The sequence below is a fragment of the Sardina pilchardus genome, chromosome 15 (genome assembly GCF_963854185.1).
Source record: "Sardina pilchardus chromosome 15, fSarPil1.1, whole genome shotgun sequence".
Taxonomy (NCBI): Eukaryota; Metazoa; Chordata; class Actinopteri; order Clupeiformes; family Clupeidae; genus Sardina; species Sardina pilchardus.
The window spans coordinates 4,442,249-4,585,891 of record NC_085008.1 but is presented as its reverse complement, the minus strand read 5'-3'; the positions used below and the strand labels follow the sequence as shown (position 1 = coordinate 4,585,891).

Here is a 143,643-nt window from a genome sequence, read left to right as displayed (position 1 = left end):
CCTCACGAGTTCTGTTTCTTTCCCCCATCTCTTTCTCTTTTTTTCTCTCTTTTTCTCTCTTTTCCTGTCTACGTCTCTTTCTCCTCCCTCGCTCCCTCCTGCAGACACGGTGGTCCTGGAGCCGGCGTCTGGGCTCGGAGGTGACCTGCTGGCTCTCTACGAGAGCGGAGACGCATGTGACATCACTATCCAGGTCGGAGAGAAGCACTTTTCCGCCCACAGGTAGCAACACCCAATCACAACCTACACACATAAGCCTGTTTCCATCAGCCCAAAGCCCGCCTCAGAGTCCTCCACTGACAACTACAGACAGTGTCATCAAAGATCACAAAAGATCAGAGTAAAGAGACCACCATCGGTAACGTTTTCTCCTAAATGGTGCAGTAGATTTTCATAGAATTATAAGAACTGCTGCATGTAACAGTGACTTGTTGCAAACGTCCATACCTGGGTAAAAAGACACACACTGTAGTCCAGATGCTACAGATATGTATGAATAGCACTGGACCTGGACCAAAATAGTTTTACTGATGTGTTCTCACCATTAATTGTCTTTGTCATTGATAGATGGTTAGCGAAGTTAATAGGATCCGATGTTCTATCTATTTCTGGAGTCTAACACACAACCATATATCTAGTCACACAATAATCTCTACTCACACAGGCTATCGAGTTCAAGTCGCAGAGGTCCTGCTTCACCTGACAACATGCTCTTTGTTCCTGTCGTGACTTAAGAGACAGTGAAGCCCTCTGGGGGATTCACCGCGGAAGTCCTCCCTAATTGCTGACCTTACTCCACATGCAGGCCCTTTCACACTTCTGTCACAGAAAATTCTGGAAAGCACAATATGAATGCCCTGACTTTTTCTAGCTGTGTGAGATGCATGCCATCGTGATGCACAGGGTTCCTGCCGCAAAGGGCAGTTAGCACTCACCACGGAAGCTTTAGTTGCCTCTGTAACCATGGCAACTGCACTAGGTCTTTGGGGGCAGGTTTTTTTTTTTTTTTTCGCGGGGCAGAAGCAGCAAGCAGAGACGAGTGTTGGAATGCGGGTCTTCCAGCTCCACTGCAGCTGGATCACAGAGGGCTGCCCAGATTTTCCCTCTCTCTCCCACTCTCCCACTCTCTCCCCTCCTCTCCACCTCTACCTCCTCTGTTTTTCCTCTCGTTCCCCCCTCCTCCTCTGTGGGTGCTGCAGGAGCGGGGTGGGTTGGTTCTCGTAAGGACACTCATCAGTATGGGAGCCCACTGGTGACTGCTGCAGCTCAGCGCTACACCAGAGGCTGCTAATCTCTGTGATCTCTCATTCACTTTTTTCTCCTCCTCCTCTTTTCTCTCTCTCTCGCTCTCTCTCACCCATGCTTGCTCTCTCGTTCTCTCTCCTCGTCTACCTTCTCATTTTGTCCCTACTTTCCTGCAAAATTGCTTCCAACCATTCAGCTTGTTCTGCCTTTTTCACTCTCTGTCTCACACACGCACACACACCCACACACGCACACGCGTATATTCCCATATTCTCTGGCCTGCCTCTTTTGATAATCTCTCCTCTTACATCAATAGTAATTGATCTCTCTCTGTCTCTCTCATGAGTTATCAGCATCACAGTATCTGTCTGGCTCTTTGTCTCTGTCCTCTTCTCCCTTATTGAGACGCTAGTGAATCATATGCCGCAGAGCACATCGCGCCGCAGTTTGATGAACGCGCCGAGCTCCTCCACCTGCGCTCAGGCGCAGAAATATACAGCGCAGATAAATTACGCCAGCGTGACAGCACGGGCTGAGCTGGTGTAATCTTCACCCATTACTAGATCACCCAGCGCTAATCCTGTGCCATTTCACTGCCTGATGTTAATCTCTGGTGTCCTTGCTGTGAGCGCAGGTGTGTGTGTGTGTGTGTGTTTCCGGGGGGGGGGGGGGGGGGGGTGTTGCTGTGGGATGGGCAATGCAGTGTGTGGGCATGTTGACCTCTCCTTCTCAGGTGTGTGTGTGTGCGCGCACGTGCACGGTAGTTGTTAGTTTGATAGCCCTCTCATAGAAGCAAAATGTTCAAAACCTCTATTTGAGTTGAATATGAGCCGAAGCACATGCTTTAAGTGGGGTTTGTGTAAGCACTTGTGTAAGCACTTGCTGCTCAAAAATGCATTTCATTTTGCAAAACAGTAGACCTCTATGTTCTGTGAGTCTGTATCGTGTACTTTTCATCACATTGCCCAAGGTGTTTGGTATTTAGAGTCATCTGGGCCAATGTGTTTTGTTTACAGGCACAGAGAAGCTATTTCCAGCTGCATGCCCCGTGTCTCCTTCCTGCTTGATGTCAATTAATATCAGGCCCATCAAATATTAAGGGAATCTTGTCTATGTTTATTCATGAGCATCACACACACACACACACACACACACACACACACACACACACACACTCACGCCTATAATTAGTTCTTAGTTATGCAGCTCTCTGAGTGCAGCAGTAAGTGGAGGTATAACTGTCATACTGTTTTTCCCGCAGGTTCCATATAATAAGATGTAAGCACCCCCATAGTGATAGGAGTATATTTCCTCTGCATCATTTTGCGATTGAGTAAGCATTAGTAGCTGGAGGAAACAGCAGTACCTACTAGTTTCTTTCTGTGATCAGCACAATCTCATTCCCACAGCTTAGCTTTCATGTCCAATTTTCTTCATGTTTGTGAAATGCTCCAAACAAATGCCACAAAATGTCACATTCTAGCTATTTTAATCAGTCAGTACAGCAGGGAAATATTCCAACAATTTTTGCAGCTTTAATAAAACATTTTTCTGATCTATTATATGCTGTCTCACTTAGACTCAGAATAGCTTCACTTTGTCACAGATGTTCTCACTTTAGCAGCACAGATGGTGAAGAAATGACCAGTATCCATATCCAGGAGGGTTTGGTTGGACCATGGTTGCCATTTGGCTGGATGGTTGAATAGATTCCCATCCCTGATTGGTGTAGGCTGCATGATCACAGCATCCCCCCTCCCTGTGACTCCTGTTCCTGTGGCCCTGGCTGCGCTGTGGAGAGGCTCCCACTCCTGGCTAAGCCCTGCTGTCTCCCTCGCGGCCCATCCCTCTGATGGATGCTGCGCTGTCTCCACCAGCTCTGCCTTTAATGATTACACAGAGAGAGAGTCGTACCTCACTCCGCCTGCCTGACACAAGCCATGGACAGAGACCAGAACAGAAGTGTGCTATTTTTAGCATTGTCTTCAGGCTGGTGGGAGTGAGGGGGTGTGTGTGGGGGGGGGGGGGGGTAGTGTTTTTGTGTCTGTGTGTGTGACTTGGTGAGTGTGTGTCTGTGTCTATGGGATAAATGAGTGTGACTGTGAGAATGTGCACGGGTGTCTGGATGGATGGATGGGTGTGTGGCTGAGTAAGACTGAGAGGCAATATGTGTATGCGCTGGTTTGTGAGAGCAGAGGAGGGATGGCGTGGCTGGGCTTTAGTCGTTCTCCGTATGTTATCTTATCCCTGATGCAAGTCCCCAGATACTCCGAGGATATTCTGAGAACCAGATTAAAAAATCATGAGGGTTAATACCCTTCCATAGCGTGCGGCTGCCTCTCCCTATAGCGCTCCGAGACCTAGGCGTTCGGGGCCTGGGGTCTGGTGTCCTGTCTCCAGTGCTCTGGGTGGCAGTTGTGGCAGTGGCCAGACAAACACCTGTTTATGTTTGGGTCAGCACTGAGGTGTAAGAAGTCAGTGGCATGGTAAAGACTGACATTGTGTGTGTGTGTGTGTGTCTCTCTCTCTCTCTCTCTCTCTCTCTCTCTCTCTCTCTCTCTCTCTCTCTCTCTCTCTCTCTCTCTCTCTCTCTCTCTCTCTCTCTCCCTCTCTCTCTCCAGGGCTGTTTTGTGTGCACGCTCCCAGTACTTCAGAGCCATGCTGTGCGGGAGCTGGATGGAGAGTTCGAGACAGAGCATCACACTCCAGGGGTAGGTTTCAGAGGGCCTGAATCCAATCCCCATCCTAAAGAGCTTTCTGTAACAGCCCACATCTCTTCGAGGTCCATGGAGGTTTCTTGAAATCCTTGTCATCTCTAAATCTCTAAGACCCCCATTCCATCACATCACACCACTGCCTTGTTTTCTGAAATAGGATATGTAGCGTCTAAAATCACAAATGGGTTTTCTTCCTCTATTGTGTTGTCAAGCTCTTTCCAGTAGTTCTACCGAGAGTTTGTGCATGCAGTATGAAATATTTGCTGTTGTGGGGAATGGTGAAAGACATCAGCTTGCGTAAGCAGCAGCTCCCTTTCCGGAACCCTCCCCAATTGCCTCGACAAAACACCGATGTTGTCCTGTTTGTAGTTTGTGGCGCTGTACAATTAATCTCCTCAAGCTCAGCGGATCTTCGGAGTGTACCTGCAGCTTGTGAATAATGCATGCTCTGCTCATCTGCGTCCTTAAATCACACACACACACACACACACACACACACACACACACACACACACACACACACACACAGAGTGTGACACATATAGGGTTTCATAGAGCCAGTGCAGCCACAGGCCTTCCCAGCCCTGAAGCCCATTCACTCGCTTACCTCCCTGCTAAATGGGCTTTAGCCACTGAATAATTGAATGGCTGTGCCCCCAACGCCGTGTTGAGGAGGCAAGAGAAGAGAAGAGCAGCTGGCTGGCTGGCCCTCTGTTCCCTCACCACGGTCTGAGTTTCCCAGCACTCGACTGTGAGTGTGCCAGGCAGGAGTGGGTTGTTTTCATGCAGCTGTGATTTTTGTTTAACAGGATGTTACTTGCTGTGTGTGTGTGTGTGTGTGTGTGTGTGTGTGTGTGTGTGTGTGTGTGTGTACAAAAATATCTGTTACCTGTTGTGGTTGGCGTGAAACATGACACCTTTTTGCAATTTAGAGGTCTGCTTTTGTGTGTAGTGTACACTACCGTTCATAAGTTTGGGGTCACTTAGACATTTCCATTCCACTCCATTATAGACAGAATACTTGTGGGGTATACTACGAATCTCGATTAGTGGGTTAGCGAGGTATGTTGCGCTCAAAGCCAGGGTATGCTGTCATACGAAAGTGGATTTGTTTTAGCGTCGCTGTATCACCATGGTATCTTATGCTCGCAACCAAACCTGGTCGGGAGCAGGTTATGTGCTTAGTTATAGCTCAAATCGTGAAAAATCACCGCCCTCTGACCAATTCTAACCAATCCATTATCTTGAAAAACGAAGTTATCTCACGTGTGCTAATCTGTCATACTTCGAACAGGTTCAGCCCCGCCTCTGCAAACATTTTGAATCTCGAAGGCGCTTTTTACTATGTTGCGCGTGCAAATGTGTCACTACTATGGACGTGCATACCATGCAATATTTGATGACCATCTATTTTTCGATGTTATGGTTTAGACACTAAAAAAGACCACCCTAGATTTCTCTGCCGCTCAAAAATGCGGAAGTAATCGTTGGTTAACCTAGGCTGTCTTGTGCGTCTCCACGTTTCCCGATTGGTCAAAGTCACCCCAACCACGAGAACGCACACAGATCTGAGCTGAAAGCCTAGTTTGATAAATTCATCCGTGAGTGAGTTTCGTAGTACCACTCAACTCTGATCGCGACTTTCGTTTTTAGCGATCCAGGTTATCCTAAGAAAGCTTGGTTATGTTCAGCGAGATTCGTAGTATACCCCACAGGTGAGATCAGTTGCATTGTTTTTTAAATCAGGGCATCAGTTTTCAAATTATGTAATGTGCTTACATAATCATTACAAAATGTGTCTTTGGAACATTGGATGAATGGTTGCTGATAATGACATACATGACAATACAATAACAGTAGTGTACTATGTACAGTATATGTTAATTGTGTGTTTCCGTCCTCCTTTTTCAGCCTAGGTCCAGATGAAATGGACGTGTTACTTCACTTTATGTATGGCGCCATTCTGGATTTGCCGCCAGGGACCAACATCAGGTAGCTTGCATATAGTACCGCAAGATGAACACCGTCACCACCAGCAACATACAGTACATAAATAAACTCAAGCCACATACCACTGATCCTCATGGCTTATTGACCGCTGCCCCAGTGTAATGTGTGTGTGTGTGTTAACCCGCTCAGGTAATCAAAGCATGTGTTCGGAGGAGCCTAGACCTTTGATGATGTCAATGAAGGCTTGTTGTGATGGGGCTGTCCTTGACCTCTGACCCTGACGCTGTTGGTTTGTGTGTGTGTGTGTGTGTGTGCGCGCGCGCTTCTCAGTCAGGTGGTGATGGCAGCAGACATGCTGGGGCTGGAGGGGCTGAAGGATGTGGCTGAAATGGTGCTGACACGTGATTACTGCCGCTTCTTCCCCAAGGTGAGCGACTCTACCGTCTCTCTCTCTCTCTCTGTGTGTGTCTGCCTCTTTCACTTTCTGTCATGCTCTCTTTCTACTCATCCAGAAATGAGAAACATGTGCACGCACACACAAAAGCACCTTTCCTTTGTTTTGCTCCTCCATCGTAGGTCAAGGAAAGACACATGCCAAATATTCCATTTTTATAGTTTTGTTCTGATACTTAGAGCGCACTATGTAAGGGATAATCAACGACGCGCCGTGCGTTTATAGGGAAATAATGCACGTTCGAAGTGGTAATAAGGACCCGACGCCGCAGGCGGAGGGGACTTTACACTTCGATAAGTGCATTATTTTCCTATAAACGCATGGCGCGTCGTTGATTATCCCGCTTATACCACTGCTACTATCACTTTCGTTTATATTGCCGCTGTCTTAGATACAACGTTGTTGATTTTACCGTTACATTGACATTGTCGAATTAATATTCAAGTGTAATAAGCCCAAAAGTAGGGAACTACTTCATAGCCGTGCGGTATATAGAAAAATAATGCACGTTCCAAACAGCGCATCACAATAGGAAATTTGACCAAGCAGTGGTATAAGCAAATATAACGGACCGGTAGAACGTTGAGAGTCCCATTCAAAGTGAATGGGAGCTCCCTCAACATTCTAGAGAGCCGTATAATAAACGAAGTTAATGGCCACCCCATCAGCCAATCAGAGAAGAGAATTCCATTGTTGAGGGAGATAAAACTCGATACTAGTCGTGTAATAGTATGATTTATCACGATCTGACCATTTATGTCAATTGCATTATGTATATTCAAATGCTGCTGTAAAGAGCACACATCTGTTTTTTTTGTATTATATGTGCAAAATGTTGGCTTTGACAAAGCCCTTTTTCACTCCTCCAGAGTAATGAGATACTATCATTTCATTTAAAACCAGTGTCACCATAAATGTTTGACATCGGAAGTAATAAAAATGCAGTCGATGTCAGTTTGTCCCAAGAGCAGCACAGGCATCACCAAGTCTCCATAGAACTGTGTCCTTGTTAGTCATAAGGGTCACTTTGGGAGGCTGGTGCTTATGGCTATTGACTCGGCCAGCAACTTTATCATTATTGGATCTTTTTTGCCTCCCCTTAATTGCCTTTCTACTCCAAGTGATATCAGCAAAAGATGCCCAACCAGGTCACTGTTGAACTTGCTGTTTGTGTTCAAAAATCAGGAGGATTGTTTGGTTATGTGCGTCAGCAGGGAGAAAAATAACACATCCCACTTTTTCCCTGTCTGAACATTTTACTGTCATCTACTACCCCACCCCAATATGTGTGCTTTCTCTCTCCCTCTCTCCCTCTCCCTCTCTCCCTCTCTCTCTCCCTCTCTCTCTCTCTCGCTCCCTCCCTCTCAAAGTGAGAAGGATTTGTCTCTCTCTCTCTCTCTCTCACTCTCTCCATTTTCTCGCATTGCAGTGCTCTAGCCTGTCAGTGCTTTTCCGGTCCCCTCTGGTTTGACACTGGGAGTTTAGTACGTGCCAGAAAAGCACTGCCGCAATATATCAGTGGCAGGTGATTTCTGGTTGGGTGGGTAAGGGGTTGCCACCTCTGCCCAAGGCTGCCAGGCTCTCAGTCACTATGCAGTGCCCACGACCACAGCCTCTCAGCATCCACCCGCCCTTCATCGACAACCGGTCTCATGGCTACCCTGTCTCTGCTTTGTGTTCTGCAGGATTTGTGTGAGTGAGTGTGTGTGTGTGTGTGTGAGAGAGAGAGAGAGAGAGAGGGGTAGATTGTGTGTTGGATGGGGGGTGGGTGGGGTGCTTTATTCTATCAGTCTCGGTTGAGAATTTCAGCACTGCAGAAGTCGGGCTCCAGTGTGGTGAGGAGGAGAGAGCTCGTCTCTGTGTCTGTCTCCTCTGCTGCTCGTGGGCTCTGTCATGGTAGCATGCTGAGGGAATGGACTGGTCCCTTGGATACAGAATAAGCATGACTGTGGAACATAAAGTCTCAACAAAGTCATGTGGAGTGTCTGCATACCTTTGTCCTATAGAGTTTTTCTTACTTTTCCATTATTTTTAAAATTTTCTCACTCATATATCATCATATCATGGGGTACGTGACCATAGACGTTCATCCATGCTCCCTTTTCCGGCTCTCCATTTTCGATGTGATTTGGAGACGCTGGATTTCTGTGTGTTGTTGTTACGGTTTGCCGCTCCTTGGTGGAACATCCTGACACATTTCCTGTCTGTCCTCTTGCAGCCTGTGGATGGAGTGCAGAAGACCATCTTGGAGTGCCTGTCCATCTGCCAGTCCATCGGCCTGCACAGCCTTTACAACTCATGTCTGAAGTAAGTACAGTGTGTGTGTGTGTGTGTGTGTGTGTGTGTCTACGTGTACGTGTTTGTGTAATGTAATAGCATAGTGTGGCACATCTTTGCAGTCACTGTAAAATCTAATCCATATATTTAATGCAGGAGGGAGAGGGTTTTCTTGTGTACGAACACAATTTGGTCACAACACTATCTCAGTCATGATCCAATTAACTACTATAGACAAACCACTGAATGGGCAGCATCAGTCTTTCATTGTCCCAGCGCCTTTTCTTGCTGAGTAAATTCCCCCTGCTGACATATTGGCAGCTGTGGCCAGAGAAATCGCTGCCCTAATGGGGCTGCCAAGGTGAGAGAGCGAGAGCAAGGTGGTGCCCGGCCCGGCCATTCTCCTCCAGAACAGCGCCAATAAGGGCATCGACAGGAGCACTCGCCCTCGCAGCATTCCAGCGATCATTAAAATGAGCGCCTCCCACGTCACCGAACCCCGTACGCAGCCCAAGCGCAGCGCCTGACCTCCTTTCTGGGCTGAAGAACGCTCCCTTTTTGTGTGGTAAACAAGGAGGAGGAGAGCTGCCTTATTTTCGCTCCAGAGCAAAAAATATCACTACAAAGACTTCAAATCAAAAAAAGAAAGGATTGTTCTGTTTTGGGCGTGTGTGTGTGTGTGTGTGTGTGTGTGTGTGTGTGTGTGTGTGTGTGTGTGTGTGTGTGTGTGTGCGTGTGCGTGTGCGTGTGCGTGTGCGTGTGCGTGTGCGTGTGCGTGTGCGTGTGCGTGTGCGTGTGCGTGTGCGTGTGTATTTTCTTCTCTTAAAGCAGATGACTAGGGTGTGAGACTCAGGTGGATTGGCGTGCAGGACGGAGTCTGGCTCTTGTCATAAAGCAGACGGAGATCAGACAAAGCCACTGAGAGGTCTGGGCACTGAGTGCTCTGTGTGGATCCTGCCACAGTGTTACTTGTCACTGGGTACACTGTTGTCTTTCTGGCAGCATGGGTGTGTGGAGTCATGTTTGTGTTCCATCAACTCAATATCTGACTGCTGTGTTTCACTTTGCAAGAGATCCTTCCTGTCCTCCTTTGGCTACAGTGTCTGTTTCAGGCAGCATCCTCCACCGGTGTGGTAGACCGTAGATGGAACACACTCGCATGAGTCTGAAATCTTAAACTGCACTCTGGCAGTAGTGCATTTGGAATTCCATGTTATGAGTGCAAAGCCCCTCTCCCCATACCTCCGCCCCTCATTCTGCAGCAGTTTTCTGGGTCTGTCCAAGTCTCGCTCGCTACGGCTGGAGTTTTCAGCTCTGTCGGTCACGATTCTCTCTCGTCACGTGCCGATGTAAACAAGCAGACAGCGAACGTGTAAAAATGTAGGTCGAGCGTTAGGGTTTTTTTTCTCCCTTCCTCTTTTCCTCTTTTCCTCTTCCCTTGCTTTTGCCTCTTATTGTGTGTGTGTATGTATGTGTGTGTGTGTGAGAAAGAGAGAGAGAGAGAGAGAGTGTGTGTGTGTGTGTGTGTGTGTGTGTGTGTGTGTGTGTGTGTGACTGTCTCCCTGCCAGCGTTTGTGGGCGGTGGTGTGTGTGGTGACGACAATGAATCAGGCTCAGTGAGAAGTATGAGGGTTGGAGTCATTTATTTATTTATTTTTGTTCCCGGGCTACAGCTCTACTCTATATACGTTTTTCTCTTCATCTCCCAGCTGCTGTCTCCCGTAGTTAACATTTGGACGTCACCCCATAGCTCTCCTCCTCCTCCGCTTCTCAATCCTACTGTTTATCTGGACCACTCTTATCTGCAGATTACTGGAGCTCTCCTCCCCTCTGGCTCTCTGTCACAAGAACAGGCCAGGAGTCAGAGAGTTACTACTGACCCATCCATGTGCAAGACTCAGAGGAGGATTTAAGGGATATTTACACTCCGGGTTGAGGATTCTGAAAGACATGCAGCTCTATTTTATAGTTTATGGTTGGTTTATGGTTAGATTAGACATTTGGAAGCCAAAAATAGGTTTAAAGGGGAAAAAGCATGTTTTACTCACTGCACTGGCTCTTCAGTGTTTGATAATGTTGCACTGTAGCATAATCCACAAAGTCTCTAGCATCGGAATGTAGTTAGTTGCAAACATCTCATTTGCAGGAGACATTCTAAAATATTGTTTAGAGATTTACGGTGCTAAGATAGTAAAACATCCATAGCACAGGCTGTTTTTATTTTTGTAGCATGTTCTACATACATGGAGCACTGTACAGACCTGAAAAGAGTAGTGTATTTTTCTGAGTACTGTATGGGGTTGGAACCATGCATGAATTATTAATTATTCATCTTCTCTGTTTCAGTCGAAGGTTGTCCCCATTCTGGCTAGACGCAAGTGAATCGAAATGAGAGAACGTGGGGAAAACTACTGCATGCCAAGGCAATTGGCTAAACAAAATGATTTGTCACTGGGTGTCAATTTGTGTGTTTGTGTTAATGAGCGTTTATGTGTGTGGGCATATGCCTGTGTATGTGTGCGTATATACTGTGTGCGTGTGTGTGTGTGTGCGTGCGCGCGCTGGCACCACTGTGTGCAGTGAGGACGTGGAGTCTCATTGACGGGGAGCAGCAGGGGCAGCGGTCCAGAGCGGAGCGGAGAGCAGAGCCAGGCCTGGCCGGCCCCGCGCTGATGAGCCTTTAATGTGCTGCGCTGTCCGAGCCTGCTCTGCTGGAGACAGATAACGGCCACCTCTGCTCCACCACCACCGCCCCACAACTCACACCAGCTCACACAACTATTTCCCTTTCTCTCTGTGTGTGTGTGTGTGTGTGTGTGTGTGTGTGTGTGTGTGTGTGTGTGTGTGTGTGTGTGTGTGTGTGTGTGTGTGTGTGTGTGTGTGTGTGTGTGTGTGTGTGTGTGTGTGTGTGTGTGTGTGTGTGTGTGTGTGTGTGTGTGTGTGTGTGTGTGTGTGTGTGTGTGTGTGCACGTGCTCATGCTCATGCTCTAGGTGGCAGGCAGAACATTTTGTCAAGTGCTGGTGTGAAAGGAGCTTTGCCCTGCTGCCGCCAGACCTCCAAAGAGACTGCCTTAATGCTGTGGTACGATCCATGGTATGTAACCCACGCACACCCACACCCACACCCACACACACACACACACACACATATACACACTGAGTCCCATACATACCCATTTCTCTTTGTGATGCAGATGCGTCAGGTCTTTCTGCTGCATTTACAAACATGTGAATTACACACCGGTCGTCACACACACTGCATGCACATTCTTCCTCGCTGTGCAGTGTAAAGCTGCATTCACATACGTCGCTACTCGCCCATCTCTGAGCGAGAACTGTCAATGTAAAGTGAATGTGTTCTAGCTGAATGTGGCCAGGACAGGCGATGCGAGGACGAGCGATGCGATGTGGGCGGGTACGAAGTTAAAATAATTTTAACTTCCAGCGATGCGAGTGAAGCGAGTGAAGCGAGTACCAAATCAGAATGTAGAATAGAGATGATTGACAGTTAACCGAAGCGAGGAGCGATGTGCGAGTAGCGACGTATGTGAATGCCCCTTAAGTTGGCGTGCTCATACTGTAGCGTTCTCCCCAGTCAGTCCTTTCTCCCCTGCCACCGCGCAGCCCAGTTTTCCACGGCCCGTCCCTGTTCCCTGTTCCCCGTTCCCCGTTCCCCACCCACTCTCAGAGGAAGTCTCAGATGATGACATGCAGTCTGCCCACGTCAACACGCTCTCCTAGGCGCCAACACACGTGTGAGGGGAGCTGCAGCCCTGCTACACACACACACACACACACACACACACACACACACACACACACACACACACACAGTACACACCTTCACGCACAGACAGACTCTCTCTTTCTCTTTTTCTTGCCCTCTCTCTGTCCCTCTCTCGCTCAAACACACATACACACGCATGTACACACAGACACACACACAGACACACACACAGACACACACACAGACACACACACAGACACACACACAGACACACACACAGACACACACACAGACACACACACAGACACACACACACACACACACACACACACACACACACACACACACACACACACAAATACACAGAGCCCTAATAAGCTGCTGTAATTGAGTGTGGGTGCTCTGCTCCGGCTGGAGAGGAAATGGGCTGAACTACAGGCCAGATGCTGACCTCTGAATCACCCACTGGCCATCTCCTGCAGGAGTGTGTGTGTGTGTGTGTGTGTGTGTGAGAGAGAGAGAGAGAAAGAAAGAGAGAATTTGTTCTGTCATTAAAGTAACAAAATCATATAGTACAGACAGGGGCACGCACATTGGAGTGGCACAAGATGAAAACAAGACAGCCTGACATGCTATTAACTTCCATTCCCACAATATGTTGCGCAAATAATTGGATGAAGTCTGAGTGAAAAATAGTTTGTTTATGCGCGTATTTATCCCTATTGTTATTGTGCGATAGGGAAAGAATGAGCCACTGAGACGACAAGCCCAAAGCCCTTGTAGAGAGGCGGATTTTTGCTGCTGGTTTGATTGCCAGCTCTGATGTAGAACAGCAGTGCAGCAGAGGGGATTATAAGCGGACATGTGTAAGAGCAGCCTTTATCCCTCACACAGGATGGAAGGGCTGACATCATCCTCCACTAACACACTGGCCGCCACTGGCTAATATTACTTACTGCCCTCCTGACAACGGCACAGCCATGGACATGATGCAGACAAGGGTATTTATTCATGCTGGAGTGGCCCTCGTGAAAATAACTCAATCACGGGCGTAATCCAAGCATGAATGTGTTTTCTACAGAAGTGGTTGTTCAGGCAGAATTACTTTAGGTAGCGTCAGTGTTGATTGTGTGGAATAAATATGTGATTGGCATTCAGAACTGAGAGAGGACAAAGAGGGGGAGAGATGGAGGAGTGCATGAGTGATGGATGATGAGTAGGGGATAGAGAAATGGGGGAAAGAAAGAGAAAAGCTGTTCAGTGCTTGGGTGCATACTGTATGTGATGGAAAATTAAAAGAAATATGCAGTTTTCATTATTCTTCCAAGGTCATCTTACAAACAATGTAAGTGTGTGTGTGCCGTGTGTGTGTGTGTGTGTGCCGTGTGTGTGTGTGTGTGTGTGTGTGTGTGTGTGTGTGTGTGTGTGTGTGTGTGTGTGTGTGTGTGTGTGTGTGTGTGTGTGTGTGTGTGTGTGTGTGTGTGTGTGTGTGTGTGTGTGTGAATATCCAGACCGTGCAGACTGCAGTGACGGTGCTCTGCGGGAGCGAGCAGTTGATTGGCTGTTTGCCAGAGGTGAAGTGGGCGAGGCAGGTGCTGAGTCTTACCAATGAGCTTCAAGAGCAAAGCCTGCATCTGATCGTCACTTACCTGCCGCAGGTCACACGTACACAGGCCTTCCACACCTTCCGCAGGGTAAGAGGCACGCATACATACAGTACATACTCACACACAATGCAGGCACATATACACATGTATACAGTATACACCTAAACGGATCAATGTAAATGAAAATGTATGACCCTATTAGAGCCAGTATCCTACCGTGTTGTTATTCAGGGAGACTGAAATGTATAATAGATGAGCGCGCACACACACACACACACACACACACACATATGCTCTCATACACGTAGGTGAGCATATGTGAGGCAGCAGGCATCCATTCTTACTGGCAGACAGAATGCAACGATCAGCTGAAAATATAGTGAATGATGGTGACTGCACCTCTCTACACAAGCACATTTCTATACACACTCTCTAACCCAGGCAGTAAGAATTACACTTCACTGACACGTGTGCAATAACTGATAAACACGTGTGCACACAACACACACATGAACAGAAACGCAAATGTAAATGTCCAGTAACAGTCGCACGTCAGGAGGGTACCCTTGGTTTATGTATAGTTTTATGGAGCATCTGCAGTGATAAAACCCCCAAATGTGCTGTTCTCTTCAACACGACCGCTACCAGCTAACAAGCCACACACTCCCTGCCCAAAGCAATCACTGTCAGTCAGAGAGTCCAAGCCGAGCAGTAGAGGGGAGCGCTGTAGCCTAAGGCTGGCTTTGCCAGATGCTAGTTAGCAGACCACTCTCAAAGGCTGAAACCACTGCATACAAACGCATGTAGGCACACAGTATCCTATGTACTCCCCAGTGCTATGTGTAACACAATCACTGTTTCAGCGCTGGTCATGTGGAGAAACCGTATATTTGGTGATGTCTATTGATGACTCTGAAATGTATTGAATTGTACAACAGTCAATTCTGGGAAAATGATGATCTGATAGCTAGGGTTGGGAACCCGAAATATTACAATTGAGTAGAATCAATAAGAAAGAGCCCAAAGTGGGACTGGTCGTCGCGTTCAGGAATCCATAAGCGGAACCAAAATCAAAGAAATGGATTGAAAAATGAAAAACAGTTTTTACATTTTGGAATTTAGATGAGGAATCAATAGGAACCAGAATTGATCAGCAGAATTGGAATCAAAATTGGAATCAACACAGCTGTTTTACGATACCCAACCCTACACATTAGAAGCATGTTTCTTAGCAGTGCTAATATTCAGCATAACACCCAACACAACCTCTCATGCTCTATTGCTTACACAAGAACATGAATAGGTGTGCAGGGGAATGTTATGCTATACTGGTAAAGACATACAAAGGTTATTTGTGGCTTTCTACATCCACTTCAATAGCAGTGCTCCTCATGGCACTTGAAACTCCAAAGCATGCACACACACACACATGTCAGTACGCACACACATGCAGATCTGCATGCTGGCGCAGAATTTCTCCACACATTAAACAGCTAGCATTGCATGCATATGTTGAAGACATCTGTCCATTGCATGCATATGTTGAAGACCTTGAGCTGGTGGGATTGAGCTGAGCAGTGCTGTCACTGGGACTGAGAATATGCACCGTCCTCTGGCACAAGGCTCTGCTGACATGTCTCACGTCTGCCCAGCAAATAGGCTCTGACGCGCACGTGGGGATGTGTGTCCCTGAGAGGCAGCGAGAGGTCTCGGGGTGTTTCATCACATTCAGCCCTCTGCCCGTCAACCTAGAGAGAGATAGAGAGAGATAGAGAGAGAAAGAGAGAGAGAGAGAGAGAGATTGAGAAAGAGAGAGAGGGAGAGAAATGGAGAGAGCGAGAGAGTAATAGAGAAATGAGAAATAGAGAGAGATGGAGAGAGAGAAATAGAGGAATGAGAGAGAGAGAGCGAGATGCACTCGTGCTCCAGTCAGTGGCTTTTAGCCATCCCATTTGGCCAGCAAATGCTCCATCTTCACACAGTCATAGGTTAACCCTCTGTGGGTTAGACTCCGATAGAGCAGTAGGTGCCTGACTCGGGGGATGGGGGTTTGGGGTTGGTCAGGCCTTTTCTCCCTGTGTTCAAAAATGGAAACACGTCCATCTGTAGCTGCTCTTAATGTCCTGTAGCCGTGTGTGTGCTGATGTCAGTCAAGCGGAAGGTCATGCCATCCCACCATAGTAGCGCTTGCAAAAAGATGCAGTTCAAAGAATAACTAGTGAATATTTCTACTGTGTGGAAAGATTGACAAGAGTGCATTGTGCTTTTATTGTGGCATTGCCACAAGGAAGGTGAGAATCTTCTCTCATTTGATGACAAAAATTGTCTGCAGCAAAGCCGTGCTTTGATGTCCTATCTATTTGAAGGAGCTCAACTGCGGATGTGCATATTTTTACGCTTGTATTAAAAAAAAAAAACAGTGTTAGAATGACTTTGGTTCGTGATCCATGTCAGTCACTGATCTTTGTTGTGGGTATGTAGCTCAATGTGAAGATCCCATCTAGTTTACATGTTGCAAAATCTCAGAGAACACTTCCCCACAACGCAACTAAACCTACACTTTGTTTAGTTTGGGCCACAGAACCAGAAGCAGTGGTCGTCTTTTGGACCATCACAATGTTATTCTCATTGAGTGTGACAGCACATGACATATCTCTGCTTTAATTGAACAGATAAGGTGTTCACAGGATATCTGAACAAAATCGTATGCATAGCAAATGAAATTAAAAAGCAATCACTGGCGAAAACATAATCATCCTCATGTGAATGTCTTTGTGTGTGTGTGTGTGTGTGCGTGTGTGTGTGTGTGTGTGTGTGTGTGTGCGCGTGCGTTTGCGGATGGTGTGTGCCTGCTGTTGAGTCTTTGTCTGTGTTTGCTCTATGTTGTACTTGCTGTGTAGTCTCTGTGTATGTCTGCCTTATGCTGTACCTGATGTGTAGTCTCTGTCTGTGTTTGCTTTATGTTGTACTTGTTGTGTAGTCTTGCCTGTGTGTGCTATACGTGTATGTTGTGGGGCCAAAGATGAATTTCCACAGTAGTGGACAATAAAGACTTCTAATCTAATCTGTGTGTGTGTGTGTGTGTGTGTGTGTGTGTGTGTGTGTGTGTGTGTGCGTGTGTGTGTGTGTGTGTGTGTGTGTGTGTGTGTGTGTGTGTGTGTGTGTGTGTGTGTGTGTGTGTGTGTGTGTGTGTGTGTGTGTGTGTGTGTGTGTGTGTGTGTGTGTGTGTGTGTGTGTGTGTGTGTGTGTGTGTGTGTGTGTGTGTGTGTGTGTGTGTGTGCGTGTGTGTGTGTGTGTGTTGGTGTTGTAGAGAGAGACGTTCACCCAGGACCCAGCTCTGCTGCGTAAGCTGTGTGGGGCGGTGCGGGAGGCGGTTGTCGTGGAGAACTGCTGCGAGCTGTTTGTGGCCGTGCAGCAGCTGTGTGGCGACGCCTACACGTCCGGCCCCGAGGACACGGACACGGACACACTACTGGCCGCCTGCGCCTCCGCCTCTGGCCCCGACCACCCCGAGGATCATGAGGAAGTGGAGGTGTGTCTGTGTGTGTGTGTCTGTGTGTGTCTGTGTGTGTCTGTGTGTCTGTGTGTGTGTGTGTGTGTTTGCCTTCCAGTTTCAGCCTTATTGGCAAAAGATGACATGGCAAAAGCCCTCCATATACAGTATATCCAAGCAATCCAAATCACTTGCTTTCACATTAATATTCACATCACGGTCATGTTCGTAAAATGAATATGCGTTGGCTAATTCAACTGAATTGTAATTTATTCATATTTTATGATTTACATGCGTCATCCTGACTGATTTCCATGTTTATGTTTAACGTAAATACACACATGTATAAAAAATGAAAAAAAAAATGTCCTAAAGGAACTAAAGGTGTTGGAGATGCTCTCTGTCACTTGGAAAAGAGTCAGGACAGTATATATACACCTACTGCAGTGGTGATGCTGACTTGGGTGATTCGAATAGCCTGAAGAAAAGGGTGTACATTTCAGCCCCTTGAAAACAGCACTGCACCACGTCTGTGAAGGCACTGCTGAAACAAGAATACTGCAGTAAGGCTGTAGACATCAAAGAGACTAAAGCACTTTGGAGTAGATAGGCATTGGGTCACCAGAGGGAGAGGGAGGGAGGGAGGGAGGGAGAGCGAGAGAAAGCTAACTGGGGTTAGCAACTTCAAACGGCAACTTCAAAACTGTGTCACTGACCATTGGAGAGTGTCAGATCTGTTCTGACCCTGATTCCAAATGACGAAGGCCTTTGTGCTTTGTGTGAGTTGACGATGGCCCTTTCTTGGCTTGGCAGTGCTCAGGGAAGTCTGGGACTGTTTTTGCTAGTCAACAATCTCCTTCGTTAAAGGGACACTTCACCGATTAGCATTAAGCTTTGTATTTGTATCTTTAGAAAACCAGTCATGTTTTTGAATGGTCGTGCATCATTCCCTCAGTTTGCCTTGAGATGGGAGAAATACGGATTTCAATGAAACCCATGAATAGGACTTTCTGCTTTCAATGATGTAAAATGATGATTACATTGAAAGCAGGAAGTCCAACATTGAAATCGGTATTTCTCCCATCTCAAGGCAAACTGAGGGAATGATGCACTGCCATTCAAAAACATGACTGGCTTTCTAAAGATACAAAGCTTAATGTTAATCGGTGAAGTGTCCCTTTAATGCTCGAAGTCTCTAATCAAGTCATTCAATTCCTCAGCTCAAACAAATTGTGATCTTCAGAAAATTGAAATGTTCATAATGTGTAACCATATTTCAGTATTGTTCAGTTATATAACTGTCTTAGTGAGCAAGGAGAAGTGAAGATTTCTTAGTGGTCTGGGTTTGATAAGGACATTTAATCTGTCACTTGCATCTACATGCCACAATGCTGTCTGTCCATGTTCATGTAACTGACCACTTGCCGTTTGGTTCAGAGGTGAGTCTCGTGCAGTCAGTGGGGTGAGTCAGTGTATGTACATACTGTACAGTATACGTGTGTGTGTGTGTGTGTAGAGAGAGAGAGAGAGAGAGAGAGACACGTGCTGCCTTGGTGACTAAGGACCTCCTCTGATCCCAGGATTTAAGCCCTCCTATAATGTCTGTGTCCTTTGGCATGCTGGATTATAAAGGAGTGACACTGAGTGGGAGCCACACAGCTCACACACTATACGTTTCCCATTGTCTCTCTCCTTTAGCTCTGTGTCTCTGTTCATCTAGCTGTCTCTTTGTCTACCAATCTACCACACACACACACACACACATACAGATGCACATGCACATACACATATGCATACACATACACATACAGTACAGACTCCCATTTAGGTATAGATTCATTTGGTAACATACGTTAAATAAACACAAACATACAGTATATCCAACTTCAACCTGTATCTTGTTTTTCCTTTAGCTTTTTATCACTCTTGATTTAATCTGTACAGTTAATATCAGATCAGAATGTCCTCAAACAATGTAACCACTAATGTAACAGTATTGTAAACCAGAGCCAACAAGCTCGGCAAAAAAGTGAACAACAACAAGGTAGGGTGACATGGCTGGCTGAGCTTATTGAGTGTAAGGGGCAGAGATTGCACGCCAGCATTGGGGCACGTCCCAAGAGAGATGGAGAGAGAGGCGGGCTGGATTAGGGAGAGGAGGAGGAGGAGGAGGAGGAGGAGGAGGGCCACATGGCGAGGGTGTGGCCTGCTCTAATCTGTCCACCCACACTCCCAGAGAGCCTAGCTGTGCTGGACTTGGCTTTTATTTGAGTGTATTTGTTTGTGTGTGTGTGTATGTTTCTATGTGTATTTTCATTTCATTATTTTTGAGGAGGTGGGAGCTGGGGTCCCGGCCGGTGACATCATCAGTTTAGCTTGCTGGATGTTGAGTGGGATTGGGGCTCCTGCGTGAAAAGGGGTGGAGTGTTTGTGTGTTTGTGTGAGCGACCGAGAGAAAGAAGGAGAAGGAGGAGGGAGCCATGGCGATTGGTTACCATGGCGACGGGGTCTCTTTAAGCAGCTGCTGATTCGCTCCAGTGTTTTTTCCCTCCCCTCCCTCTTCTTGCACCGCCCGCTCCCTCCCTCCTTACTCCTTTCCCCTCTCTCTCTCTTTCTCCCTCCCTCCCTCCCTCCTTCTCTCCATCTCCTGCTCTCTCTCTCTCTCTCTCCCTCTCCCTCTCTCTTTCCGTGGCTCTGACTGTGACTCTGGCAGCCATTCAGGCGAGAGGTGCGGGCTCTGCGCTCAAAGCTCTGGACCTTCCTGCTCCAGTCGTACTTCGCCGTGCGCCACACCAAGGGATGGGAGAGCCTGCCGGCACGCCACCGCGAGCGGATTCAAGCAGGTCAGTCCTTTCTCTCGTGTTTTCACACACACACACACACAGGTACACTCCCTGGCTGCAGCTCAGAGTGACTGCAGTGTGTGTGTGTGTGTGTGTGTGTGTGTGCGTGCGTGCTTGCATGCATGTTGTGTGTGTGTGTGTGTGTGTGTGTGTGTGTGTGGTGTTGTTGATGTTGGGAGCCAGAGCCCCGCCAAGCAGACACTGGCTAACGACCTGACGGGGACAGCTGTAAAGCCTTCTCACTGTCCGTCATGCTATTGTTAGACCAGATGGGTCTCTTTCTCTCTGTTTCTCTCTCTCTTTCTCCTGTTTGTGCATATCATCTGCCTTTGTTTTAAGTCTGTCCCATCTCTTTACTCTCCCCCTCCATCTCTCTCTCTCTCTCTCTCTCTCTCTCTCTCTCCCTCAGTTTCCTGTCTGCAAGAGTGTCAACAGCCTCGTTACGGGAGCTTGTTGAACGTTAGCGTGCCAATGGCGCTGGGCTCAGCACGTTTGTGCATTCTTCAGGCAGGCGGGGGAGGAGAGAGAGAGAGAGAGAGAGAGAAGAGGGGAAAGAGGAGAAGAGAGGAGAGTGGAGAGGGAGAGAAGGGCTAGCCGTGGTCCGGCAGCATGGATCTGATCTGCTCATAATGAGAGATGAATAATGCCCTGCTCTGTTTCCCCCTCTCCTCTCTGTGCCCCTTGGTCTCTCTCTCTCTCCCTCTCAGTCAGTGCATGTGTGCTCAAATGGCATGAATTATGCATCTGTCTGACGCGCTACATCCCTCTGACATTCCTGCTCTAAAGAACTCTCTCTCATCCAAGCCAACACACATGTGCGCACACACACACACACACACACATATGTACGCTAGGGAACATATATCATTACATACACACACACCCTTGCACACAGAGACATGCTCACAAAGATATGCAAACACGTCAGCATGTCAGACACACACACACACACACACACACACACACACACACACAATCATGAAAACATCCACAGCTCTGGTCTTGATGCGGCTTGCGTCTCCAGGGAGTCAGATGTTCTTTGATAGCAGTCCCTTTCAGCCAGCTTTTAGTGACAGATTTAGGTAGCAGGGGGAAGAGATAATGGGAACATGGCCACATTATGCTGATTCCTTTCTCCTACTCAGTCTTTCTCTCTCTCTCTCTCTCCCTCCTCTCTCTCTCCTCTTTTCTGTCTCTCTTCCCACCTCTCTGTTTTCTCAGAGTGAATATTGTAGAGCTGTGAGAGAAGAGGCTTTTGCCTTCAGTGTACTTACCCGCTTATACTGAGCCATTGAGTGTAAACACAGACCAGCTCAGGCCTTGGCACGGCATTTGATATTTGAGACTGACAGATACCGAAAAGAGCACCTAGCCTAACAGGACATTTTTAAAAGACCACAGCAGCAGCAATAATAGTGAGCTGATTGGATGAAAGGATGCTGGAAGATTGGCAGTAGCCTGATCCAGGTTTGCCATCACTCTGATGTGGTGTTGATGGACCTCTGATGGGCTTGCTTCTAGGAAATGAGAGCCGAGTGATGGGATGGTGATGGGAACTGGTGGCACTCCGAGACGCCTGGCTGGTGTAATGGGGGATTTATAGACGATGGAATGGTGTTGTGTGAGACGTAAACAGTAATCTCTACTGAGCCACAGCGCTGTTCTTGTACCGTCTTTGATATGACAGTGCCACTGTGGTCTATTTCAAACCGGTGTAATTAAGCTAATTTGTCATGATTTAACTGACAGCTTCTCTTCCCTCCCAATCTCTCTCTCTCTTTCTCTCTCTATTTCTCTCTCTCTCTCTCTCTCTCGCTCTCTCTCTCTCTCTCTCTCTCTCTCTCTCTCTCTCTTTCTTCCTCCCTTTGCTGTGCCACAGCTGCGCTAGATAAGGGAGACGGCAAGAGACTCAGCAAAAAGCCTGTTCTCACCAGCTCTCAGGTACGTCTTCATTTCCCCTCCTTTGTGTGTCATCTCATTTAATGAAACCACATCCTACTGCTTAATAAACACTGGAGCTGCTCCTCCATTGCAGCTGCCGTATCCTTGAATGAATGAAGCGAGCAAGTGCAATGAATACACTGGGTGTGTAGTGTGAGTAAAAAAGGCCATGGGGCCGTATTGTATTGGGCAGCTGTTCAGCAGTCTCCGTCTTAACGTCCTGTCACACACCTCGCTGCACTCTCCCGGTCCGCCGGCAGCTCAGCGGCAGGAATGCTCGTGCCCGGACTTAAGAGCAGCGTCTCCACGGCAAATCTCTAAACGAGCACTCCACTCCGAGAGAAGGAGGAGGAGAGAGAGAGAGAGAGAGAGAGAACAGTCTGTGCCTCGCATGGGTCTGAGTGGACCCCCGAGTGTTAAGCTAGCTGTGAAGGGCTCGGTTTTTTAAAGTGTGGGACTCTAGCGGAAAACACTCCAGTACGAGTGTGTGTGTGTGTTTAATAAGTAGGAGTTGAAGTCATTGAAGCTGACATTAGGTGCTTATTGGCAATGGAAATCGCCTCATCGTGCTCATTACCAAATAGAAAAAAGAACAAGTGAGGAAGAGAGAGGGAGAGAGAGAAAAGGAGAATGAAAGAGAGGAGGAGAAGACGCCAACCTGATGGCTGCTGACAGGAAGTCGTTTGATGTAAAGGGTGATGCTCTCCTCCTCCTCCTCCTCCTCCTCCTCCCCTCCCCTCCCCTCTCTCTCCAAGGCTCTCGCTCTGCATGGCTGAGCCGGACCAAGCCTGGCTGACGGGCTGTAATTCCTCCCAACGAGAGAAAGCCCTCTCTCCATTGCTCTCTCTCTCTCTCCCCCTCTCTCTCTCTCTCTCTCTCTCTCTCTGTCTCTCTCTCTCTCTCTCCCGCTCTCTCCGTTCACAGCGATAAATACAAAAGCCCTCTCCTAACTCGGCCATTGATTAACTCTGCACGGGGAGGTCCCATTGAGAGGCAGAGACGGGGAGCAGTGATATGGAAGGACTGTAATTATGGGCCGGTGGTTGAGCACATTATCTGGTCAGACAACAAGAGCTCCTCTGTGGCTCCGCTCATAAAGGTCACCTACGTCAGAGTCGGGCCGGCCTGGCGTACGAGTCCACTCACAGGGGTGACCATTGCCAGACTCTCTGGCCTAGCTAGTCGAGACCGTGCCTTGCCATGCCAACTAAGCATTCTGGAATTGTGAAGTGGGACATAAAGTAGGGAAAAAGTTCTGCGCTTGCTAAATGGTGGCTCACAGTCAGGGTTGATGTGATAATGTGGCGTGTTGGAGCTCTTTTCTTGCAACAGTCATGCAACAGGTTGTTTTGATTACACGGCGAGCAGATGGCATCGGCTACGAGCAGAATCTCTTCAGCCGTTTAAAGTCTTACTCTTCACTCTCTCTCCCTCTCTCTCTCTCTCTATCTCTCTCTCCCACAGCAAAGGCGTGTGAAATGCGCCTCAGGTCCTGAGTCGCCGTCTGAGAGCCCCCCCCCACACCGGCCCCTCCGGGCCTCCAGACCCCCTCAGCGACCCTCCTCTTCCTCCCCCTCGTCACCGGCTGCCCGGAGCAGCAGCGGCATGAAGTCGGACGGCCTGGGCACCCCCGCCCACACCTCCCCGGCAGGCAGGGGCTCTGCGGCTGGCCGGGCCAGCAACGGGGACTCCCTGCGGGCCAAGAGCGACAAGGCCCGGGCCCCCGCCGACCGGAGCGCCACCGCCAAAGCCAAGGCCACCTCCTCGGCCGCCACCGCCAGCAAACCAGTCGTCAACGGCACGGCAGCAGCAGCAGCACGGAGGGCGGAGGGCGGCGCCACTGCCAACGGGCCCAAGGGGTCACCCACGGCACGAGCAGGGGCCTCGAGGGACGCTCAGGACAAGAAGCTCGCCACCACCAGCGCAGGCGCCAGGTCCAAAGCAGCGGCGTCCACGCCGGGCGCCACAGCGGGTCCCAACAGGACGGCCAAGTCCTCCAAGCCGAGCGCCGCCAGCAAGGAGTCTCCCTCGGGCACCGAGGCCCAGCCGACACCCTCCACGTCGGGCAGCGCCTCCCCGGACAACAGCTCTGGGAGCCTCCGCCACAACGGCAGCCAGTCGGCAGCAGGTCAGAGCCCGCAGAATCACCCCACCCTGACACCTCCTCCAGCACCACACTGCACCACTCCCTCTACCCACACGCGCAGGCTGTCCATGATCCAGACACACACACACACACACACACACACACACACACACAGACACAGACCTCTTACACAATCAGCTTTTAACAACTGTGAAACTCTTATTCTTAAAAATGCCGATATCATCAACAGCAGAACACATTATTACGTAAACTGAATATCACCCCACCCCACCAGACCCCACACACACGCACGCGCACACACACACACACACAAACAAAAACACACACACACACACACACAAACACATAGCATGAAGATCACAAGGCAGGCTGGTGAGGGGGCAGACAAAAGGCAGACATCTTCAGGCAGTAAAAAGTGAACAGCACACCTCGGTCCAACAGCCCCATCTCCTCCTCACCTCCCTGGCTGCTGGCCTCTCTCTCTCTCTCTCTCTCTCTCTCTCTCTCTCTCTCTCTCTGTCTTGGTCTCGCTCACTCTGGCAGAGGAGACAACAGCTGCTAAAAATAGCTTTTGCTCACAGACAGATTTGCAGGTTGTTGTGGAGCTACGTGAGTGAGCGTTTAGCAGATTAGCTGGTTCACTGGACCTCAGGAGGCTGGGAGGGGAGGCCATGCAGGTTCAGTAAAGATGTTTTTGTGTGTCTCTTGTGTGTCATGTCATGAGTGCGGTTGTTTGTTTTGAATGGTGGGCTTGGTTATGTTGTGCTCTCTGCCCCTGTTTGGATGTGACTGGGATATCACAAGACCTGGGTGGAGTGTGTCTGTATAGGGGTCTCATTGTGCTGTTATCTACAAAAGGTGTGTGTGTGTGTGTGTTTGTGTCTGTATAGGGGCTTCATTGTGCTGTTATCTACAGAAGGAGTGTGTGTGTGGGTGTGTGTGAAACATAGTATCATACATTTTTACTGTCTGGATATTTCAGTAATTTATATGTTCCCAAATGTTTTGGATTACAGTATATTATATTTGTGACTGTCTGAATAGTATAAATTACAGTGTGTTTCAGTTATACTCAAACCCACATAGCTTTGAGCTCTGTGTGTGTGTGTGTGTGTGTGTGTGTGTGTGTGTGTGTGTGTGTGTGTGTGTGTGTGTGTGTGTGTGTGTGTGTGTGTGTGTGTGTGTGTGTGTGTGTGTGTGTGTGTGTGTGTGTGTGTGTGTGTGTGTGTGTGTGTGTGTGTGTGTGTGTTTATGAGTGTTTCAGCGGCTCTCTGTCACAGATCTATGAGGTGGGAGGGAATGAGATTCAGTTCACTAGAGCGCTCTGCTTCATTGCTTCACAAGAATATTAAGGCGCTGCCTGCTTTTTTTTCGCTCTGTTTGCCTCTTTCAGTTCATTTACTCTTCTCTTCTCTCTCTCCCTCTCTCTCCTTCTCTTTGTCTCTGCTCAGTCCTCTCTCTATCCTCCATTTGCATTTGCATTTCCTGGTGCTCTCATCTGTCCATCTCTCTCTAATCTCCCCATCTGATAGTCTCTGGGTGGAAGGGACTGACTCGGACGTGACAGAATAGGGGCACACACAAACATGCAGCCACACAAGACACACACACACACACACACATATATCACCCAGAGCCACAGGCGTTGAAGGTCAACACTTAGCTGTTGAACACACACACACACACACACCGACACACACGTACACGCTCTCACACGTCACACTATGACTAACCACTTCTCTTGCCTGTGTGTGTGTGTGTGTGTGTGTGTGTGTGTGTGTGCGCGCGTGTGTGTGTGTGCGCGTGTGTGTGTGTGTGTGTGTGTTTTATGGTGTTAGTCAGTGTCTCAATTGAATAGTAAGTGCAGGAGAGGGTAATATGGTTTAGGATGACAACAGGATCCTCTGGCTAACAGGGTTTCTGTCACCGCTCTGCCAAGAGATTGATCCTGAGAGCGCGCCATGCGTTACACCCTCCCTTTCCTTTCCTCTCATCTCCTCACCTCCTCTTTCCTCTTCTCTCCTTTTCTCTCCTCCCCCCTCTTCTTCTCTCCTCCTCTCTCCTTTCCTTTCCTCGCTTCTCCTTTCCTCTCTCTGCTAATTGTCCTCCTTGCTGTGAACTACTCCTGCATGGTACCAGTGTGCTATATTCATTAGCATGAGTAATTGACAGATCTTCCCTGTTTCGCAATTGGCATTTCCTGCGGTCATAACCTTTCAGTACACAAAGGGCAAGGCCATGTCGGGAAGTGTCTGCCTGTTGAGATATCTGCTCTAGCATCAACAACTAGCTCTTTGTGTGTGTGTGTGTGTGTTTCTGTGGGAGATCTTGATGACCAGTAGCAAAGGAAGTGTGTGGCATACGGCCCTCTTTGCATTTGGATGTGGACTAAATATTAAAGTGTAACTCCGGAGTAAAAAACAATCTGGGGTCTATTTACGGTAGTTAACAACTTCAAACTTTTGATTGAGAGCAAAATTATGTTAATTAGTGGTGTTTTGAGCAAGACCGTTTACACTTTAATAAGTGGAACTGAGCAATCAGTGTGTGTGTGTGTGTGTGTGTGTGTGTGTATGTGTGTGTGTGAGATGACTAATGTCTCCTCACCCCTCAACTGTGCAAGTTAGCATGTTTGATATGCAGATCACAGACCATACATCACCAGTCCAATCTGCCCAGTCTGCACCCACTTGTAGTAGTCACCCACCCACACACACACGAAATTATGAAATTCCTCGATCTGTCTTTTCAAAGCCTCGTTTTTCTAAAGTCAGTTGGCTCTGTAAGCAGTCTTTAACCTAAAAAATCTGTTTTCCCCCTCATGTTTAATCAAATCTCCACACGAACACACATCCTCCTGGCTAGAGTGAATCTCTACTAATTAGAGGAACTGACGAGTGTCCTCTGTGCTTTGTCCTCAGTCTAATTAATTAATGTCTAGCCGAGATGGGCCTCATATTACCCAGGGATCTTGCGCCGTCTGGTTCTGCTTGTAATTCTCTCTATCTGCTCTTTCGTTGCAGGTCTCAGGCCCAAAACACAAGCCAAGGTCATGTCCAAAACCACGCTGAGCAAAACCAGCCTGAAAGCCGAGGCGGACAAGACAAGCAGGTTAGCGAGTGGCTTATAAGCAGCAGCGTAGGACTGCATCAGGAACACTAGCTCCACCCTCTGGTGTGCAGTCGCTATTGCACTTAGTTGTATAACATCAGTACGAGAATAACAACTACACAGTTACATACACCTTTTTTTCCCATTAGTGCAGATTATATCCATCATAACTGTGTAAAAGTCTACCTATGGTAAGGTCATTGTGGTATATTGCTTATTTGAGTGTGAATAAATATAGAATATCAGGTACACATAGAAGTCTTTTCAGGATGATTCACTCATGGTTGACATTTAACTATTGCGGAGGGTCCGTTCTGAAGGTTCTGAGCGGTTCTTAAAGGTGCCCCCATGCCAACGGCGCTCTATGTTTGTGTGACTCAGCCCTAGCAACAGTGCCACTGGGAGGGAGGCCAGCAGAGCCAAGAGCGGAGCAGCCAGCAGGCCCACCACAGCCCCCTCTGCAGGCCGGACGGAGAGCAAGGGCCGGACCTCAGCCGCCTCCGGCTCCACTGACAACCACGGTCAGTCTGTCCATTACCATTGCCTCCTTCCACCTCCATTTTATTTTGGTCTTTTCCTTTCCTTTCCTTTCATGTCTGCTTGACGCACTGTTTTATGACTTTGTAGCACTTAATAACCGCTGCTGCTTCCCGTCTGACTTGCTGGTTTTACTCAGAAGCGTTTTTCACTCTCGCTATGAGTCATCGCATATGAGGCTTTCACCTTCTATCTTTGTTGTGGAAAATTGTAACCAAGCAAATGTCCACAGCTTTTACTAACATTTTACTCACATTAACCTTTGACATTCTTGCATTGTGTGTGTTTTTTGTTTTACACCCTCGATTCTTCTTCAATAACACTACAGACCGTGTTATTTTATTGGATTGGATATTCAGAAACATTTTCCGTGTTGCAACTCTTACTGTCTCTCAGTCACTTTTGTATCCCACTTTTCTCTGCAGTGGCGAGACCAAGCTCGGCGCCCAGCGCCAGGAAGCCGGCCTCCCCCAAGAAAGAGGAGGAGAAGGACGCCGTCAAGCGCCGCGTGGCCAAGCCTGCCCCGGCCACAGCCGCCAGCAGAGCCGCCAAAGCCCCCGCCGCCTCCTCCTCCAAGACCTCCTCCGCCTCCAGCAGCAAAGCCACGCCAAAGGCCAAGGGCTCCGCCGAGGTGCCGAAAGCAGCCGGGCAGGCTAAAGGCGCCGTCACGGCCAAGAGGAGCGCAGCCACAGCCAAGGAGACCAGCAGCTCCAAGAACTCCGAGACCAAAGCGGCTGCGTCTCAGTCCAGCGTCACGGCGGCAGCCAAGCCAGGTGCGACGGAGGAGCAGGGAGAAGGTTCTGGAAAAACTCCAGTGCTCTCACAAATCAGCACATCAGCAGCAGGGTCTGTCAGCACAACAGAGGCCAGTCCGGAGCACCAGACGGCTGCCGATCAGCAGACGCTCCCTTCTGCGGTCGCCTCCAACATTCCTGCCCAACCGGCCAGCGCCGCTGACCAGTCCGGTAGCCAATCAGCACACCAGAAAGCTGCTCCTCCTCAGCAGCGCTCCACGGACTCCTCGGACGCTCCCGCTCCTCCCCCCGCCGACACCCCCAGCAGCCTGGCCAGCCTGGGCAGCACGCCGCAGGAGGAGTCGTGGAGCGGTGGCGGCGGTGGCCCGCGCCGGCCCCAGCTCCAGGCCAGCCCCGAGTCGGAGTCGGCCAGCGCGGCCAGCACCTCGTCGGACGACATGAAGCCGCGCTCGGAGGACTACGACGCCGGCGGCTCGCAGGACGACGACTGCTCGCAGGGCCGCGGCGAGGGCGCCTGGCGCTGCGGCACCATGCGCTGCCCGGACTTCCTGGGGCGCAGCAGCAGCGACACCAGCACGCCCGAGGAGCTGAAGACGTGCGAGGGCCCCACGGCGCCGGCAGGGGGCCCGCTCCGCGTGGAGGTGCGGCTCAGGGGCCGCGAGCCCGACACCACCAGCGAGGAGGAGGTGGCGGCCGCCGCCAGGAGGAGAGGAGGAGGAGGAGGAGGAGGAGGAGGAGGAGGAGGAGGAGGAGGCGCCGGGGCCGCTGGAAGGCCTCGCTCGTGGTTGGCCGGCGGTGGCGACGACACCCCCACGCAAGAGCAAGAGGATGTGCCCACGATTGACCTCGGGGAGATGAAGAGCGTGCCAGACCATCAGCTCTTCTCATCCGAGGAGGAGGAAGAAGAGGAAGAGGAGGAGGAGTCTGAGGAGGAGACATCTGAGGTGGAGGTGGTGCGGGGGGGAGGAGGAGGAGCGGGAGGAGTGGGGCCTGCTCAGGCCGAGCCCTCGCCCCAGTTCCAGGGCATCATCAACCTGGCCTTTGAGGACGCTGCTGAGCAGGAGAACCAGTTCCAGATGGCTCCTTCCTCCGCCGCCGCGGCCGCTGGCACCACAGGCTTCCGCCGCTCCGTGCTGCTCTCCGTGGACGAGTGCGAGGAGCTGGGCTCCGAGGAGGGGGGCGCAGGCGACGTCTTTGAGGCCCCCGCCAACAACCACACCGACCCGGCCAGCCAAGACACTGAGGCCAAAGGGGTGGTGTTCCTGACCGAGGTCCAGGAGCCTGCTCAGGGGGAGGGCAGCAGGGACGGGCAGGACCCGCCTCCGCAGGAGAGGCCCTGCCACCTGGACCTCAGGCACGCTGAGCAGTACCGCGGCAGCAGGCCCTCCGACAGCACACAGCGGGCTGAGCTTCGGCTGGACTTACCCGAGCCGCCGCAGCACACAGCCAGCTCCCCCTCCCAGGCCTCCCACTCCCCTGCAGGTAACGTATAATCTAAGGACCCGCCCCTCCCCTCCCCAACCCTCACCCCACCCCACCCCCCCAAAGTCTGTACCCCTACCCTAAGCCACTCCCACAGAGCAACTAACTCCTCCCACTCCTCCCCCACCACCACCACCACTACACTCCAAGCCCAGGCTCCCCACAGCCCAGTCCAGTGTAGCGTAGTCTCACCCCGCAACATATAGGCTCCTCAAAGTCAAATGCTGTTGGCTCTTGTCTGTCCTTTGAAGGACGTTAATCATCTGCTAAGAGTAAATATCTATATCAACTAGTATGCATCAGCTAGCATCATCATAGGGCTAGGTTCATATAACTTAGCTTAGATAGCGCCCTATCTCAATTTAAGTATTCAATATCCGCCCTCTGTCTTGTTTTTTGCTTCCGTAACATCAGGACATCCATAGGAAGATGGCACATTACAAATCAGGAGTGGTTTTAAGCTGACCACACTATTCAGTCAACTTTGACAACTGTAACTACCTTGCTCCAGAGCCACTGTGCCCTTGACACCTCAGTTTACAGTAGAGCAGGACAGACAGCAGACCCATCAGGACTCCTTGTTCCAAACCGTTAGGGACCTGCTGAGACAGACTGTTGGGGAGAGGCCATTGCTTTGCAGCAAGGCCAGGCAGCATTAGTCATATCGATGCACTTTGATATACGTACCGAAGTGAAGAAAATGCAAACATTACAACCTTTGTGTTAACATTTTTGAGTTATTTGTACCCTGGTATTATTTTTTGAGCTTTGTTTATTTATTCATCACCTTTTTTTTCTGTTTACATAAAAGACATGCCGCCTCTTTTGCCGCAATTTAGATTCACTATATGCACAAGTGGCACAGTCACTCACCCTACTGGATGCATTCCAAAAGAAAAAAGGGAAACAAAAAAAGAGTAACAAAAAATATTGTACAGGTGACTTTGTGACGGCCATTGTGGCATCACACTGTTCCATGAGAAAGGTGAGTGTCTCACCTGTATATGTGATATATACGAGTGAGACCACCTTTCTCCTGCGCCGGCTGTTCCTCTTGTTCCTCATACAAACTCTCTGTGAGTTTAGTGAACCCCACAAGCACTTTCAGCATTAAGACATCTTAGAAAGCCATGTTTTATGTTGTTGTCCATTAATTTTTCAATCCCATAAATGTCTGAGTGTTATTATTTTAGTTTACGTGTGTGTGTGTTGTTATTGTCTTGTGTCATTGATGTTTTTTTTTTTTTTTTAATTATTTCATGTGTCATCTCCTGTTTGGATTACATCTCCGCTAGACCATGGTGTCTCTAGTCCGTAGGTACCCATCTCCTTAATTGTAGATCTTTTATTTTATTTATTGTTTTTTTTTATGCTGTAGACTTTTCTTTTCTTTTAATGTAATTTTGTAGTGCCGGTAGAACTTTTTGTATATGCTATGTTTCTAGAAAACTCACGGTTCCACTATGTCTCTCTTTTTTCACTGGTATGGTACCACTCCCTGCACCTTTCCATAGCTCTCTTCCAGTACAGAAAACCACTCTAGCATTTAATCCTGAAAAAGCAATAAGTGGTTAAGTATCATTTAATTGCATGATCCTCATTTGTTTGCAACCAGTGGATTTTCTTTAAACTTAAAAAAAGAGCAACAAATTGCAAGCAAACGTGTAACAACTGTGGTATGAGAGACCTCATGGTCAGAGAACATATGCACTCGAGTCCTTGTAAGTGAAAACACTATGCTTAGTGTGTGTTCTACAGCATTTGTTTGTTTTTATATATACTAACAAAAAATCTCAGATCTATACAATAACCTTGTGCACGGGACTCAGTAATAAGTTATCAGCAACAACAGAAACAAACATATCTCTTGTGCCTGACTAAGACTTGAGTTGCCGTAGCGGGCGGAGTTGACTGTGGCACTGGCAGAAAGGCGGTGTCCTGGTAGTGGTGGACAAAAGAGACACATTGAAGAGAAGCATCCCCCTTTTCCTCTGTGCATCACCTTTAGGGCAGCTGTCCATCCTCTCTTTCTCTCTCCTTCCACACTTCCCCAAAGTTCAGTTGCATCTCTGGAGACTTTGGGTGTATTTTTCACTTAGCTTCTGTTCCAGATTTGTCAAGTAAACCACCATTGTCCATTCCCCAGCATTTGCATTCAAGTGAATGACAATGGTGAATTCCAATTGCAGTTCAGCAGCTATCATTTTGACATTTGTGGCCATTTTAAAGAGGACACAGTTGCATTAGGGGTGAAACTAATGTCAACCAAATGCTGGAATAGATCATATCACAAAGCTTCTTAAATGAAATGTATGTATATGTTCTATCTCTGTGTGTTCACTTCAGAGCAAAGAACATAAAAGAAAGTACAAAAATGAAATCCAAACGCTGATTCACCTTGGTCATTGTGCAGTATTGTCAATTGCTTTTAGGGGACTTTGATGCTTGTGACAGATTGGATCAAAGCTGCACTCATAGTCGCCGTCCATCCAAAGCCCTCTCTCCCATCTACGAGATGGACGTGAGCGAGGCCTTTGAGCAGAACTTGGATGCAGAGGGGAACACTGACGGGGACTCGAACATCACAGGACAGCAGGGTGTGGAGCGAGAACCGGAAGAGGAGGAGGAGGAGGAGGAAGGGGGAGGAGAGAACGAGGCGGAGAACCAGGTGGACGAGGAGGCTGACGAAGAGGAGAACAGCCAGTTTGCGGAGCGGGACTGGCGCCTCCTGCGGCAGCTGCTGACCGAGCAGGATGCCAGCCTGGGCGTCATCAACTCAGTGCCTGAGGACCTGAACCTGGCGCAGTACCTGATCAAGCAGACGCTGTCGCTGTCACGTGACTGCCTGGCCCAGCACGCCTTCCTGCCGCACGAGAAGGAGAGCTTCAAGCGCTGGGCCGAGCTCATCTCGCCGCTGGACGAGTCCACAGCCAGCATCACCGTCACCAGCTACTCGCCTGAAGACGCCGCGTCCCCGCAGGGAGAGTGGACCATCCTGGAGCTGGAGACTCATCACTGACCGCCCCCTCCCCACCCCCCTACTACCCACACCCCCCATCCCCCACCCCCCAAAAGAACTATCTGTAACCCTGGCAGAGGCAAGAGAGCACCTTACTCTTGTCATCTCAAAACACATTTCCCAACACCCAAACTGTCCTTTAAGAGACATTCTCATAGTTCTATCTCTGGACTGGTACTGACCCTTTAGGTCTGTAGACTCTCTGGGTTGCTATCCTGGGATGAGAGCTAGGCCTAGTCTTTCTCTGAACTCCATCTGTGTTGAGATAGTCCATTAACATCAGGGTTTAGATCAGGACTAGGCTCAAGTTCTTTGGCCATGACAGTAGCCAGTATATCAGTTGAAGTTCATATCGATCCGTTTGAAAGGCTCATTCTTTTTTTCGATGAGTCACTTCTGTTGTTTATTTATGTACGTTTGTTTGTTTGTTTGTTTGTTTATGGACTTCGAAGCCGCATCTCATGCCACTTTGCCCAGAACCCGCTGTGCTTCTCCTCTTGAAAGGTTCTCCTTATTGAAAAAAACGGACAGATTGTCGCCGAGGCAACTTGTTTTGCATGCAGACATTTTTGTAATTCAGAATTGTTTACTTGGTGTTTGCTTCAGTCTTTATTAGAAAACCAAAAGAAAAAAGACGAGATGTATGTCTTTCTCATGGCGTTGGTTAGATGGCATTTGCTAGAAAATAAAGAACATGTAGATGGCCTGTTGGTTTACATTTCACTGTTGTGATGAAGCCAATAAAAAATGTGGTTTCAACTATGTAATTTGCTTCTGTCTTATACAGTTTACAGCACGTTAAATCTGCTGAAAGACACTACATGATTTATGTATTGTGCATTTCGTTTCATATACTGTACTAGTTACAAGTTTCTACATTAAAGCATTTTATTATTATTAAAGTCTCTACAAAGTAAAATTAACTGGAAAGGAAATTAAACATAAATGCTAAATATTTGAACATAAAGTATGCTTTGCATTAATTCAAAACCATAGGTCACCATACCAGTTTGACCATCATACAGCCTTCATTAGATGACAGTTCTGTGCTGTAGACAATACCCCGGTATCAACTGTAGAATCCTATGACTTGGTTTGCTCATACTCCCACTATTAGGCCCTAAGCCTACAGTGGAGATGGGACTAGATTTTCATCTGGATTCAATTCAGAACATGAGAGCGATTAAGTTATTAAGTATTTGGATTTAATTACATATTTAAAAAATATACTGCACTGCATACTGTCATTGTAAAGGAAAACCATAGGCTACTACTGCCATTCGGATCTTAAATGTTTCGTGCTGAGAGCAAGCAGAGCCCTAGACAGAGACAGTGCCCTCTACAGGAAGTGTGGCATTTCACACGGTGCGGTAAATTATCATCATGGCAGATCAGCAAAAGGGTAATTCATGGCAGACTACCGTAATAGTTAGCACATCACTTCAGGTAACAACTTTGAGATTAAACTGTATTTGTAATGATAAATGTGTAGATGTGTAATAGCCTACAGGGGAAGGCCTACTTATCTCGGGACGCCAGACATGAGTTTTCCCTCACCGAAATGAAGAAACTAGCAACTTCGCACTAACGTTAGCTTGCTGTCATTTCCCCCAAAACAAGGTGGTGTTTAACATTACAGAATTAGTTATATAAACCAGCCTACTCGATTTTTGTTCCCATTTATACTCATTAAAACCAATGGATTTTTTCACAGAGTAGGCTATACATTTTCTAGTGGCTAGTCAGCTCTAGCAGCGGAGGTTTTAGGCTTCTTTTCTTTGCAGAATCACGAGTCGTCTAGGATGTTGTGCGCTCAACATCACCGGATTCGGGTTTCAGACGGTGTCGAACCTGGGTCCTTCGTTTTCCCTCTTTCAGGTAACATTATTTGCTCAAGTTGGTAAGATGCTGATTCACTCCTCAACCTCAGACTTTACCTGCTTGTTGTTACATTGAAATGTTTGGTCCTTGAGCTGGTTTTCATGGAGGAATAAAAACGCTTTATCTCATATTGCCATGATGATCCTCTCAGCAACCTACCAGCTGTTCAGAAGGGGACACATTACACCGGTACCCCTTAGGCCTATCAAGTGTCTTCATCCTCGTGTCGTTGTTGCTGGTGGGGAAGGAGTGGTAAAGGGCTCCCCTGCGTGCCCTGTGGCATTGGCAGGCTTTTTGTTTGTTTGTTGCATGCTGAGATTAAGCAACTGACCTAGGCAATGAAGACAATCCTTTCAAACAAACGCTAGCCATAGGTGTTAAGTTATCATGAACGTGTTTCAGGTATTGTCCCTTGCAACTATTTCGAATTTATTGTGATTTTGGGGTCTTCAGTTGAAGCTTAAGGTTTCATGCTAAAATACAGAACAATACATGGGCACAATACAACACAATGCAAACATCCAACATGCAATGACAACAAATTTCTAGGTCGATATGACCAACGTTGCTTCTCTGACAGGTACAGCCTTCATGTTAGTGGTCCCTCAGGAGATTCAAGAGCCACTGGAGAACAGTGGCCTGTATGAGAAAATCCAGAAGTTTGTGCAGGTGCACAGAAATAGTTTCCTCTTGCTCCAGGCTCCTGTGTTCGGGAAGAAAGAGTGGGACATCATGGCAGCTGTACAGACCAGGTGACCAGATAAATGTTATTTACAGTTGTAGTTAGAGTAACAAACCCATATCAGTTAACTAGGCTTAGTAGTCATATTTGTAATATATTTTTGATACAACTTATTATTTACAACAGATTTTTTGGCACTAACCTCCGTGTTCTTCCAGTCCACTGTAATGCAAACATGGTCAAGGGAATGTTGGCTCTTGCAAAGGTGAGACTAAATGAAGTGGAAAGACACATTCCAACAACAATACACTTTCATTCATTAAGTCAGTCATCCAGTCCAAGAATAAACCCCAAATATAAGACCACCATTGTCCCTGGGGTTTTCACAATGTCACACAGCAATTACATTAAGGACTAAGGACAATGATCCAATGTTCAGTAGGCCTACAGCTAACCACCCTTATCAGGTTATTGCAAGGGTATAGCACACCCTCTGCGAGACTGGGCTGTCTTGTGGGAAAAGCTACTGCACAGATTAAACTAGAATGAAAAACTGAATAAGTACATTGTGCCTAAATCTCACTGCCATGATTTAATAAAGATTTTAAATTCAATTTGGCCCACAACCTAGCCTTAAATTATAAGCGAGTTTAGTTTTGAACATGGACCTCAAATTATGTTCAAGTTGTCATTGTTTAGACACTTGTTGTTACGCAATTATACATATGAAAACAATCCTTGAGGTTGATAAAAGGTGTTACTGTAGATTAAATCGTTTTTATATGTGAATGAATAGGACTACATTGATTCATTTTACCACCACTTTACGTATGCTCAATACTGAAGTTGCAGGGTTCCTGCGCTCTTGTGTCTGTGTGTAAATGTGTACTGAAACTAAATATACATTTCATCACTACTGTAAGTCACCGATCTTCTAAGCATGTGTTCATCTACTCAGGCCACCAGTAAGCCCCATGTGGACACCGTGAGGGACCGCATGTCCCTGGTCCGTGCCCACCTCATCGAGCGCAGTCCTGTATGGGAGCTGCTGAGGGACATTCAGACTCAGATGATGGAAGTCCCCACTGCAGTTGGACCCTTGGAGTCTGAAGCTGCTTATTACAGTGCAACAAGATAAGGATAAGGGTGATCGATTAATTGATAGTCCCTGGTTATGCTAACACCCCTTTGAGTTTGAGTTTGTACTGTCTTCAGTCCATGCAGTTACTTAAGATGATAATTTTAATTGTCAGTAATACAGAAGCTGGGTGTCTGACCACAAGTGTCAGCAATGATCAAATATGTATTTATAACATATTCATAAGTCTTTCGAATCGAGTTATACCATTTGATTGTTCAAAGTATTCAGTTAGTAAAGTAGGTATTCAATAATTCATGACAAGTAATTGTTTAAATATTTAATAGTTATTGACAAAATAAAAATCAATATTAACACACCCGTTCTTTTATATTCCTGTTAAACCGAGCCATATAAAACAACAATTGTCCTCGCATGGCAAGTTACTTGTGAAGAAGCGTTATGAGCAAGTAAGGTCAAACTAAACTACAATCAAAACTCCAGTGGTATGGACACAGCATTGGTAAACTACTCAGAAACATACAAGTCTCTGAAAAGGCTAATTGAATCCTCTAAACTCAGAGCCCAGGCGGAAGTTTGGAATTTACAGATAACAGTCATGCCATAACAATGTAATCTGCACAAGTGCACTGACATAGCAAACTTTGCTTATTTGGTCTAACTTGTGTTTCATAAAAAACAGATTGTTGGATGTATATTTTCCTATTTTGAAAATAGAAGCTGGTAGAAAACCTCAGTTTCTATACCTGTACATTTTAGCTGAAGGCTGCAAAATAAGAAAATGTAAAACACAAGGGGTCTGCATATTTTCGGGGACTTGATTTATCCTATATGCTTTCATTGCTTTTAAATCAATTGCTGTTTGATACATTATTCTAGACCCCATTGTGGTTTATCTCTGATTGACTGTAATTTGGAGATGCTGCTTGTTCAGTGCTGTAACCTAGCTGCTGGTACATATCAGAGGTCAAGGATCAGGGCTCTCGTGCAACCCTGTCCTCAGTCAGCTCCTCTATCCTCACTGTCAGGCTGTCCATCAGGTCAAAGGTCACCATGGCACACTGAAGAACCTGGATAGGCACAACAAAAAGGAAAACCTCAACAAACATCACGGTGGTCTCCAGGTCAACGTGTGGGTGTGGTCATTTACACGCAGGTACCACATGGCCCTTTTTCCATCTGTCACAGTACCTGTCAGCTTTAGTTTGTTGGTGTTTTGAGCCCCCAACATGGTCTTCAAGGCAGCACTGTGCGGAAGGCGCTAGGGTTAGGCATGGGTTAAGGTTAGGGTTAGAGATCGGGGTAGGATTAAGTGCCTTTAAGTCAATAGTGGTAGTGTTGCCTGGAAGACGACGTTGGGGGCTCAAAACACCATCGAGCTCAGCTTTAGGGATAGTGTCAGTGATGGTTAAGTGAGATTGATGCTTGACATTACCTGATGTTGTTCCATTTCAGACATGTCGGACAACTTCTCGTCTTTCACATTGATTTCACGCACTGGTTTCTTCATTTTCCGAGCTTCTCTTCTCTCTGTAAAATGTGTCACATATTATCAACCACGTCTATATTAAATATGTTCTTGATAGTTCTAGGACATGGGCTCACGATTACCTTTATTAATGCAACTCAATGAACATTACAGTACATGATGTAAGCTAAAGCCAGTTCTTCCTACCCTTGGCTTTGTTCTTCTGATTCTCCTTTAGAGTCTTGAGTTCGGCGCCGTAGTAGGACCTGGACATGCTGAGGCAGACACGCAGGATCTTCAGATAGCTGGCAGCCAGCTTACACAACTCTGCCCACATGCTCTTCTAGAGAAGATACAAGCATCAGGTTATTACCAATTACATTTACATTATTATTATTATTATTTATTCATTTGGCAGACACTTTTGTCCAAAACAACTTACAGCAATAGGAAAACCATTGATTCTGTGCCTGTCAATACTAGTATTAGAGGATATGAGCACCCACTATGTAAGTACTAGTCAATGTATGGTAGGAGGAGAAGTGATAGAGAGGAGGAGGTAAAAGAGTGAAGAGGGGAAATCATGGTGAGTGTGCAACAGGTGTGTGAGACTGACTGAAATTAGACAGCAATGGGGTGCTCACATAATAATCTGGTTATGATAATGTTGTGTTCTTTTGTGTGGCTGATACTGTTCATCTTCATTTTCTAATACATGTTTTTATGAGCACATTAAACTTCTAATGATCACTGACCTTCAGTTACTATAGTATACAATATTGGGTGACTATAAATTTCCCTCCCCACCAGTTTACTGTTACAATAACGGTTACTCACTGAAGAACTTTTTTCCTTCTCTTTGATAAGCAAGAAACGGAGTAAGTTGAGAGACTCCATGACTCTGTTGAAAAGACAGAAATTACCATTACATCCTGGAAGTGAACTTTTCTCCTCTAACACACTTCAGATCATATCAAACTGGCCTCAAAACATTGCCCCATCAAGGGAAAACATGCCAAAACAGAGTCACTGCAAAAACAAACAGCCAAAACAAGGTTAACTGCCCCTCCTCCCCAAGGTGTACAGTATGATGAGGGTGCTCATATCATTAACTGGAGAAAGCTTCATCAGCTGACATGGGGCTGACAACCAGAGGCATTTATCATGTTATATAAGCATCTAAGTGGTCCTGCACATGACACCAGAGTCCTTGGGCATCGAGCGTGTGTGTGTGTGTGTGTGTGTGTGTGTGTGTGTGTGTGTGTGTGTGTTTGTGTTTTTGTCTCTGTCTGCCATCTGCCCTGTGCTGGATCACTGGCATGACTCTCCAGGATACTCTCTGCAGCATCACATCCATTAATGATGAAGCAGGACAGGGCTACCTTACATGCCTGCCAAGCCTCTGTTACCACTATGCTGGGAGTGAAGTCTCTGCCTGTTATGGGAAAACTGAACACACTGAATGAAAGTAAATGGTTACTGAGAAGGGTCACTTTTTAATAGCTGGATTAACTAAATGGCCACTCATAGCTGGTTTGACTCGTATCATTCCAAGAACTGCAATTCTTTGTATCTATTCTAGCTTTCTTTCTTTTCTCCTAATTTGCTCTATATCTTTCCTGTATTCTTTTAAATAAACAAATAACTAAAAAATAAAAAGAGTAATGAGTGCACTCCAAAACGTGATGTGTTAAAAAATGACACATCTGTGTGCGTGCTCAGGGACAAAACATTTTTTGTTTGGTTGTTTTTTTTTTGTTTTGTTTTGTTTTGTTTGTTTGTTTGTTTTTGCTGACTTTTTTGTTAGATAACTGAAATCTGTTTTGGAGATCTACCTAACACCAGTAGGTGGGAGATTAACTGAGCGCAGTTTATTTCTGATCTAAAATGGGCTCGACTCTCCACAGGGTGGTGAGCTTGAGTAAGGAAGCAAATCAGTAGAAGTCTTACTAATGAAGTGAGAAAACACAAATAATTGTACTAGACTTGACGTTATGAACACAATCAGCTAGTTGATCATCACAAATGAATTCAGCCTAGTAGTAAACGTAGACTTAACTATTTTCAAAGGAGATTTTCATTGAAATTTACTTTGTCTCCCATGCAGTGTATGGGAAATCTGCGCATTGAGTTATCAAGAAATGATGACGGTGTTTCTGTGTGTAACATGGGTAGACTAGGAAACATCTGCCACCTGCAGAGACTGTTCCCACGGAGTGCTCCTGTCTTACCTGTCCATGCCATGCAGCAGGTCAGTCTCCACTCCCTTCGGGACGCACACAGCCATCTGCAGCAGGGACAGCAGGTGCTCCCCTGAGAACCAACAGCTCACCTGTCCACACTGGACAGACACCCAATACAAAGCATGACGCATTTGAACATGAAAAACACAGTATACAGATATTTTTTGTACACTTTTGGACAATGTGTGTGGTTTTAAAGATCTTGCATTTTGTCGAATGTTCATGTTCATATTTTTCATGTTCTTATTGGCTGAAGCATTTTAACATGCGCTCCTGAACTGGATTCAATGCATTTTACCCTCAATTACTAAGTTTGGACACTATCCTTGAAATGTAAACTAAAATGGTGCATTACCTTTGCAGGGTCCACCTGGTTCTTGATGTTCTTGATGACATGGCCCTCCACACCAGCATGATGGCTGGTTTTCATCATGCACCTGCAGTTGGACACAACATTTGTAAGTGTCTATGTGACAGCATGGTCTTAAACATTATGTTACAGTAGTTTCCACAGTACATCTAAGGAGACAAGACAAGTACAGTATACTCAACACCTGAATATATAATTTAATGATTTTTTTTGACACATGCATTTAAATAATAGATGAGTACAATCTCGTACCTGTGGTAACCTACTTTAATTAATTAATGGCTGCGTTTATTTTCTGAGTGAGTACTGTAATTGTGTGTAAAAAAAATCAGCCTTTGGAGTTCCTGAGATTACAGTTTTGTTTTCTTACCTGAAGAATCTGTGTTTGGCTTCCCCATTCAGTTTATCTATGAAGAGCTGGAATACATGCAGCGCCTTTGTTTGCTGTGAAGAGATGGCATGACCAAGGTTAGTTTTAATATGGAGTCATACAGTACACTTCAGAATGTTATATGTGCTCATTTGTGATAGTCTTGTTGAAAAACTTACCAAATGCTTCATTGGACAAACAGTCATGATTTGCACCAAGTTCTATAGGAGATACAAATATGATAACCTCAAGAAAGTATTTCAAGTAGATGTGTATTTAAAATTTGAACGAATGTGATTGTATATTTTGTATGAAGTTTTTGTCTTAAGGGTACAGAAGTATAGATTTGTATGCTGTTTGTTTGGATTATATGCAATCTGTGGTTGACATTTTATTTGCTTATTTTCTCAGTACACCTGCAATCACCTGAGGGACAGTGTAGAATGACCTGAGCTCCAGGATCTCTACCGGTAGGCTGCAGCCTTCCACTCGTTCCAAACTCTTCTCACACAGATCCTAAGATCACAACACACAGAAAGGGTTGTGCATACTATCTCAGCAGCTGGTAAACTTTGTTCGAAAAAAACATTTGTGATCTAGGGGCTTGACTCAAAAACCCAACCACTCCTCATCTAACCTACAGTACAGTAGATACTAAATGTGGACTGAAGTATCCTTACCAGGCCTTTTGTAAGCCACGCTTCATCTTTCCTGTCAGAGAAAGACAATGAATATTAGCACGTGGAACCAATGTTTCTGTGATTATTGCATTTTCATAAGATAGCATAATACACTCCATGCATTTGGCAGCATACCTAGCTGACAAAAGGTTGACGTACTCCATGTTGCGCTGCAGGAGATAAACAGGGCTAAGAGGAGAGAGTACATAAGTCACGTGTTAGTTATTTTATGTGACATTTTAAAGCAGGATTGTAGGCTTTTACATTTAGCCCAGGACACCAAGCCAAATGAATCTCCCCCGCTTAAAGATGTGTACGTCTGTCTTCTGACTGTTGTAGTGGTTTCAACATTGTACGCACAGTAGACCACAAGGGAAATGACATGACAAAAAGGGCAAAATAGTAACTGGCCTTTTCTTCCAGCAATCAAAATGTAAAACTTCAAACTCATCAGTGCACTTTTGATTTGTGTGTGTTCAGCTATATGCAGTCTCTTGACCTATGCTGGCTGTATGTATATTAAAGGTCTGCACACTTGCTCTCACTTGGTTTAGTTTATTAAGTAGAATTCAAGTTACGTTTCGAGCCGCATGGCTCTTCTTGAAGAACCTTGCGGCTCGAAACGTAACTTGAATGACGTGACAAAAAGGGCAAAATAGTAACTGGCCTTTTCTAACAGCAACCAAAATGTAAAACTTCAAACCCATCAGTGCACTTTTGATTTTTGTGTGTTCAGCTACTATGCCGTCTCTTGACCTGTGCTGGCTGAATGCATGTTAACATATGCTGCTGGACTACCTACCTAAAGATGGCAGGAAACGTCTCCATGGCAATAAGCTGAACAAAGAGGAGGTAGGCGAGACAGGCACGAGACTCTTCAGAGTCGCTGCTGGCTTTAGAGATGAACTCATCTCCCCTCCTCATTGGCTGGTTGAACAGGAGCTCCGGTAGGGGCTTATGGATCTCAGTTAGTATGGCCTAAAAGGTTTCAAACAAAGAACTGGTTTCAAGTGCATAGCCACACCATTTGTCACCTTTTAACAGGATATGTGGATATATTTAGATCATTGTATTGAACAGTTTATTTCTGGAGCCCCCCCCCCCCTACTATTTAAACAGCTTGGACAGCTTATTTTTTGTGATAAAAAAAAAAATGTAGAAGTTAACTTTCCATTGGTTGGTAACTGAAGTCTGACAACACAAGATGAAATACCCCTCAGGTCAATCAACTCCTTTAATTAATTCACTCGAGCTGCAGGTTGCAACAAGACCCCGTTCAAACCGCAGCTCTCTGTGAACAGTGAGGCTCAGCCCTGCAGTATCATGTGGAAGACGGCTTACCATGATGCCAGTGGCAAAGGTCCAGAATGGGCTACTGGGATCCTGGAGTATCGCCTGCAGCAATGGCTCTCGTAGGCTCAACATGCAACTGAGAGCAGAGGAAGGGACCGTGAGCAAAGAGGACCAGCTCTAACACTCAGCGAAATCAGTCCGTTTATTTTGCACTACAACGGCCAGTGCTTATTACAGTGGAACATGGAAAGGAAGTCAGATTTAATTAATCCTAATGGATCATAAAATGTAATCTTAATTCTCGCTGATACATCATGATTTATTTCCACAGTATATCGTGTGTTGTATGCTGTGAGTCTCTGAAACAAACTTCGAGGACTTAACATTGTTCTCAACTCTGACTTCCTTCTCCAGTTCCACTGTGAAGCAACAGAAGACTGAGGTCTTGCACCATGTCGCGGACTTGCGATGTTATCAGAGTGTGAAACTAAATAAATCAATATAGCAACACTTAGCATTCATATACACTATAGTAGACAAAAGTATTGAGACACCTGCCACTATACCCACTACAACTTTAAAGACATCCTATTCCAAATCCATAGGATAGTCCAATATAGAAATATTGTACTGAAATATTGCGATACTATACTGATTGTTTTCTCCCACCTCTAGTTATCTCCTTCCCTGAACTTAGCACTGTTTTCATAAATAGGCAAAGCACTGAGACACAGAGAAGACTCACAATTTGACTATGTCCTCTCTCAGCCTGTCATTCGCTGGGCCCTTTGTAGCAGATGCTGCTCCTTTCTTAGAAGCGCCCGTCTTCACCTCCACCACAAAGGGCCGCAGGAAGTCCAGCAGGACGGCGCAGCACTTGCACAGGCCGTGCGTGTCGCTCTTCTCCTGCTGCCTGGTGTAGGGCACCGGCAGCCGGGCCACCTGCCTCTGGGCAACCTTCAGCACGGCCCCCACACACGGGCCCCAGCAGCCATCCCCCAGCTGCAGCAGCACTGCCGAATGAGAAAGAAGCCTGGAGCTGTTAGCTGCACTTAGAGTTTGTTTCCAGCAGGGGGACACAGAGGCAATGTGTCACACTGATGCGCTCTTTAGAGAAGTCTGACATTTACTCCTGGTTCAAATTAATGGCTTATTTTGAAATGGCACACCTATAGACACAATATAATGATTGTGGCAAAGGTTAGGGTCAGGTGGGTCAGTTTATTACCTGTCTGGAGATGTGGGAGGAGAACTATAACTGTCTCGCCAATGAATCCTGGATCGCAGTCCTCCAATTGTCCAAACAAGTTGTCAAAGACTTCCTTTGGTTTACAAACCTGAGATTTACATTAGTGTTATGAATGCATTGCAGAGGTATGGGATATGTTCCATAATGCCCACCAGAAAAATAATTTACTGTACCTGCACTAGGTGAGTGACTGCAGCCTCACAGTGCACAGGGTTCTGCTTCCTCTTCAGAATCTCTTTGACCAGTGGCTGTAGCAGCCCAAGACCCAGAGCCCTGACTATACCCTGCAACACAGATAGGAGAGTAGACAGAGCAACAACCGAAGAGAGTTAACACAGCATGTGTTTAAAAGCTACAGTGTAGGTATTGGAGTTTAGTGCTTGGATGCCTCTGGGAGAATGAAATGGGAAAAAATGTGGGTAGCAACAGCAAGGATTTAGTAATGGATGGATGGAATAAACTAACGCATTCATTGATAGTCTTAAAACTGCACATCGACAGGACATTGCATATAGTATTTGAAACACATTCCAAAACCACAATGTTTTGTAAAAATCCTAAACTATTCTGTCCTTTTTTCATGTCGCAACACTCTGGACTGAGCATCCCATAAGGTTGCCAGCAGAGCGAGAAATCTGACTGGACCTAGGGGTCAGAGGTCATCAGTGCTATGGGAAGGAGGAGAGGCAGAGTGCATCCAGGGCATGGGCGAAATGGGTCCTGGTCTGTTCCCTGTGGAACAGCACATTTTGTCCGCTCTCATGACTAAAGAGCTGTGGTATTTCTCAGAGAAAGGAGAATGGAGGCCCTGCACTATTACCCTTCAACATCTCTCTTCAAAGATGAAGTCCAGCCACAGATTTCCCTCATACAGTATAGGCATCAATGTCATGCTCAGTTAAGAAAGAGGAAGAGAGGCTTGTTCGTAATGTACAACATAGCTTTGCATCTTCACATGTTCTTTGTAGATTTCCTTTTTCGGAGAACTCTCAGTTTTCACCCTCATGTGAAACTGTCACTTATTTTATAACACATTCCATTTCCTTAATTTGACGTTGATGGCATCTGAGTCAGAATTATTAGTCAAAATAATACAGTGACACAACAGAGATCTTTTAAACGTTTTTATGATCTTTGAGCCACGGATTTCAGAGCATTGACTGATCATCTACGCTCATGTCAGATTCATGGATATTTCACATATTTCATATTTACCTGGTTCTTTTCTTCTTTGATGAAGTCCAGTACCTTGGCACTCTCTCCTTGATCAATGCAGGCACTGCCAATTTGGATACAGAGTTCACGGTCCTTTTGTTTGAATTTGTTCTCTGGCGTTTTCCGCTGTGATCACCAGTTGCATTCAATTAATTGACAGTGTTTGTGATTGAGTTCATTTTATATTATTAGTCAAGAAATACAGTTATTGAATTTATTGATACTCGAGGGAGACAGGCTCAGCATAGTGCCACTGGCCATGATGACACTGGTCCTAGATTGAGTTTTTTTTTCTTCCCTCTAGAAAAATCGTCTTATCCTCTGGCAATGGTGTCATCTATGCTGTAGTTCATTCACTCACCCATTTCTCTACGACGTCTTTGAATTTTGGCATTGCCTGTGTACACTTTCCAAAATCCTCTTGTGATGACCACTTATTTAGACTACAATTACAGATACGTAGCACAGTCCAGAGAAAGCGAATGGTTTCTAAAAACAAAGAGTAGCCTGTTGCTTAGCTAACGACTAGCTGAAGTAAGCCGTCGACACTGTGAGCAATGACATGCGCTCTTCTGTAAAGCTCTTATCAAAGCAGTGTGCCTGAGTGCTAATAGGATTATGTCTGGGCAATGCAACATGGACAGAGGCGGGATAGAAACCTCTAGAATGGCCGAGACGTGCGACCTAGGTTGGTTCACCGTCATCAAGAAATTTCGAGCGCTTCTGCTCTCATATGCGAAACATATTCGAGCAATGCCTTATCTAGGCGAGGCCTACTGTTGGTTTCCTGATTGCATAATCGACCTATGGTAACCTAAAATTAGCTTACTATGCTGTTGGGTGAAAAGGTGAATCAACTTCTTACCCTCAATGCATCCCACCGAAGAAAATCTCTTTTCAGGCTATCAAAACCTAGAGCGTAAAATTGAGCTTGAAGAAAACCTTCAACCTAGTTAATGAGGCCTCTTGATGGATGTGCAATTGGTTGTTCAAACAGGTGGCATTGTTTGCAGAATAAATACAGGTCATTATATCTTGTCTCATCGACCCTTTCAATACAATGCAGGCTACAGGCCTTGTTCAATGATGCTTCTCCAAACACGCGCGTGTAAGGTGATACCCGCGCGCATCCTTCAAATTTCCTGTAACGGGCCCGGTGGCTATGCACAGAGGCCCTCGACAATGTAGCCTACTGATTTCATCAAAGTGAAGAAGCCAGTATGTTTGAGCGCCAGGATTTCTGTCCACAGCTGCTGGTTTGGTTTGCTCAATCTATTGCGCTCCGTTGAAAGGCCGATAACAAAAGACTGTCCAGGCAAATAGGAGGGGGTGGGTTAATTGCAAACTGGTGATTTGTTGTTCTTGTAGTTATTGACACTTTCTTAGTTGTAGTAGGTACACGGAGAAAGATAGATTACAGAGACACGGGGTTTCATATTGTCAGATGTTGACCCAAGGCTTTCGTGTTGATCATATTTCACGAGATGAAAGGCCACTGAGGAAGCGTTAGCCTACCCAAGGACAGCAGTGCAGCACCGGGATTTAGAAGCACAGCTCAACAGCCGTTTTGGTCTCAGCCTCAGGGCTTGGTGCTGTTGTTCTGTTAATAATGTAAACCTAATGTAGACAGGCAGTTATTATATGTATCTTAGGCTGCTGATCCGAATTAAGGTCTGTGAAGGAGGACTAACTCTCTAATATCATATTGATTACCTTTGTAGGCCTACCCATTTAACAAATTATTATTTTTTAAAAGAAAAAGTTGGAACTAATTTTGAATTGTTTATGGCTTTCAAATATTTTAGAAATAGCTCGTTGAATATGCTGTTGGCTGTGTTACTATGGCCGGAATGGAGGGGACGGGGGCTTTGTTTACGTATTTGTGTCTGCGCTCTCTACTGAAAAGGATCAACTCCAACTCTCATGAATATTTTACAGCTCTGAATTCATCCTGTAGACTTGCAGTAACTTTCAGTAACACTGGAGGGCAGTGGTTTCTCATTGTGATGTGTGTTATACATTAAATCTACTGTAGGAAGGAAATGCCATTATGGTGACCCCATAATAATTCCCTTCGTGGTTATTTATCATCCTCAATGACGTGATCTGTCTATGCATGTGGGCTACTCAATGCTGCCCAGATTCAAGTGTGTGTTCTCAATACTCTGCATCTTGGGGGGGGGGGGGGGGAAATATATTCCTAGAATATTGGATAGTAGGCTACCATCATGTACAAACTTCTAGTTGTTGCATTCATTATTTGAAGGGTTTTGTTAATTAGATGGGCACACGCTTTGACATTCCTAAAATATATTTTGAACCCTCACCGGTGTTTGTGCCTCACCTGATCTGGCGTCATTGCCGTGAAGTCAGTGGGCTGAAGGCATTTAGAGAACAGCCGGCCACTGAGAGGCAAGGCTTAGGTCACTGCTATCGCATGGCTACCTACTGTATATTTAATAGGCACCAGCAACCAGAAAACAATTGTGTAACCCGACTACCTGGACTCATCACTGTTCAGGGCTGGACGTCTGAAAGGTTGTGAAAAAGAAGGATATGTGGAGATGTAATAAACAGGAAAATCTATTTAGTGAATGTGAAGTCACTAAATTCTCATCTCATCACATTGGTTATTAACACACCTTTACATAAAATAGGCTATCTGAAAACAGTTGAATTTGAACAGTTGATTCCTAATGCAGTGTTTAACTTTCAGGTTTTGCACTGTATTTAATTTTCCATTACATATCTCCATTAAGCTGTGTCTACGTTAGAGTTGCCATTTTTAACCAGAGTGAGCCTCAGAGACCCCCGGGAGACTGTGGCTGCCTAACTGCCCTCCACCTCCCCAGGCCCCAGTCCACATGTCAGGAAAAACGTCCGTGCTTAAGGCTTCTCCCTTGGGCCACTGCTCCAGCATATCGGCCTGCTTTTTGGCTGCTAGCGATGGATTTTTTCTGATTTCAGAAAGAGGAAATATTCATTCGGCCCAGATTTTAACCACTCAGACAAGTAAGTGTGTTTCGGAGAGTGGATAGGCCGAGGTATATGGAGATGTAGCCTGCAGTTTGGTGGATTGAAAGATCATGCCACCATATTTTATTTACCCATGAATCTTTCCCCCTTTTTTTTAAAGATTGATGCACTTGCCTAAAGCTTATGTTGAGATTTCATTGTCCTCATAGATCACAGTAATGCATCAATCTATAATTCAGAGTGGCAAAATCATTTCATTTTCCCATACAAAATTGGAAATGCATCATGCAACTCTCAGAGAGACCCAGGGCTTTAATCAGTCACAACATTGCACTGACAATTGCCCAGTTGTCTATTCTGTGAAACTGCCATTTCCATACAAGCCAAATGATTCAGAAGGAAATTGATGTTTGTGCACACATACCATTCCTTATGCCAGATAAAACATTAATTTGCTTACAGTGTGTTTGCCTGTATGGGCATCTTAGTTGTGTTTGCCTGAGTTGTCTGTCAGGTTAAAGATGCTAAGCTCTGGCCCCTGTCCTAGTGTTCAATAAAAAAATGACCTGAAGACACTTCCTGTTTTGACTCACACTATGGGTGTCAGAGGGCCACTGGGAGGAACAGGGTACAACGGATCCATAGTCCTGCACTGTGACAGTCCTTGCAAAGCCTGCTTGCCTGTCTGTAAATCGGCATTTTGATGGCAATTACCAGTGTCAAGTTTGTTCCCAATCAATACAGAATAGAGAGGGAGACCTTTATCGACACAGAGAACAGCCTCCTCCAGTCATAGACAACAAACACACAGAGAGAGACACACGCTTGTGAGAGCGTGTCTGGCACTGATCAATAACCAGCTGTGTTGCCTAGCAGTCCGACTCATGCCTGCCTCCTTTCCTCCACCCCTACACACCCCTCCATCTCTCTCTCTCTCTCTCTCTCTCTCTCTGTCTCTCTCTCTGTCCCTCTCTCTCTCTGCTGGTGCGTAAGGCTTCGTTACCCCCAGTGATGGAGCCTCGTCTCCCATGGCAGCACCCCGCAGGGCCCAGTCTGGGCCACTACATGTGAGCCGGGGCTGTCAAAGTGATTTAGTCATCCGCCGCTCCCCGCCGCTCCCCGCCGCCTTTTGGAGATGCTGACACACTGCGTTTAGGGGGCCACCGGAGCAGGGTGTGGGGTGGAGGTGGAGTGGAGCGGGGGCTCCCAGTGTCTTGTTCAATGTGATGGAGGCTTTTAGCCTTTCCTGTTTTTTTTTTCTCTGTCTCTCTTTCCCTCTCTTTCCCTCCCTCTCTCTCTCCCTCTCTCTAAACACTCCCTTTATCCATCTGAGTGCTTGCTCATGTGTTAGCGTTTCTGTTGCGCTCCGTGTCTCCGTGTCGCCTCCTGTATATTCACCCAGCTGCCTGTGAACACCTTTAGCCTCTTCATGTAGTTTTCTCTCCTGCTTGCTTTCTGTCTTTCATCTTCTGCATTTTCTTTCCATTTCCATTGTTGGAGCTGGGAGATTTGCAATTTCATGAACTCAGAGCTGGAAGATTTACATGAACAGTTGACTGCCATCATTTATATTATTCGTCCTTGTGTTGGTTTGACTAGCATTTTGGAATATCACTGCATTACCAGAAATTGTCACTCTGTTTTCTAGATTGATTTGAACTTGTTTGCTGGCACAACTGTTTGCATTCCATCAGTGTCACGCGATGTACCTATTTTTACACTCTAGACCAAAAGAGGAAAAAACAATAGATAATTCACCTTGCTTTCAATCACATTTCACTTATGCACACGTACCAGTGCACAGTTTCAGCTAGGCAGAGGCAAACCCTGTGAGGCCTCACCATGACTACACGGCATTTACCAGACTCTGCTCCCAGATTGGGAGGAGCAGCATCTTTGCCCTGCCGGTAGGAAAATTCAGGAGCGTCTGTGGTCGTATCGGGTTCCTCCTGCAATCATGAAAGTTTAACGGGCCGCCAGCGGGGAAACAGGGGCCTGGGCTCGAGTCACAACTCTGGCACAGATATGTCTCTCAGCCCACTGGCACCGCAGATCTGTTACCCCCCACCTCCCGGCCACCCCACCCTCGCCTTTTCAGCTCACCGCTGTACGGATGGTGGGGAATGGAGGTCGGCAGGAATGAACGATGCTGGCTGCATCCCCATCTAAAGCACTGCCTTTTGGGATCAGCTTAGGCAAGGGACAGGGTAGGTCCTTTTAGATCCAGATAGGTAGATTTCCATTACGGAGATGCTGAAGTACTATTAATCAAACTGATTTGGCAGTCTTCTACTCAGAGGGATTTTTTCCAACATCTATATGATGTACTTGTTACTAATGTTACAGAATATTAATGTTACAGAAGTGACTTGCTTTTATCACATAGTCTATCTGTGAATACATTCTTTAATGGATGTGGGTTTTCTGACTCTGTGATTCTCTTGCTTATGTCCCTTGCTTTTGTATATCTCCTTTTGATGAATTAGTGTTGATTTGAGCACTATATACTGTAGCAGGCTCTGCTACTCTAGATGCTGCTGTAAACATCTCTGTTTTTTTGTTTTGTTTTTTTCCCGCCTCCACTCTCAAGTGCAGCTGGCTCCTTTTCCTTTTCCACAGAGGGCAGACTCTAAAGACATACCCCTTACAGTACATGGCAGCACTTCCTCTTGTACATTGTTGTGGTTATGGTTATGGTATTTAACAGATGCCTTTGTCCAAAATGGTATACAAATAACAACAGTGCAATAGTTAAATTTAACAGTAAACTAATTAAAAGTTGGTAATACTAAATTAAGGAGAATATCAATAAGAAACAACACTGACAATTGAATCAATAGCTTAAAGGGATAGTTCGGATTTTAAGACACGAAGTTGTATGGGTTCCCTGTCAGCAACGTAGTGCATCAGCACTGACTTACCCCCGACAGCGTCCTGTGAGCCGAGATCCAGCCGGTTTTAGATCGTTTTTGATGCTGAAGAAAGTAGTCCGGCAAGTTTCTGGGGTCACGAAAGTAAAGTGTTTTTCTTCTCAAAACCATATGCGTTCAACAGAGTGATATATTTGCACCACAAAAACGTTGTCCAGGAAAAATTCAAACCTCGTTATCACTTACTTATTTTTCGCGATTCCTATCACTGCGCGCTACTGACAGCTGGACAACGTTTTTGTGGTGCAAATATATCACTCTGTTGAACGCATATGGTTTTGAGAAGAAAAACACTTTACTTTCGTGACCCCAGAAACTTGCTGAAGAAAATAGTCCGGCATCAAAAACGATCAAAAACCGGCTGGATCTCGGCTCACAGGACGCTGTCGGGGGTAAGTCAGTGCTGATGCACTACGTTGCTGACAGGGAACCCATACAACTTCGTGTCTTAAAATCCGAACTATCCCTTTAATGAAAATAACTAAATACTACAAATATACAAACCATAACGCATAAGGAACGCTTGATAAACCAAGTGCATTTTGAACAGATATGCCTTTAGACCCCTCTTGAAAGACCCAAAACTATCACAGGAACAGAGAGCACTGGGCAACTCATTCCACCAACAAGGAACCCCTGTGGAAAAGAGTCTTGAGTTTGACTTAGCATTTATGGCTGGTCAACCTAAGAGATGCTCATCAGAAGACCACAGTGGGCGGTTGGGGAAATACATCTTGATCACTGAATTAAGATGGTAGGGAACAGATCCAGTCAGTGTCCTATAGGCCAAAATGAGAGATTTGAATTTAATTCTGGCCACTACAGTGGAGAGTAACTAGGAGAGGAGTTGCATGTGTCCTCTTTGGTTGATTGAAGAGCAAAGGCGCTGCAGCATTCTGAATCAGTTGTGAAGATCTTGTACGTGTGAACTTCACTTCAATAATCTCCTGTGAGAATAAGAAATGTAGCCTACTCCAACAAGCGTAACCTACCTGTTTACATGGGTGGATTTTTCAATCGATTGGGTGATCAGAACAGAGTACACCACCTCTCTCAATCTCTCTCCCCTCTCTCTCACCTCTCTCAATCTGAGTGGAAATTGAGTCAGATCGGGCTGAATCGTTTCGGTTGAGGTGTTTCGCCTACACGAGGGACTTATTTTCCGATTGAGCCATTAGGTGTACTCCGTTTGTAATCAGCTTAAAAGTGTCCATGTAAACGGGGCTGTTGCTTCATGGCTCCTGCATACATTTTTATTCAGTCTCTGTTGAGGATGCTAAAACCTGCAAAGAATTCATCCTCCAATTGAATGCTTATCAGCACTTAACAAGCTACTGAAAATGCATAATATATAGGTTATATACCATGGTATTTGAGGATTTGTGTAAGACATGTAAACAGGATGCTATTGTAGGCCTATGCAAAACTACAACAATTTAGCACCACCCAGGATTGTCCCCAGTCCTTCTTTTTCCCTCTTCACCACCCTATTCTTGCTATGTTTTACTCTCTCTTTCTCACTCTAGTTCTTTCTTTCTGTGTGTGTTTCTCTGTATTTCTCTGTGTTATAGGGATTTTGATCCTGGTGGAGAATGACACGTGGGTGGGTTTTGGTATAAGCCTCACCACAGTGCTGCAGCATGCTCCAATCATTCATTAAATCACAACATCAAAAGCAACTTTACTTGAATGCCCCATCATACATTTTTTATCAGCTCTGAGAATAAATCTTTTGTCATTTTCTCTCTTCCCTCCTCCCTCCTCACCCCCTCACCCCCTCACCCCCTCTAACATTCTCTCAGGTTCTTCTGGTTCTCTCACTCTTTCAACTCCTCCATCCTCCTGGCTCCCCTCGTCTTACCTGCCTCTCTCTGACGTTAACCTCATATTTCCACCTGCCTGCCTGGCTCGCTACTCTTGTGAAATGGATCTTATGAATTTTTCAACGAGATTCATAGCTGCAATCAGACATGTTAAGTGAGAGAGCGTACAAGAGGGCAAAATCATCTGTCTTGAGTTCGCGCTCACGTGCTTGAACTCCCCTTCCTGATGAAATCACACGCACTCTGAGCGGAATAGATTTGAGGAGATTTGAGAGATGTAAATGTGGGGTTTGACAGCAAACCACACTAGGGTTTTTACACGTTTCCGTTTTTTTTTTTTTTTTGGTGGCTGGCTCTGCTAATTCCCCATGCTGACACGTGAGGAGGGCTGTGTAACTCTGTTCGGTGGTGCTTGTCCAGCCATGCACTCGCACGCACCCGCACCTGACAAGCCTGCGTACGACTCAGTGCCATTATCGACGAAAAGCGAGTGTGGTTCTTACATAAAAGATTTGTACAAAGCTCTTATCCATGTCGCTTGTGTGTTTTCTGGGATGGTGCTGTCACATCGTATCTTTTTCCTAGAAAAAAAAGTCTTTTGTTATTCAACTCTCTTAGGCCTACCAAACGGAATCCTTTTAGCTCTCAAGTCTAGATTCATCAGCTGTCAGACAGACCTTAATGCTCATGAGAAACACACAAGTAGAATATCTGTATGCCGTTTTTGAAAACAGCTCGTCCCACAGACAAAAATTCTGATAGTAGGCCTAGCCCTCACAATATTTAAGAGTTATGATGCGCCTTTTTAAAACAGATATTGAAAATGTTTTAGCGTAATTGGTTTGAGCTCATCTTTATAAAAAACATTGTATAAAAAAAAGCCGACGTGTTTTTGTCTTATCAATTCAGATTCAGAGACTTCTCTCAAAAGCTCTTTCCCTTCAATCCACCAATCTCCCCACCCACACACACGCACACATCACACACTCACTCCACCAGAGCGACAGCTAGCATCCAAATAGTGTAGTGATATGTAATGCTAAATCAGGCGGATAAACATGTCTTTAAATGAGCAGGCGACCTTGCAAACCTCCCTTTCATCGGGGCTGGGTTAGGGGGGGTTGCTTTTTGCTGGATGCATGCTGTCTGAGGCCCTGGAGACCCCCTCTGCGTTGGGGGGCTAATGGAAAGCTTTCAGAGCTTTAAGCTCCACAAGCACGTCGGCTCACATTTGGGCCACTGTGGCCAGGCTGAGATGCCACTGGCTTGCGGTCACTGCTGCCGGCCCATCCTACTCTTAAGTCACCTCCCACCCCACCCCACTCCAAACATGTGCACACGCACACGCACGCACGCACACACACACACACACACACACAAACTGTCCCCACCCGCTTCAATATCTCCGTGGACACACGCGAACGCACACACGTACACACACTCACTCAACCAATAGCACCTAACCCTAACCCTAACCCCTCCTCTCAAAACAGACTTTTTAGAGTGCTTTGGGAGTGAGGGGGGGAGCCCAGGGACCTGCCATGTTAAACAGTCCTGAAAACAACAAGGACTGCAGAACAAAGTGCGCAGCATGTGTGTGTGAGGAGAGAGGGAGAGACAGTGAGAGAGAGAGGAGGGTGGGAGGGCGAAGAGGGGGAACCATGCGTCCAGTGTGAGCCAGCCAGCCAGCCAGCCACCCTTCTCCCAGTGCAGCAGAGCAGAGGTGTCATCTCCAGCTGGGAGCTCTGGAGGTGGGGTGTGGGTGTGATGGCGGCGCTGATGACCAGGCACAAACCCTTCGCCAGTCAGCGTAAAGACGAGCTGGGCAGAGACATGTTGGTCCCAATTCAAATGCAATGGTGCCAGCCCAGAAGGCCGATGTTAGCTGCCTGTTTGAGCCTATTCCTATTCACTGTCTCCTCCAGGTGTCTAAGGCTGGAGGACATACACTTATTTGAACTGTCTAACCATTCAGTTTCACTCTATTTTATTTGATGTTGATTTATTATCACAAAATTAAAAATACTGTTCAGTATGTTTGCCTAAATCTGTATGCTTCTTCAAAACCACTGTATACTCTTCAAAAGGACTGAAGTCCATACAACTCCGAATCACAGAACACTTCAGGAGAAAGAAACTTTAATTTGTTTAAAGACTATGTTGTCTTTTTCTACGTCTCATTCTCTTCCTCTATTTTTTTTTTGTCTACATCCAGAATCATGAATAATTTGTGCCCTCGCCTCACTGGCTGGTGACAGCTGTGCGGCTGGCCTGTAGTCTATTTTTCAGCTCCGAGGTGAATAATGGATAAGGCCCTCGCGCAACAAAAGAACCTGTCCTAGGCCGAGTCCCACCTCCCTGATGGCTGTGTAACTCTCCTCTCCACGCGCCCGACACAGAGAGGTAGGGGGGGGGGGGCGGGGGGCAGAGGGGGTGAACAGGTGAGGGGCTAAAAGTTGCCCTCTCACTCCCCGTCCCTTCTGATGTGATATGGGCCTGAAGGCAAAGACTGAAATGGACTCGGACCTCTCCTTCATGTTATAGCCTAAAATATAGTAGTTTAAGTACTGGCAGATTTGGTTTTATTATTGTTTAGAGGTATCAATTGTGTTCTGAACTTCTTAATTAAAAGGCATCACAGTCGGGGGGGATTTCATTTCTGTTTAAACAAACTAGCCATTTTATTCAATTGCACTGATATCTTTTGAGGTAACAGTAAAGTTGTTGGAATAATAGTACATGTATGTGTTGAGTGTTCCTTTCTGTGATGTATGCGTGGCACACGGATCTATCGCACATGAAAGTTATTGGGGTCCTCTTATCTTTTCACTTCCATCTTGGCTCCGTTGTTGTGGACACAGGAGAGGTTTTCCATGTGAGGGTGCCCAAGACACAACAGTTTTCAGATTCAGATTTATGACTGAGATTCTTATCTCTAGACTTCACTTTTCTTGACAGGCTTTAGTTTTAACCAGGTTCCAGTGTGACGTGTGTATGGGATCAAAACACTTAAAATGAGATGGTGTGCTTTAATGTTTAGAGGCCTTCAGGGCTTTTCTATCATTATGTTGCACACCCACACATGTACACACCCACCCACGCACGCACGCACACACACACTCTCTCTCTCTCTCTCTCTCTCTCTCTCTCTCTGTATTCGTCCCCATGGCTGATAACAGATGTGATGTGCTTTGTCTGTGTCAGTCACCATTCTCCAGATGCTCTGCCCAATCCGTGACTGGGCCTGTATTGTTCTGCCGCTGAGTCAGGTGGCTGTGTGTGATTTGGTCTCCCTTTTCATGCTGTAGGTAGGACTCATCACGCAGCTCTGAATCAACACGGCAGGCAGGCCCTGTGGCCCTGACATGGCTGTTTGTTGACATGGGCTTTGGAGTGGCGGTGGGGCGCAGGAAAGCTGCTGCATGGGCGAAATGTCAGCTGTGAGTCCCTAGAGGACTGTTTATCAGGCAGCATTATGTCCTGAGGAGCCAGGGAGAGATGCCCTTGGTCATGGCCATGGCTCTTTCTTTATTAAAAGAGTGCATTTTGTGTTTAGTTTGGACAGTGTCTAATAGAACAAAACTAGCTCTAATTGAACAATCACAGGCTTGTGAATCTTTTCAGTCTTGCAAAAGATTGGCCATAAAATAAGCAGTCTCTTTTATATTTCATGTTATGTGTCACATCAATTATATATGTTGCACAAAACCCATGAAGCGCTGGATTTAGTTCTTCATAGCCTAATTGCACAATCTTGTCACCAGCAGTGAGATATTATTAATCCTGTTTACTCTTCACACCATGCACTTCCACACTGCTACAGATAGCTGCTTCATGACTGCTAATGTGTGTGTCTGTTGTGCTTGTTAGTTTCTCTCTCTCTCTCCGTTTGTGTTTCCCTGTGTCACTGCATGCCTGCGTGCTTGTGCATCTGTGCATGCACGCATCTCTCTGTGTGAGCACACACACACACATATCAGTGCATGCATACGAAGCCGTGTTGTTGCCTGTGAGTCTGTTGAGTCTGTGTTCTAGGCTTCAGACAGAGAGAGAAAAGGCTTGGATTTGTGGCCCCAGAATGCCTTGCTCTGATTACTCGCCCACTCCAATTGATCGGGCCGTTTCAAGACTCCTATTCATATTTGATATGCCTGGGGGCAGTGGTCTAACAGCTCTCAAACCCTGGGCACAGAAATCTGGCCCGCCTGATGGCTCGCCTGCCCGTAGACCCCATTCACTGATCGAGCTGCACAGGCTCAGGCTGGCCTGTTCCTGGTAAACAAACACAGGAGCTTAAAAGGCCAGGGGTGGAGGAGGGAAAGCATCTGTCTGGATGAGTGGAAGTGCTCCCAATCGCAGAGGCTTTTTAGATGTGATTTTAAGGGTCGTTTGTTAAATACAGCAAGCATTTTTCTACTAGTCTTTTACTACACTTCCACATACAGTACACTATAATGTACAGTGGAAACAAATGCATCCCTGTAGTCTCCTTTAGCCAGATTTTCTAGTAAGTTGATTTAAAAATACTGTAAAATCACTGCATTTGTGATGTTTATTGTAGCACTACTAACAATCATTTTTATGAAAAAATATTTCGATTTTTACTCTTTTTTTGAAAAAAGAAATGTTGTGTGAATATCTGAATAATGGCATAGACATTCTGATTTATGGTCATACATTAAAAACCAAAGAAATGAATCATTGACATTGATATTCATGTCAGTGACATGTCATATCACAACAGAAATTGTGAGCGTGACAGACACAATGGCATTACAGAACAATGACGATGATGTGGCTGATGTGGCTCTGCCAGGTTCAACCCTATTTGATATACAACACACATTGCAGTATATCATCAGAAATGACTGGGCGCCATTTCCATTTCTGTCATCCCTTCCAGTCAAATGATCGACATCCTGCCATTTCTACAGACAAGAGGTGACAGTGACAATTCCACTGTTGTGACTCACGTCACGTCATGTCATGCTGTATGTGGCAGTCTGTAGGCTACAATATGGTGAGCAAATGTCAAACCGGTCACTGAGAGGAGATGTGCTGAAATGTTGTCATAATGATGTTGTCTTCACCCAGAACTCTGTCTTTGATGTTTTTGAGGCTTTATAATTATTACAAATTTGGGATGTCAAATCGCTCTTTGACATAAATAAAGGCAACAGTCAGACTGATGAGCCCGTTGAATGGAAACGAAAGAGGGCACCTACAGTATAAATAGCAGATGATCCTCAATATATTGCATTATTAGCATATTGCCAGGCTAAGAGTGTGTCCAACATGTCCCTATCCAATATATTCTATTTGGCAATGTGGATTTGTTTGTTAATTTAGGCCTAATGCCAACATTTTGTAGGCCAACGTTCAGTCTTTAAAAACATGGCTCAAGGTGACAAACAAAGGATTCAACCTTGCAATATTTCTCTCACGATCATATTTTTCAGACATAGAAGAGAAAGGAGAAACATCAAATGTTGTCCTTATTTCAGTTACACTCCCGAGGTCGGCAGAGACTGCAGTTATGAATCCTCCATAGGCCCAGCTCGTCAACCGTTCGGCTATCAGCAGGACAGCTGAATAAAGTAGGCTGTGGAGGCTTCCCGTGGTTTTCTCTCTCTCTATTTCGTTCTTTCTATCCCTCTCTCATAACCACACATTTTCCATGCATTTCCCTGTTCTTCTTAGTATATTCTTCGGGGGTTTAAAATATTCAGTATTTTCGCAGGCCGCAAAGTTGTAAGATTTAGGGTAACTGAGGCATTAAAAATCCTTGTGAGTCAGTGATTTCAATCAATGTAGAGGCAGGAGAGTAGTCTGATTGTGTCTTTAAGTAGGCTAGCTAGGCACAGTTCTATTTATGCTTTATATTTTCAGACAGACAAAAATGTGAAGACTGGTGCTTGGTATTTCAAAATGAGGGAATGCGCGTTTATCTTTGTAAACTGAGTTATGGCTGTTCTAATTTAACATATTAATAACGATGCGTCAGTTTATTATAAAGTTGGGTGGGGCCGTGTTCACTATTAGGAATGGACACTTTGCTGTTTCCCCGAGGAGAGTTCATGCCCCGGGGACATGTTGTGACGGGTGGGACCTTTAATGTTTTGGCCTCTGTCCAAGTGTTCCGCAGGCGTGAAACGAACTCTACCCGTCAAATAGACGTTCACTTTTTTTTTTTTTTACCTGTTAACAGGTAACTCTCAGGGTTGTTTAAGTATAAACACCAACAAATAATTGCTGTGATTGTAAAAACAAAGCTTCTTACCCAAGAGACGCCCATGCTCGTGTCAACTTTTCGTGAGTCCGATTTATTATTTCAGATTTATCAGGTCTTATTCGGGATCTTTGCGTTGGCTCTTTAGGCTACGGGTCTTGACATTTAACAAACATTTTGTCAGTGGGCCTACATGTGTTCAGTTTATTAAAAGCTTATTAAAATGTAAAAATCAAGGATGACACGATTTCTTCTGGTGGGTCTATAGGCTATTTAGTCTCTCGAAAATAATTGACCTCCACAAATAATGGTATGAGTAATTTTAATATTAGCAACCTGAAATAGGTTCTCCAGTAAAAAAGCTAAAAGGATATTTATGTTTCATTTCACCTAAGGATGGTGCGCTTTATAAATAATAAAAGAACACTAAACCTAAATCTAATCCTTTCTAGGGCTTGACGGCTCCTGAATACAGTCTTTGTGACACTCGACTTATTCCTGTGGTCTGCTCTCAGATTTCCAGTAAAATAGCCAAAGGCAAAAAGCACTTTATGGAGCCGTTACATGCCGTTAAAATAAAGCCTAGCCTACACCAAACCACCACCCCATCGCAGGCTGTTGAGACACTATAAACTAGTTTGCGAATTTCTTAATAGTGCGGCTTCAAGTTTTATCATATTTTTTAATGATCACTATTGTTGTTGTTGTTATGTTGTATTTTCTTCTGTTTTCATTGTAGTCTATTGGCTAATTGGAAAAATAGTTATGCAGTTGAGTCTTTTTTGAGACATCGTGAGCGCAGAGAACCTAATTTGGGTGAGAGACAGTAGGCCTAGCCTAACCTTTCCTGAATATAATTCCATAAAAGCATTCGATAGCCTAATCTATTTTTTTCTCGTCACATCTAGGCTTCACTTGTTAAAAACAGAGAATAAGCTAAAGAGCTGGCCTAGTGTTGAGAGACTTCATTCCAACTGTAAAATTGCCTGTCTTCTTTGCCCGTATTTATGCTGCAACCGACCTGTTGTAATAAACACAACCAGTTCACACCTGTAGGCTAGTTCGGGTTAGAAATAGATAGACGCGCCTCTTTAAAAGACGATACAATTCCATAAAAGTTCAATATGGTATAGCCTATTATTTAAAACGCGGCGTAGGCTATCATATGTGGCATGAGTGCAATATTTTTTATTTCAGTCTGTAGCTGAATTTAATGGGGAAAACGTCCGTATAGCCTAATCATAGACTTTTTCTTAACCATTCTTCTTCGATCAGGCCGGTGTAAATTCACAAGAAAAAATATAAGTTTTCCTGTTTACCAACTATCAGCATCATTTTGTGTCAGCCCTCTCGTTTTTGAAATACAAAATAGTTATGACACACACTACATTATACAGACCAAACAGGTAAAAAACGGTTGTGTAAATGGGCTGGTAGCTAGAGGTGCCATTAAATATTAAGTATCTGAAACAATAGTGTCCCAGCTACCATTACGCTTCTCCCTCATCACAAGTTCCATGAAGCAGTTCACGTATGACCATTCAGTGACGAATTATCATCCTTTCCTAAAACAGAAAAAGATCGACTGACCTGCTCAAATTGCAGGGGTTTTCAATCATAGCCTAGGCTAATAGTGTAGAACATATCTTCATGATGACAAATCATAAATTCACAAAATACACTGTTGAAATTCACAAATACCTAACAATATTTATTTAATATCAATAAATAATTTAAGAACAAACACTGTATACAACATTTGAACTTACTGCAATCAAACAAGATGCACAGATCTCGTTCATATAAATTATGTTTGTGCAAATCTGATAAAAAAACAAAAACAAGGATAGAACAGTCTATCACTAAATCATAAAGAGGGGGAAATAAATTAAATGATAAACTGGGTGTTTTCTCTGCGCACAAGCATACTCTAGGCTCTAAGAAAAATCCCTCACATTTGTGAAATCACTTTACTTGTTTACAATGCTCTGCTTTGCTTTGCTTTGCCAGCATGTTTAACTTACAAACAAAGTGACATTCTTTTGAGAGGCGCAGATTTCTCACACAGTTGATCTTTTGGAATGATATCTGTCTTGTCATTATTTTGGTCATAATATTTGGGTTTGGTAAGACGTCCTCAGGAACGAAAACAACTCATTTAGCCTACATTAGCTCAGCCATAGAGTCCAGTGTTACATTCACAAATGATGGGCAAAAATACTCTTTGACCGAATAAGCCATAGAATTTAGGCACAGCCTGCAGCTGAGACCCATAAAAAAATCTCTTATTACTTTTCTCTAGTGTTTCAGATGGCCGTATATGCTGGATATATTTTTTTCAGACTAATCACTTATTCGATCATTTCAGTCCATGCTGCGTTTCCTTGTGCCTCCTCAAATCGACCTTTCGCTGAAACCCCTTCCCGCACATGTCGCACCCGAACGGCTTGAAGCCGGTGTGTTTACGACTGTGGGTGATGAGGTTGGAACTCTGACTGAATGCCTTTCCACACACTTGGCATTTGTGTGGCTTTTCACCTATGGAGACAAACGAAGTTGTTAGTTATTTTGAAAACGAAAGGGGTTGCTTTTTCATAAGGGAACATAGTCTGATTGTTTTCAGAAATTACGCATCAGCCTATAAGAACGTTCCGTACCTGTGTGAATAAATGTGTGTTTTTTCATGTCTGACTTCTGGTGGAACCTTTTCCCACAGTACTGACATGGGTATGGTCGAGTGTCCGAATGAATCAGGAGATGAGTCGACAGAGTTGAAGATCTCTTAAAACTTTTGCCGCAGATCTTGCAATCGAAGCTCCTTTCCTGTTATGCAATGCAGATAAAGGCGTTGTGAAAAAGGTTGCTAGGGGGTGTCAACAGTGTAGGCGGCCCAGGCTAATTGCGTACAACTAAATGGTCACAAATAAGACATTTCACCTGTGAGTGAACAGCTTTGTGTTGTTCCAGGCTGACGGCATGCCCAAATGTTTTCCCGCAAATCTCACAAGCAAAGGGTCTGGTCCCACTGTGTGATCTCCTCACGTGGACTTCTAATCCATGAGGCGTAGAGAAAACCTGAAGAGATGATATACATAATTAAATCTATTGGTTTAGCACTTTTTATAATTCTATGAACCGCATTGCCCCAAACCTAATTTAATTAGGACGCATGGGTGGCATGGTATTGCGAACGCAGAATAGCGCAGGCTACATTATATTTACTAACACAGGCAAAGCCTACAGGTACAAATGGAAATAGAGACATAACACAACATATTTTCTTTATCTCAAAGTGTACCAACCTTGCTACATTTGATGCACTTGAAGGCCCCGTTTAGTATTAGACGATTACAAAGGATGTCAGCCTCAGCTTTTATGTCCGGAACTTTGCCATGAAGGTTGCTATCTGCGTACAACCCAGTGGCAGTGGCCCTGTCGAAAAGTCCGGCAGCAGAACTGTAAGTGCCGTAACCCCCAGCACCGGACCCCCGTTCAGGAAAAAGTGAAGAGTCTCCATAATAAGGGAGTGATGTTCCGCGCTCAAGTTCTAGTGGGTGGTGGTATGTCTGGACCAGGTGCCGGATTTCAGAACCCGTGTAATTGTTCCAAGCATATGGCCGAAAGGGCACTTCGAATGGCTGTGTCTCGTCGACTGAAGGTGAGAAAGACTTGTCCGAATCTGCAGAAAGAAAAAAAAATCAAATTAAATAAATGTCATCATCCATCTGTGGTTTTCCGTTGCCAACTCAGGAAACTAAATAGCCTACATGAGTTGAGTCACCATAGCCTATACGTGCATGGAAATAGCAATGAGCATAATCGAATACAGTTAGTAGCAGCTACAATATATGGCATTGTAAGAATAACACCTCGGTTTGAAACAGCTCACTGAATCATGATTTTAGAAATATATGCAAAACACAAGCTATGCGTTGTTATCGTACCGGGTGATGCTGAGGGAGACGGAGGTCGCCAGTAGTCCTCATAGTCTGAGGAGCGACCACACACACTTCCTCCACAGCTCAGTGGGGACTTGGATGAGCGGTCTGCTGTGTCCACCAAATGAGATTCCGGGGAGAAGTCCCTTGTAGTGTCCCCAGACAGCACCTCTGCACAGCAGTCGGACTCTTCCGGAATTTTGCTCTCTGCTGAACCAATTGCAAGGAAGATTCGATCATGCCATTCATATTTTTTAAGAAACATGAGGAATCTGCTTATGTTGTTGTTAGTGTTGTAATAACACGGCATATTGTTCAGTCATTTGTAGAAACAAAAATACCCAATTTGTAAATATTTGAAATACTATAACTCCGTTAGTTGATTATCCATAATGAAAACTGTAGGCTACAACTGATTAAAACAACATTATTGATGGGTAAGGGTACGGTAAAAGGTATGGTAAAAGCATTTAGTCATCCACCTGTATAAATTGAGAATTACGCAAGTGTTAATTTAATAGATAATGACATGTGAATGTCTTTTTTTTAACAGTATAGTCTTTACATTACATCATTTAAACTCACTGAATAAAAAACCCTGAATTACTTCAAAGTGGCAGAGTGGAGGAGTTTCTTAACCGTCTTTTATGATATAACACACTGATCATGCATATAAAAAACGTATAGCTGTAGTTTCCTTTTTATGCACATTGTGGATAGCAATATTTACAATAAATTTCACCTGAGCATGACAAACAAAACAAATCTGACATACCTGCACATATGTGGGCTAAAATTGTATCCAGTCTACTACTGTAGTCATCCTCAAACGTGCGCGGCTGATGGTAGCTATGCGCCTTCTTGCTTTTCACGAGAAACGACCGCGGCATGGCTTGCTTCTTGTCTTGCTTCTAGTCCACAAAAATCCCAAACGAATCCCCTGGCTCCTCAAACTGCTCTTTGCTGGACTGTGGTCCCCTCTGTTTTCTCTCTGAAACGATTTGAAGATCATTGGTTGATGACGGGCACACCACTAGGCTATATCCTTCTTTTTCAACGTTGGAGCATGCGCAAAGGCAACTCCTCGTCTGCCAGGTGTTACGAGGACAGGTGCTTTAAAGACACAGCTTCCCTCAGTTTCCCTGACCGGGGCGGGTCCAGCGATTGGTTCACCCAAAGAACAAATGCAAGGCGGACCTCACGGCCCAGACATCTCCCCAGGGAACCAAAGCCCATGGCAATCAGGATAAGTGATATGCGACTTTATCAATGCGATACTCGATCCCGAGCTGCAGGGGGAGAGGAAATAAGGAGACGGGCACCGTGGTGCCAGCGAGTAGTGGACCTGTCACAGCACTGCGTTCTGTGCCATGTGTCTGAGGACAAATCACGAGCTTATCGTACGCAGAGTCTTACGAGAAGCACGCAGCACAATATCAGTCTCACATACTTTTGTCCATCTGTCATGTTCCGCAGCGTGACAGGCTTACATTAGGTAGCCTAATGATATCATTGAGTCGTGCTACAGTATTTTACCTGAGCAAATCTTCAATTTGACTTGTCATTTGTGAAGGTTCTGTAGCGCGAAGGTCTTCTTGCATTGCGGTGAACGTTTCCTGCTTAAATCAGCGCAGTGCAAATGATTGGCTTGCTGTAGCCTAGGCTGCTGTGAAACATGCCGAGACTCGAGGTTATGCCTAGGCCTACATTTTTAAATTTGTATCATTTATCAGCGAAGGCCTTAGAGAGTTGCCTAACCTAATCTTGGCATTTGTTTGTAGAATGGTAGTGGGCAGCCAACATAACCTCTTTAAAATTGTTGCTCGAATTTATCGCAATGTATTCATCCGCCCACGGAACCCGTGTAGAAAGTCTCGGGTTACCTCTCTGCCATACACATTCGCCGTCAAAACAGAGAGGCCTTGTTCCCCGGCTCACCCCCAGAGCGTCCGCCGGTGGGCTGCTCCGGCCCTAATTACACCTAGAACAACGGAGCCGTCTGCATTCAAAGGCGCACTGGGGTCATGCAGCGACAGCCGGTAGGGCACGTCAGAGGCCTCTACCTGTCGCCGACTCGTGCCTTCCATTTCAAACAGTCACTGGATTTCAATCAATCCATTCCCAGACAATGAACAACACAAAATGAAACAAGCATGTGTCTTCTCTGACTAATGAATTATTTACTCAGCGCTGCTAAATAAGTCTAATATGACTGGCTTATGTTGCGAGTTGAAATTGGATGTGGCACGCCAACATTAAATCATTAAAAACAAATAGCCTATAGGGGACACGCTGATTGAAAATATAGCCTATGCTTCCGTTTTATTATCAGGCTAATTGATAAACAATCATTAGTAGCCTAGTCCTATTTAAGTATTTAGCAAATCAATGGGAAATCGATAAAGACAAGCATATAGTTTGGCATATTTAATATTCTCGGCGACTAGTAGGTAGCCTACATTGAAAAGGTGCATTGTTTGGAGGTTTGGCGTCCAATTAATTAAAGGTGTTTAGAAAGTCTGTTCAAATGTCTATGCAGAAAGGACTGGGTAAAATATCTGTGTTTACGATAATCTCGCATCCCAGCTGTTTAGTGTGTGGGAGGGATAGTGGTAGTGGTAGGACCTACTGTGTGTTAGGGGGAGTAGCTCCCTAAAAACTTGAAAAACATGGGATCAAGCTGCAGAGCCGCACAGGAAATCAAAGCGAAATGTGTGCCGCACCGATTAGTCCACAACCCGCAGGGCATCCGGGCCGGCGCTCAGGTGGCGCAGATATGATAGACAGTAGATAAACCGTCTCTTCTTATTCACGTGGAGGAGCTGCTTCAACTTTGAGGAACTTAACAAAATATCTGTCTTCGTTATTTTCTTGTTACGGTCGTAGACGGTGGGCTTCATAGGCAACGCAGTGTTTTGGTAAAACAAACAAAAAAAAAAAATAGCCTAATAAAAAGCATAGAATATAGGCTTCAAAGACGTGAGCTAGCCTACTTCTGTAATGATGACGGGACCGTTCATTTAAAAGTAGACCAACTGCTTCAGTGACCAGCAACCTGATAGTGATATATTTTCTAGTGTTCACTGAACATAGCCTACAACCATGCGTTGCTTACTGAAAGTTCATTCTTTATTGCCAAATTCACCAACCAGCGAAGCAACAGTGTAGAAAAGTTTGCAGGTGCACAACCAAATGTCTGCGCAAGTAGGCTAAACAATGTGCGCTACACGATGTGATTTAGAGCGCCTTGATTTGAAACGTAATTATACCGGGTAAGTGGTCCGGTTTGTATTTGCCTGTCTATTTATAAATGATGAATGTAACACCTACCTGTCACCCTCCGTTCGACTCCGATCTCGTTCTAGGACCCGAACAGGCGTGTGGCCAGATAATCTAGCTGGTTGAATCTTTGCTTGATATTAGCGTAAAGCCCAGACTTCCTGAACGTTATTTTTTTGCAAGAGCTTTCATAAGCAGATGAGAGGAGGGAGAGGGGTTGTGGCGTCATGGGTTTCACGCATGCAAGTGTCCATCAAATGAATAGAGTATTACAATGGAATAGAAATGAATCAAATGAATAGAGTATTAAAATGGAACTGGCCTTTCAGGAGTGATGTAAGCACATGCAAGTCGGAAATCAGTTACACCATGTTCCTATCACACACCGTATCACTGCTTCGTATTAATGAAGGCGGAATAGGTACCGGTAAGTTACTATGAATAGGTCTATATAAATATAAACACACACACACACACACACACACACACACACACACACACACACACACACACACACACACACACACACACACACACACACACACACACACACACACACACACACACACACACACACACACACATAGCCTATCATGATTAGGCCTATCACATCATTCATTATTAAAAACATTATAACTTATAAACCCACATAGCCTAATATATATAAAATATCAAAAGTATGAATAAGATAAATCACTGTTTTGTTTATAAAGATAGGCTAATATGGAAAGTATTTGTATACGAAAATGTATGGGATAAATAGGACACATACCCCAACAGCGAACGTGGTATATTATAAATAATAGGCCTATACGCTCACACATTGCATACTCAAGTGTCCTGAGCCTACAATTTCTATGTAGAAAAGGTCCGTTCGTATGCTATAACATTCTTAGGTGTGATTGCGTCCATCTAGGCTATTTATAATAGGCCTAGTCTACCAATTGACAGGGGAAAGGCATTATAATACCAGATCTTACATTGCGCATTACGCATGAACATTATATTTAAAAATGTATGACACAATGCAACCATTTTTTACCATGGCCACAAATAGCGCATATCATCTGTGGCATCATCAGTGCTCACGGCACGGCGACACAATATTGAAATAACATCAAGACATGGATGATTTCAAGAGACGAAGCCTTTTATTGTCCATTTGTGGTGCCATTGCTGTGTAGATCTACTGTAAATGACCGGGTGATAAAATTCATTCATCACACGATTTATTTAGTGAGCTATTGCCATTGTCCTTTGAGCACATCATGAGTAATTACACAAATAAATCTAGTGTTCATTGGCTGTCATGCGTTCCATTCTGTCCGTGCTAATTCGTGTCGTCCATAGGAGAGAACAATCGTCCGACAAACATTAGGAGATTGAGACTCCTTGAAAATCATCAAACATAGGTTTAGTCGCTTTGGGATCGTTGCAGTGTCTTCTTGGACCTCAGTCGCACAACGTTGGAGATCAATAGTTCTTAGTGTTTTCTTTTGCTGACATGAGGAACAACTCAACATGATATCTCTGTGGAGTTAATGCCAATTTATATTGATTTTCTTGTTTGAAAGAGAGAAAAAAAATATAGGAAAACACATTTATCCTGAAATGCCACTATACACGGTCACATTACCTAGCACATTGGGTAATGTGCTTATTTTACCTGCTTATTAAGCAAGTTTGTGTATCAGTGGGGAGGCTTAGATGCCAAATGTACCCCAAGCATGACAGGACAGAGTGTGTGACTGGGTGGGTGGGTGCATGAGTAGGGCTTTTGACCTCTTGTTCACCTTGGCAGACTTAGGCCAGGTGATGTGGGTCTGGTGAGGTTTTAGTATCGCAAAGGAAGAGTGAAATGCTTCTATCTTTCCGTTCACCTCTGCGTTCAGATGATGCACACCGTTTCCACTGCAGCAATATGTTCCCTTGACTGCTGTGAGGCTTATGTGCAAATGTGCAAAGAATTCATCCGTTTAGTTTCTCCAATACCACGATCGATGTAGTTATTTCAAAGCTTTCTGGTCACATTCCCTTCATTTGCATTGCTGATTTAAAGATTATTTTTGAGAGCGTGTCTGCTTCAAACAAACAAACAAATAAACAAATAAACAACAAACAAAACCAAAAGATAAACAAATCACACAATACACTGAAAATAAATCATCTCCCAACAATGTGACACTTGTCTTAAATGCGTAACATGCTCTATTAACACCATGCTGAAATAAAACATCCTTACTGAAACCAGAGAAAAATACAGTACAGACATTATGTGAAGCAGAAAAAGAAACCAGGATGTGCCAAAAGCTGATAAAAACCTGTGGGGGGCTGGAGAGTGTCTCCAGTGAGTGATATGTCCCTTTTTTTTGTCAATGAACTACACAACAAGTCGCATGGCAGATCTTCAGCAGTCCACAAGATAACACAATTTTCAAGTCGATACGAAGACACAAACGTTAACCCATGAACATGAACATGAACATGTACATATATACAAAGATGCTTCATGGCCGTCCTGTGTCCACTGAGAGGGTCAAACCATAGGTTGCATGATCGTGTGTGGTGGCGCCAATGAGAGCATCAGGCTTCCTTGAGTCTGTGGCAATTACCACACTGCTTGTGTCAATGGACTTTCCTCGTTTTGGGGGAAAACTCCACCTTAACAAGAGGATAGTGTAAATGTTTTTTTTTTTTTTCCTTCTTTTTTTTCACTTTTTTCAAGAATCCTTTTAAACTACTACTAAGCTCTGTGGGCCTTACCGCGTTTTAAAAACTGAAGGCGATAAAAAAACAAAAACAATGATCAGGTGTTGTTTTTCTCATTAGAGCATAAAACACAACATTACACAAAAAGGGACCCAATCAGACATTGTGTGTGCCTGACTGAATCCCTGTCTGAAATCTTTGAGGCCTGAGAGCCCAGAAGGCCTGTTGATGATAGTGGATGCATCCAATGATGTCTTCTCATTCAGAATATCTCTACTAGTGTTGAGTCAGTCCACCAAGGGGAGAACGTCCACCCATCCAGCCAAGGGGATGTGCTAACAGGTACCAACTCCATGATCTTATGGATTTTGGCAAGACATCCAAACTGCCAAAACAAACAAACAAACAAACAAACAAACAAACAAACAAACAAACAAACAGTGATATAAGGCAGATGTGTAACAAAGCCGCCACAGGAACCTGCATGGCTTTCAGAAACACAGAAGAGGCTGCTGGTCCAAGTCTTGCTCTGGATGGCTCATCCTGGTGCTCCCCTTTCCAGACTTCTTCTCCCCTCCTCTCCCCTGGACTCCCGAGTCTGAGCCGAGGTCCTCTGTCATGTGGTAGTGATCATCTGATAGATGACTGGATGGTGGGGGGGGGGGTGGGGGGCAGGAGGAGATGGGCGCTGAGCTGGGGAGGGCTGAGGTGTGGTGGGGGTGTAGAAATCACACTGTGGTGGTCTTATGGCTGCCGTTTGTGGGGAGTTGGAGGCGCAAGGCCTCGTTGTCCTCGTCGCTGTCCGTGTCCCCCAGGTCGGCGTGCAGCGTGATGCGCCCTCCTATGCCGCCGCTGGCGTCGCCGTCGCCTCCTGTCTGGGGGATGGACAGCTTGGCCGCGGCGGCGTCGTCGTCTGAGGAGTGATAGGACTCGGTGTCGCCGTAGTGATTCACAATGTGGATGCCGTCAAAACTGGGCTGGCTGGGCAAACCCCTCTGGCCTTTCAAACACCGGACCTGCAGGGGCGGAGGGGAGAGAACACTGTTTACTTCCACTGACTCCTACACATGCAGATCATGGGAACACATACAGGGTGTAATACCACCAAACACATCTGAACCTCAACTCCAGTTCAGCACATGGTGTTTTTATAGAAGACATGGGTTAGGAGTTTGGTTTGCTTCCATTCAAAATTAATTAAAGGGAACTAACAGCTAATTAATGAGTTAAAGCGAACTAACAACAACCAAAGGCGTATTAGTGGTTAAAAACAAATCTACATTTTAATTAGGGACCAAAACAACATCAATCAGTGCCATTTTCAGTGATACCAGAATATGCATATACAACTGAATAGCATCCAGCATAGTTTTTTGGAGGACAAATTCACTACATCAAATTAAACTTTTTAAGCCATTAACTAGGATCATTGAATGTCTGTGCCATGCGATGCAAGTGGCTATAGCGTCCATGGCAGTTTGGGGCCCAACTACCCACAGGGATCCAGGATTGAATTCAACCTGCAGCCATTTCCTGATCCAACCCTATCTCTCTTTCTCACTCACTTCCTGTCCGTCTTGACCGTCCTGGCTAAATAGGGGCAAAAGTCCATAAAAGGAGGAGAGTTTGGTAATCAACTTTCACAGACTGTCTCTTCACAAGATGGCGGTGAGCACCAGAGGAGTAGGGTACGCACAAACCGTCTTTTAAAAAACTCTTTCTTTACATAGTTAAAAATAAGTTTGTCTACAGAGACCATCTCCATTATAGCGTCGATGCGTAATGATTTTGAGTGCCTAGTTAATGGCTTAAAAGAGCAATTGACACAGCAAAGTTGCCCCCAAAGGCTTTGCTATATCTATTCAGTGGTGAATGCATATTTCAGTTTTAGTCAAAACTTCACCGATTGACGTTATTTAGACCCAAACAAAACTGTACACAGGTTATCATCCAATATTAGACCCTATGTTATCAGTTAGATCCCTTTCCCTTTTCAGTCACCAGCAGAGAGGTCACTTGTATGGGTTTCCCCCAGAACTAAAGATGACATGAGCAAAAAATGGTCAAGATTTAAATGCAAGCAAACTTCATGAACCTAGATCTGAGGTCTCTTAATAGATGAGGTGAGGGTTAAGGAAGGAAAATGATTGTGGGGGGAGGGGGTGGCAAACACAAACACACCCTTCCAATATCCTTATCATGCTTAAAACATATCTGATGATAGACGGATCGGTCAATATTACAGACACAAATGCACACACCAACAAGACTCATCATCCATGCTTTGGAGGGAAATCGGGGTCGGGTTGTGCAGAGGTCAAGGGTGCCATGTCAGCACTGGCTGCCACACGCAGACTTACCTGGAACTGACTTCTCCGAAACAGACATGTAGGAAGAGAGGTATTAGCATAGCTATTTTAGTAAGCGAAACTGCACGTATGCATATATGCACACACACACACACACTGGTGCAAACAGAAGATGTAGGTGTGCTGCCAATTTAGCAAAGGTATGGTTAGGGTATCCTTCCTGTATGCCCTTCACACTTATCTGAATATGGTAGAGAGAGAGAGACGGAAGGAGGTGCTGGGCTGACAGTGAAGTGAGTGGGTGGGTGGGAGGCCGGCCAAGGAAAACAATACCATAGGACAGAGACAGACAGGTAGACAGACAGACAAACAGACAGACAGACAGAGAGAGACAGACAGACAGACACAGACAGAGAAACAGACATCAATACTTGGGTGGGGGAACGAATAGAGGGAGACCAATGTGTGAAGGTGAGAGAAAGACAGACAGAGGTCAAAGAGAGGGAGATGGAGGGGGAAAGAGCGTAAGACGGATAGAGTAGAGAGAATAGAGGGAAAAATAAGTGACAGATACCAAGACAGATGGGGAAAGGACACAGAGAGAGAGAGAGAAAGAGAGAGAGAGAGAGAGAGAGAGAGAGAGAAAGCTGGCCGGAAACCAGCTGCACAGTGGCTCTGAAGGGCGCTGGGGTTGACAAGCTGTGACTTCTTTATCTTGTGAGATCAAGCTCTACGTTAGGTTAAAATACGCCTCGTAGCCTCTGTCTGACAGTCTTGCGGGGCTGTGTGATTTAAATAGCAACCCTGCTCGGCAACAAACAGCCATATTCTGGCATGTGCATGCACAGGTTTTTTTTTTCTTCGCCTTCCTTTTTCTATCACTCGATCTCATTTTTCTTTTCTTCGACCTCAGACCTCAATCTATCTGCTTGTTTTTGTCACCACCTGTGTGAGAAACTTTGATAGCATCCAACCGATAGCAGAACCAACATGCCACCTGTACACACACTTAAGGCCAAACTGCATGCACAGCTCCCCACCCCCGACCCCAGGTTCTTACTGTACGTGTTAAGGTGTAAAGTATCAGATTTACAAAACGCTGTGCATATCAAACGTACAAGGTTGAGATTTCACAACATTGTACATACACACACACACAGATTGAGCTGAAGCAGTAGTTCCTGCTGCACTGAGAATTCTCTGGCGCAATTCACACCAGAAACACACGAGGCACACCATGTTCTGTGACTGCAATGCCCATGATAGGCTTAAGTTGAACAGATGGCAACAGTGCAAAAAAGCTCAAAAACACATCGCAAACCGTTACTATATACGATGTAACGAAACAACACCACGGTTCATTGTCGACTACAGTAAACAGCCAGAAGTGGTTGCACTCAGAGTGGAGTAATGGTTTGTCATGGCCAGTGTCCCAAGAATGCATGACAGGCTGCAGACGGCTGTGCCACCAGTGTGTGTGGTGAGGGAACAGGGAAATCCGCATGTCTCTGAGGCAGGCCGGGCCCAGCTGTGCTACAGCGATAGGGAGCAGAGAGGAACACGCATAGCATGATTTAGTGCATCACAGTTCAACCACAAGCCACTAGCCTTTTGTTGGCTTCTCTTTTCTCTCTCTCGCTCTCTCCTTCTCTCTCTCGCTCTCACCCACTCTCTCTCTCTACCTCCTCTTTTTCTTTTTCAGGGCACAAATCTGACTTAATCTTGCCCTTGTAAATCATTGAATGGGTTTCTATTTTCAGTTCTCTGTCATTTGCATCCACAGCTGAGGCTTCAGTGTATAATCTTGATTTTATTTCTTTAAGTGGCAATCGTCATTTTACTTCTTGCTTCATATTTGTACAATGCATAAAAACTATTGCTCAGTTAAATAAGGTATTCAAGGGTTTAAATTCAGATGAAGTACAAAAATGTACCCAAAATATAACTACTGTGCCTTAAAAGGCAGCAAATAGCAAGGAGATTGTCAGTAACGAGCTAAAAGAACTCTTAACTGATGTTAGATAACGGTCTAATTATCTGTATCCAGATCATTTTGTGGGAGACTTCTGAGAAGACCGAAGAACGGAGATGCAGCAGATAACTCAGAAGAGCAACACAACAGAAACACTCTCACAAAATACAGCATTATTTGTGTTCACAGCTGCATTATCCCCAACAGCAAACTAATTGACAGGATCAGAGTATCCACATTTCAACTGCAGCGTGACCGCTTCAGATAATGATGACGTTTGGTCTCCAATTGGCCAAAAGTACCAATGTAAGAGCGATTTAATAATAATACTAATACTAACAACAATAATAATAATAATAATAACAACAATAATAAAACCTTAATCAATCAAGCTGATCCATGACCCGCAACCTGTCTCTTCATGAGCCTCCAGTTATGCAGATTTAGCATTACAGAATGATCCCTTGACAGACACTGCACACATACAGTATCATCATCAACACAGAGACTGAGTGATGGACTTTGCAGAGAAGCCACACAAATGGTCAAAATAGCTGCAAGATTAATCAGACTGAGATCCTCTCAGGCACGTGAATGGTGAAACTTGTGTTGTACAGTGTTAAACAGAGTTTCAAAAAGTACGGGGCAATTTCTCACCAAAAATGACTAAATCCACTAATCTAATTTACAGCAATGTTGCCAAGTTTATTGCATCAATTGCTCTATCTACTGAAATGCTACAGTAATTTCCTGTGTATTAGCAACATGTGCATAAACCGCAAGCCAGTGTTTTAAGGAAAAAAAATAAAAAATTAAATTAATACCATGTTAACAGCCCCCACGTATTAACCTCATAGCTGAAGAAATGTGACTAAATCTATGTATAAACCTCAGCTAATAGTTGGGAAATTACTGTACGACAACCAGAGGACTTACTGACGTGAGTCATGACGGAGGATATCAGTAATAGCTGGTAAAGCTGTGGTAGATAGTTTTCTCCTAATTTGATAAATGTAGTAGGGTAATTTCCTGATACTACACACATTTTTTGGTAACACCACCCTTGTGACTTCCTGAGACAGAACGTATAGTTATATTTATACATTGAACCAGACACTTATTTATCCATGTCTGAAGTGTGATCTTTGCCAACTGTACTTTCAAAATGTGACTATACACCTACTTAGTATACTAGAATCGGTAAAGTAACAAAACATTCTTTCATTTTTGTTGGGTGATATGAATTAGAGGACTGCTATGCTTGATGCGCGCCCACCCTCACTCAAATCAGACCCCTTCCAAGTATGCCTTTTTAAATCTCCACTAATTCCGAGCATATAACTGAGTGGCAGATGCCTTTCTGCAAAGAAAACACCATGGCAATAAAGCCAGACACGCTTACACATGAACATAAGGTCCATGCACACAGGGGAAATATACAGACCTGCAAGTACAATGAAACAGGAAGACATAATCCAAATGAACACCATCAGTTAGTTGCATCCACAAAAAGGATAACCCCAAAAAGTCCTGGTGGCACAGGAGGGGCTTTACTCTGGGCCTTTGTGTGCTTCTGACACTAATCTAATCAAAGCAGACCTGTGGTCTTGAGCGCCAGTCAACTTGACAAATCTGTGACCTCACCTCTTGATCCATGTGCATGTTCCAAAGAGATTCTTTGTTTGTATGTGTGCATTTGTGTGTGTATTTGAACATGCAACGTGGCCACATTTTCATCACAGTCGATGTCAATTGCAGACTTGTTAAGAAAAGAAATGTGACCCTTCAAGGCGGAACCAGTCGCTTTGGTAAAATTGACTAAATTAAGTTATTGTGCTCACATGAATGGCCATAAACTAAGCTTTCCAACGATATGTTTTTCGAGGGTATAGCACAAACTATTGCTAAGATAACCGCATTCAAAGTTGACATGGCTCTCCCGTCACGACATGCCAAAAGAGGAGAAATTCCCCTTTTTAAGCGGCGTGGACAACGGGAATGACTGCTAATGTGTTGAATCTTCACCAGGTTTAAAAGTCAAAACGTATGTTTTTCTGTGAAATGTGTTCACGATATGAAATTGTAGACTGTATACTGTCGAATTAAGTGAAAACGTGAAATTCAACATTTTAGCCCATATGTTTGATTATCGTTGATTTTCTCAATATAGCATTGAGCGCAAAGCGACTGGTTTTGCCTTGCAGGGTCACAAATCAATTGTTGATCGAATCTATTATACATATTATCATGATATGGAAATCAACAAAAAACGTGGATATCTTGGACCTGCTAAGTCTTATAAGTAAGACAGGGAAGTAAGATAGGGAAAGTCAGTGTCAGTATTTTCCAATTGGAAGAATAAACATGCCATGCCCACATGAGGAATACCTAGACTTGGTAGAAAAGGTGAGATACCACTCACTGCAATTTCCCAACTATTAGCCACGGCTTATACATTGACTTTGCTATATTTCTTCAGCTATGAGGTTAATACACGGTCGGGGACAGTTCATATGGTATTAATATGGGTTTGTTTCTTTGCATAAAAAAACTGTTCTGTGGCTTCTACACAATGTGGCTAATACACAGGAAATTACTGTAAAGTAAAAAGAGCCAAAACACAATTCTCATTCTCATCAATTAGACTACTCTGTGATCTGTGGTGTGGTTGTGAGTCCCTACAATGTTAGTTGTAAATGAGTTGTAAATGAGTGATTCCTTTTCTGCCTGTCAGGAAATTTCATATTTGTACAGTCTTGGGCCATCTTGAAATACAGTAATAAATGGATCCCTACTTTACAGCCGACAGTTACTGCAGAATGTTGTTTCGGAGTTTCTATTTGAGCTGTAACTCATTACCTATCCATGTGTGGCCTATGATGTGGGTGATAGGATTGATGGTTTGTGTAATATTTCATTTCAATCTAAACCTTTTACTATTCCACCACTTAAGGTGTATCTTGATTCATTTCAGTTACTGATTTGCTGATGTTTTCAACAATGACATCTACATAATTGAAACCTTTGTGCATCTGCAATATATTAGCAGTTTCCTGTACTCTCTTAACACGCCAACCATACAAGAATACCATTAAAACACTAACGTGCATCATAACTGTATAAAGCCTAGCAATGTTTCCCAGATGAAGGTTGAGACTTCTTTTTGTTTTACCTTAAAAATACAGGGAAAAAAGGGTGGCACAGCAATTGGCCAATGAGTGTTTTTCTCAACTCGAAAGCACCGTTTCATCATGACTAGCAGTAACCGATGTTAAGGCAAAAGCTAATCATGCTAAACTCTGCAGCCAGTCATGACTGGGAGTTTACCCTTCACTATAGGGGAACGGTAGAACGTTAAGACCCAGTAAAAGAGTAATATAGGAAGACACACACATCAACCTTGACCTCTAAAAGCCTTCATACTTGGATTGGCAAAACTTCAACAACGTGTATCTAAAAAAATCGCATATGAATGAACACAACTCATACTCGAACTCGCAATACAACGCGTCACACCATAGCAGGGCGCCAGTCTGACATTTTGCGACCCCGAGTGGCTTGTGCAGTACAGCCATGGACGGATCAATGTAGCCTTGGGCAAATGAGCTGGCTTGGAGGGCAAAGGCGTTTCTCGCTGAACTCTACTACACCATGAAAAGTGGGGAGGGTGATGAAGGTGTGTGTTTGCCGCCTTCACAGCCATGGTACAGGAAGCCTGTACAAGAGGGCGTAGTTGACACTTCCAAAACCGTTGACAATGCTGCACAAAATGGTTCAAAGTAATGTCTAGGGTTACACAAAAATAAAAGCGAACCACAAAAACCTAACAAGTTTAAAAAAAACAACCTGGACTGAAAAAGGAAAACAAAGCACACATGCGTAGTCTGGGGTCTAAGATGCGCATACTTGCCATGCCAGCCTGAAACAGAATTTCATGGCTGTTTAGCACTTTGATGAACTGGGTGAGTCAATCACAGTGTTGTTCTGCAAAACGTGGCCTCACCACAGCATGTATACACACACACACACACACACACTTTCCATGCGGTCTGGCCGTGTGTGCAGGATTACGATAAAACGACTGTCCTGAGTTTCATGAAACTTGGAGGAAAGGTAACATGTGCCAGGCAGAACCTACTGAATTTTGAATTCACAATTCACTTATGTTGCGAGATGTGGTGTTTAGTCTTGGCAGATGTCTGCCGTCTCGAGTGCCCCTTCTAGTTTTCTGTGGTGACCTCACCTCATGTTTCAGCTCTGCGATCTGGTCCTTCAGGTCATGGATGTACTGGTTTGAGTCTGTGTTGTTCAGATGTCCTTGAACTTTCCCCTCCTCTTTCTGAAACCAGAAACAGAATGCAGGTTCAGTAGATTGCAAAGGTGTCCTTGGTCTGTAGACAGAAACAGATACTGACAGTACTGAAACACTGCCTGCTACTAGTAAGTCACTGTGAAAGTGAGGATTCTGGTATCTGAAACTAACAGTGGCCTCACTTTGGCCACAAACCAGACACTTAATTGGCAGATAATGGGATTTCATTTTCAATTGATCGTTAAAACTGAAAGTTTTCCTAATGCTCCTTCACTGGTAGCTCCATAAACATGCACGCAAAACACCACACTCCAGAACCTTCACTTCCACTTCAGCTGTTTTGTCCCCAACCAACCTGTTGAAACTGCTGAGCAAGGAGCACCACAAAGTCTACATTCAAAGTAACCACTAGAGTTTTTAGATGATATGGCGTATAGGCGAGGGGAAATGTATGTTGTCGGTTAGACCAAGGGTAGGATTAGTCAGTTTACAGTTGATTGCCAATGAGGGCCAGGTTCAGTGGATAGATATTTGATAGCTCATTTAGAGACCGAAGAGTGCCACAGTGTTATAGACTTTGTTATAGCAGGCTGATGTACACCTGCAACATAGACTGTTGAGCGAAAGCCGTTTTCCAGCCAGACGTGACCCATGGTGCTGTCAGGGGAAAAACAGCTTCACACATGGCCTCTTCTCGCTGACTGACACAGGAGTGCTGCTATCTGCGTTTTTTTCTACAGTGCCTTGAGGAACTGCCATTTGGCAGCCGCAAGAAAACAGAGCGACAAAAACAAGACCGAGCGCATGTTTACGCTAGTGATTGCCAGACACCTGGAGCCAGATGTAAACAAGGACACACACACACAGAGCCATGCACATACGTATTTGCGCGCACACACACACACACACACCACCTCTTGGCCTTGGGAGTTGGGAGGGGGGGGTGAAAGAGTTTGAGGGAGAAAAACCAAAAACAACACAAATCTGTTTGAAAAAGGGAAGAGGTGAGGTGTGATTGCCATCTCTCTCTCACTCACACTCACACACACACACACACACACACACACACACAGTCATTCACTCCCTTAAAGGATCGGGTGGTTTTTCGGTTCCTGTGGTAGAGTGTGTGGGGCCCAGATAGGGCAGCACATGGCTGCAGAGGTGCACCGTTTTTTCCTAGAATCTGTGTTTCTGACTTGAGGTTTGTGAGCCCCCACCCGTCACTCCCTTCCCTAAGCTGAGGACGATAAGGAAAGAGGCAGTTAGCTGACTTCCTTGTGTTGGGACTGCCCCCAGAGGTCAGGTGCCAGGCTATGTCAGGGAGGGGCGACAAACGTCTTTAAGTAATGGCTTCCTCATCTGGCTTAGAGGTCCCCCTCACACACACACACACACACACACACACACACACACACACTTATCTCAGGCTAGTGTCAGACACAAAAAAAAAAAAAATCTGAAATTGCAGGAAATTCTTTCTCGAGCATCTTTGAATCTGTTCACTAACATTTTCACAAAGTAAACTAGTAAAGTGTTCAGCGGTACTGATTAATGCAATGTAGCCAACAAATACCAGTTAACACTTCGGTGAGGACCTTCTTGAAATCAGTGGGGGCCTCTGGGGAAAGCAAGTTCTCGGAGGAACAAGGAGAAGTGGATGATGGCTCCATTCTCAGAAAAGATTTGCATTTTTGAAAAACGTTGCCCGCCACAGAATGACAGCAGGACAAAGAACAGCTCAGGGCAGGAAGCTCGACCTCTCGAGATTTCCTCAGATGGTAGTGCAATATCTCAACTGCGAAGGTCACATTCACTTGTAACCTCCACGAAACTAAAAAACTAAAGATTTCATAGAAGTAAACTAAACTAAAGATCAAATGAATCATGATAGATTTAGATAGATAGATTGATAGATTTTTTACATCCTCTCCACGCAAACATACTATGTATCAGCAACCAGAGTACACAAAATGAGAAAAATGAAGCCTGACTGGCTCAAACTGTGTTTAAACCAAAACATAACACCACCACCAAACATTCCACTCAAATAGTGTTAGATCACATCCTATATCTGACTAATGATGCAAGGAAAGTGAATCATTCTGTGGCAAATAAAATCCAATACAGGAAATATCAACATCTGATCTTTACTTAACAAGAGTTGAAAAAAAGTTCTTCACTCTTAGTAACCGTTTATCACAATTTTATTTTTAACAATACATATTCTGATAACCCTTTGAGAGTGCAGTCACGAGACATTAGAAGCCACGAATGCATTTTAATCTCCTTCGCAAAATCTTAGTGAACAAGTACACAGGCTTTGATTCTAAACAGCAAATGCATCTTACCCTGATAGGATGTGGTTTTTCATCTGGTGGAGATGACTGCTAAACTGTGGTCTTGAAAAAGCTTTTGCATGCAGCAACCTCTATGTGCTAAACACAGGACTGTTTGTACCAGACAAACGCTAGATACGTACTGGACAATAATTTTCGGGTGTCTCTCTTTACACATATTTTCCCCTCATTCACTCAGACTCACATGCCACAAACTACTTTTGTACTCTTCAACTACTCTCATGCATCGTACATCATGCATATACAACATAAGTTATCAAAACAAATGATGAATTGTGACAGAGAAATCTGTGAGCCCTTTCTTCTGTACATGAAGCTGTGATGACTCACTTCATCAGCGTTGTTGAGAGAGGGAGAGTTAATAAAAGAACAAATGTCTTTTCAGACACCTGTCAAGACTAGGAGCTCTATTTTCTTACTCCTAATATGGGGCTGTGGTGAGCTACAAGCAAGCAGGAGTAGTGCCGTGGTGAACACTCATGCGCTTAAATAACACTAGACCTTTAGAGAGACAGACAAACAGAACAAAAGACGTCAGGCCCCCTCCCACACAGACAGACACATATAGACACCTGAATTCTTTATTTGAATCCACCAATCAACTTTTGTAAGTCAACGTTTCCAGATGTGAAATACAACTTGAAAAACTCACAGGTACAGAAAACGTGTGTGCCTGTGCCACACAGCAATGATGCCTACATCTGATATTTTCCTAGCCACATACTGTAGATTTCCTCTTAGATAGGCCTGCCTGCCAATTGTGACCCACGACACACACACACACACACACACGATATCAACAGAAACAGATGGGACTGGGTGCATAAATGCTTATCAGGCTGGGTGCATAAATCAGTATTTGCTGCAGAGAAGCCTGTCCCCACCATTACACCTGAGAGAAAGCCACTGCTCCAGGCCTGTAGTGTCAGGTTAACCAGAGTAAGAGCACCGATGCCAGGGCCAACCCACAGCTGCAACCTCAACGAGGCAACCAAACCACAGACCCAACCGTGCGAGAAAAACAGAGAAAGAGAGAGAGAGAGAGAGAGAGAAAGAGAGAGAGAGCCGAGTTTCAGAATGCTGGGCATCCAATCAAACCCGTGCAGGAACTAGCCAAATTTGACCAAGAACACCACAGCTTGGACAAGACCAACACAAGTGCCCAAGCACGTAAACCACCATGATGAGGCCAATACGCCTCCATGTTTTCTTCCGTGTCTTGGTAGGTATTTACATTTAGCAGCTGCAACCGAAGGTGGAGAGTCACAGCAGCAGCAGCAGCAAAACCAAAGTACGTGATATGACTTTACTGTGGTCTAGGATAACATTGCTGGCTGAGGTTGAATGGTAGCAATTCACTCTAATCTGAGCGATTCGAGACAGTCATCCTTTTTTAACACCTCTTTTCTGACACAGACAATATGTCTCCATACGCACTCTAATTCTGTCGTCACAGACTGGAAGTACTCCACCATCAAAATGAAATGCCATCGTCTGCGCACATACAGTCATACTGGGACATTCAAGAGAACAGCGTGGCAGCAACACAATCAACATGAACTTGGTTGCTCTTTGTCAGAAGGCTGTTTGCTCCAGCACACCTGGCTTATGCAAGCAGCTCTGTGGAACAAATCAGAACTGACATCTTTGGTGACTTTTGGGCGAGTTTCGCAAACACCTCGCTCACATTTGCCTGTACTCCCTCTCTCTCTGATTCAGATTTAAAGCTGAGGTGTTTATGATCTGTGGAGAGGAAGGTGTCTGTCAGTAGAGTCAAATGGAGACTAAGATTTTGATGAAAATGAGGCAGGTTTGAAGAACAAAATAATAACAATAATAATAATAATAATAATAATAATAATAATAATAACAACAATAATATTAATAAAACAAATCTGCGAAGGCAAGCTCAGACACCTCAAGTGCTAAATACATCGGCCTAAGTCCTTTCACACCTCTGAGATACACATACAAACAGGCGGGTGTGCACATATGCACGCACACATATGCAGCCACATACTCAAACATATTCCCTCACGCACACACACATACACACACACACACACACACACACACACAAACACAGCACACCATCCTCTTGACAGAAACATGCAACAAAAATAGCCTGTGCAAGTCAAGAAACTGTGGTTGCATGCATCACTGCTGATATGAGCTCAACTTATAAAATCAGACCAGATGAGTCAACAGCGATCATAAATCGTGCAGATTTCTGTGCCTTCACTCAAAAGGTGCTATCATACGAGAATTTGCATGAAAAAGTCCCCTGCTCAGAGTTGTGAGCCAGTGGAACAAAGTTTACCTCTGGTGTAGCTGTTGGCTTGGTTACCTTGCAATGTTTGGCTCATGTTTTCCTGAAGGTTAGTAATACCCAAAGTGATGATGAAAGTACCAACACACACCACAGTGCTGTTCATGTACACATGCTAAGTGTGCTTGCGCGAAAAAAACAAACAAACAAAACAAAAGCAAAAAAATAATTAAATAAAAAGGGTAAAAGAACATACTTCCCAAAAGGTAATATGAACACTTTTACTAGCCATTGGCAGGTGTCACTTTTCTCTGAGACGTGATCAGTGAGCTGAATATAGACACAAGTTGTGGTTTTGAGGGGACAAATGGATACGGTCTCCGTAAACAGTAATCTGTACGCTGCAGTGGAGCTGGACTCTACTGGAAGGACTGGGCACTGCAACGAAGACAGCACTCTGGGCTCTAAACTGATGGACTCTATCAGCAGCAGAGGCTGAGGGACTTGTGGACGGTGGTGATACACACCATCAGCCTGCTGACCGGAAGGACACTATGAAAAGCATGGAACTTGTGACATGTGAAGATTGTGTGTGTGTGTGTGTGTGTGTGTGTGTGTGTGTGTGTCTGGTGCATTGCAGGGGATAGGGAGAGAGGGAGAGAGAGGTAGAAAGAGGGAGGGAGGGAAGGAGGGAGAGAGGGGTAGAGAGGGAGGGAGAGAGGGAGGGAGAGAGGGGGAGAGAGGGAGGGAGAGAGGGAGGAGTACCTGAATCTCCAGTTCAGAGATGTGCTGCTGGAGTTCAGCCATGGCCGCGATGTTGTCCGCCTCTCGCAACCTCACAGCCATCACCTCTTCTTTATTCTGCCGAAGTGTGTGTGTGTGGGGGGGGGGGGGGGGGGAGAGGGTGATGAAGCAGAGAGATTAGTAAAGACCGCGAGAGACAGAGTGGAAGATGGTGGAAGAGGTAAAACAGCGTGAGAAACAGAACAAGAAACAGAATGAGACAACAGAAAAAGACACACAGATCTGTGCAATTATACAGATGCGCTGCTCGGATATGCAAAAGACATTTATCAGCACAGAGTTTCGACAGCGCCGTGCAGACAGGCAATATGACCCGATGGATGTGCGAAAAAAAAAAAGGAGAGAAAAAAAGCTAAAAAAAAAAAAAAGAAACTAAGTTAAAAGCAGAACCTATACACTTCCTTTTTTGTCTCTCCGTCCCAGCAATCGGCGATTGTGATCTGGCGCGGAGGCATCAGATAAGAGAGCTGCCGGGTTATCTCTCTACACACTCACCGAGGGGGAGCATGGTGAAACACTCGCTAGCAATCACAATCACAGAGGCCAGCAGTGCACAACACAGAAAGCAGTGTGCACTGCACACTGACAGGCCACCCGGTATGGGAGGCTGCTGCCACCGATGACTGTGATGGTCAGGTTGACTTGCTAGTGCAAAAGGGTCAAGGAGGTCAATTTCAAAGCTATCTCTTTACGTGTGGCTGACAAATCAGTGGAGTCCATGTCAGGAGTGGCTAAACTAACTAGAGTGGTCGTGCTTGTTTAAGTTTTGTGTGAGCACTTGAGCCACTACCGATGACTGATGGCTGGATATCGTCTCTGGTTAAATATCATGGATGGTCACTGCACCTCATACTGTTTGGAACTCCACTTTTCGTGACTTCAGTTTTGCTCCAATAAACTTGCTTTCTCTGATGCAGTTCATAAGAATTTGATGTAATCACAAGTCTTGCACTAGTTACCGCTTGTCAAGACACATAGTAATATCCTGTGTATTAGTAACTTTGTGTATAAACTGCAGGACAGTGTTTAAACAAACAAACAAAACCATATTAATACCATATTAACTGCCCCAGTGTATTAACCTTATAGCTGAAGAAATGTAGCAAAATCAATGTATAAACCTTGGCTAACAGCTGGGAAATTACAGTGTACGTTTGCTCGATGTCTTGCAAAGAGGGAAGCTTTTACAGAAGTCAAAGCTGAAATGGACTGTACCAATAGGGCTAGCTAGGGTGACGGCTCCTCACCTTACACTCGATCTCGGCCCGCTTGCGCTTGTCCTCCTGCAGCTGGGAGTGCAGGTCCTTGTTCTGGCCAGTCAGGCTCTGGAGGCGCTCCTGGAGGTTCCTGGACTCCATCTCGGCTCGCCGCAGCTGGTTGTTATGGATCTGGTTCTGTTTCCCAGGACAACATGGCAAGACAAAGAAAGATCATAAGACAAAAGTCAAAATTTGCTTTACAGTAGCATCTTAACCTAGTAAATAAGCACAGTTACATCCTGTGTATACTATCTCTCAAGTTTTGAATAAAAGCTGCCAAAAACAAATGATGTTAGATATCTACTGCCCTCTAGTGGTCAGGTCTTGACATTACAAATGAAGCCAAGCCACAAAAGAACGAAACTGCTAGCACAATGACTATGTCTCAAATTATCACTAGTGAGCAAAATTACTCTAAACATTGGCATCTCTAAGTGAATAGATGGATAGATCCTTTTCTTAATCCTTTAACAGGAAATTAGAGTGTCACAGCAGCTTCAAGACAGACATACAGTAACACCACACATTCATTCACATATTATTAACTTATTATGTCTGGATATAAGTTAAAAATACTTAAAAACTATACATGACTAAATAGAGCTTTATTTGTGCATTATAGAGTCTTATGGCTGCTGGGATAAAATATTTCCTATATCGCTCAGACTTGCACACTGGTACAATCAGTCTTTGACTTGGTGCTGCTGTTTACCACCTTCAGAGAGTGGAGTGGGTGAGCAGGGTTGGCCCTGCATACATACATGCTCACCTTTAAGTGAGTTTGAATTTTACTTTGTGTTCTTTATATTTGAGTCTGATAATGTAAGTTATAGTAGTGCCAGTTTCTGTGTGTGTGTGTTAATTAATCTGGCTAGCTGCTGATTTTAACCTTGATGACTGCTGCCTTTGTTGATATTCTAATGTTGATATTCTTCTAGTCTTTTTCTTTCTCTTCTATTGTTTTTAAATGTAATTTTTCTTCTGTAACACTTTGAGATTCCTTGATAATGTAAAGTGTGTTACAAATAAAATGTATTATTATTGTTGTTATTATTATTATATTTGTATGTGTGTGTGTGTGTGTGTGTGTGTGTTACCTGAGTCTCAAACTCTAGCATCCTCTGGCGTGTCTCTCGGAGCTCGGCCTGGGCCTCGGCTTCCCTCAGCCGCACGCTCATCAGCTCGTCCTGCAGCTCGCTCACCGTGTTCTTCCTCGGGCTGTCCTTCCACCGGCCCGCCGTCCTCGCCAAGTGCCTCTGCACACACACACACACACACACTTACAGTATTACATACGGTACTGTGATATGCAATACTCTCATTGTCTAGTTAACAAACATACTAGATAGATAGATAGATAGATAGATAGTTTCCTCCCCCCCTTGGGGATCAATAAAGTATCTATCTATCTATCTATCTATCTACTCAGATGGCTAAGGTTGTAGCTGTTTGAGGAAATAGTTGGATTTACAAGTTAAGTACGCTTCCTTCAGTACACTTCCTTGTACAAACTCTTTGTCTATGAGTGTGAGTGATCATGATGAAGTGTGTGTTTGTGTGTGTGTGTGTGTGTGTGTGTGTGTGTGCATGGCATGCTGACCTGCCAGTGGTCCTCCAGGTCTCGGACCTGCTGTCTGAGCTCCTTGAGTCCAGTCAGGGCCTCAGCCTCCCTCAGCTTCACCCCGATCAGCTCCTCCTGCAGCTGCACCACATTATTCTCCTCCGGCAATGAGGTGTTCCTCTGAAACACACACACACACACACATTCACAGTTTACTTCTTTATTTGTATCCACAATTAAGATTCAGTCGTGTGGTTCTGCTGACAACAACCAAGCTCAGTACAGCAGTGTTAAGGATATACACAACACCTCCTTCTCCAAATGTGGCGACTTCCAATAATGGAAGACTGACTGTAAACACATTATCAGAATCGTTCTCACACACACACACACACACACACACACACACACACACACACACACACACAGAACAGTGTCAATTGGGTCTTGTGCCACTGAGGTTAGGTCAATTTGGTGATTTACTGACTCCGCTCTATTACTATGACTTGTGCGCCTATGAAACTCAAGTGGCACATTAATACTTGTATATGGGTTGCTAATATATTGTGCAATGGTTCTCAGATGTCATGGGATGTCTCAGTAATGAAAAACTCATTTCTATTCCAGCACAAACTAAAAAAAATGGCCTCCTAAAGTCACACTGCCATTAAATCAACACATCACAGATACAGTATTTGTCATCAGTGTGTCAAAGTACGCATCCTGCTTAGGTTAATGAAATAGTGTGTGTGTGCATAGCCTGAGAAATGGGACACACCCTCTCCATGTCCAGGATCTTGTCCTGCATCTCCTTGAGGGCGCACTGAGACTCGGCCTCCTTGAGCCGGGCCTGAACCAGCTCCCTCTCCAGCTGCAGGATGAAGTCCTCCGAGTAACGACAGTTCCCCTTCTGAGAGAGAGAGAGAGAGAGAGGAAATGACTGAGAATGCTATAATCATTTTATATCACCGATCAAACCAATGTAGAGCTATTAGAAAGGCAAAGTCCCACGTCTTGTAGAAGTTCTGGGGGCACTGCTTTAATCTCACTCACAGAGCAGCTTTTCTCCAGTAGCATGGACCCCTCATGTCATTCATATTTAATGTGCTGTGCGCTGCGCTGCGCACAAAACCTTGAACAGCGTACACACCACCATCTCCACTGCAGCTCTTCCACGGGCTGTTTGCATATGTGTAATGGAGGGTCTCACGACACGAGTCAGGAACGAGCTACATTATGTTAAACAGCTGCTCAAACACCCTTTCATGTTCTGAAACACATTATGGCGTGAACGCCCTGACGGTCGGCGTATCAATACTTAAACAGCTTTTTATTCCGCCTCCGTGGCCCACTTGATATGATCCACGGGAGCAGCAGTGGTGGCTCGTCGTGGCTCATTGCATATTCATGAGGCACTTATGCATCGTAACGAGCCAAAACAAACGCCCGCTGGTGCAGGGCCACCATTCCTGTACTGATCCGAGGTCAGCTGTTTAAAGAGCACGGAGGTGATCTAGCCGAAAAAAATTACACACAAAACTTTGTACTCTAAAGAGAGTCTTGTTTTCTGTTGCAGACAACACACATTTTTCTCCTTCTCAAGAGCAGGATTGAAATTGTGTCCAAACATGCATGTAACCTTTTTGATTTCACATAAATCTGCTGCCTGTAAATTGGCCACGCTTGACTCATGACACATGACTCATGTTCAACTGCCGTTTGCAAGCTGCGTATGAATTGAGAAACTGACAAAAAAGCAAGTCACCCTCATAGAGATTAAACTACAGAACTCAGAGAGCAGATAACAATAGGCCACATCACAAGAGATGCAACACAACTTCCAAAAAAGAACTTCAACAAGGACAACAACATGGGAGCACAACACACCAAAAAAGCTCCGACAGTTCCAGTGACAACCCTTGGAAACTTCCCATTTTGCATGTAAAAGTACCGTCGTTTCCAGACGAGCTCTCCATGACTCTTCCAGCCCTCTAGGTGGCGATGTGACCCTGCAGTGGTGCTGCTTACCCCTTGCTGCTGGTGGAGCTGCTGGAGCTGGCGTATGGTGTTGTGGGCCTGCTCCAACTGAGCGTTGGCATCCTCACTCTGCTGTTTGACCGTGGCCAGCTCCCGCTTGACCAGGTAGTTCTCCTCCGCCTCTTGCGCTCGCGTCACCTGCCCCTTTAGGCCAGGGGGAGGAAGGAGGGAGGGATGGAGGAGGAAGGATGACCAACCAAGGAGTGGGAGAGGAGAGTCGTCAGATGTGTGTGTGTGTGGAAGGGTTGTGTGTGCCAGGGTGTGTGAATATGGGATTCAGGTGAAAAGATGAGGTACAAACGGATGGCCAGGGAGAAAAAAACGAATGTGTAAAAACGGATAATAAAAAAATGAAAACACAAGCATAAACTTCGGAGTACAAGTGTGAAACAGGCCATTCTCATCTTGCTTGCTTGCTTAAGCCTTTTCTTGCCTCCTGGCAGCAGAAAAAAGCCTCTTTGGGGGGCAGTTGCCGATTTGGATCGGGTTAGATTTCATGCATCCAAATTTGGGGCATGCAGTTATTGGACTTGGCATAGTGAGCTGGTGGTTTGGTGCGTAAAATCTCACTGCCCTCCACTCCCAAGTGTGTGGAGCCACATGGCAACTCGCCGAATGATTTGCAAGCCAGTACGTATCCTCTGTGATTTCTTTCTTTTTTAAAACTTAGTGTCTATGGGCATGCAGAGTTGAAGCGAGCAACAGAACACAGATAAAACCAAGGGAAGAAAAATAAAAGATAGCGAAAGGTTAGATTAGCTGAGGTTGAGAGAGTGAGGTGAAAAAAAAGAGATTTATACCTGGATCAATCTATCTGCCAAGGAAGCGCTCTCCTAAAAAAAACACAGAGGAAGGAGAAACACACAGAAGAGAGCACAAAAGAGAGAGGAAGAAAAAGCATACAGACACTTCTTTAAAAAGGAAAAGATAACAAAACAAAGACAACAAACAACAACAGACTTTCATTTATTTGACAGAAAAAAAAAGAGTAACAGCAGTTAAGTTCCTTTCTCTACCCCTCCTCTGTCTTAATTTGGTTTGACCCCGTCGCCCAAGAGGCAAACGCAATCTCGAGAAGAGGACGGAAATTTCAAACTGTCAAGATGAGGGGGAGTAGATAAAGGAACCAGCCCTAAGAGAATGACTGGACGGAACAGCAAGGTATACACAAGTGTGTGTGTGTGCGTGAGCGAGAGGGTGCAGCAGTGACTTTGCGGAAAAGGAGCTTAAATAATGTGTGACTGCGTGCTGGTGAGAAGTGGCAAAGCACAGGAAAACAACAGACAAAGGAGGGAAAGAAAGAAGGGGTGAGAGATCGGCGATTACAATGGTAAGTTATAGAGATAGAGGAGTTACAAAGTAGCAGATGCCTCAGGAGGCAATGGGGTTTCAGGTGCCACGCTTGCTGTAATCGAGGGGGAGTTACGTTCTCCAGGGCAACTGTAGTTGTCTTGCCTTTGCAGAAAGATCGGTTCCCCATGCATGCTTGGTTAGTGCATGAGCCATGAAGACACCAGGATGATACGCAGAATGAAAAAAAAGTGTTGTTGTTAGGGAGGAGGGTTGTCGGGGACCAGGAAGCTGCGGTCCATGGCCAGAAGTGAAGCATCATGGGAATGAGATGATGGCGCAGGAGGAGAAGACGGATGTCAGGAGCGCTACCAGGGGAGCGCTCGTCCCTTTTGGTCAGGGAGACGGCGATGCGAGAACAGCCATGCAACGCTCAAGCAACACGTCAGCTCAGCAGCATGCAGAGCATTGATCACATGACTAGCAGGCAGCACAACTTCCTCTTGCTGGGGCGGCCAGCCCTCAGTCCAAGCTCAACAGATGTACCGGGCTCTCACTAGCCAGCTAGCTAGCTCGCAGTCAGTCCCATCAATTGAGAAGAACTTGGACTCAGACCTGCTTTTAGGCGTTGCATTTTAGATGCTGAATGAGCTACTGCCCAGGAACCAAGAATTTGAGTTGGCCCTCAGCATTTGAGCTGAGCAGTCAAACTCAGAGCCACATTTAAATGGTACCTGTCTGTGAAAATGTGCATGCAGAAATCGACAAATCCACACAACCAGGATCTGCTCACACCCACAGTAGCAGTCTACAGCTGACTTCCCTGTCAAACTAAGCATCCAAAGTCACCAGAGCACAAAAAACACAGCTCTAGGATTTTCTGCTCTACCACAAAATGACAATTAATGACACGATACATTTTCTTTACTCATCGTCACAAACACACACACACACACACACACACACACACTCATGTGCACACAGACACACACAGTCAAACACTGAGCAGCTGAGTACCCATGGCATACACCGATGTTCTACACTGAGAGCCTGTGAGCAGAGTGCTGGACGTGAGTGTGATTAACAGGCAAGGCCTGGGCAAGCGTTGACTCGGTCAGGATGAAGATGAGGTAAATGAGGTACAGTGTGTTGCCATGCAGTGGACAGATGGACCCTGATTTTCAATTGACCTCTGTAAATGGAGGTCATTCAACCAAGTGCTCTTGGAAGACTATAATGGAGCCACATGGATTAGAATGAGCAGTTCTCCTCAGTGAACTGAAGCACAGAAGAGCGGAGTCTCTGTTCTCCTCTGCTCCTCCTCTCTGGGTGCACTCACCTTCTCCAGGGTGTCGATCCTCTGCTTCAGGAGCCGGTTCTCAGTTCGCAACCTCTGTGGTGGAGGAGGGAAAACACACCCACACATGAATGGGATTCAACACACACACACACACACACACACACACGATTCTCCACACTTCTGTTTTACAGCTCATTACATTTACCTTATTATACTCAATCATACAAACTACGTGGAAGTCATCCTGAAAAAACATAAGTGATTCTACTCACTGCAGTTAACAACCTTGCTGCAAGGTGTTAAATATTCTCTGAGAAATGAGTTGCATGGTTGTCAGTAGCTTCATTTTAGTCTGGTCTGAATTAAAGTTTTCACATGCTTGCTTAAACGTACCTTAATCTCCACCTGTTCCTCCATCTCCTTAGTTTTGATGGTAGTGTACTCTTTCTCCAACCTGTGGCCAGAATACATAGAAGATGAAAACACAGAACGCAAACAAAGCATCATTAACAATCAAACTACATCCATGTCCTATTCTTGCCTGAACTGGGGCACTTGCTGATATAACACCCAAACAAATAGCTGTAAACAAACAAGCCAGCCACTTGCCTAGCACAAAGAGTCTACAAAATGCACAGCTATACACAGTGAGTGAACATGGCCATTCGCTCCATTTTGTTTTCCTCTTCTTCTTCTTCTTGACTCTTCTAAATCACTGTGTTCAGTTGGACTGAAATTAAAGCCCTGCGTGTGCCAAGTCAGGCTGCTAAATGACAGACAAACGTGCCAAGAGAGAACTGGAGAGACTCACTTCTTCATTTTCTTGGCGTTGTACTTGACTTGGTAAGCAGCTTGGATGACTTTATCAGGGCCACTCTCCAGCTGATGGGGAATGACCTTCTGAAAGTGCTGCAAAACACAGACACGCACGCGCGCACACACACACACGCACACGTAAACGCACACACACACACACACACACACACATATTTAGAAATGAACTATGGAACACCTAGTCAAGTCAAGTTTATTTATATAGCGCATTTCATATACATAGGTAATTCAATGTGTTTTACATAAACAAAGGCAAACAGTAACAGCTAATAAAAGCAGAGAAGGGCAATAGTCAAAGAATAGTTTAAAAAGTAAAGAATAACTTCAGTAGAAATCTTGCACAGCTTTATGATGTAATAGTACCTGCAAATTTGATCATGTGTTATTTGCCCATTTTGGAAAATATAAAGCACCTTAGTAAAATAACCTCCCTAAAAGTACCCTAAAAATACCTAAAAGTACCCTAAAAGTCAAGTTCAACTACAGAGCAGCACACACAATGGAACAACACTGCTATCAGTACCTGTAACATTCCCTCCATGTCCAGCTGGATGAGTTCGGCCTGGTTCATCTGCAGGATAGCCAGACCCACACGGAACACAATCTCCAGACCCTACACACACACACACACACACACACACACACACACACACACACACACACACACACACACACACACACACACACACACACACACACACACACACACACACACACACACACACACACACACACACACACACACACACACACACACACACACACACACACACACACACAGTACGTCAAAGGCCTAGAATTGGACCAAGTCTGCTACAGTAGCATCAACTGTCCAGCAGAGGGCAGTAGTAGCTCATTGCCAAGTCTCAGCCAAACAGCTGAGGTGTGGGAAGAGCTTAATGACAGACCTACAAGCTTCCAAGCATGTATATTGAGGATGCCAGCAGCAGACAATATATATATAATGCGATTATCAAACATAAAGGAAGTATACCAGATGTATCTCAAGAGCCTCTGCATGTATACCCATGAGCATGTCAGAGAGCTTTTTGTAGTTGAGCATGTTAGCATCTGTGTTTAAAGGATCCTTCACAAGCAAGTGTGGATAATAGGCACTGGTTTAGATACATGGCCCATTACAGTGGCGCCAAAACATGTATGCAGAGACTATTTGCTTTAAGTGTGTGTGTATGTATGCATATGTGTATGTATGTATGTGTGTATGTGTACATGTGGGTGTGATGCATGTGTATCGCACCTCACACATGAAGATGTCGAATATCCTGGTGGCGACGGGCAGGGGGAAGGAGGTGAGGAAGATGGTGAGGAACCAGGAGGAGGCGTACATGGAGGTGTGGAAGCTCTGGGCCTGGAAGTGCACATGAAGCTCCGGGAGGTGCTCCTGAGGAGGGGTAAAGACCACACACACACACACACACACACACACACACACACACACACACACACACACACACGAGAGAGAGAGTGTGAGACCAGGAGGGGGAGGAGGAGATAAAACAGATGGATATGGACCCAAATAGAAAGACAGGAGGGGTTGAGATTAAGTCAAGAAAGAGCAAGAAGGGGAGTGTGTGTAGAGAGAGGGTCAGGGGTGGTGAGTGAGTGGAATGGACAGGTACTGGGGTGAAACAGAGAACAAAGGCACAGACGATTTGAGACCGAATGCAGAGAGAAGAAGAGGAAGCAGAGACACTTTTCAGTTTCAGTGCTTATTGAGCGTGACTCCTGGTCTGTTATTCTCGGGCATCGTTTGCATGGCATCTGTATTTTGCTGAGGCAACCACCACAAGTCCCACACCACAAAACAGGATCTCTGCAGCTTTACAGTTGCCTGGGTTCAGTGACACAGGAGGACACGAGCCAGAGAGAGAGAGAGAGAGAGAGAGAGAGAGAGAGAGAGAGAGAGAGAGAGAGAGAGAGAGAGAGAGAGAGAGAGAGAGAGAGAGAGAGAGAGAGAGAGAGAGAGAGAGAGAGAGAGAGAGAGAGTGAGACTTGGGGAAGTTCTTACTTGGATCATGCACTCAAACTGGTACATGCAGAGGCCCAGCTCTGCCATGCTGGGCTTGAAGAGCTCCCTCAGCCTGTAGTCCTGCATCAGCTTCACAAACACACAGAAGGCCTCCTCCTCTGGCATCTGTGAACACATGTACACATTTAGCATAGTGCAGCATATTAAACCACCACGCCCCAAATAAAAGTGTTATGGTAGAACTAATGGTAGAAACACAGGCCACAGGCTTACTGTCTGAAAGTAGAGTATGTACTCTCCCTGAAAATCACCGATTCATAGTGCTGAATACAACAGCATCAGGCCTGTATTAACACCCTCACCCTACTTCTCTCTCACTCACACGGTGAAAGCTTTTTCACCATCCCCACAGTACACTCAAGCACACCACCACCCTCAGTTAAACGACTACAAAAAAACCCCCAACGAAAACATCTGGGCACCATCATGCACCACAGACCACTATGACCTTCTACAGATACACACACCAACCAAGGATGTTAAAATGAAGTAGCTAATAGCGCTTTTCAGTAAACAATGAAAAAACAACAATTGACTCCATACTTATTTCTCTGTGCTCAGACGTGCCTGGTTGAGCCCATCTCTGTATTTGCATTCCAATTACTACGGAGGTGTTTGATCAGCTGTCAGAGAGTTACTGTTTATTTGCTTGTTTAGTTGTGTGACTTTTTGTGTGTTGGTGTGTGTATTTGTGTATCAGGCAGGGGGCTGTGTGCATATGTGTCCTTGTGTACCTGCCTGCCCTTTTTGTCTCCCCAGCTGAGTGTGAGTGTGTGCGTGTGTGTGTGTGTGTGTGTGTGTGTGTGTGTGTGTGGCCATGTTACCTGCATGAGCAGCAGACCCACGATGAATGCGCTGCCTTGGCAGTAGCCCACCTCGCGGTCCACCAGAGAGTACGCCTGCAAACAGAGAGTGACAAGAGTGAGTGAGTGGCCAACCAGGCAGCCATGAATTATCCAGAACAAAGCGAGAGGATCATGCACACAGATGTACACACACACACACTTTCTCTCCCCCCCCCCCACATACATACTCTCCAGCTCTTCCATACACGTGTAAAACACACAAACTGCATTGCTGGGAGATGTTTTGAGGTTGAGGTGCAAGTGCAGAGTCAACACTATTAACAAAAGGCCTCAGAACCCCTCCAGGGGACACACTACAGCCCCTTCATTCTCTGCTCCTCCTCCACCGGCCCATGGGGGAGATACTGCTGAGAGATTCCCTAAGTACTTCTCTCCTTCATTTCAATTTACAGCACCAAAACACAGCATGGGTGCTTGAGTTGTGGTTATAGATCCAGAATGAGTCTCAGTGGCTTGGCTTAGGGAGCAGATTGATGTCCAGAGGGCAAATGTGCTCGTGTCATCAACATGAGGAAGCACAGGAGGTTTCAAAAACAAACTTTGGGGAAGCTGAAACTAAAGGCAGATCGTGACGCCAATCCAACCAGCCAACAAGCGCCAAGACTCTTCACACAACAAGAGAAAAGCCATCAACCACACACACACACACTCGAGTCTCTCACCCAAACAAAGCTGTGAAACCCATAAAGCACAGGGTGTTTGGATGAGTGGGAGAGAGGAAAGTCTGCACTTTCACTGCAAAGCATCGAAACGGCGTAGATCAACAGAGAGGATGTTTTTTCTTTCTTTTTTCTGGCGAGTCATGATGAGTGGGTGCGAGGAAGTGGCTGTGCAAACGTGTGAAGCAGGCACAACCAAGTCATATCGCACGGCATTAAATCGTCTGGCAGAACGAAGGGGGTCAAGAACGGCCATAACTGTGAGGCAGCCATATTTCTGCCTGATCTGTGGCTGATCCAGCCTTGATGTGATTTAAACACCTCCAAGGCAGTGGGGGATAAAGCTCCTGTTTGCACAAAAGCCTGGCTAATACCCTCTTGATTTAACATTCTGTCAGAAGCCCTGTCTTTCAATTTGTGCACTAAAAATAACACAAATCCAGCTGATCAAATGCAGGATTAGGCTGTTGTTTATTAGGTACTTTTAGCCCTGTATTTGATCCTTCACTCTGCCATCTCATCCTAATCCACTTCATATCTATTTCTCACTGGCTTCCAAACTGGCGTCTCAAATTCCCTTTTATTTTGGTGCCTAACCCTGCTTCTTCATGTGATCTTACCTCCAGGCAACACTCAATGCACTGCATGTGCATGACTCGAAGTGCATTTAAGTGTCAACAACTGGGTCTGGCAGTGCCAAAACGGATGATCTTGTGCCCCTAAGGACTGGGGTCCTGCATTACTATGTGGCGATGTTACAATACTTAAAACCTTGGCCACTAGATAAACTGGGAAGCCGAGTTGAGAGTTTGTGAGTTCCTTTGGACTAGAAGGAAAGGACCTGGCATCCACATTTTGAGCCTCCGTCACATCCGTCTCACCTTCATGACGTTGAAGAGGACTTCCTGGCCCAGGCTGTCCTTCTCCTTGAAGAACTGGTGCTCGGGGTAGGTGCGGGCGATGTCGCGGCGGATCAGCTTCTCGCAGGGCGACGACATCTTCAGCAGCTCCGAGTACTGGTCCTTGATGGGCATATTCTGGGCACTGCACAGCAGCTGCCACACGATGGCCCGGAAGTGGTGAGGGATGCCCTTACGCACCAGGTCCTGTGATAACACACACACACACACACACACGCACCCTGCTTAGTCTAGATACACATTCCAAAATGAACAAGACTGCACGGTTATTAGCAGCTGGTTGGTTTCCCACTGAAAGAACATGTGGGACAGACACCATAATGTAGGATTAAAAGCCTAATGTTTGCTCTCGAAGTCTGTTTTACACCATGTGAAAATGTGCAGTTCTTCAAATGTGTCCCCAGTTGGGGGTTTCAAAACATCTACAAATGAACTAATCATGGCAAACAAAAATCACACGAATGCAATCCATTCAGATCTGACAGATAATCCCAGAGCTGCCTCTCCCTTTAAACTAATTGACAAGGCACTGTGAATCTGAGCAAAAAAGCCCACTGTATTATGTAAACACCCAAACTCATCATAAGGAGATTGGGTATCCCGGCCTGACCTGCGTAGACCAGCGCCACACAAACATGCTGCAGACAGGCGGCCCGGCCCGTCTGCCGTCCTCTGATCCCAGTTTGACCGCAGGGGCTTCAGTCTGTGCAGGCCATGACGGGGGGGTGTTTTTACAACGGAGCACCTCGGGAATGTGATTTTTTACGCTGCTGGAGTCTAATCTCGGCAGCGATGTCTTCAGCGGAGCCAAATGTTTTCCTTTTGCGGTTTATGTCTGTCGTGACTGCATTAAGCCCTTGCCTGAGCCCAGATCAAGAGTGGCGGAGAAACACAGAGACAGAGACAGAGAGACAGAGAGAGAGAGAGAGAGAGAGAGAGAGAGAGTGTGGGGGTAGTGAAGAGGTGGGGGAACAGGGGTGATGTAAGGAAGGGGAAGTATGAGAGAGAGAGAGTTTACAAAACACGCAGCAAGGGTAAGAGTGCTGGACGCATACAGAATGATGTAGAGAGAGTTCAGATGAAGAGGGTGCTCTAGCAGTGTGTGATGGAGACGCACTGTGGGCCAGCAGAGGGGATCAGGGGTGAGAGTGAGACTCGGATGGAGACTGTGAGGGTGTAATCCAGGGGTTCTCAACCTTTTTTGGCAGGTGACCCTATTTTGATGTCAACAATGACCCCAACCATTCATAACATCTCTGTTGTAACACCCAGTCGAGAGTGGTACATTCATTTTCCCCAAATGTCCTAGTAATTTAATTCGTTTGGATATCTGTGTGCATTGTTTTGTTCCTTTGCTGGGAACATATCCAAGTTAAGTAACTAATCAGATCCTTCGTTTTAATCTGGCTATCATGGGATTTGTAAAATATTTTTTATTTAATGTATGTATATTTTAATATAATGTGCTGATCAGCTGTAAGATCAGTACCTCAGGCGGCCCCATTTGAATTTAAGGCAAGCCCACATGGGGTCCTGAACCCAAGGATGGGGAACGATGGTGTAATCCTTCCTGGCTGGCCCACATGTGTGTGTGTGTGTGTGTGGACATGTGCTTTTTCCCTGGGGCTGGGAGGAGGTCCACTCACCTCTCTGGGTCAACAGGAGGGTGGGACCACAGGCCAGCAGGACCAAAAAGTGCAGCTCTCACTGCTAGAATAACCTGCCTCTCTCACAGTCTTTTCTCGCTTTGCTCATAGCTTCTCTCAAAGCTCTCTCTAACTCTCTAACATAAAAATGTATACGTACACACACACACACACGCACACACACACACACACACAACACACACATGTGCACATGTACACACACACACACACACGCGTGTACATACACACACACACGCGCACAGACATACACATACACACACACACACACACGTACATACACACACACACACACACGCACAGACACACACATAGCTGTAGGCTTAGGATCATATTGCATCTTTCTGAAGCGCGTCACTGGGGATGACGACTCGTGGGGCCCAGAGACGCCCTGGAGGGGAGGCTGATCTCCACAACTCCGAAGACGACGGAGGAAAAATGTCAGTGCTGACATAACAGAAACAATTGCAGCCGAGGCACTTCTTCTACCCTTAACTGCCTCAGGTCAGAGGAAACAAGAATTTAACAACTCGCAGTAGATGTTCTCGTGTGCTCAGCAAGAACAATGTTGTAAAAGGGTCACTGTTTTCTAATCTTCTGCTGACAGTCTTCATAAAAACCTGTCATGACTCAGGCGCAGAGGCACAAAGGGATGCATTCAGGGGGTTCTAGAAGCATTCTAGACAGAGGGGTCTTTTAAGTGAGCTAATAGCTCTTAGAGACTTGGTTTGGTTAAAATACAAACCACCATGAAAGCCAACGCTGACCGTGACCTTTCAAAACAGCATCACATGTGGTACACCCAAACACAGCTGCTTAGCCAGAGAGAATGTGCTCTTACTTCAGGACACTGACCAGAAGTAATCTGCTGCTGAGAAATCATAACAAAAGAAAAAAAAATCATTCATTCGGTACGATTGTAAAAACAACCAACCTTCCATCTGAGACCCATCAAATTAATACAAAACAGTCCTTGAAAGGAATACAGTCCTTCATTGCAAGGTGTTTCTAGTCAGGTGTTGAAAGTACAGAAGGGTAAAAAATCTTGTGTCACTTGTTGTGCTATTGAGCATTTGATAGTGTTTATGTGCTAATTAAGAGGCTCAAATAAATAACAATAGACAAAAAGAAAAATAAACAAACACACAAACAACCTGCAATGTGTGTATGCCACGTAACTCTATATCAGAGTTCTATACACTGATGCTTATGAGTCTTCTGAAATCCCTGCTGGTGTGTCATACTGCGTGTCATTATCTCGGGCGACTCATTTCTAGAATGTGTCTGGGTGTGATGACACATGAAACTCCTCAGCAGAACAACACTCTCCCTCTAGACGGCGAGCTCTTAAATCTTCTGCCCTGGCAGCAGCGAGGCTTGAGCAGTATCAAAGCAGAGGCTCCAGACACTTACAGTGCCGCGGCTAAATATAAACCCTCTCACTGGCGGTTCAAGGACGGCGATGAGGGGTCGGTGAGGGGAACAGCTGCTGCGGTGCTATCTTTGCCGCGAGTTCCTCGGCAGTGACAGAAAACATGGGAGCATTTGCTGGGTTCCACATGATGCCCAAGAGCAAGGCCTCTCAGACAGGGATTAAACCCTGAGGGAGTAGGGCTGGATTTTCAGACGACGGCTTTTCAAAATGCATTTCAGTCTCACTTCCCCTCACTCTACAGATCTCTGTAGTCCCTACTTAATCCAATCATACAACCTGCATGCAATAAGATTTAAAAGTCAAACCTCTCAGGTTGTCCAAATATTGTTATTAAGATGAGCACCATATCACTTTGTAATCCTATTATATTTCTTTATATTTAGATACAAGCTGTACAGACACTGTCAAGCCATCTCTCCTCACTGGAGTGAGCTCTTACTTTCAGCTGTTTCTCCTTCTTCTTGCGGATTTCTTCCCAGTCGTTGACGATGCGGCCCCATAGGATCCAGGAGTCCTCCTCCAAGTGGGACAGGTTTGAGGAGGCAGAGGAGCTGGACACCAGCGAAGAGCCACTGTTCCTCCGTGAGCCATTCACAGAGCGCAGGGACTTACTGTCCGTCTCCAGCAACCTGCCAGGGGACACGAAGAGAAAGGCTCAGTCAATTTCACTCATCCTCCAATTAGTTGTCAATTGTGTTGTTTTAAAACAATATGATAACCTGAAAGCTACCCAATTATTTAATTAAAATGATTAAATGTACCAATTTCGTCATTAAACGGAACTCAATCACCATAAATAATAATAAGAAAAACAAATCATACGATTTTCTGAAACAACAAAAGGCTACTGTCAAACAGTGACGTGAAACATCAGAAACACAGAGAGACAAAAGGTCATGGAACAAAAGCAGCTCACGCAATCAGAGCTGCACATCTGTGACCAGTGCCACGGATGAGAACACATTAGTCATGTGCATGCTCTGCAGTAGTAAACAAAATGTTGAGCTTATCAGAGTTTCCATCCATGCTTTCAAACAATATGAGCTATACTTTGGATCACACCTCAGGGCAAGCACACACGCACACACACACACACACACACACACACACACACATTTATTCCTCTGCATTAGGGTTTTTCCATCACAAGGCAAATGCAGACTCATTGTGCTGGATGGACCTCAGCAGCCCTGGCTCTCCAGCAGTGGGGTTGCGGCTGACCAGAGCACAGAGCAGAGCAGAGCAGAGCAGAGCAGAGCAGAGCAGAGCAGAGCAGAGCAGAGTAGAGCAGAGCAGAGCAGAGAGCAGAGCAGAGCAGAGCAGAGCAGAGTAGAGCAGAGCAGAGCAGAGCAGAGCAGAGCAGAGCAGAGCAGAGCAGACCAGAGCACAGAGCAGAGCAGAGCAGAGCAGAGCAGAGCTGACCAGAGCACAGAGTAGAGCAGAGCAGAGCAGAGCAGAGCAGAGCAGAGCAGAGCTGACCAGAGCACAGAGTAGAGCAGAGCAGAGCAGAGCAGAGCAGAGCAGAGCAGAGCAGAGCAGAGCTGACCAGAGCACAGAGTAGAGCAGAGCAGAGAGCAGAGCAGAGCAGAGCAGAGCAGAGCAGAGCAGAGCAGAGGCAGCCTGAGGTCTGCAGAAAAAGGCTGCTTCCTTCCCAGCAAACAATCCATAGTGAGCCAGGACAGTGCCACCCTCCAGAGCCAGCCTCCAGCAAAGGTGGCAGGACGAATGTGGGGCGAGGCTTTTAAAGTGATGGGGACGATGGCAGCCGGTGAGGAGTGAGGAGTGATGGCATCTAAATGGCTCTACCTCCACAGTCTTCCGTCCCCCTGCACTGTGATGGATGGACCAAGTCGTGGGTGTAGAGAGCAGCGTGGGGGAAATGACGCGGAGCGTAAGGTTCTACTGAGGCTCACCAGAGTGCGGAGAGAGAGAGAGCCTAAGCGTTCAGATACTAATGCACGTACTGTCTGCCAAGGGAAAATGTCAAATTGGCTCCGTTTTCCTCTTAAATCCCTTTGAAGTCAGCTTGAGTGCATTTCCACACTCAAATATCATAAAGGTACTATTAAATTCAATAGTAGCCTATGAGAAAAAGGTCAATGGTGGGTTTTGAGGTGACTTTAAATAGCCTGGGATGTAGCTAGCAACAACATGTGCTTAGCATACATTTGAATCATCTACAGTATAGTCATTCATTTATCAGATGCTTTTATCTAAACCTACAACAATGAGGAAAAACATCAATCTACTTTTCAGAGGAGAGAAACCTTAGGCAACATTTAAAAAGGTACAGTCAGCAATTGTGCAGGAAGTCACATTGGGTCTTCGAGAATCTCTTGAAGATAAAGAGGGACCCAACAGCTCTGGCAGCAAGCGGTAAGTCATTCCACTATTGGAGAACCAACATTGAGAAAAAAAAGAAAGAAAAAAAAGCATTGAGTGGATCTCCACTCCTCTGGCAATGAGTCAGGGGAAATGCCTGGAAAATGGCGCGCTCTCCAGGGACACTCTCTACTCACACAAGAGTACTACTTTTCCAGGCCTGGGCTTTAAATAGGCTGGTCATCCTCCACATTCCTGCTCTGCACTTGACTGAGCCTGTCTAGCTGCACAGTCTCAAAAAGAACCAATTTCTGAATGTGCAAACCCTTAAAAGAAAGACACAGCGTCTCCTCCATCAGGGTTTCTGGCTCTCTAGGAATAGCAGCATGCGTGCAGTGCAGATGATGGGACTGCTGCCAGCCTCAGTTCATTAAGGGCGCCGGAGGTTCACAAGCCAGATGATGCCTGTTGTGCTTAATGTGAACACAGCATAATAATTAAATACACACACACACATACACTTCTGAAGCTATTCTGCGGTGAAAAGCCTAGTCCTCTAGCTGCTAGTCAAAAGGGGAATGAGTTTTCTCTACTTGAAAGTACTAATCAGACGTTCACAGACAGGGTTTTTGAGAGCTTTTTACCAGGAGGCAGTTTAGTCCAGACTGAACTCGGGTCAGTGCTGTGACTGGGCCTCATTGCTCGGACAAGTCTGTCAGGGATCAGGCGACTGGCACACAAAGGGACTTGGAAACTCGATCTCGGAAAAAACAGTCATGGCCTCTCAGACGGAACTGGGAGGAGGGGGGAGAGTGTGTGTTAACTGTGTGTGTGTGTGTGGGGGGGGTGACATCATCGAGGGTGCTCCCTGATGGGGTGGGGTTACGGCTGAATTTGGGTCAGGATGGTGTAGGAAGTGGAGGGGCTCGGGGAGGGGGGAGGGGGGGGGGGGGGGGGGGTGAAGGCCGAGAGAGTACTGTACGTGGGAACAAGGAGACAAAACGAAGGGGGGACAAGGGGCCAGTAGAGTTGAGCGGTTATGGGACAGCTATGGTGTGCCATTGGTTAGAGAGCCAGAAGAGGAACGAGAGCTTCAAACCAGAGGATGAAAATTGCCTTTTACTTTCTCAATACAAAAATTAGACTGGGTAAACCCAGCCCAATCTAGCCGTGATTGGATTTCGCCCTGCAGCTCAGGCTGGAAACCTGCACATTTATCCCTCCTGCTTCCTGTCCACATTTGCTGGAACCAATTACAAACTAGTTTATGCACCAGGTGCACCTGGATTGTTGGTCTGATTGGTTGAAGGACTATCCAAATGCATACTCATGCTCATTTCATTTTAATACATTGAACTATGCCCATTGATCATGCCTTGAGACGAAATAGAAATACAGCGCAGACTCCCCAGACTAGTGTTTATTCTTAAAAGATTGAGCTTAGTCTGGTGATAGCCAGACTATACAGAAATTAAAAACTAAACAAAAGCTTTGCAATAATAACAGTCACTAAATTCATACCCATAACACGAATCAGTAGGCCTTGGGACCTGATAACAAATGGTAAACAGTCTGAAATATCAGTGGTTGTCATCTGCCATCAGATGTCAGATGATGGGAGTACTGTTGCGCTCTAGATGAAAGTCTTTTTTAAATAGGTGCGTCAAACCAAAAGATACTGTATCAGAAGAAGGCAGAAAAGGTTCGTACTCTGAAAAAAAAAAGAAAAATATTTTACTGAGCAGACGTTTCAGCCATTAGGCTATACTCAATGCTCGCCATGTTTAAAAACTCTGATGTATGAATCAGACCAAGGCTTGGAGGCTATATTATGGATTTCCTGCCTGACCTGCATCTCTGGGCTCAAGCTCATGTTTGCCTTGCTCCAGTGACACACTCACCTTGACTCAGAGAGAGCAGATGGCAAACACACATGGAGGAGCTCAGGAGCTCATGTGCTGCTGATATCACTGCCTCACATGCAACAGAGATGGATAATACAGGTTCCCTTAGGAGCCCACAGTTTACACACTCCAAAAGATATGCTTGACCTTCCAAAACCATCAAGGGCAGCACATGAATCAAATGCAAATGTCAGGTCTACAACATACAGAAAGACACACACCCATGACTACTCAAAATCCCTTAATATGCCTTCAAGCTTGCCAGTAGAAATCAAATAAGTCTTTGAGCTCCTTATTACATCCTTCAGAAAAAAGGAGGAAACTCAAGCCAACTGGCTACACATCCGCTGTGGTAAGCTAGGCATTGAGCTGTGAATAAGAGTGCCAATCTTGAATCACATCAGCGCAAATGAGCGATCGAAAAAGATAAGAGCACGTGGTGCCATTTGGCTGGACAGTACTAACGCTGACCTTTGCTATTCATAGGAGCAACGGTGAGCATTCCCCATGGGAACTCTGATAAACATAAACTTATCAGGGAAGTGACAGGATCCAAAGTTATATTCTGCACTACACTACATAACTCTTACAACTACTTAGAGATGCTGGAATGGAATGTATCAGAACATTTCAGACAATAAACACAAGACAACCTCAAGAGGATACAACTGCGCGCACGCGCACAAACACATGACCTGCATTCACACTCAGCTGTGCTCACCTCAGTAAATCATTTGCCAGTGGTTAAACAAAAAGCAACGTGTCACATATGGCAAACACAAAAATCCTTCATGGTCAGCATGACAAATGGAAATGTAATAGTAATTAGCCATTAGGAAAAAAACATTTATCTGGCTCAGAAGTGTGTACTTCCCACAACAAACAACAGGCATACATCTTACACCGAGTTCTAACCACATATACAACAAAACCAGTTCTACTTTAGACAAATAATCTGACTTCATCAAGACATACAGTAAACTTGGAGAGTGTTAAGATGGTGTGTGTGTGTGTGTGTGTGTGTGTGTGTGTGTGTGTGTGTGTGTGTAGGCCTTGCTGAGGTCTCAGTAAGTGTGTGTTTGTGTATGTGAGTATGTAGTGTGTGTGTGTGTGTGTGTGTGTGTGTGTGTGTGTGTGTGCTTACCAAGAGAAGCTCATGGTAGAGTGCTGCTCATGTCTGCCCATGTACCACTGAGTGGAGCATCCAGAGAACAGCTCAGGCTAACTGTCTGCCTGCCTTCCAGCCAACCCCAACTGTGAGGAGAGCAGCACACTGGCTTTCTGCCACATACAGACACCCTTTCCTCTCTCTCTCTCTCTCTCTCTCTCTCTCTCTCTCTCTCTCTCTCTCTTTCTCACAGACACACACTCTCCCACACTCTCCCACACACACACACACACACACACACACACACACACACACACACACACACACACACACACACACACAAACCCTTATCGGCCAAGTGCAAAGGCCAACAACCAATACACATATTGAGCTATACCCAGAATTTGAGAGTGAATTCATGTATTACTACTGAAAACAAATCAAAACAGAGGGTCTCCCAGCACTGCAGTAAGCTGTCGACACCCACTGGAATCCCTGATATTGTGTTGAGTCTTACAGTTGTTATCTGTGAGTAACATGGTACTCATGGACTCATGACACAGTTTCCCTGTGCAGTTTCGCTCGCCTACCTGCCGTCTGGTATCAGTGTGTCGCTGGGCTGCAAACGAACAGGGCAGAGCAGAGCAGGGCAGAGCAGAGCAGAGCAGTCACCAGCAGCACTGCCTGCCCTACTTTCATCCCTGCTCAAGTCTGCGCTACTCAGAGAAATTTGCGTGGGCGAACGGCAGGGGGGGGGGGGGGGGTGGGGGGTGGGAGAAAATGAGAAACAGCGAAGGATTCACAGGAGTAGCGAAATCAAAGTTCTTCTTTCTCCTGATGAGAAGGCTGCCAGTGGAACTACAGTCAGAGAGAGAGAGAGAGAGAGATAGAGAGACAGAGAGCCTGGCAACAACAGCAACAGCCCCAGGTCCGCAGTGTTAACTCACTGTGTGATGCTTTAGTTGGCAGCATTGTAAAACAAACAAATGTAAACAAATGTAGATGAAGAAATTTTTCACAACAAACTACTAAACAGAGCCAAGGAAAACTCTTTACAGAAGCTGCATTGAAGTCACAAGAATGAATGTATCTCCCCAATCAGAGCAATGCAGTACATGCAATGCAAACAGAACCACTGTTTCCTGACTTTTACGTCATCAACTTAGTATTGACATGTGATTAATCAATCGTTTGGACAAAAGGACTTTCTTTCAGGTAGCAAACTGTCGCTTCCTTTTTCACATTGCACAATCTGATGTATAAATGTCACTGACGGAAGCACAGTTACATTGATCAAGGAGACTGCTGCTTTTTGTGTGCTTTACGCTATATGATGGTGGGGTAATGCTACATTGTTGGAAAAGCAGACTTCCTGAGTGCTTTTGTAAGGTTGTGTTCCCATCTGTTAGCAGCCCAGAGAGAGGGAGAGAGAGAGAGAGACAGAAGAGAGAGAGAGAGAGAGACAGAAAGAGAGAGAGAGGCCATGAGTTTTCGATTCCGTGCCTCATTGTTCTTGGTCGCTTAGCAGCAACGGCGGTGACTAATTCAGGGGCTCTGTGGCGATGGTGTAGTGCAGGGAAAACGGCCAAGTGAGTAATCATTGAGAGTGAGTGAGAGAGTGAGAGTGAGAGAGAGAGAGAGAGAGAAAGGGAGGAAGTGAGAATGAGAGGTGGGGGGGACCTGCCAATCCACTGATATCTGTGCAGGCCTCCTCTTGATGGAGGAGCTGGTCTCATTTTTGAGTCCAGCAGAACTTGACGGAACCAGAGGAACCATGTTACAGTCACTATACAAAGGTACCAAACGGATGGAAAAGCTGACCAAGTACTGAGAATGGTGGGGAATTTGGGTAGGAAATCTTTTGGACACATGGACCCAAAATGAAGCATTGTAGATGACTGATTCCTTATAACCTCATTCCTTCTAAGCCAAGTAAACGTGTTAATGAACGGAATGTCCTTGGGGGAATCCACTGGATTGCTTACCGTGCCATCTGTCTTGCAACTACTAGGCCCATGTGTTCGCTCTCAAGCATTTACAAATCAAGACAGCAAGCTTTCAAGTGTGGCTGACCAACCCTTCCACCTGGCACTGTGGACAGACTCAATCAAACGGTCACAACTTCTCAAAGGCAAACAAACAGCATCGGAGTCTGGCTTTGGTTTGTTGTGAAAGGGCTCTCGACAGGAATGGGAAGGCTCTCTCTCTGTTTGACTGGCAGGTGGGGTTTATGAGGGAGACAGATGAAGGGGTATTGTCAGTCACACCGGGGGTAACGGGGGGCCGGGCCTACGGCAACATGTGCCAGGGTGAAAAGGGCCCAGCTGTGCTGCTGGCATGTGGGCGGGGGCTGGGGTCAAAGGTTAAAGTGAGCAGTGTGTCTGCAGGCCCCTCTAACATGTCTGAGTGGTGTGGAGGTCAGAGTGAGTCTGAAAGGGACTGAGGAGGGGGAAGAGGAAGACGGGGAGACAGAGAGAGTAAATGTGCTACTGTGTTGTAGGTATGCATTTTTGGTGTGTCAATGGAATGCCCCTCATCTAGTGAAGATGCTGAGCACACACACACACACACACACACACACACACACACACACACACACACACAAAACATACAGACATGCTCTTCTCCAACAAGTCAACAGTCACTCTTCTGCTCATGACACTGTGGTGGAGAAGGGGAGTTTTATAGTTTTATGCTCTGGCTCATACTGATAGAAAACAAGAAGGTCAGGAGTTTCTTTTAAACGGGTTCATTTCATCCTTCTCGGTCCCTACTGATGATGATTCACACAAACACTTACAAACCAGAGAGGGAGAGTCACGATGTTAGGCCAGCTCTGGAAGTGGACCTCTGTGGTGACATCATTCCTTCACACATTGAATAAAACCCTCTCTCTCTCTCTCTCTCTCTCTCTCTCTCTCTCTCTCTCTCTCTCTCTCTCTCTCTCTCTCTCTCTCTCTCTCTCTCTCTCTCTCTCTCTCTCTCTCTCTCTCTCTCTCTCTCTCTCTCTCTCTCTCTCTCTCTCTCTCACACACACACACACACACACACACACACACACACACACACACACACACACACACACACACACACACACACACACACACACACACACACACACACACACACACACACACACACACACACACACACACACACACACACACACACACACACACACACACACACACACACACACACATAAAAAAAGGCCTGTGAACTGCACTGAACTGCCTAAATTCCACAGCTCTGCTGCCCCCTCTCCTCTCCCCCCAGTTCCTTTCCCCCTCCTTCCACCATCAATCCCATTCACTGCAGCTCATCTGAAAGACAAAGCCTCCACATTCCCCCAGGATGCCATTAACAACTGCAGGCAGGTCCCTTTAGTTCACAGCAGAATGCTGAGACGCCGAGGGAGAGCCAGGAACATCGACAGAGTTTCTGTGTGTGTGTGTGTGTGTGTGTGTGTGTGTGTGTGTGTGTGAGGGTTTATCTGAGAGAGAGACAGACAGACAGAGAGAGAGAGAGGGGAGATTGGAGAACACTGAAGGAGTGTACGTTCGGGAGAGAGAGGGTAATTGCCCCCCTGGTGTGTTGGCTCCAGAAGTCCCTGTAGCCGTTAACTGACTGAACGCCGCCTCATCCGCGGCTAGGTTTAACCGGCCATTCCCCGGCTAGGTCAGTGAGGACAAGAGGCGCGATATTCCAAAGCCGCCTCGGTGTAGGCGTAAACATGTAAGAACTGGGTGTGAAGTTGAACAGTGACGTAGGCTACAACAACATAGGCGTCGAAGTCTCGTGACACTACTGTCATTCTCAAAACAGCGCAGCTCTTTGTCAAGTTCTCTGCTCCTCCATTTGATATTTCTAGATCTTCTGACTAAGTTTACTACTTATCCAAACTGACGACATCACCACTGTCACTAAATATAAAGCAAACATTGATTTTCACTCGGTGCTATTCACTGACCGTAAAAAAGTGTCATTAGTAGCCAGTATGCAACTGTTCTATACAGTCTGGTATGCACTGTTGTTTGTGGCTAGCTAGACTTGCTAGCTCGATGTGACAATATTGTAGCGCGGCTCGGATATGCTTGTGTTACGTTCATGCAAGGGGGAAATGTAGCCTACGGCTAAGATGGTTAAGCAGCCTGTTGTCATAAGATAGTTGACTGTTACGCATTATATAGGTGTACTAGACTAGTCAGCTGATGTGTTGTGGGATAAGGGGTTTATGCCACGGGGATCTTAAACAGGCCACTTCCATGTAATGTCATTCCTCATATTCATCTGGTAATAAACATTTCCTAACAGAGTAATTCTTGCCTCGTCACAATATCAACTCTCCACTCATTCCGCTTGGACTAATGCATACCTTTCACTGCCTCACGTCTGCCAGGTTCCAAACTGTCTTCCTAACAGCAGTTACAATCAGTATTTTTGTGATAACAACAAAACAGCTCTGCAAAGTTTAAACCAACGATGCTAATCGCGACTAGCGATTAGCCATTTAAAATGCAGAGCCTACCCTCATAAGGAGACCACTCCAATTCAGAAAAATGCATTAAACTAAAATTGGACAACGTTGTTATGTTTCTTAAACCTTAGGGTGGGTATGATATAGGCCTAGCCTACATGCTTTAACGAAATGTTGTCAATTTGAGCAAGCTAGCCAAGGTCTAGCTAATTTATCCTGGCTGTAGATAAAGCAGGATGGCTATGTTTTCCCAATATGTTAGCAATTAATAAATAAATGCTGAGATGTTTGGCGATTTAATTGACATTTGAAAGAACAGTGTGCTAGATGGACCACAAGAACCAGTGTTAATAGCCTATGTGAACAGTATGATGATGATCTGACAGCTGTGCTCAGCATACAGTCAGTCAGCTGTTTGCTGATTTTAAGTCTTTCAGCAGTGTGTGCACAACTCTCGTTGTTGACAGCTCCGCCCATGTCTCAGCTAGCCGCCGCATAGCCGCCTCGCGTGCTCACTGCAGTCGCCCCGGGAATATGTGTACCCTCAGGGGAGGACAATTGGCAGCGTAAATCACCTCGGCGATTAGCCGGCTATCAGTGAGTACAATCGGGACTAGCCGGCTAAAAGCCCGTGCATCGCCGGCTATCTGTGCAGTCAGTAAACGGCTACAGTCTGTCATGCTAGAGTCTCACACTCACCCACCCAACACATCCAAAACTAGCTCAGCTGCTCACACCTCCATGCTTCCCATCCTTACGGGATACCATCCTATTTTAATGCACACACACACACACACACACACACACACACACACACACACACACACACACACACACACACACACACACACACACACACACACACACACACACACACACACACACACACACACACACACACACACACACACACACACACACACACACACACACCTTCAAATATTACAAAGCTTTCACACACCTCCTGGTGCAGATCCCACACCGGTTTCCATGTCAACACATGGTGAGACTGCAGATTAAATAGGGAATAGCACTGAATAGGGAGAGTGAGAGCAAAGGAGGTGTGTGTGTGTGCAATGTGCATGGACTCCATCTCTCTCTCTCTCTCTCTCTCGCTCGCTCTCTTGCTCGCTTGCTCTCTCCATCTCTCAGTCCAGGCCCTCACGAAGCCACTGTGTTCTCAAAGAGATAATGCCACATAGCAGCACCTCAGGGTTCTGGCCTGTCTGCCATCTTATCATTGTGCCGTGGCTTTTCACAGCGCCGTGTTAACACAAGCGGTGAACGGCCTTGCATAATCTACTGCGATAGCTACTTGCTGCCAGACACGTATATGGTGATGCTCTGCCATTCACAGCCCACTGCAGAACAGTAATACTGTGACAGTAATACAAGAGATCTTCTGCGGCCTTTCATGATGACTTTTGTGCAAATCACAAGATGACCATGATAATCAAGTCCCACTTAACCAGAGTAAGGTGACTCTCTTCGGCAGGGGTGTGGTTATAAGGCAATTTAATATCATGTCGTTAATGGTTTAAGATGCTTGTTTTACTGCAACCACACCCAGCTACCAGGGAAAGAAATCTTTCACAATATTGGTGACAAGCACCATGAATCATGTCCGTTCCAGAAAGTTCCCTCCTGGCCAACAACTCCAGTGCGGGTACAGGACATTTGTTTGAAAAATAACTGATTTGAGCTTATTCCTCACATTCATATTCTGCTAGAACAGCATATCATCACGGCTGGCATAAGAGGACAGCGATGGATGCCGCCTGCCTCTAATGACACCCACAGGGGAGCGACTCAAAGGCAGCAGCAGCAGCAGCAGCAGTAGCGGCGGCGGCGGGAGCAGCTGAAACTGTGGCAGCTTGGCAAATCCGCTTCTCCACAACTGCCATGTGAGCATGTGTCAGCCCCTGCCACCCTCCACTGGCTGCCAATTACAGGCTGGAAACCCCAGGTGAGGACAGCCTCGGGCCAGCACAGGCCTGTAATTAAGGCCATTACTAGACAAGACCCCAGACACGGTGAGCCTCATCCAGTTGGTGTGCTGTACTGCTGCCCCTTTCTGTGTGTGTGTGTGTGTGTGTGTGTGTGTGTGTGTGTTTGTGTTCAGCATGTCAATTTAACTGCCTATATGATAGTGTGTTCATGTCTCTACATGCATATGACAGTTTGTGAGCTTTAGGCTTACATTTGCTAGCACCCTTATCTTTATGTGTGTGCGCGTGTGTGTGTGTGTGGGGGGGGGGGGGGGGGGTGTACAGTATGTGTGTTCTGTTGTGTCTCTCACCTGTTCTGCTCCTCGAGCTTGGCTAGCAGCTCCACTTCGTCGGGACTGAGGGTTGGCGAGGCCGGCGTTAACGCCGGCGACGACAACGGCGTGGACGAGGAAGAAGATCCGAGAGGCGGAGCGGAGGGGGTCGGAGGGGCGGGCAGAGACGAGGGCGAGGCCACCTGGCTAGCCATCTGACTGACCGTGTGAGACACCGAGTTCCGCACCCATGAGAGAGTAGAACTCAGCTTGCCTGCAACCTTGTCTGTCGCCACCTGTTGTGTCGAGGAAAAAAGAGAATAATGAATGGGGAGCGGGGGGGGGGGAAGGGATCTAGAACACTAGAAAGCACTGGAGGGAACGAGTTACATAACTGTGAATGTTTTGGGAGGAGGTAGACTTTCACTACAGGTGGGAACAGGAATCAGTGGGTGGTGTCTGACAGTCACACGGTCATTTCTAGGGTTCTTTCTACAGGGGCAGAGTTTTTTTTTCTCTCAAAAAAGTCAAACTTCAGCTCATTCTAAATAGGGCTAATTATGGGCTATGGTTTCTAATCAAGGGCTCAGAGAGGCAAATCCTACTTCAATACTTGTGCCGATATCAGTACAATACCTTACAATTCTTAACCACACTCACAAAAATACTGACACACACCTGTCAAACCCCCCCAACCGCCCCCCCCTCACCTTGATCCTGTGACAGTCACACTTCAGACAGCATGAGGTTCAGAGGTTCAAAGGTTCAAACATCAACACCAACACAGTTGCTATAGCACACAGCTACCACTCACTACTACACAACCCACAGTCTCTACATTGGTGTGCTTACACGGAGTTTCACAAGCTGTTTAGCCGCGCGTCCGAGAGCCGAGGGATGAATGTGCGGGAGGGAAGAGGAGACAGATGGTGTTAGATTTCGCACTAATTGCTGCGCAGACTGATTTGCATAACCTAGAGAGTGGGGCAGTCCATGCAGGCTCCTCTTTCCTTCAGAGTTGATATTACTGTTACACCTGTTATTAGTCTGGGCTTTCCTGCTACTGGACTGAGTCCCACAACAATTCACCACTAATGTCACAACTGGACTCGAGGCAAACACGCATGCATGCACAACAGATATAAAAGCAGTCAGGGGTATAGGTAGAATGACTCTACGAATGACTCACGATCTGTGAAGTTTAAGTCAAAAGTCATTGCTCAGACCAATGTATTGATACCATTCAAAATAGCATTTTATAACAGTCTGTTGTAAAAAAAGGAACAGATAGAGCAGGATCCTACACATACGAGTAGCTTATCTGTGTGTGATGTGCGCTAGGTCGGCAGATTAGGCAGTGATGCAAGAGAGTCCCAAAAGACCAACATAAAAGCGGCACACTTCCGCAACATCTGCTGAAAGTAAATGCACTAAACAGCTGCATGAACATTCCAGACAAACATTTACTAATAGGTAGCTTTGTCATCTGCTTTAAGACTGACCTATTGGAATTACAAATTCTAAAAATACTACTTATTCAGTATCAGTATCGGGACTGGGTATCTGCAAGTTCACAAATATACATACTCAAACCCACATCTCCAGGTGGAATAGACAACTCAACCAATTACTTGATTTATTTTAGTTCAGCTAGTTACCTGTGTGTGTGTGTGTGTGTGTTTTCATCTGGGTTTGTTTGTCTATTTGTTAGCAAGATAACTAAAAAACGTATGGATGGATTTCGATGACATTTTCAGGAAAGGTCTGAAATGACCCAAGGAAGAAACGATCACATTTCGAGGGTGATCCGGATCACCGTCCAGATCCGGGAGGCTCTTGGCGAAGGTCTGCGCTCTCAGAGTGTTTTTTCTAGCTCAGGATTTGCGATTGGGAAGTTGAAATGACGTGCATGAACACTAGTCTCACTGTTGGATGACACAGAGAGAGCAGCTGTGTGGAAGGACAGAGTTGCAGACACAAAGATGGAGGCTGCTCCAGCTCCACAGATTAGCTCTTCTTCTTCTATGCTACACATGCCTCCCCTCCCAGTCCACCCACTAGGCTTAGCCAGCTGAAAACAAAGCTTTCAATGTCTAGGTCAGGAGTTCAAATAACCTCAAGGCAAATCGGACAAAACTAGACCAGCTGTTCTGCTGTACAGTGCCGAGCTGTGCTCGCACATCTCTGAAGCTAAAGATGTCCGCAGATTTATATTACAAACAAACACGCTGAATAAAAGAGGGTCAGTCACTATCCTTTTACTGTAAATACAGCCCATTAGTTTATGTAGTGAATAAGCATATGCTTTGTGCATCCCACACAAAATGAAAAAAAGTGTGGGTCTCTTATCCCTTTCACAAGGAACAAATACAGAGCAGAGCGCAAACTATTAACGTGGGTTGGGGAGAAGAAGTGAGCCATCCTCAATCAGTGATCAAAGAACAAGACACAGCAAGGAAAGGACGCCAAGTTGAAAAGCTCTGGTGATTCAGCGGTCTCAAGGACCTCCTGTAACATTAACACTGGCTGATAAAGACCAAACTCCAGTACAGAAAGAGCTTTTCACAACCAGGCAGCAGAGATAATAAAGGTGCCGTTTGATACCTAATCGGAGTTGAGTGAGTCAGTACTTTCCAAAGCCAAAAAGAATAACTCAGATCTCTCTGATAACAGCTCAGAAAACCCCAGGCACTGGAGAGAGCCTCTGTACAACACGGCACGTTCTACAATAACGACATGGCTGGAACTTCTCAATCCACCATAACCACAAGAATTCACAAAGTGCCTCACTTAACTTAAAATGCTAAAAAGTGAACCACCACGTAACACATTTCTGCTACATTTAGACGCACTTACCCGAGAAACGTGTTTTCCTTTTCTGCACAATCCTCATAAATCACGTTCCGCTTCCATAAGCGCAGAGTCATACGGGCACACAGCAAATGGGCAGCAATCTCGCTGGAGAGGTTAAAGATGGGAGGGTTTTAGTTAGCTCAACTGGTTGCCGGCTCTACCGCAAGTTGTCATTTGTCCACGGGAAGAGTTTTCCTGCCACGGAGCTCAGGATGTGTTTCCGCAAAGCTGACCCCTTTCAGGCACTCTGCCGAGTCATGAGTCTGTCACACTGACACTCTGGGGGTCAAAGTGCACCTGCAGCAGTGACACCAAACCACATGCAGGCGCACACACACACACACAGACAGGATGGAGTGCTCAGCTCCGTTTGTCTTTTGCACTCTATATGTGGTGTAGAGTTTTCTTTTCTTTTCTATTGGCTCTTCTATTTTTCGCAGTGGAGCTCTCTTTCTCTCTCTCCCTCTCGTTAGTCTCTAGGCGCCGAGGCCTCACTCTGGAATCCACCTGACCAGACAGAAACAGCTTCTTGAAAAAAAAAAAAAAACCTCCTGCTCTTTTCGTGGCAGCTGATTTGTCAGCTCATTTACATTTCCCCTCAGCACGCCCCACAACTTCAAACACTATAGCTGCCGCTACAACCACCGCTACTACTACTGCTGCTGCTGCTGCTGCTGTGGCTCTGAAAGCCTGACCTCGGGGGGGAAACTCCTCAGTTCCTGGAGAGCACTTGCCGTCTGCGTAGTGCCTACAGCACTTCTCCAGAACCCGACAAAGACGCGAAACAAAACACAAACCCAGCCCACAAACACCAAGGGTATTTTCCCACGCTGACCAGCTGAGAAACAAGCCTACCACTCGCTGCCTTTGATTGTCCCCGAATGCCGTATAGTGACTTAAGTGTTGTTTCGTTTTCGCACAATGAAATCAACGCAACCTTTCTGTCTCTTGCTCAACTACATATTGTTTTAACACTGAAAAGTAAAATGAAGAGCTACATTAAGAGCTAAGAGAGGGAAGGAAGAAAGGAGGGAGGCTGATAGAAAGAAAAAGGAAGCAAAAAAGGAAGAGGTGGGGCCTGGCAGGGAAACCCAAGATATGAAGGACAAAGTGCACAAGCATGACTGATTTGAAACAGGCAGCTGCCAGACAGCCGTGGAGGCCCTGACGGCACCTTCGCACACCAAGACGTGGGGCTTTCTACATTAGACTCCTTTGTGAGCTGGGGTTGGAGCTGCTGCACCCACAACAGATCCATTTTCACTGTGAAAAAAGCTCAGGCTGTGCCAGGCTATTGTTCTCTCAAGTGTTTTCCACAGCCGCCCACTCACAGCAGACCCAAACACTGGCATAAGAAGAAAAACACAGGCTGACTGAGAACCGTCCCCGCTTTCAGTCAGGCACTCAATTATCGGTCCATGCGAAGGTCCTCATTTGTGAAACAGAAATGTTTTATGGAGGAGGGTAATAACAGCAGAAGAGAGCTTTTTAGTCCCAGTCTCTGAATGCCTGCTACCTCAGTAAAGTTAGCTTTTCTTGAAATGTCATTCTTTCCCTTCTCTGGGACTGGAAATATTGACTTGACTCTTACATGCAACTCCCTCCATGGTCAGGCAGCACCTCCCTACCCCCAACATATATTACACAGACAGACACACACACACACACACACACACACACACACACACCCTCTTGGAGGACCAGCTGGTCCTGGGCCCCCTCCAGTGTAAATATAGCCAGCTGTTTTCTGTAGGGAGAGAAACCGGCCTGCGCAAACCACACACACACACAGACACACCTACTGTAAAGAACACACACGGATGGTCAACAGAACCACAAACTTCGATCAAACCTTGCTGCATGAAGACACCAAACCTGTCCTCCTTGTGCATAAATAAAAATGCAGGAAAGCAAACATATCCATACAGGTCATGGCCGTATAACCCACATAATCCTCACACCTCAGTCCATCAAGGAAGTGTTTTTCCCCCCCAACTGTCGACTCTGTCACCTCATTATGGCACAAGCGGCAGCCTTACCTACGCTTGCTGGCAGACTCAAAGACGAGGTCACTTACTAGCAGACACCTGTTAGGATTAAATGCCCTCCGCCGGCCTCAGGGGAGTCTCTGTTTGCAGCGTGCCTGGTGGCAGGCTTGTTCAGGAAAATGTAGCGGCATCATTTCTCTGCACCGTCCCTCTAAATTATTCATGCAGAAGAGATCGGCTGCATAGTGAGAGGGCTGCTTTGGAGAAACAGAGGGAGACAGAAAGCGAAAGATCGAAAGAGAAGGGCACTGAAAACTATGTAGAGTGTAGAGAAAGAGAAATCGACATGGACAGAGAGAGAGAGAGAGAGAGAGAGGAGAAAGGACTGAGAAAATGACACCGCTGGCAACAGAACTAAGGCCAGACTCATTTTCATAGAATGTGATGATGGAGAGAGTTCTCTCTTAGTCTCTCTTTTCTCTCTGTAACAATGGTGCTTGATTTCTCCTCTTCTCCAGCTGGGAACGATTAATTAGAAAATAAAAACAGTGGGGAGATTTGCATGTCCTGGGAGACAGATAATCTTGCACCTGTCTTAGAAGGGCTCCAGGACTGGCGAAGAGAACAACAACAAAAAGTTTAGCTCTAAAGACCACCCATGAGAATTGTCAGATGCTCAGCAGTTAAGAGAATCCCCCGTTCTACCATTGCAATGGTACAATCCTCAACTGGCCCTTGCGTCACAGCACCCTTGAAGCAGGCACTTAGCCTGATTTGCAAAAGTAAACATCAAGGGAATGGAGAGCCCTAAACACTGTGCTTGAGAACGCCATGTGACCAGCAGACACGGTGCACTTGCTCTTTTATGCTGCCAGCAGTAGCTCATTCAGCCTGGACCTTCACAGATCCCTCTTCTCAACCTCAGATATAAAACTGTCTGGTTCTGAGAGGTTCCTGTACGACTCCACTCTCGCTCAATTTCTCGGTCATCTGCTTTTTTTGCCCATCGAAGCTAACCGACTTCCTTTTTGGTGCAACAAATCATTCTTTCCTTTCTGGCCCTGTTGACACTTCTATTCATCTCTGGATACCTTCTCTTTGGACTCCAACACCATGAGGTCTTCTGATAGTCTGGCTATTCCTGCGGTCTGGTGTTGTGAGTGTGGGGACGCTAGCCCTACATCACATCTTTGGTTCCTTGGGTGGAGGATCAGGATATTAGAGAAAGGGTTTACATTTCTTCACTTTTCCCCTCTTTTTAAATCAGCGGAGTTGAGGTTGACCTGATATCATTTCTGCTGACACAAGGGAGTAAGTTTAGCTGTGGGGCTCAACAAGACTACTTCTACAAAATCCACCCACACACACACCCAAAGTATCCTGCAGGGAGCAGAAAAACAGGAAACAGTCTACCAGTGTTTAAGCGCAAGCAGCCCTGACCCCGTCTCTGACCTCCTCTCCAAACCCTGTGTGTAAGCTAGTCCCGTCTGGAAAAACCCAGGAAAACACAGGCCAAACTTTTCACTGAGTGCTTTAGAGGAATCAAGAGGCAGAGCGGTTCGCGGACGGGTGAGAGATGGAGGGATGAGTAACAGAGAGACTGAGAAAGAGATGAAGGGAAATTGAAAGAGGCCATGTCAGAAAAAAAAGTCTGTCTAGACAGGCCTGGTTAGAAATCTAAAACAGAGAGTGACTGTGATAAAAGTAATACAACGTGTAAAACAATGATATCTGGTATTGACTCTAGGCAAATATGCATAGCAAGCAATGAAGAGTTCCAAACAAGTTTAGGGCCGCTATCCCATGACACAAAGTTACGGCAGGCACCAAGATGTACAACCTCTGACAGCAGTTATGGTCAACTTGATTTACCTTTGCATGAGGTACACATCAGCTTAAAAAATAAGAAATTCCAGATTTACTGACCAGGCAGGCTGTGGACACAGACCATGAGACCAGGCCTTAATCAGGTCCACAAAGTGCAAACCATAAAAAAAACATATCAAATACTAAAATAATACTGGGGTCCAGTCCAAACCAAATAAGTAAATACATCATCAATAATATGTGATGTACAATAAATATATGTAACATCATCAATGTGGACACAGATATCAAGACATTGCAAAATTAAACTCGGCATAAAATGGTTTCAAATCCTACAAAAGGCCAACCTGACTGTAATACCCATGGGAGAACCTGATACACCTAACCCATCATGTGGACACAAAGGTCATGTGTGAATAACCATCAGATATTCCAAACATACATGAGCACAGGGGTCATGAATCTAGTGTGTGTGTGTGTGTGTGTGTGTGTGTGTGTGTGTGTGTGTGTGTGTGTGTGTGTGTGTGTGTGTGTGTGTGTTCCTAGGTCACAGCAGCCAGTGTGAACATAACTCTAGCCAGCAGGACAGGTACTATACTGTAAACTTCCTTTATCCCTTTCAGAACCCTCAGTCTCAGAAAAAGACAGACAGGAAAGAAAAGTGATGCATTGGGTGTGTGAGGAATTAGATGAAATACGAGAGGCTTGAAAACATACCAGAGAGAAGATACTACTAAGCTCCTTAAAAAGCTTTATCAGACTCATGATGAACCAGCCAAACTTTTGCAAGGTTGGCAATGAAGACAGATGCTCTTGGATAATTCTGCCTGTAATTCCGTAACATAAATAAACCTACTGATAGACACATGATATCATAATACTGATTTAAGTCTCAACACAATAAGAGTAATGCATTTTTTAAATAGACGAAGGCATCTGACACTCGCTTTAAATGATTCAATGATATTTGCTACGTCTGTCTTATATTACAAGACAAGAAATAACATCTGAAGATCCAACACCACGACACTTCTATTTCTTCTATGCTCTCCAAAATCACACAAAGTACTAGCGGAGGTATATGGCTGCAGCTGAAGTGAAGGTTTAAAGTCAGGAAATCAGGCTGGCCAGGATGTGAGAGGCTTCGACAAGGGTGGGTGAAATCTTCCAGCCTATGGGCCTAGATCCCAAACTTTAGACTAGAGATGCATCGATATGGAATTTTTGGGCCCACAGTGACAACGGTATTTATTACGGTAGTTTGTTGTGGCCAATACCCATATGATGACTGATAATTGCTCTTGAAAAACACTTGTATAAAGTGAAGGGGACATTTACAATACAGCATTTAATAAGCAGTAGAAAAGTGCAGACACACCAGCACAAGAAAATATTTTGTTCTAGGAGGGCTAGACCTCATAGATTCAACAGAGGACCATTCACAAGAGGATTTGGGGCTATACAGATCCAATGCAGATCCAAAAGATGTTGTTAGAAATGTCAAAAACAACAACACCGCTGACATTATTTTGAGGAAGAAGTAGCCAACCAAAATCAAGTAGCTCAGTGTGGCCAGATGGGGCTCAGTTAGGAATGTACCATGTAGAGCTTACAAAATATCGGCGAAAATTATCGTCTGAAATTCCGTTAACTAAACAATATTTATATCGCCGGCGATATATCGTTCATCCCTATTTTAGCCGAAGTTCAACACCAACCCATCCAGTCACTGAAAGCACACAGATATGGAGCTGTACAAGTACCCACCAGACACAACACAGAGAGGATGAGGAATGAAAAGCAACAACAAAAAATTGAACGAGTGCTGGGCACATTCCACATTCTCTCCAAACACTTGCTCATACACACTTCATGCTGGGCCCAGATGGTCCAGGCACTAGTTATGTAAGAACTATAAATTCACTTCCCAGCTCTTCGAGGCCTGTGTCAGGCCACAAGAGAGGAAACTTAAAAGAGACAGACGTTCTATTTTTTAAGGAATTAGTCTAAGGGTCTGGGCACTGTATTTAAAATATGCTTACTGAAGGCACTTATTTTCAGAAGATGACAACCCCCTTTGCATCCTCCTCAATGTCATGTTCTCTGTGCCTCAAGCATTCCAGTTATGGAAGAGATGTTCATTTCTTAAGAGAAGAAAGTGGAGGGGACAGTTAGGATGAAGGAGTGAACAGCAAAGAGGTTGAAAACAGCATAACAAATGAAGAGAAGAATGACTGTGGAGTTGAACAGTGGAGTCGAACAGTGGAGTCGATGTCCCCTGTGAAACAGTGTGGGTGTACCACCCAAACACAGGACTCAGCACAGCGAAACCAGCCATGGCATTTCCTCCACCACTGCTCTGCATCTGTGTGAGTGTGTGAGTGTGTATATGTGTGTGTGTGTGTGTGTGTGTGTGTGTGTGTTTGCACAAATGAGAGAGGGAAAAATCGAGAGAGAGAGAGAGAGAGAGAGAGAGAGAGAGAGAGAGAAACTAAGCTTGCGTCTGTAGGCCTACTAAACACACAAACACATGCAAATAAATATACACAAAAAGAGCAGAAGTGCAGCAAAAAAAGAGAATGAAAACATTAATACTAATCTCAAAGGGGGCAGTATCAACTAACAATGTGTTTCTCATACAAATATATTTTCTCATAAAGGTCAGGTGGATTTCTCAGGGAAAATAATACCAGGGTATGATTTGCAAGACAGCACTTTTGCCACTGCTCGCTCACTCTCACTCTCTCTCTCTCTCTCTCACACATACACCTACAGCATTCTCAAGTTTAATAGAGATTCAATCCACAGCCTCCCATTCATCTTGTCAAACATATATTTGCCATCAGCGCTTTCTCTTTCTCGCTTCCACTCTTTCGCTGTGGTGTGCCCTTTTCAAATGTACGGTGGAATGTAGAGGAAAAACTGGGAATTTCAATGAGCCATTCACTTACAACACTCATTCACATTGGCCTAGGGGAGTGAATGTGTGTGTGTGTGTGTGTGTGTGTGTGTGTGTGTGTAGGAGAGAGAGGGAGTGAGCGGGGGGTGGGGTGGGTGTCGGTGGAGAAGAAAGGGCTCCCAGTTCACACACACAAACACTCACACAGATCTGGACAGCAGCGAGTTCATCAGCAGTGCTCCCAGAAGGCTTCCCATCCCACTATTAGGGAGAGAGCAGAGAGACCAGCGAGGTAGAGATGAAGCTGCACAGACTCAAGGCCTGTAAAACCACACTGTGTTTCATTGTTGCGGTTAAAGCAACAGGCTATGACTGCAATAAAGTATTTGGGGGTGTAAGAACATATTTATACACTTGAGTAGGCCTATCAAGATGTTGTGATACTGTATTGATCCTTTAAAACCCTGCATTGACTTTGAATTAATCACCTCCCAATTATTTGTGGTAGACAGTGGTTGATTTCCTTTGTTAGGGCTGCACAAAAGTACAACTCTCTGTTGGATGTTACAGGGACTGAGATAAGTGATAAGTCTTTTCATTCAGATTTTATGCTGTAGTTACTTAGTGTGTTTACAATGACTTCTCCAAAAATAGAGAAAAAATATGTTGCCTTTCTCACAATGTTGCAATAATATTGACTTATTGGGGAGCGCTGTGGCGCAGCAGGCTACAGCGCTCATACCACATACGGGTCCGAGTGCCCACGGGGACCCAGGTTCGAATCCGGCCTGCGGTCATTTCCCAGTCCCACCCCATCTCTCTCGCCCACTTACTTCCTGTCTCACCCTTCACTGTCCTCTACAAATAAAAGCAAAAAAGCCCTAAAAAATATACTTAAAAAAAAAAAAAAAAATAATATTGACTTATTACCCCTGGATCACGATCATAGCCACAGCTAGGTATTCTACCCAGACACAGAATTCAAAAGAGGGGTGAGTGCAATCTCTGGGGTAGGAGTAGTGGTGGGTTGTCTTTCAGTGACACACCTTGAGGTGTACAGCGTTGGACAAGTTCAAACAAGCTGGATCTCTATCTGCATTTCCCTATCACTGTCTTGCTCTTGCCTTGGCATTTTCCACCCATCTTTTATTTTTCTCCAATCTAGCAGTCTTGTATTGTCTGTTTTGTTTATGTCTCCTTGTTATGCCATTCACTTCTCCTCTTTCATTTGCCACTGTCTGACTGCTTTCTTCCTCTTTAGCACTCCTCGTCTGTCTGTGTGCATGCCTCCATGTCTCTGTGCCGTGATTTTATTGATGATATTTGTTCTCAGCTCCCCATTGTCAGCCAGTGAGCTGAGAGCAACCCAGGAATGGGGTGGAATGGGGTGAGAGTGATGTGGGTTGAGAGTCTCTGCTAGTGGGCTGTGCCAAAGACACGTGGGTGACGGAACAGCATGTGATTTCATTAAAGGGTAGCTTGCAACTCAGCTTCATAATTAACCTCAATGTACAAAAAAGCAAACGTGACTGGGAACACCTGGCTTTTAACTGAGTGCATATGACTAAGAGACGCACAATCTCAGATTGAGAGAATGGCAGAGGTGAGCGGTTGTTGTGTTTACATTTGCTACCGCTATTATCGAGCACTACGCAGTCTACTTTGGCAGTACTTCACCACCTGACCGGGCTGCAGTGCAACAGCTTGTGTCGATGAGATCCTCTCCACTCCTTTTCAAACTACAGCAAGTGCAGTCAAACAGACCACACACACACACACACACACACACACACACAAACAAACACACACACACACACACATCAGTGTCACCTGAGTAAAGTGCCTCCTGACGCTGACTGAGAGCAGGCTGTGGGCTAAAGTGGATCAGCACAGATCAAAGTGGATCCGCTGTAATCATTGCAAAGCCGGGAGGAGGGATCCGGCCCAGCACGTGCCTGACACTACCACTAGCTCTCAGACAGGGTCAGGTGAGGAAGAGTGATTCTCTGCATCTCGAAGCAGCTTCAACCACATCATCACAGAATGAACATGCCCAGCCAGACTGCAATAGCGCTTTCCTGGAAGTTCATGCACCGTGAAAGATAGTAAAGCCCAACATAGTTAAAGCCCAACAGTTTCACTGAGTATAGCCTATCTCTTGGTTTGTCTGTACAACATCTTAGCTGGACTTGGGGACACCTCACATAAAGACAAGGGATTCAGCTTCCACATTGGATTCTTCTGGAGAACATGCATAGAATTTCTTGCATTTTTCCATTTCATAATGATTTGCAGAAACTATCACACACTGTTCAGGTTGATGTAGTCTGATCAATTTATCCTACCATGTTCAACAGATAAACACAATTCTATCAACTTAGAAGTAGGCTAAGCTTACTTGAGCGAGGATCCTACTTTAATCACCGACAACGTTTAAACCAGCCTTACAGTACATCGACAGAGACCAGTTGGCTACGGCAGATAGAGCTGTGTGTAACGTTACTGGCTTGGTGCCCAGCTGGCTGGCTTGTTGCAATGCAGCCCGCTATCAAAGTAAACAACAATAAGACATTGTTAAAGGCATCTCTAGAAGAAAGGAGGAGCCTTTGACACTAATCAAAACCAACACAACTGATACACTCATGCATCTATGTCTATGTCATGACACTGACTTTAATTGTTATGTCTATGCTCTGCACACACGACACGCAAATGTGTGGGTTCCATGCAGAATTATGGATACTGAAGTATGAATTGGAGGATGAAATTGTGTCCATCAAAGTGATCCCTTCTTACAAATCATCAGTTTGATATAATTCGCATTAAACTGACAGCAGTGACATCGACAGGATATATAGCTAACGTGTTAGTTGGTTAGACAAATTACTAAAACGTTTGACAAAAAGCGTGACTCGACTGCAGCTCAGATCCCCTAGTATCAACAGTTTCACTAATGTTAATTTGCAGATTCAACAACGTGAACCGCATTGAATACAAACTAAGCCATTCCTGAAGACGACACACTACTAATAACTCACGTTATTCAACAAATGCCTGCAGGTATCCTGTTAGCTAAATGGCTAGGACAATGTTAGTGAATATCTGACCAGCTAGCCAACCAGCTGCTGCTGCAACAGTATCTTTTCAGGCTAGCTGGTTATGCTAGCAAACGTTCCTCTTATTAAAACGGGCAATTTTCGAACAACACTGTAAACACATGTTTTTTGTTGTTGTCGGGAATACTTCAAGTTTTAAAACGTCAAGGTAACACGAGTGCGTGAAAACATATTAGCTATTAACAGGCACTAGTCAGTCAAATTGTAAGCTAGCTGTCGCCCTCCTGCAGCCAGAACAACTGCGAAGAGAAAACACAGTTAACGTTGACGCTGTTATTACCTTGGAAGTCTTTTCAGTCCCAGAAATTAAACATTAACTTTCCAAGTACAGCGACATCATCTTCTCGCAGATGATTTCAGGTGGATACAAAGTTCAACTCCCAAGTCGCTGGTTAATTTTCACTGTCGGGATTTCCACCCAAGAAGGTATTAGCCCTATCCGGCGAGTTGACTGTCCATAACAGAGCAAAGCTGCCACCGACTGGAGTCAAGCTGCTCGTACTCCCAATAGAAGGGTGATTATGGAAAGCCATCCATACTTGCTCTCATGTCTTACCGACTACCAATCAATCAATGCAGAACATTGTCAGTAGCCTTTTCCCGTCTCAATCCATTGGTTGAATAAAAGTCAAATAGGTTTGAAGAAAGTCTACAAGGACTAGTGCATTATTGTAAAATCTAAGTCATGTAGACCTACTGTATGACAGACACAAGTGGAAAGTCCCATATGTTGGTTTTCAAAGTGAAAAGGCTTGCCATAGTAAAGCAATCTGCCCCTCCAAGAAAATTTAGCGCGAAAAATGAACACACACTGCCACCTGCTGCCCAAGAAGTGTCACAGATATGACTGTGACTGTCATATCTGAATGTAGTTTTCTTTTAGGTCTTACAGTTTTTCTCGATCGTTAACACACATTTTCTGAAAACATGCCTCATATTCTCAGAACTCTACACACAAATCCAAAACAACACACACAATGGGCAAAACTCCACAATTCTCTTGCAAAATGACACTTTACCTTCAAAACAATGTAATTTCTCCTCAAAATGCTGTTTTGTTCTCAAGAGACACACACAAACCATCATATATCAAGACATTTATATGGACCAGTTGAACACTGATGTGCTCAGTGTAAAACACTGCGATGAATTGAAAACACTTCTTCTCCATTCATTATAATGACTTGGGCCTTTTTTTGCTCAGTGTTACCCTACAAGCAGTACTACAAACAGTAGATAAGCTGATACAGTAAGTTGATATGCTTACCCTATCAATATTTTGAAATATCTCATTGTTTTCCATTATTTTTCTTTGTATTTGCCGTAGTGTTATGCCGTTTTTTCTAGGGCAATGCTCATGATTTCAGTTTCCTGTTCAGGAGACAGAAGCCCTTGTGCTGGTAATCTTTTGGCTGACAAACAACTAGTAAAATACTGTAAACTGTGTAGGAATACAAAGTCGGGTTACTTTCCCCAAATACTTGAAACATAATTTATTTTTTACAGTCCTACAGAACAGCCCACAGGCAATACTGTTCTACTGTGCTCATTGAGCTGTATTGTACTGTCCGGTACTGTACTGTATTGATACGCGGCAGCACTGCAATGTTCTAGTGGCTCGGATCTCATCAGAGATTACGGTCCTTGGCCTCCCCATCCTCCTCCTCTTACTCTCACTCCTCTGGCTCTGCCTCTGCCTGTACTACTACTGTAATACTAAAGCTCTGATTGCTAATTGTAAGACTGTGTGACAGGAGTTTGCCCATCTGATGAGTCAGTGTGCATGGTAGGGCAGTTAGCTTTAGCATTTGAATGGCAGTGTGTTCTTTGTGAAAACAAGAGATTTTCTTCATGAAAATTGTGTCTAATGCACAGAATTGTGTGTAGTGTTTTGAAAACAGTGTGTTATAGAACTGCAATTTGAGTGTAAAGCAGAAATTGTGCTTATAGTTCAGCAGAATCGGTTCAGGAGGTTGGTGCATGAGCTACATATTATGGGAATTGTGTCTCAAGTACCAGAAATTGTGTGTAAACAATTGAGAAAAACTGTAACCTCGAAAAAAAAGGGGGGGGAATCAAACCAAGCTGACGATACTGATCTTAAACAAGCCGACATATGTAGCCTACCAAAAACATGCCTCAATACAACACAAAATGCAGATAGCATGCCAAGATGGTCAGGCATTCACCTCTGTTACGGAAGTCTAGTACAGTAGGCTAGCCTAGTTCAAGTTTAATCTCAAAATTAATCTCCAATTGAAGCTTGTATAATCAGATGACAACACATCAGGATCATCTAGCCTACATTCACAACGCATTTGAGAATTACATCCATTATTTCTCTGGAACCTTACCATCAACTGGCCATCAGAGTTTGATGTTTACAGCAATTCCAAAACGAATATTGAGACAGGGACAGTTTTGGTTCACCATTCACCGGCTCATTCCACTCACTTTTCAGGTTTTGCATGTAATCATGGTGCATGCGGATCATATTTCTCATGTTTGTCACGCCCTCTTTAAGTGCTGAAGAGCATAAATGACGCTGTAACCTGTAACAATGCTTACGTAAAAGTCTTTTCACTTGAAGTCCGGAGCTATTTAAAGAAAGGCCTATGACAGTGATTTTCATGCAAAGCAGACTTGGCCATTTCCCAGACTAAATGCTAAAATTAACAGAACTAGAAAATGTAAATTAAAACAATTAAGCAGTAGCCTATAAAATCGTCAAATTCTCAGTTAGCCTAGGCTATTGTAAGTTCTTCACAAATAAACTCAATTTCAACATTGCCAGATGATTAATGTTATTTAGCACTGCCCTTTAGTAGGCCTACAAGGACATGTCTAAATGGCATATTCTGACTTGACTTGACTTGACTTGACTTGATCCATTCTGTGGATAAACATGTGATTATTTTGTATTCAGACAAAGGAGGTCTGAACAGGAGGCACTGTCTTGTTGTGTATGGTTGCCTTGGACAGAGGTGAACATTCATTCATACATTACAACTATACTCTTGAGATCACCCACTGATGATCCAGTGTGAGTGCGTCCAATATTCATATGATGTATTCATGCTTGCATTCTATTATTAACCTCAGTGTGCATGTGTAGTCATTAGAGGTCGGTATGGTGTGTAAATGCCCTGATTATGTGGTCCTTGTGCTATTGTGCATCTGTCCACCTTAAACGAGTGTCTTGTGAATTATTGACACCTAGTGTTTTACCTCATTTTTCTCTATGTTTGTGGTTGTCTAATGTCTGATGTCTGTACAGGAACGCTGTGCGAATACGCCGCTCTGTCTGGCACCTGGCTATTTTGTGTTTTCAATTCATTTGTGAAGCGACCTTGGGTGTCTTGAAAGGCGCTATATCAATAAAATGTATTATTATTATTATTATTATTCATTTTGTGTAAATACTTGATTTTTGTTTTAAAGGCCCACTAAAAAGTTTAACCTTTTAGGGAGCTCTAGATAGCCTACCCGACCCCAGTGCACACAGACCTTGTTGTTCAAGCCTTTTAGGCAGCCAGCCTTGATGAACCCAACTGGGGACCAGTGAACCGAATTACTGGCTACCATGGAAACCAGAGAGGGAGGACATTTACCTGGATAGAGTCACAATAAAGAAAGCAGCACACACAAACACACAGTCACATAGTTTGCCCCACTATTTGTCCAATGGTGTTAAACGCTAAACTTGATCTGCTGAGAGGGTAATGGCAAGTTCCTTAAATATCTAGCACTTCTGACATTTAGGCCTTTGTGACACCTGACCTGACCACTTCCTACAGTGGACAGTTATTAGCGCATTTGTGATGACCTGTGACATTTCAACATGTGATACACCTGCTGTAACTCGAAGCATGCTCGCCTTACTCATATTGTAAGCCTATCGTGAAAAGACACGCTTGTAACTCAAATGTACACTTGTAATTAAAGTCTACGTGTAACATGACTTAAGGATAAAAAACCGACTGCTTCAGACCACACATAACGCTGCCATGAGTGAACAACCTAGGATAGTCTATATATGACTGTCGCTTGCGTTCATGCCAGCCCTTGTCTTGCTCCTCATCACCCAGCTATTTACAATTATTTCACTATCCTCAGCCATAGTTGGGTATTTCCCAGATTAGGGGTCAAATTGGGTTGCTGAAATTTTGAAAATCACAATTCCAAATTTGACTAATTGGTATACATCAAATTAATAGTCCTTTAGTCAGGAGTGACGTTATGAGCTTGGTTGAGACCATACAATAAGGGAATTTATTATTTTTTGCCATTTTCTTAGCTATGTCAAGTAAATGTGTCATTACCATCACATCATCAAAAATATATAAAAAAATGAAGCTTAAATGATAAATCAATGCTTTTAAAACATTTTCTGGTTTCTAATGAAATCTATTTCATATTTAGCTCAATGGTATTGTTGTTTTTTACTTGGAAGATGAATTATAGTCATTTTAGTATCTACATTTCTGATTCATCAATCTACCCTAGTTTTGAATATAAGCTTATTTTAAGGAAATGCCATAAATCAAAACTTTTTTAATACAGTGATCATTTAGACTGTCAAACATTGTCAAAATATATAATTGTTGGATAGTTTTGTAATTTATACCTAATTTATTGGCAAAAATATGTATGTGATGGTGATGACACTGCAGCTCTGGTAATGACAGTTTGATGTGATAATGACAAATCACTGATAGTAAACTAATACAGTGATCATCTAGACTGTCCAACATTGTCAAAAATACATAATAGTTTGATATTTTTGTAATTTATACATCATTTATTGCCAAAAATATGTATTGTGATGGTAATGACACTGCAGTTCTGGTAATGACATTTTGTGGCGGTGATGACAAATCACTGATGGAAATGTGCTGGTAATGACTGTGCTGGTAATGACATTTTTGTCAAAAAACTAGCTTTCCAAAGCAAAGATGATGACTAAGCAAGTGTAGCTAGCTTTCTATGTGTAATGTACACAATTTAACTATTAAAGTGACAAAAAAGAATCAAAAAATTATTTAAAATACAGAAATACAACACGTATGGTAATGACGCATAATAAGTGTACATGCCCAACACGAAGAATAAAGAGTGGATTTAGTCACTTTTCTGGACATTAGGGCATCTGTCTTGCAGCTTGAAATCCATGTGCTCCACTATGATATTATGTTACCATGGCTACCAAATACATTTTTGATGAAAAAACAGTAGGAAAGTGCCTCTATGTAGAGTGTGATGGTAATGACGGCAAAACCATGGGACAGGTATAAATAGAGCAAAATAGAGTATAAATGCATATATATGCTTAATCTGTGGATGTAGTCTATTAGTTCAGGTAACATTTAATTCATATGCATACTTTTTTTTATTAATTTGTGATAAATAATGTTTGAGATATGACGTGACATCTAAAAACTCTAGTGTGGGACAACACCAAAACATCGTTTTTGTACCATAAAACATCAATAAAATGTGTTAAAATAATTAGTATGAGCAACCATAAAAAAAAGTCTATGCTTGGTTTTGTTTATACTAATTAGTGGTGCTCAAATTTATTAGATTTAGTTTGTTTTTCATATAATTACACCCAGTGGACATAAATTGACCCGAATTCTGGGAAATGCCCAGTTAGGCTTTCTCGTTTTTCCGGCCATTGATCTGTTCAAAGAAGTTGAAGGCAGTGGCAGCAGAATTCACAGGTCATTGTCACATTGTCAGGGGGAGCAGACACTGATTCCCTTGTTATCACAACATTTGCGATTGCTTCTCTTTCGAGTTACAGTTTGAGTTAAAGTTCTGTGAATCTTACGTGTGACTTATTGTGACAAGTTTCAGTTACATCTGGGTCGTTATGATTTACAAGTTTGTCAGCCATAACCTGATACATCCACATACATTTACGTTTGCTTTTTTGAGTTACAGGGCCCTGGTTCCCAGATGATGTTCTCTATTGTAATTGTGACCTGGGTTGTGTTTCACAGGAGGGAGGTTTTATCAATGTTGTTCAGTTATGGACCAACTGGTTATTGTCTGTCCAGTTTACTCTGTCTACTTCTTCAAGCCTTTTAAGGGGTGCACAAATTGGTGCCGATATGGCAGCACAGACACATCCCAAGTGGAAATGTTGTCTGCCCCCGCACACTGGCTATGCAAATCACTAGGCTACAAAGAAATTGGTTCATTTCGACGTAATGGATTGTCTTGACCAACACCAACAAAAATAGACAAAAATGTAAATGTAATCTACACAGAGGTGGCGGCAGAGTTTGATGCTGGTGCATGGGGTTGTATTGAGGATAATGGGATCTAAGTAATCGAATGTCGAAAGTGGGGTGTGTTACATCATGACAGTGTCAGTGTGCACACCCCTACCTTGCCCTAATGAACTGCATGGGAAGCGGTGAGCTGAATTAATGGCAGCCATGATGACCAAGGAAGGGGGACATTACTGGCCAGTCTCACAAGAAAAATAACTCACCACAGTCATAACACAAGTCATGCTCTTGTAGTAAGAACAATTCAATGCAAGCAGACAAAGGCAGGTTTAAAGATTGCAAATATGGTAAGACATTAGCTAACAAAGTTTCAAAACTACAAGCCCGGAGACCCAGCAGCTCACCGCTTAGGGCAGTGGCCGACTAAGACTCCCGTTCTGTGTGTTCTCTATGCATTTAAGGCCTCGTCCCCTCTTGATTGTATCAAGCGGAAAGGCCTCAACAACAAATTGTCAGAAGGTCACGAGGGTAGTTGGTTACAAGTGACCATCTGGACAATGCCATTATCTCAAGGACCACAGCATTTGGGCCCGGCAAGGAGGAGTGAGCTGCCTGCCCCAGTTCCTTGCACAACCACACAAATGTGCATGATCGTTTATCAGTAGTATGACATGTCTTTCATTGAAGAGTATGAATGCCATTATCAAAGTAGCCTATAAATGCTTCTTGTGAAAAGCGAACCTGAGAATACGTAAGTATATAAGTATAAGTATAAATATATACTCTTTTGATTCTGTGAGGGAAAGTCGGTCTCTGCATTTATCCCAATCCATGAATTAGTGAGACACACACAGCACACAGTGAGGTGAAGCACACACTTTCCCGGAGCAGCAAGCTGCCTGCTTAACAGCGGTGCTTGGGGAACAGTGAGGGGTTAGGGTACTTTAGCCGTGGATATGGGCGTGGGAGAGCAATGCTCAACCTCTACCCCCATCCATATTTTTCCTACTGGTCGGGGATTGAACCAGCAACCCTTCGGGTACCAGCTCGAAGCCCTAACCAGTAGGCCATGGCTGCCCAGTACGCACAGATGTGACTCCTTATGCAATTGTGCTACGCGTTAGGTCTGCCATCACAGAATCCAAATGAGGCAGAGTATAGCAAAAATCCTAGAGCCACACACAAGTCAAGTTAATAAAATTTTAATTTGCATAATTTTAATAAATTCTTTGGGACTGTGAACATGTAAATCAATGCTTGGTGACACACCTGATGAGAACGGTTGGGGCTACGTTTCCAACTAATGTTTTTTTAAGCTTGATTGAGCTTCAAAGTTAACCTGCTAAGGACCAGATTATTTCTGTGGCATGGATTCCCATCTATTGAACTGGGATTCACGTAAACCATCAGGCACTGTGCGTATGGGGCACCAAGGAGCATCTAGGGCACCAACATTTAGCCAATAAATATGAATAGTTTTACTTCAAACTGCTGTTCATTCTTATGAAAGTTTACAATGTCAAACTGCAGTATAACAGCATGTTACATGCACTGATTATATGGGTCCTTTCAATCTCCACAATGCAGCAGATCTAATTGGAATGCTATTTAATTGGGAACATCTTGAGCATGCACAACAGAGAGGCACGTTCCAGCTGCCTTGTCATGGTTGATAATTTATAGCCTTTTTGATATAAGAAACTTTTAAAAAGTAAATCATGAAAGGCAACAAAGACAAGAGTAGATTTTGTAGTTATCCAGTCCACTACTGACCATTTCTAAACTGTGAACATATCGGCATCTACCATAGAGGACTACTTCCTTCAAGTTACGTTTAATTTATTAAAAAAAACTAGTAAAACCTCAACGCACAGTCAGGTGTCATAAAGTTGCAGTCACATGGCATATATCTACGACAAAGCACAGTTATTTCTTTAAGTTTCGTTTAATTTACCATGTGAAAAAATCATGCTGACAACACCATTATCCTTGCCTCAACGCACTGGCAAGTGACACGTTGCAGGCTAAGCTACCTCTGACATGTCAAAAGAATGAGAAGGCAAATGGTTAAATACAATAAAGATGCAATAGGGCCACCAATGAGATGCTACCTGTACTGTAAATATGTTGAAATTCAGTGGAAATGCACCTAGCATATCTTACCTGCACTGACAATCAAGTTAAATTAATGTTGTATTGGATGTATATTTAAAGTTGTGATGGAAATGATCTAAACATGGCCCAAACATCGTCAAACACAGATGTCAGTTGGGCCTATTGGTTATTTACTGTAGACTTTAATAACACAATAGCCTATAGGAGACATGAGAGAGACGTTTCTAGCGACAACCTGACCCTGGCACTTTAACCTTTAATTCGGGCTAGGCTATTGGAAATTCATCCCAGGACTCCGATTGTTGAATAAAACAATGTCTTGCGTGTGTATGGTATAGGAGTTTCGGGTAGAGGGCCCTGGCTTGTCTTACACAGGCAGGGGGGCCTTCAAGGAAAAAAGGTTGGGCAATAGGCCTACTGGTCTATAGCATCATGCTTCCATTTCCAAAGCAAGCTTTTATCAACATATGCATTTCATTGTTGGCCATTTCCCAGAATTCGGGCCTATTTCTGTCCACAGGGTGTAATTAAAAACAAATTAAATCTAATACATTTTAGCATCACTAATTAGTATAAGCAAAACCAAGCATAGACTTTTTTATGGCTCATACTAATGATTTTAATACATTTTATTGGTGTTTTATGGTACAAAATCTGTGTTTTGGTGTTGTCCGAAACTAGAGTTTTCAGATGTCCTGTCATATCTCAAACATTATTTATCACAAATTAATAATAAAAAGCATGCATATGAATTAATTGTTACCTGAATTAATAGACTACATGCACAGATTAAGCATATATGCATTTTATACTCTATTTTGCTCTGTTTCTACCTGTCCCATGGTATTGCCGTCATTACTATCAGACTCTACATAAAGTCACTTTCCTACTTTTTCATAAAAAATGTATTTGGTGGTAACCTAATATCATAGTGGAGCACATGATTTCAAGCTGCAAGACAGATGCCCTAATGTCCAGAAAAGTAACTAAATCCACTCTTTATTCTTCGTGTTGGGCATGCACACTTACTATGCGTCATTACCATTCGTGTTGTATTTCTGTATTTTAAATAATTTTTGATTCTTTTTTGTCACTTTAAAAGTTAAATATTACACACATAAAGCTAGCTACACTTGCTTAGTCATCATCTTTGCTTTGGAAAGCTAGTTTTTTGGCAAAAATGTCATTACCAGCACATTTCATCAATTTGTCATCAATTTGCCATAACCCCCACAAACTGTCATTACCAGAACTGCAGTGTAATCACCATCACATACATATTTTTGCCAATAAATTAGGAATAAATTACAAAAATATCCAACAATTAAATATTTTGACAATGTTTGACAGTCTAAATGATCACTGTATTTAAAAAAAAAAGTTTTGATTTATGGCATTTCCTTTAAATAACTTAGCCTACAGTATATTCCAAACTAGGGTAGATTGATGAATCAGAAATGTAGATACTTAAATGACCATAATTTGCAAGTAAAAACCAACAATCCCATTAAGCTAAAGATGAAGTAGATTTGATGAGAAACCAGAAAGATTTATCATTTAAGCCTTATTTTTTACATATTTTTGATGATGTGATGGTAATGACACATTTACTTGACATAGTTCAGAAATGGCAAAATAATTCCCTATGGTCTCAAGTTCAACCAAGATCATAACATCACTCCCGTCCTGACTAAAGGACCAATCATTTGATGTAGGCCTAGGCCTCAAAATTTCAGCAACCCAATTTGGCCCCCAATCTGAGAAACGCCCTGTTGTGCTATAAATTGTGGCACAAACTATAGGCCTAATAGAAATGAATGGAGCTGACAAAATGTAGCCTAGACTCAACGCCCTTAAAGTGACAGGGCACCATTTAAACAAACTAAACGGCATCAAGCTGTCAACACTCAGGGTACCCAAATAGCTGCTGCACAGAATGGGGGAATTTATTGAATAATAAAATTAGCCAGATTATCAGATTTATTCGCGGAATAGCCAACCTGTAGTTGGAAAAATGCAGAAATGTATTTACAGCAAAGGTAGACTCACATTATGTAGCATATGTTCCTGTCTATATTGTTATTGTAAAGTTTAGGCAAAGTAGATTCCCTATCTTAACGTTACGAGGCGCATAATGCACAGGTTGCAAATGTTTCCCGATGAGAGTCCCCAGACTTCGTGAATGAGTTTGGATTTTTTGTCACATGCGTGCTCAACTTTGTCACTGGCTCTGAAGGCATATGACTTCTCAGCAATGTGCAAATTAAAGATGAATGAGAGCTTTGCATTGGTGGTTTTCCGACGTAGGTGGCATAACCTACTTTCCAACAGCAGTTTTGACTTCCTCTTTTAGAGTTGTGTACTGATCTTTGGCTACTTTCTTCTCTCTCGGCAACTGAAGGACTGCATTATGAACGAAAATATGGCGAAATAGGCTATTAAACGACGTGAGGACGGAGTCAGCAGCAGAACGATTCAGAATCTCAAGACGCAAAAGGTGAAACATAGCCCATTATTTTGTCTTTCGTGAGCCCTATTATTACAGTTAAGAAGCAGTAGCCTAATTAAGGCTAGGCGAAACTCTGATTTAAGCAGGTGATCATGTGGACATCACGTGAATTCGGTAAGGTAGGCTATAGGTAGCATGTTAGGCTATTAATAGGCCTAGGCCTACCCTTAAATTCAATTATAAGCCGACTATTTTTTTTTGGCTAGGCCTATATTTTACATGTAGCCGATGTCGCCTATTCATTTTATTCATTCATGCTTAAATCCAAGCTAGCGCTACAAGATGTGTAGCCCAGCCAGCCAAAAGGCACAAATTAGTCTAAATCACACAATAGGTGCGTTTGACTTCATGTAGCCATGGACAATTCCTCTTCAGTTGACTTCCTGTCCTTACTCTCCTCATTTAGTATCACACGTGTTCACAGTCCTCCTACTCACAAGGCTGGTAAGGATCTTGATATGATTCTGCTACGTACTGTAACTGTACTGCAGACAACGTTTGGGTTAATCCTCTACATGTATCAGATCATTACTTCATTAGATTCTCTGTGCGTCTCCTTGATAACCCTACAGTTCCTGCTCCGACGATGTCATGCCGACGGAACCTCAGAAGCCTCTCAAGTGAACATTTTGCAACATTAGTAACTTCTGCTCTACCTATTCCGAGTTCATTCTCATCACTTGAGGTTAATGACGCTACAGAGACTCTTTGCTCTACACTGGCATCCTGTCTGAATGTAGCATGTCCTCTTTCCACAAGACCCACTCGTTCTAAACCTCGCCATCCATGGCTGACAAACAGTATACGCTCAGTTCGCAAGGAACTTAGAGCTGCTGAAAGGAAATGGCATAAATCTGGAGATAGAAATGATCTTAGTAAATACCAGTCTATGCTTTCATCTTTTTCATCCACTGTCACACTTGCAAAAAGAACATACTATCAGAGTAAGATTGAGAACGCCACTGACAGCAGAAAACTTTTTTCTACATTCAAGTCTCTTCTCAATCCTCCACCACCGCCAGCAGCTTCTTCACTGTCAGCAGATGACTTTGCAACATTTTTCACTGAGAAAGTTGCTAAGATAAGTGCTCAGTTTGATGACCCTGTAAGAAGGACTCTGCCTGGTGTTAGCATGATGCCATCATTGGACTTTTTCTCTCCTCTTGATGAGGAAGCGGTCTCTCAACTGCTTCAGCGAAGCCGTCCAACCACATGCCCTTTGGATCCTGTCCCGTCTACTCTCCTGCAGTCTATAGCACCCGCTATTATACCGGCAGTCACACATGTATTTAATACTTCACTCAGTTCTGGAATAGTTCCTTCTTCTTTTAAACAGGCAAGAATTACACCTTTGCTGAAGAAAAGTACACTTAATTCAACTGATGTGAAGAACTACAGACCTGTCTCCCTTCTTCCTTTCTTGTCAAAGGTTTTGGAGAAAGTGGTCTTTAAGCAAATGTGTGACTTCCTCTATCAGAATAACCTACTAGACCCTATGCAGTCTGGTTTCAAGAGTGGTCATTCTACTGAAACTGCTCTTCTATCTGTGACTGAAGCATTGAGAGTAGCTAAGTCCTCTGCTCAGTCATCAGTGTTAATTCTGTTAGATTTATCTGCAGCCTTTGATACGGTTAACCATGACATTCTCCTTTCTACACTATATGAACTGGGAATTTCTGGGAAAGCTCTTGACTGGTTCAAATCTTACCTTAAAGGGCGTTCTTTTAGCGTGTCTTGGCAGGGACAGACATCAAAGTCTCATGACCTCACTACAGGAGTCCCTCAAGGATCAGTATTAGGGCCCCTCCTCTTCTCTATTTACACCACTTCTTTAGGTGGGATTATTCGCTCTCATGGATTTGAATATCATTGCTATGCGGACGACACTCAACTTTTCCTATCCTTCCCACCTGAGGACTCTAGTGTTTCCCATCGGATCTCTGCATGCCTGAAGGATATTTCAATCTGGATGAAGGATCAGCACCTTCAGCTTAATCTTTCCAAAACTGAGCTCTTGGTGTTTCCAGCAAAAACAGCCATTCCCCAACAGATGAACATCCAGCTTGATTCATCCTCATTGACTCCAACTAGATCGGCACGTAACTTGGGTGTCATAATTGATGACCAACTTACTTTCTCTGAGCATGTTGCCTCAATTGCAAAGTCATGTCGGTATACCCTGTACAACATTAGGAAGATCAGACCTTATCTGACACAAGATTCCACTCAGCTTCTTGTACAGGCAATGGTTATCTCCAAGCTGGACTACTGTAATTCCCTGTTAGCTGGCCTACCTGCTTGCGTATTAAGACCACTACAGTTGATTCAGAATGCTGCAGCACGACTGGTCTTCAATCAGCCAAAGAGGACACATGTAACCCCTCTCCTAGTTACTCTCCACTGGCTCCCTATAGTAGCCAGAATTAAATTTAAATCTCTCACTCTGGCCTATAGGACACTGACTGGATCTGCTCCTAGCTACTTCAGTTCTTTGATGAAGATGTACATTCCCAACCGCCCATTGCGATCTTCTGAGGAGCGTCTGTTATGTCGACAAACCATACATGCTAGGTCAATCTGTAGATCCTATTCTTCAGTGGTTCCGTGTTGGTGGAATGAGTTGCCCAGTGCTCTCCGTTCAAGCAACAGTTTTGGATCTTTTAAGAGGGGTCTTAAGGCATATTTGTTTAATATGCACTTAGTCTTTTGAGTGTTTGTTATGTGTTATGGTTTGTATAATAGTTTTGTTTTGTTATAATTTGTCCATTGTTAAAATGTTACATTTATTCTGCTATTGTCCTTAAATTTAGCCATACCTTGCTATAGTTATTGTTATTAGATAATTAACTGAGTGACTTATTTGATTGCTTTTGTCATTTCATTGTTTTATTTCTCATTAGATTAGTGCTTAAATGATTGTTGTATTGATAATATTGCTATTCTCCCTTTTTGTAATTGTTCACTGTTATTTAATTTGTATTGCTATTTATTTGTATGTCGCTTTGGACAAAGGCGTCTGCTAAATAACCATAGCCATAGCCATGTAGCCGTCTTAAGACGACTGCAGACGAGACTATTTCTGACATTCTGATACGTCTTTCAAACCGGAGTTGTACATACGTCATCATACATCAGAATGTCAGAAATAGTCTCGTCTGCAGTCGTCTTAAGACGGCTACATGAAGTCAAACGCACCTATTAACTATTTTATCCACTAGCTAGGCCTATGTGATTATCTAAGTTAGAATAAGTGGCATAGCCTGGTTTGAGTGGAGCTAGCAGAGGAACAAACACCTAAACGGTATGTTATTGCATAAATGCGCGATTCGTGTTTTACTAGAACTGTAGACGCAGTGCTAATTCAGTCCAGAACTTTATAGCCTAAACCATCTGGTTACACTTTAATTTAAACTAGCGAGCTGTCACATGATTGTTGCCTCCACCCCCTGATGCCTCTTCTTGACCTGTAGTTTAATGAAGTGCACACAGTGAAGCAAAAAGTAATTACAGGAAAGGTTTAGAACTACCCTTCCCACAATGCAATATAAAGGTTTCACAGGATCCACGAGATTCATGAGCAGGGCAGGACTGGTGGATGCATCTCTGGAAGTTAGCGGACAGGTAGGATGCAACCATAAACTTAGACGGACACCAATTGTAGGCTAATGTAAAATCTTTGCTTTGTGACATATGCTGTTGTCTCCCGATAACAAATTTTGTTGGTTGGTTTGCTCATGTTTAATGGGACTGAAATCCTCTTTAAACCTTGTTGAAATACCTTAGCCTGAATAGTTGTCGCTAGCAAGTAGGCTAAGTAAAAGCGCTAAGTTCTCTGTCAAAGGTGGCTATTCGCCAAAACAATCCATTTATATGGCTCTGGGACTTTGTATCCGTTGATTCGGTAACGTTCTGTGTTCCAAGTCACTTTCCTCAGACCAGAGCCGTAGATACATCTATCTTCTATATGTATATGGCTCTGCCTCAGACACGATTAAGTTTCCCTGAAGACCACAAATGGATTCTTATTTTACACTGACTCTATACATTGCGATGTGTCTTTTACATTTACAGATAGTTTTACTTTTGAAGACTGAGCAAAAATAATGACAGGTAAGAACATTTGCATGATGTGGTTGAACTGTAACATTTTTGATATGAACTCACAACGGACCCTGTCATATGGTTGGCTATCTAGTAGCAAACAGTGCGGAGTGGAACCCTGTTGTGACCTCCATAATGGCACATATCCATATCGTGTTTTTTTTTGTTTTGTATCCAGCCACTAACAATAAAACAAAACGTGCTTTTTTTTTGTGTTGATTCGGCATTGTCTAGCTGAAATGTAGAGAAGGTGTCACATTACATCCTGTGTGCTATAGCAAAAAGGCACAGGCGAGTGACTGCTGATAATTAAATCACAACATTGAACAGAGTTCATGTAATTGCTGGAGAATAAAGATAAAAGATAAAACAATGTGTACTTATACGATTATCTTAATTACAAGGATCATTCAGTTAAAAATTAGACATTTGTTTGTATTGTACCAGTTGTCAACCAGTTAATTGAATTAGAGAGATTTCATTTCTTGTTGGACATTTTCATCCTGCTTGCCATTCAAATCCACAACTTATTTTTTTTCTCACAGAGAGAGTCAACAACTTCCCACCTTTACCTCAATTTTTCCGCATAAAGCCTTGCTTCTATCAGAATGTGGAAGAGGAGATTCCACCGCCACATCGTCAGTTAGTGCGCAGAGTGTACAACCTGTGGATATGTAAGTAATATGTTTCGAAGAAATCATTATGATGCCATCATAAGCAGAATAACATATTTACTGTACTTCTGCTGACTCCCCCCCCCCCCCCCCCCTGTGCCTATATGCAGTATACTCCATCACGCTTTGTGTGAATGTGGTGTCCTGCATCGCATGGTGGGCAGGAGGAGGCAGCGCAGTCAACTTTGGCTTCGCGCTACTATGGCTCATCCTCTTCAGTCCCTGCAGCTACACGTGCTGGTTTAGGCCACTCTACAAGGCCTTCCGGTGAGGCTTAGCCCAGATATGGGCACAACATTACATTACATTATTATATTACTGTACATTTGGCCGACGCTTTTTAACCAAAGCGACTTACAACATGGTGAAATTTTTTTAAGCTTTTAAGAGCAATTTTAACAACAATTTTTACAAAAACTCAGTTAGTGCATCAATGAGTTTAGTAAGTGCATCAATTAGTGCAATTGTCCGTAGGATAAGCAAGACTAGTTGTAAGTAGTGCTATGACAGGAGATGTTCTCTAACAGGCAAGCACGTAACTGAAGTGTTTTGTTCGTGGAGCATATGCTGCAACTATTAGTTCCCATTATAATAGGGGCGCTTTCACACCACTATTTCGATTATTTGGTCCACACCAGGCAATTAAATTGTTATTATGTAGTACATAGACTCCAATGTGGTCCGCTTTCACACCAGCGGACATACCAAAATTGGCCTGATTGGCGTTTCATCAATGTTAAAAAACGCCTAAATTCTAAGTTATAAAACTATTTATACGCACTGCAAATGGAACACTTCAATTGCACGCTCGGCTGTAAGATACAGTAGCAGTTCACACCATGGAACCTGGCTTGGATTCTAACTTGCCATCTCTCTCTGTTTTTGTAGGGCTGACAGCTCCTTCAACTTTATGATGTTCTTCTTCATCTTCTTTCTTCAGTGCATCCTTGCTCTCATTCAGACCATTGGGATCGCAGGCTGGGGAGCCTGGTGAGTGTATTGAGGAAAGATTTACAGTTGTGCTCATAAGTTGACTAAAAAGAGGAACAAAAAATCTTTTGGAAATCGGTCTTAAAGGGAAACTAATACTATGCAGGCTTGGCAAATTCATCGCCGCTTTCGCTTTCCATTTTCGCTTTCCGTTTTCGCTCGTCTTATGCTTGCATATTTCTCTGCAGCTTTAGCATGTATATTTATATATGTAAATTCTAAGCGTGGTTCTTCTCGTCCCTCACGCAACTCACGAGACTTCCAGATGTAAACTAGGAGCGATCGCTCCCTAGACAAACTGCAAGGCTGTAATAGCTGATAGGGACACTGGGGGCGGGAGGAAATATTACTGTTTTCGATAAAACTGGTCAGTCAAGCAAAACAACGATTTCTAAGCGATTTTATGACTATGAAAAAGTTGCATAGGGTCTCTTTAATGCCTTAATTAGAAGAAAAAAAGAGGAAAAATCTGACTTTTAAGGACACCAATTTTCTTTGTGCATGAATAATTGTCATAAATAAATAAATATTTTCCCTTAAAATATAGGGGCTGTAGGTATACATACCCTATTTATTTAATAATTCCCCACATCATCACATGCCCTTCACCATACCTACAGATTGCCATCTCAGTTACATTGTAGTTAGCCGAATAGCTGTTTTGATTTGCATTGAGAGATGATTATGGAAAGTATCCCATGACCGTCGTGAGATTAAGGCATTAAGATGCATTTCCAAAAGATTATTTTTTATTTCTGTTTTTAGTCAACTTTAGCATGTGTATGTACAGGGTATGCAAACGTATGAGTGGTATAATAACAATGTAATAACTCAATTAATCTAGTAATGTGATGTCAGTATATATCCCTCAATGTCGTGACTCAGATAAGTTGAGGGCAAGGATTAGTGTTATTCATTTAACTTAACGTTAGAATAATGCGAGAATACAATAGTATGTAAATCTGACTGCTGTTCACTCTGATCTCTTTATTTCTCCTGTCATATTTACCAGTGGTTGGTTAGCCACAGTGTTGTTCTTCAGCACTAGTGTGGGCTCTGCTGTGATCATGCTGTTCTCAGCAATTCTCTTCACTGTCGTTACTGTTCTCATGGGACTGGTGCTGATCCGGGTGAGTCCAGAACACACTCACGCGTCTATGCAAATATTAGTTAAAGGTGTTGCCTTCACATGGTAATTCATGTTGCAAACACAATCTGCTGCGGAACGGGTTATGTTCGATATGAGAGCACAAAAGGTATGAAAGAACTGCCTACTGACCAATCAATTAGCTTAGAAAATGGAGTAGCCATGCTATACCTGATAGCTCTTGATAGTCAAATGTATAATAACAGGCGGAGATTGACCTCTTAAATCTTTGATCTCATGGATAAATCCAACAGTTTCAGGTGAAGCATGATTCTTGAAGAGCACACCATAGGGATACATAAAGCAACCAATTTATTTAATGAAATATAGTCAGATTAATAGGGTTGGGTACCTATTGCATTTGAATCGATATCGGTACCGTGAAGTTCGGTGTCGGTATTCAGCGGTACTTTTTTCGGTACCTTACCCTAATGGTTCCTTCCAACACATGAGAACGTGCACAGAATCAGCAGCAGTAACCCTTCGGTTATTTGATGTTAATGTTGATAGCTGTTATCATTGTACCCATTGCCTCTTATCGCTAGTGCAGGGTTTGTTCAGCCAGCTTGCACAAAGAAAGCCTCATTACTGTATGTGTAACTTTCTTTGTAGTACACCCCTTAGGCTCTATAACTAGAAAATAAACATAATGGCTCATACTTTAGTAAAAATCAAAATAGAATTGTGGACTGCAGCCGTAGCCTACTGGTTAGGGCTAGGGTTTCAAGCTTGTAGCCGAAGGGTTGTTCGATCCCTGACCAGTAGAAAAAATGTGGGTGGGGGGAGTAGTTGAGCGCTGCTCTCCCATGCCCACATCCATGGCTTAAGTGCCCTTGAGCAAGGCACCTAACCCCTCACTGCTCCCCGAGCGCCGCTGTTGAGCAGGCAGCTCACTTCGGGTTAGCATGTGCTTCACCTCACTGTGTGTTCACTAATTCACGGATTGAGATAAATGCAGAGACAGAATTTCCCTCACAGGATCAAAAGAGGATATATACTTATCTATATGAAAACATTTTGCGAACTGGGGTTGATTTCATTTTATATCAGAAATGTCAGACTTAAGTCAAAGTCTAAAAGGATGTAGTATCCATGCAGCATGTGTCAAACAATACAGTCACCAAAGGCCTGTGATATATAATTGAATTGAATGCATCTCAATGTGCATTGCATACTTTTACAACACATTACACCATCTCAGACACAGCCATTTTCCCCACTATCACTTTCTTGAACAAATATCACAGTCAAACGTTAGATATTTCTGACTGAAGTTGACCACACCTCTTGTGTGTCTGCTCCAGGTCCACCGGCTGTACCGTGGGGGAGGGGGCAGCATGGCCCGTGCCCAGGAGGAGTGGAGCTCCGGGGCCTGGAAGTCTGCGGCAGTCAGGGAAGCGGGCTTTAATGCCATCGCCGCCGAGTCAGGCGCAAGCCTACCTCAGTATCCCACTTCTGTGCCAAGCTATCCAGACAACAGACCATGGTGATAATCTGTGATGGACAGTAGATGGCGC

General features: G+C 44.7%; 6 protein-coding genes across 14 annotated transcripts in view; 3 read left to right on the top strand and 3 right to left on the bottom strand.

Annotated features, from left to right (window-relative positions):
* btbd8 (BTB domain containing 8) overlaps positions 1–34,032 on the top strand; it is a 41,667-nt gene extending 7,635 nt beyond the window's left edge. Inside the window, exons 5-20 of the mRNA XM_062556456.1 lie at positions 105–222; positions 3,867–3,956; positions 5,874–5,954; positions 6,243–6,339; positions 8,585–8,673; positions 11,635–11,737; positions 13,882–14,064; positions 17,288–17,509; positions 20,184–20,313; positions 22,193–22,254; positions 23,719–24,382; positions 27,385–27,472; positions 27,854–27,993; positions 28,435–29,477; positions 29,508–30,246; positions 32,679–34,032. Coding sequence (XP_062412440.1) covers positions 105–222; positions 3,867–3,956; positions 5,874–5,954; positions 6,243–6,339; positions 8,585–8,673; positions 11,635–11,737; positions 13,882–14,064; positions 17,288–17,509; positions 20,184–20,313; positions 22,193–22,254; positions 23,719–24,382; positions 27,385–27,472; positions 27,854–27,993; positions 28,435–29,477; positions 29,508–30,246; positions 32,679–33,265 — 4,436 coding nt within the window. The 3' untranslated portion in view covers positions 33,266–34,032. The remainder of the gene's footprint in view (positions 1–104; positions 223–3,866; positions 3,957–5,873; positions 5,955–6,242; positions 6,340–8,584; positions 8,674–11,634; positions 11,738–13,881; positions 14,065–17,287; positions 17,510–20,183; positions 20,314–22,192; positions 22,255–23,718; positions 24,383–27,384; positions 27,473–27,853; positions 27,994–28,434; positions 29,478–29,507; positions 30,247–32,678) is intronic.
* Positions 34,033–34,646: 614 nt separating this feature from the next.
* LOC134102679 (protein SPO16 homolog) lies at positions 34,647–37,217 on the top strand. 2 transcript variants are annotated; one of them, XM_062556860.1, is made up of 5 exons: positions 34,647–34,711; positions 35,050–35,143; positions 35,727–35,898; positions 36,015–36,093; positions 36,787–37,217. In XM_062556860.1, exons 1-5 carry the CDS (start codon positions 34,649–34,651, stop codon positions 36,964–36,966), a joined length of 588 nt encoding a protein of 195 aa, XP_062412844.1. In that variant the 5' UTR covers positions 34,647–34,648; the 3' UTR covers positions 36,967–37,217. The 2 variants fall into 2 exon arrangements, with proteins under 2 accessions (XP_062412844.1, XP_062412845.1); XM_062556861.1 differs by having other exon boundaries at positions 34,651–34,667.
* A 575-nt stretch (positions 37,218–37,792) lies between these two features.
* Positions 37,793–46,307, bottom strand: glmnb (glomulin, FKBP associated protein b). The gene is made up of 18 exons (XM_062556657.1): positions 46,177–46,307; positions 45,816–45,941; positions 44,774–44,884; positions 44,580–44,688; positions 44,097–44,364; positions 43,400–43,487; positions 42,861–43,036; positions 42,194–42,247; positions 42,059–42,089; positions 41,805–41,894; positions 41,558–41,599; positions 41,379–41,452; positions 40,994–41,075; positions 40,627–40,736; positions 39,233–39,296; positions 38,603–38,738; positions 38,363–38,457; positions 37,793–37,997 (listed from the first exon to the last, which is right to left on the bottom strand). The coding sequence occupies exons 1-18, from the start codon at positions 46,207–46,209 to the stop codon at positions 37,902–37,904; spliced, it is 1,785 nt and encodes a 594-aa protein (XP_062412641.1). The 5' UTR covers positions 46,210–46,307; the 3' UTR covers positions 37,793–37,901.
* Positions 46,308–61,463: 15,156 nt separating this feature from the next.
* Positions 61,464–67,146, bottom strand: gfi1ab (growth factor independent 1A transcription repressor b). Of its 2 annotated transcripts, none has more exons than XM_062555961.1 (7): positions 67,042–67,146; positions 64,487–64,702; positions 63,718–63,921; positions 63,076–63,452; positions 62,711–62,848; positions 62,431–62,596; positions 61,464–62,311 (listed from the first exon to the last, which is right to left on the bottom strand). In XM_062555961.1, the coding sequence occupies exons 2-7, from the start codon at positions 64,599–64,601 to the stop codon at positions 62,133–62,135; spliced, it is 1,179 nt and encodes a 392-aa protein (XP_062411945.1). In that variant the 5' UTR covers positions 64,602–64,702; positions 67,042–67,146; the 3' UTR covers positions 61,464–62,132. The 2 variants fall into 2 exon arrangements, with proteins under 2 accessions (XP_062411945.1, XP_062411946.1); XM_062555962.1 differs by having other exon boundaries at positions 63,718–63,918.
* Positions 67,147–68,119: 973 nt separating this feature from the next.
* evi5b (ecotropic viral integration site 5b) lies at positions 68,120–126,801 on the bottom strand. Of its 6 annotated transcripts, none has more exons than XM_062515619.1 (20): positions 126,706–126,801; positions 111,708–111,964; positions 100,037–100,226; positions 96,460–96,684; positions 94,878–94,952; positions 94,033–94,158; positions 93,262–93,405; positions 92,527–92,616; positions 91,981–92,078; positions 91,563–91,623; positions 91,209–91,262; positions 89,380–89,412; positions 88,571–88,723; positions 87,321–87,452; positions 86,582–86,722; positions 86,079–86,237; positions 84,970–85,116; positions 83,684–83,779; positions 78,224–78,319; positions 68,120–70,715 (listed from the first exon to the last, which is right to left on the bottom strand). In XM_062515619.1, exons 1-20 carry the CDS (start codon positions 126,706–126,708, stop codon positions 70,428–70,430), a joined length of 2,568 nt encoding a protein of 855 aa, XP_062371603.1. In that variant the 5' UTR covers positions 126,709–126,801; the 3' UTR covers positions 68,120–70,427. The 6 variants fall into 6 exon arrangements, with proteins under 6 accessions (XP_062371603.1, XP_062371605.1, XP_062371606.1 ...); XM_062515621.1 differs by lacking the exon at positions 126,706–126,801 and adding an exon at positions 124,632–124,832; XM_062515622.1 differs by lacking the exon at positions 126,706–126,801 and adding an exon at positions 114,525–114,574.
* Positions 126,802–135,067: 8,266 nt separating this feature from the next.
* scamp4 (secretory carrier membrane protein 4) overlaps positions 135,068–143,643 on the top strand; it is a 9,663-nt gene continuing 1,087 nt past the window's right edge. The window contains exons 1-8 of one of the 2 annotated variants that reach the window (XM_062557115.1): positions 135,070–135,202; positions 138,765–138,835; positions 139,286–139,324; positions 139,861–139,989; positions 140,100–140,256; positions 140,878–140,979; positions 141,992–142,109; positions 143,431–143,643. The exon at positions 143,431–143,643 is cut by the window's right edge and continues 1,087 nt beyond it. In XM_062557115.1, coding sequence (XP_062413099.1) covers positions 139,318–139,324; positions 139,861–139,989; positions 140,100–140,256; positions 140,878–140,979; positions 141,992–142,109; positions 143,431–143,616 — 699 coding nt within the window. In that variant the 5' untranslated portion in view covers positions 135,070–135,202; positions 138,765–138,835; positions 139,286–139,317 and the 3' untranslated portion in view covers positions 143,617–143,643. Of the gene's footprint in view, positions 135,203–138,764; positions 138,836–139,285; positions 139,325–139,860; positions 139,990–140,099; positions 140,257–140,877; positions 140,980–141,991; positions 142,110–143,430 lie in introns of both variants that reach the window. The other variant, XM_062557116.1, reaches the window with a different exon arrangement.

What these genes read in the sequence shown, in the direction of transcription:
- LOC134102679 (XM_062556860.1), top strand. Translation starts at nt 34,649, where the DNA reads ATGGCAGATCAGCAAAAGGGTAATTCATGGCAGACTACCGTAATAGTT. An exon ending in TAGTTAGCACATCACTTCAG is followed by an intron (nt 34,712 to 35,049) that starts GTAACAACTTTG and finishes TTTTCTTTGCAG; the next exon opens with AATCACGAGTCGTCTAGGAT. An exon ending in GAATGTTGGCTCTTGCAAAG is followed by an intron (nt 36,094 to 36,786) that starts GTGAGACTAAAT and finishes TCATCTACTCAG; the next exon opens with GCCACCAGTAAGCCCCATGT.
- glmnb (XM_062556657.1), bottom strand. Translation starts at nt 46,209, where the DNA reads ATGCCAAAATTCAAAGACGTCGTAGAGAAATGG. An exon ending in CAGTCACTCACCTAGTGCAG is followed by an intron (nt 44,689 to 44,773) that starts GTACAGTAAATT and finishes TGTAAATCTCAG; the next exon opens with GTTTGTAAACCAAAGGAAGT. An exon ending in CGTGGCTTACAAAAGGCCTG is followed by an intron (nt 41,895 to 42,058) that starts GTAAGGATACTT and finishes TTGTGATCTTAG; the next exon opens with GATCTGTGTGAGAAGAGTTT.
- gfi1ab (XM_062555961.1), bottom strand. Translation starts at nt 64,601, where the DNA reads ATGCCGCGGTCGTTTCTCGTGAAAAGCAAGAAGGCGCATAGCTACCAT. An exon ending in GTCTCCCTCAGCATCACCCG is followed by an intron (nt 63,453 to 63,717) that starts GTACGATAACAA and finishes TTCTTTCTGCAG; the next exon opens with ATTCGGACAAGTCTTTCTCA. An exon ending in ACACACATTTATTCACACAG is followed by an intron (nt 62,312 to 62,430) that starts GTACGGAACGTT and finishes TTGTCTCCATAG; the next exon opens with GTGAAAAGCCACACAAATGC.
- evi5b (XM_062515619.1), bottom strand. An exon ending in AAGCTCGAGGAGCAGAACAG is followed by an intron (nt 100,227 to 111,707) that starts GTGAGAGACACA and finishes GTCCCCTGGCAG; the next exon opens with GTTGCTGGAGACGGACAGTA. An exon ending in ACCTGGAGGACCACTGGCAG is followed by an intron (nt 86,238 to 86,581) that starts GTCAGCATGCCA and finishes GTGTGTGTGCAG; the next exon opens with AGGCACTTGGCGAGGACGGC.